At 43.3% G+C, this 125,752-nt stretch overlaps 3 protein-coding genes across 6 annotated transcripts in view; all 3 read right to left on the bottom strand.

The window, feature by feature from the left end:
• The window catches only part of LOC111966508 (guanine nucleotide-binding protein G(i) subunit alpha-2), a 108,699-nt gene extending 72,868 nt beyond the window's left edge, over positions 1 to 35,831 (bottom strand). The window contains exons 1-2 of one of the 3 annotated variants that reach the window (XM_023991209.2): positions 35,648 to 35,822; positions 34,981 to 35,124 (exon numbers count right to left, since the gene is read on the bottom strand). In XM_023991209.2, coding sequence (XP_023846977.1) covers positions 34,981 to 35,098 — 118 coding nt within the window. In that variant the 5' untranslated portion in view covers positions 35,099 to 35,124; positions 35,648 to 35,822. Of the gene's footprint in view, positions 1 to 34,980 lie in introns of all 3 variants that reach the window. The other 2 variants (XM_070444548.1, XM_070444550.1) reach the window with 2 other exon arrangements.
• A 10,674-nt stretch (positions 35,832 to 46,505) lies between these two features.
• On the bottom strand, positions 46,506 to 108,481 carry LOC111966496 (sodium-coupled neutral amino acid transporter 3-like). Of its 2 annotated transcripts, XM_023991187.2 has the most exons (17): positions 108,229 to 108,481; positions 85,439 to 85,728; positions 81,813 to 81,845; positions 81,500 to 81,584; positions 81,230 to 81,345; positions 68,912 to 68,985; positions 68,535 to 68,627; positions 64,948 to 65,029; positions 59,811 to 59,893; positions 58,018 to 58,076; positions 57,416 to 57,553; positions 54,606 to 54,685; positions 54,107 to 54,207; positions 53,492 to 53,616; positions 53,109 to 53,253; positions 51,696 to 51,799; positions 46,506 to 46,950 (listed from the first exon to the last, which is right to left on the bottom strand). In XM_023991187.2, exons 2-17 carry the CDS (start codon positions 85,654 to 85,656, stop codon positions 46,846 to 46,848), a joined length of 1,641 nt encoding a protein of 546 aa, XP_023846955.1. In that variant the 5' UTR covers positions 85,657 to 85,728; positions 108,229 to 108,481; the 3' UTR covers positions 46,506 to 46,845. The 2 variants fall into 2 exon arrangements, with proteins under 2 accessions (XP_023846955.1, XP_023846963.1); XM_023991195.2 differs by lacking the exon at positions 81,813 to 81,845.
• Positions 108,482 to 125,088: 16,607 nt separating this feature from the next.
• LOC111969416 (protein rolling stone-like) overlaps positions 125,089 to 125,752 on the bottom strand; it is a 1,586-nt gene continuing 922 nt past the window's right edge. Inside the window, 1 exon segment of the mRNA XM_023995600.2 lies at positions 125,089 to 125,752. This exon segment is cut by the window's right edge and continues 151 nt beyond it. Coding sequence (XP_023851368.2) covers positions 125,203 to 125,752 — 550 coding nt within the window. The 3' untranslated portion in view covers positions 125,089 to 125,202.

Raw genomic sequence — 125,752 nt, 5'->3', positions numbered from 1 at the left:
GGGACTTGGAGCATGAGGGGACTGGAGCATCGGATTGGGCTGAGGGGAACTTGGAGCTTATGAGGGGACTTGGAGCATGGGGCGACATGAGGGGATTGGAGCCTTAGGAGGGGACTTGGAGCAGAGGGATGGAGGATGAGGGGACTTTGGAGCATGAGGGATTGGAGCACTGAGACTTGGATGAGGCTTACAGAATGGACGGATTACGAGGTACTTTGGAGAAGTCCATGGCAGGACAGGCTGTCCACATGCCAAGACAGCTAGCAGTACTGCAGACAGGAAAGACTGATAGCACCCGACAACAAACCAGCCATTCCACAAACCAATTTCAACTTGTGGTGCCCGGTCTACACTTCCTCCCCCCCAGTCCCCCTTAGGCCATGGGGCGAGTTCATGCAGGGGAACACTGAGTTACTCTCTATTTTTCAGTCAGCACGGGCGTGAGGAAACCAGAGCCATCTCCATTACACTGCCATCACTCAAACACACCTCCCCTACATAACCAATCACCCCACACACAAATATACCACCCCCACACCAGACCCCTTCCCCACTACACAAACACATTCACAATGTACCCCCCAATCACAGCGAGCACGAGGAGAGAGAGAGACTGAGCGCTAACGTATGGCGCGCCACTACAGCATCACAGCGTAGTCACCAGCACACAAATAGTAACCACACGACGACGGGACCGGGTTTTCGTGTCCCGCGCTCTGAGTCACAACACACGTTGACGCCCCCCCACACACAACAGTACGCGCCCCCACCGTGACACACACCCCCTACACACACACACTAACACACACCCCTACACACACCCTACACACAACACACCCCTTACACACACACACACACCCACAGGGAGAGAGGCGCAGAGCAGCACCACCTACACAACACACCCCTACACACACACACGCTGTTCCTGAGCACACATACCCCCTACACACAATACCGAGCGCGCCTACGCACAGTAGGGCCCGCGCCCCTCTCTGTAACAGAGAGCAAGCCGCTGTCCCGTTAGGGACACACGAGGCCGGTGTCTAGTCAGCATCAATACCCCCTACACACATACCTCCCCTACACTCACATTGACCCCCTTACAACATATCCCACGCGGCAGCCCCTAATCCCGCACACACATACCCGCCTACACACCACCCTACCATTACACCCCTACAAACCCCACACACACAATCAAAATCAAATGTTATTTGATCACATGACACAATGTTAGCAGAGTTAATGCGAGTCGTGGCGAAATGCATTGTCGCTTCTCTAAGTTCCCACAATAGCCAGTAATAACCAATTCGATAATTCTAAACTACATTCCACAATAACTTACCATACTTTGTGTGTGTATACAAACACACGCGGGTTGGAAGTGTAAAGGGATAAAGAAATATGTATCATAAAGATATAGTGAATGAGTGATGGGGTACAGGGGTGGCAGGGAAGTGACGGCAAAAGGCCAAGAATGCCAGTAGAATTTGTATCGAGTACAGTATAACGATTACAGTAACATATGGATTGATGGAGTAATGTTGGGTATAAAGAGTAAAGGGCAAAAAGGGGCATTATTTAGATGGGGGTTTTTATAAAAGTTGGCATAGTGATACAGCAACCTTATTACATAAAAGATTTTTGTTGGCAGTTGGGCAGTATGGCAGAGTAGTGATAAGAGTTGAAGTACAGAAAATTATAACACACACACTTAGCCCCCCTACACACACATGCGCGCACCCCTACTACACACACACGCGCACGCGCACCCCCACGTGCGCACACCCACTACACACACCCACTACACACACCCACTACACACACCCACTACACACACACGCGCACCTTGGATGCAGCATAATCCACCTCATCCGCCAATGTCGCACTTCAAATCTGCGGTGAAAGTTGAGAGTACTAGAGGGGTGTTTGTCAGACCATGAGACATCCCAGAAATGGGTCTTTTCACAAAAAAGTCTGTAGCGTCCGAACGGTTTGGTCTACAAACTTATGACAGCCCTTGCTTTACGGAAGTTGTGTGCCATTGCTCTCGGAAGTAGTGCAACCAACTCAGTCTCCTCCATTCCAAAAACACTGAATCTTACAAAAGTCAATTCCTGGCAGAAACTAATCTTGACACAGAAAGGGGAGTTGACACGGAGTYGAGAAAAATTATTTCAGAGTTGACACCACCAATACGTCACCGTCGTTAGYGTTGGGAAAACTGGAGGAGAAAGGCAAGCAACAGCAGCAAAGTCCTGTATGGCAATACTTTGAGAAGGAAATGCAAACTTGGTGAGGTGGAATTCAGGTACAGTAGTTGTAGTAGAGGTGCAATGCTTAACCAGATGAAAGAGATGCATCGTGAGACCCAAACTGTTGCTAGCAGCACAGCTGCATTGTGATTTTTGTTTTAAAGGAAAATCATTAAGAAAAACTTCCCATTTGTCACTTCCCGACTCTGTTCCCTCAATTTTAACTTTCCCCCCAAAAAAACATCTGGGTCAGATGGTTTAGACACTTTCTTCTTTAAGGTTACTGCCCCTATCGTCACCAAGCCTGTCTCTCTTCTCTGGGGAGGTTCCCATTGCTTGGAAGGCAGCCTCGGTTTGTCCTTTATTTAAATGGGGGAGATCAGGCTGTAAGGCCTATTTCTATTTTGCCCTGTTGATCAAGTGTTGAAAAACTTGTCAATAATGAACTGACTGGCTTGCTTGATGTCTATAGTATTCTCTCGGGTATGCAAACTGGTTTCCACTCAGGTTTTGGATGTGTCACTGCAACCTTAAAAAGGTCCTCAATGACRTCACCATTACCCTTGATTCTAAGCAATATTGTGSTGCCATTTTTATTGACTTGGCCAAAGCTTTTGATACGGTAGACCATTCTACTCTTGTGGGCCAGCTAAGGAGTATTGGTGTCTGAGGGGTCTTTGGCCTGGWTTGCCAACTACCTCTCTCAAAGAGTGCAGTGTATAATGTCAGAATATCTGCTGGCTCAGCCACTGCCTGTCACCAAGGGTGTACCCCAAGGCTCAATCCTAGGCCCCATGCTCTTATCTATTTACATCAACAACATAGCTCAGGCAGTAAGAAGCGCTCTCATCCATTTATATGCAGATGATATGCAGTCTTATACTCAGCTGGCCCCTCCCCAGATTGTGTTAAACGCTCTACAAAAAAAGCTTTCTTAGTGTCCAACAAGCTTTCTCTGCCCTTAACCTCGTTCTGAACACCTCCAAAACAAAAGGTCATGTGGTTTGGTAAGAAGAATRCCCCTCTCCCCACAGGTGTTATTACTACTATTACTAGGGTTTAGAGCTTGAGGTAGTCAACTCATACAAGTACWTGGGAGTATGGCTAGACAGTGCACGGTCCTCTCAGCACATATCAAAGCTGCAGGCTGAAGTTAAATCTAGACTTGGTTTCCTATATCGTAAATCACCCCTCTTTCACCCCAGCTACCAAACTAACCATGATTCAGATGACCATCCTACCCATGCTAGATTACAGAGACGTCGTTTATAGATCGGCAGGTACGGGTGCTCTTGAGCGGCTAGATTTTCCTCACCAGTCGGTCATCAGATTTGTCACCAATGCTCCTTATAGGACACATCACTGCACTCTATACTCCTCTGTAAACTGGTCATCTCTCTATACCCGTCGCAAGACCCACTGGTTGATGCTTATTTATAAAACCCTCTTAGGCCTCACTCCCTCCTATCTGAGATATCTACTGCAGCTCTCATCCTCCACATACTGGCAGAACGGGTGTTGTCACATTCTGTTAAAGTTCCCCAAAGCACCAACATCCCTAGGTCACTCCCCTTTCAGTTGGCTGTAGCTAGCGACTGGAATGAGCTGCAAAAAACTGCCAAACAGGACAGTTTCATCTCAATCTCTTCATTCAAAGACTCAATAATGGACACTTACTGACAGTTGTGGCTGCTGTGTATGAAGTATTGTTGTCTCTACCTTCTTGCCATGTTGTTGCTGCGATGTAGTGTTGTCTTCGATCTCTTTATGTAGTGTTGTCTCTTGTAGTAATGTGTGTTTTGTCCTAACAAAAGCCCTTTTGACTTTTGGTAGGCAGTCATTGTAAATAAGAATTTGTTCTTAACTGACTTGCGTAGTTAAATAAAAAAGGTTAAATAAATAAAATAAGGGGGGAGCTAGCTGTCTGGGAGAGTCAACGCCGCCCCCTCCTTCCCTCTGTTCCCTCTTTCTTTTGGTTTCCCAGTCTCCTCCGACTAAAAACAAAAAGTGTGGGAGACCAGTAAACTGAGGCCCCACAGTAAAACCACATAATTACACATCACAAAGCCCTCAGTGTTGTGTGCCTGCCTGCCTGACCTGCCAGAGGCTCAGCTGCACCATACCCCGCACCAACTCCTGCCCCCTCTATTCCTCCCCTCCTTTCTCAGTCTTCCCTTTGCTCAAGCCACAGCTCTCCCCCCTCTCATTCGCTCTAGTCTCAACGCGAGCCAAGGCTGGGGCTGCTTCCTACCATCTGTGTCCTCAGCAACACAGACAACTGGGAGCTGTACTGGGCTATTGCTATGCTGCCTAGTGACAGCCCTGGTGGCTGTGAGCTCTCAACACGGTCTGTGATCTTTGCTAAAATCGAAACAAGGAGAACTTCACTTCCCAGCGAGCGCTACGATATAATTAGTCTCAGAAAAAAAATGCGAGCACATGCTGTGGTTGATGTGAAGAGAGCCACATTATCCCTGCGTGACTCTCAGAGGGAACTCGAACAGGAATGTACTTCCATTAGTCATGCTATGAGTCTGCACACAAATTAGGAACTAATACAAAGCCAAACATACCTGTGTGTGTGTTTGTGTACAGACGGACGGTGGCCATTAAGTCATGTTGAAATGTAGCAGATGGAGCTGCTCCAAATTAAAACACCAATTAAAAAAGGTAAATTATTCAAATGGMAGGTTAGCAGCAGACAGAGTCCCTTGTCAGATCCAGACAGATGGAGTCAAGTGAGGAGAGCACGCTAGACATCCTTAAATTGCCATGCTTGTTAGGTTCATGAGATGGACAGAGACCAAGTCCAGAACAGACAAAGTTCTCAGTGATGACCAAGCAACTCTTGAGCGTGTTATGGGCGGCGCCCTGCTTGTGATTGGTCCTCAAACTGTTTGCGGTTTAAAAAAAAAATAATAATAAAAAGTGACCCGGTTCAGGAAACTAGGCGTAGTCGCAAGTCACGACTTCACAGGAGAGCCTGTGATATTTTTTTTACCCAAATTAGTTTTTGGGCAGAAATGCCTTCTTGAACATGTGAACTTTCATATGCCATCTGTACATACGAATAAAATTGTTAAAATACGAGCATTGTTGGTTAGGCCACAGAAAAAGCGAGCAACCTTCACTATAGCCATGATTGGCTGAAATCATGAGGGGGCTGGACATGCGGAGAGAGGAGTTCGGATTGGTCTGCCATATTGAAGGCTTTTATTTATTTGAGCTCGTCAGTCTGTTGGTAATCCTGTCGAACGCGACATTTTAAAAAATGTATTGTGTAGTGGAGCTGCATAAGTGTTACTCTACACTTTCTGGAGGATCAAGTTCTGAAATAAGAAACGTGTAATATCTGAAAATGTAGCTATCAATCTTACCTGTATACCGTTGAAGTCAGAAGTTTACATACACTTAGGTTGTAGTCATTAAAACTCATTCTTCAACCACTCCACAAATTTCTTGTTAACAAACTACAGTTTTGGCAAGTCAGTTATGACATCTACTTCGTGCACGATACAAGTAAGCTTTCCGACAATTGTTTACAGACTGAATTATAAGTGAAATAATCTATGTATCTTAATTCCAGTGTGTCAGAAGTGWACATACACTAAGTTGATTGTGCCTTTAAACATCTTGGAAAATTCCAGAAAATTATGTCATGGCTTGATAACCTTCTGATAGGCTAATTGACATCATTTGAGTCAATTGGAGGTGTACCTGTGGATGCATTTCAAGGCCTACCTTCAAACTCAGTGCTTCTTTGCTTGACATCATGGGAAAATCAAAAGATACCAGCCAAACCCCAGAAATTGTAGACCTCCACAAGTCTGGTTCATCCTTGGAAGCAATTTTCCAAACGCCTGAAGGTACCACGTTCATCTGTACAAACAATAGTACGCAAGTATAAACACCATGTGGACCACACAGCCGTCATACCGCTCAGGAAGGAGACGTGTTCTGTCTCCTAGAGATGAACGTACTTTGGTACGAAAGTGCAAATCAATCCAGAAACAGCAGCAAAACGACCTTGTGAAGATGCTGGAGGAAACCGGTACCAAAGTATTTATATCTACAGTAAAACAAGTCCTATATCGACATAACCTGAAAGGCCGCTCAGCAAGGAAGAAGCCACTGCTCCAAAACCGCCATTAAAAAAAGCCAGACTACGGTTTGCAACTGCACATGGGGACAAAGATTGTACTTTTTGGAGAAATGTCCCTGGGCTGATGAAACAAAAACAGAACTGTTAGCCATAATGACCATCGTCATGTTTGGAGGAAAAAGGGGGATGCTTGCAAGCCGAAGAACACCATCCCAACCGTGAAGCACGGGGTGGCAGCGTCATGTTGTGGGGGTGCTTTGCTGCAGGAGGGACTGGTGAACTTCACAAAATAGATGGCATCATGAGGAAGTAAATTATGTGTCAGTCAGTCAGCAAGTTAAAGCTTGGGTCGCAAATGGGTCTCCAAATGGACAATGACCCCAAGCATACTTCCAAAGTTGTGGCAAAATGGCTTAAGGACAACAAAGTCAAGGTATTGGAGTGGCCATCACAAAGCCCTAACCTCAATCCTATAGACAATTTGTGGACAGAACTGAAAAAGCATGTGCGAGCAAGGAGGCCTACAAACCTGACTAGGTTACACCAGCTCTGTCAGGAGGAATGGGACAAAATTCACCCATTGTGGGAAGCTTGTTGAAGGCTACCCGAAACCTTTGACCCAAGTTAAACAATTTAAATGCAATGCTACCAAATACTAATTGAGTGTATGTTACTACGATTAAATGTCAGGAATTGTGAAAAACTGAGTTTAAATGTATTTGGCTAAAGTGTATGTAAACTTCCGACTTCAACTGTACATCATGCTTGATGGAAGCGTCTCCCTGTCAGGAATGCCATAGCACAGTTGACGAAATCAGTGGAATTAGAGAGTATGATAGTTAGAGATGGAGAAATCTCCTTTCTCCGGATTACATCTTCAAACTCAGGGCAACCGTGGTATGACATTCCTGACCAGGTAAGATAGCTAGCTACATTCAGATATTACACGTTTCTAATTTYGACAGAAAGTTGTTTCATTTCAAGCTAAAGGGTACTGATAGCTAGCTAACGTTAGCTGGCTGGCTCCCTAGCTGACATGTTTCCCCAGAGTCGTTTGCTTTTCTAGTTAGAGCCTAATGTTTAGCTAGCTAACATTGGACCTGGTTGGTTAGCTCCCAGCACTGTGGCATTGTTGGCACGTTGTTCATTGTTGTTTAACTAGCTAACTTTAACTGGCTGGCTTGTTAGCTAACATTACGTGTGTGATCTTAAACATTTACCTAGCTAGGTTCATTGTTTACCTAGCTAGCTAACTACATGTCTTAAGCTAAAGTKACCTGTTAGCTAGCTAACCTTAGCTGGTTGCCTCCCTAGTGGAGGTTATTATTCGTTTCCCAGAGCGGTTTGCTTTTCTAGTTATAGCCAAATGTTTGGCATTGTTGGCACACTTTGTTCATTGTTGTTTAACTAGCCAAACTTAGCTGGCTGGCTCTTTAGCTAATGTTATCTGACGTGTGTACAACACCCGTTGAATATGGCAGGTGTCAGTAAACGTCTGCAAAAAACCATAATGAAACGGTTGCCAGCAGAGCTGGTTAGGCTGTTTGTCATCCATCGGTAAACAAATCATCGGCCAGAGCATCAAGCGCTCTGAACGTGCCGAGGGCGAAACAAGATGGGTGGGGCTAAAGCTTAAGAGGGTGTGAACGATGCTGAATGGGTGTAGACAAAGAGCTCTTCACTCAAAAGAACATTCAAAGGCGAAAAAGGCGATTTTCTCAAAAGTGAGTTTACAAGTTGATCAACTTCCAAAGCAGAATTACTTTCCCCATTGTTTGTCAAATKCAGTGTATGATATACCATTGTGTAGCTCTGAGTCTATACTTCTATTCAATGTAAAAAATAAAATTAAAATAAAAACATTTCAATTTTGCAACAAGACTGAATCCAGGTGGTGAGTCACATATATTGTTCAAAACAAGCTGTTCAGTTGCAACTCTGCCCCTCAGTCACCGCCAGCAACCACTTAGGCAATGCAAACATTGCTTGGATTGTTTTGCCAGCTATTTGTTTTGGGGAAGGAACTTCCCCAATGAAATCGCAGGTTTTCAGAGGATAAATTAATAACAGCACATAGTAAATGGATTATCCTGGGGGGGCTCAGTCAGAACTTCCAGGTCTGCTCTAGTCTCCCTTCCAATGAGTCTCTGGCACCAGACAACACGCRAGACTAGATCTGCTCTCAGGTACAGACGGCACTAAAGCAAATTAACTTGTAAATAAATAACTCATTACAGTCATGGGAGCCTGGGACCGCAAACTGGTCAACTACATCCAACAGGAGTCAAAAGAGATGAGTCCACCTAGAACATTCTCATCRTGGATCTGGTAGGACAAAAGAAAAAGCATAGTTTTTTCCACCCTTATGGTGTTCATCAGGTTAGGTGACAGGGCGACATATGTACGAAAACCAAATATTTTTTGGTTAAATAAACCAGTTACCTACCTTTGATAAGCAGCTAGCTAGCTAGCTCCCATGCCAATTTCAAGTCTTTCTATACTAATACAGTATTGACTAACTCGGAAATATGGAGTTATATCAGAAGGAAAGTTAACTGGCTAGCGCATCAAGCGTTGTGACATGTCAACTAGCTATCCCAAGTTAGATAATGAGTTCACATATTGCATCTGCATGCTTGTTGCGTTTTCCCTGGTGCACTCGGTCGCGCATGAGCTGACTGCTTGTTCCAAATAGTATAATCTAACCTGTTCAAAACAGTGACAGCATGTGCAGCAGTGGTCATTTGTTTTTTTTATCCAAAAGTGAAATGGGTGTATTTATGCTGCTGTTCAAATGCACAGACTAATTTCCAAAAGCACTGTATATAAAGCRTTCAGACCCCTCGACTTTTTCAAAATGTTGTTACGTTACAGCCTTATTCTAAAATTGATTCAATTGTTTTTCCCCCCCYYMWTWAAATCAACACACAATACCCCAAAATGACAAAGGAAAAACAAGTTAACATTTTTGCAAATGTACACTACCGGTCAAACGTTAACACACCTACTCGTTCAAGGGTTTCTTTATTTTTCATATTTTCTACAGTGTAGAATAATAGTGAAGACATCAAAACACACATATGGAATCATGTAGTAACCAACAACAACAAAAAAGTGTTAAATCAAAACATACGAGATTCTTCAAATTGCCACCCTTCGCATTGATCACAGCTTTGCACACTTTGCACACTCCAACAGTCTTGAATGAGTTCCTACATATAATGAGCACTTGTTGGCTGCTTTTCCTTCACTCTGCGGTCCAACTCATCCCAAACCATCTCAAATTGGGTTGAGGTCGGGTGATTGTGGAGGCCAGGTCATCTGAAGCAGCACTCACTGTCATTCTTGGTCAAATAGCCCTTACACAGCCTGGAGGTGTGTTGTGTCATTGTCCTGTTGAAAAACAAATGATAGTGGGACTAAAGGCAAACCAGATGTGATGGAGTATCGCTGCAGAATGCTTTGGTAGACATGCTGGGTAAGTGTACATTGAATTCTAAATAAATCACGAACAGTGTCAACAGCAAAACACCCCCACACCTTAACACCTCCATGCTTTAGTGGTAAATACACATGCAGAGATCATCCACACAAAGTGTCTCACAAAGACACAGCGGTTGGAACCAAAATTCTCAAAYTTGTAATCCAGACTAAAAGGACAAATTTCCACCGGTCTAATGTCCATTGCTCGTGTTTCTTGGCCCAAGCAAGTCTCTTCTTCTTATTGGTGTCCTTTAGTAGTGGTTTCTTTGCAGCAATCCAACCATGAATGCCTGATTTCACACAGTCTCCTCTGAACAGTTGATGTTGAGATGTGTCTGTTACTTGAACTCTRAAGMATTTATTTGGGCTGCAATTTCTGAGACGGGTAACTTTTTTATTTCACCTTTATTTAACTAGGCAAGTCAGTTAAGAACAAAGTCTTATTTTCAATGATGGCCTAGGAACAGTGGGTTAACTGCCTTGTTCAGGGGCAGAACAACAGGTTTTTACCTTGTCAGCAAGGGGATTCGATCTTGCAACCTTTCGGTTACTAGTCCAACGCTCTAACCACTAGGTTACCTGCCGCCCCTAATGAACTTATCTTCTGCATCCAACTCTGGGTCTTCCTTTCCTGTGGCGGTCCTCATGAGAGCCAGTTTCATCATAGCGCTTGATGTTTTTTGTGGCTGCACTTGAAGAAATGTTCAAAGTTCTTGAAATGTTCCATATTGACTGACCTTCATGTCTTTAAGTAATGGACTGTCGTTTCTCTTTGCTTATTTTAACTGTTCTTGCCATAATATGGACTTGGTCTTTTACCAAATAGCCCCATCTTTTGTATACCCCCCCTTTTAACAACACAACTGATTGGCTCAAAAGCATAAAGGAAAGAAATTCCACATATTACCTTAAAGGAACACCTGTTAATTTCAATGCATGCCAGGTGACTACCTCATGAAGGTGGCTGAGAGAATGCCAAGAGTGTGCAAAGCTGTCATCAAGGCAAAGGGTGGCTATTTGAAGAATCTAAAACATAAAATATATTTTGTTTTGTTTAACACCTTTTTGGTTACTACATGATTCCATATGTGTTATTTCATAGTTTTGATGTCTTCACTATTATTCTACAATGAAGAATCAGTAAAAATAAAGAAAACCCCTTGAATGAGTAGGGGTTCTAAAAATTGACCGGTAGTGTAAATAAAATATTACATTAAGTATTCAGACCCTTTAGTCAGTACATTGTTGAAGCACCCTTGGCAGCAATTACAGAGTTCAATCTTGGTCTCATCAGACCAGAGAATCTTGTTTCTGGGGGGGGGGGAGCAGGTAACCTAGTGGTTGTTAGAGCATTGGACTAGTAACCGGAAGGTTGCAGGATCGAATCCCCGAGCTAAGGTAAAAATCTGTCGTTCTGCCCCTGAACAAAGCAGTTAACCCACTGTTCCTAGGCCGTCATTGAAAATAAGAATTTGTTCTTAACTGACTTGCCTAGTTAAATAAAGGATCAATAAAATAAAAAATCCTTTATTTATTAGAGTCCTTTATTAGGTGCCTCTTGGAAAACACCAAGTGAGCTGTCATGTGCCTTTTACTGAGGAGTGGCTTCCATCTGGCCACTACCATAAAGGCCTGATTGGTGGAGTGCTGCAGAGATGGTTGTCCTTCTGGAAGGTTCTCCCATCTCCACAGAGGAACTCTGGAGCCACGACAGAGTGACCATTGGGTTCTTGGTCACCTCCCTGACGAAGGCCCTTCTAGGAAGAGTCTTGGTGTTTCCAAACATCTTCCATTTAAAAATGGAGGCCACTGTGTTCTTGGGGACCTTCAATGCTGCAGACATTTTTTGGTACCCTTCCCCAGATCTGTGCCGACAATCCTGTCTGAGCTCCACGAACGATTCCCTTGACACCATGGCTTGGTTTTTGCTATGACATGCACTGTGGGACCTTGTATAGACAGGCATGTGCCTTTCCAAATCATGTCCAACAATTGAATTTACCACAGGTGGGCTCCAATCAAGTTGTAGAAACAAAGATCGACGGAAACAGGATACACCCGAGCTCAATTTCAAGTCAATTTCAAGTCTTCAAGTCTGAATACTTATGTAAATAAGGTACTTCAGTTTGTTTTTAATGCATTTGCAAAAATTTCTAAAAAATGGCTTTCGCTTTGTCATTATGGGGTATTGGATGTAGATTGAGGATTTTTTTAAATTTAAATACATTTTAGAATAAGACTAACGTAACAAAATGCAGAAAAAGTCAAGGGGTCTGAATACTGTTTCTTCTCAGCCAAACAGTGGTCACCACTGTAAATTACCTTAAGTTACACAGAGACAGAGCTCTATGTATAGACAGCAATAGCATCATTTAAAGTCTGGTCAACTAACCTGGAGAAGCCTGGGGGATGGTGAAGTGTATGCTGGCTGGGTTAGAATGAGTATGATGGTGCAGCTTTCTAAAGAGGATCTAATGGCCCACCATTACTCCACTCTCTTTCTCTGAGATATATAGACACACACACACACTGCCTGAAGTTCTGTGGGCTTTTCTCTATGTTCTTTGACGTGACTGAGAATTGTAAGTGTTTCCAAGTGTACACAMCTTACATAAGCTGTTCCCTCTAAATGGGAAAAATAGACTTAGGATGGATGGTGTGTCAGGAATAATACTCCCCCTGTTTCAACTCAGTGAGGTCTTCACCATACATCAGTATCAGAGGAACAACAAGGCCTGGCTGGCATGGCTCAATAGAGGGGCTGGCTGGCATGGCTCAATACTGGGTTGTTAGACAATGCATGAGAGAAGGCCTCAGTGTTCCACTATTGAGTGACTGAGCACAGTGATTATCTCTGAGTGCTATAAGTGTTCTAACATCTTCCACTCATTTCTGCTTCAGTCAAATCATCACCATCATTGTACAGTGTTGTCCATGCTGCCACCTCTAAATTGGCTGACGGCCTCAGGGTCAAGCCACCAGGGTCAAAGGGTGAAAAGTTCAGTGAATGACAAGGCTCTGGGATACATGTATGGCACGGCCGTATAGTACACAGCTTTCCCGACCAGTCAGTCACCTAGCCCAACCAGCCAGCCAAGCAGACCAGGGAAACCGGCAGGGCCACGCTTCACTGTGCAATTATCCCAATTACTCCTGCTTTGCCATAATGGCTGTTTTAGAGCTGCTGTCGTACACCAACACTGTAAAACCAGCATCCTGCCTGCATCACTATGGCATATACAGTGGCACTCTGCTCTCTTATTGAGTCTTTCGCTCTCTCTCCGCACCCTCTTCCATTAACGCCGTTCTCATTTTCTCTCTGCCTTTCTGAAGTATAGAGGCACCATTCCTGGGTAATATAGGTCTCCCAGGTATCCCATTATTAATAATAATAAAATGGGAAATTCCACAATATCGGAATTACGCTGAGCCTAAAACGCATTTAAAATGTATGCCAATCAAAAAACATTTCAAAGTTTCAAAACCGTACGACTACTTTGAACAATTTATACAGTAAAAAACAAATCTAAATACTGGAAAAATTGTGCAGATGCAAAGTTTGACAGAATCCGGTAAATGTCCCTCAGTTTTATTCTGTTACCAAACATTGTATCTGCACAGCTCTTCCTCTCAATGTGTTCTTGTAAAACGTTCAGTGGAAATTGTTAAAAGTAGTCCTTGTGTATGTATACAATTTGTTTTGTTTTTTTAAGTGAAAAATCTTGAGTCTCAGCTTAAATTCTGTTACCATAGAATTACGACACCGACAACATCAGTTCAAACTGCCTTGAACTCTGCTGTCCTTGGGAAAATAATTACTTAAAATGAGGATGAGCCGGTTACGTATTGTGTAGTAAGAGGTTTCCTAACCCCGGAGAAGAGACTAACTCAAATGGTAATACTCCTTGTCAACTCTTAGAGTATAACGAGTGAGATGTAGAGAGAAAGGTCATGGCTTGCAGTCCTGAAACATCCACATCTGGATAAAAAGAGGAAAAGCAAGTTCAGCGGTCAGAGTTCACATTCAAATAGCTACTTTTAMGAATGAGGCATAGTGGAAAAACTGCTTTTATGATATCTAGTGGATCTCGTTTCAGTAGCTCTCAACTGTTTTGAAGGAAGCAAGGACGAGTAGTGATCTGTGCTCAGAGTCAATCTCAGTTCTGACCCCTTCACCTCCCATCCATGGCTAATGAGAAGTGGGTTAGGTTTCAGTTTAACCTGGGGCYTCACAATAGAACAGGGGCTCAGCCAGGGTTTGGTCAGGTTTCAGGGTATTATCTGGGTGTGCCTAGGTGGGGCTGAGATCAAAGAGGAGACACTACCCATAAACCCCTCTTCTGTGTGCTTCAATGTCTTTTTATGAGCACACACATACACACACTTTAAAAAGGCCACGCTGACATTGAGTTGGGTGGGGCCGCTCTAGTCCAGTTTATGGCGCTAGCGGGGTCATCCTGGGACCTCAGGGCACACACACAGCTGGTGGCAGAGTGCCTGTAGCCTCCTGCTTGCCAGTTTGGCTGATTGAAGCCTTCCTCGGAGAAGACATAATTCGGGTCGATAACGGTGCTATTCAGACCCAGAATTATCAGCAACACTTCCCCTTAAAATCTCTTTATACCCAACTTACTTGTTTTCTGCCAACAAAATGGTGTGTGTGGAACACTAGCGAAATATAATAGGCATAATAACACACTTCAGAGACTTACACTTTTCTGCAGCTCTCTGTTAGYTGCGTGTAAAGTGAAGTCTGGGGTGCAAGCAGAAAATGTGGAGTTTAGACTCTCTGGATCAGTCACTGTCAGAGTGCCATCCACCCCCTCAAATCTCACTCTCCCTCACACACCTGCTTTAGCACTACACACTCTCTGGGCTGGGCCAAATGTGGCAGCAGGCCCAGCATGAGACCTCACACACAGCTCCTTGCTGTTTCAAGAGCTGCTTTTATGGGGTGGAAAACAAAACAGCACACCAACGTACAAAACCTCATTATGGGCCTCACATTCTTCCCAAAATCATTAATAGCCCGGGGAGAGTTTTCATTCAACAAACTAAAGACTAAGGCTCAATAATGCGCAATAGAGGAGTTGTTAGGAGAATTCTCACTTGTCAAATAGAGGATGGAACAGTTGTCAACATCATGCTTGGTCCWATACAAAAGGGGAACGTGTAACGTCTTGTCATGGCAAATCCATGAGAAATGATCTGTAGCACCCGGTGCGATTCAGTTCCCAAGAGCAAATCTGTTTTCCCAGGAAACCCACCATTCTGATTCACACACAGCTTTACCCACAATTCTAGTAAACCAATCATACAAATGACTGGAGAATCATATACTGTATACACACAGTACTTCCCACAGCCCTGGCTATAAATGACAGTTCATGAATCATGAGCGAGCACATGGAGGCATTGAGAAACAATCAGTGTCAGGGGCCAGAGACTCTGACCCCAAAGTCAACAGTTTAGCAAAGTTTAAGTCAAATAGTTTATCCAGCTGTGGTCTGGTCAGTGACCCAGARTAATGCACACATACACATGTTACAGAGAAGAGGAAGATGTTTTGGGTTAACATGTCAAATGTGGGTCTACTCCAAAGATGAGAATAAAAACTACTAAACAGACACTAAGACATCCAGCTGATTCAGAATGGATAGACAGCAGTCATTGGGTGTTTTACGTGAGTGTTAAAAAGCTAATAGCACTTAAAGGAGAAAGAGTTTTAGTTGTGTGTCAGTTGGAGTCAGCCTGTAGCTGTGCATGGCTCAGCCAACTGACACAGGATGGGTGTGCTGGTTTCCTGAGCCAGCCAAACAAAGGATAAGCATCTACTTCTGTTTTACTTGTAACTGCAGCCAGCCGAAGGAGGAAGTAAGACATGGGGGCGGAAGGGGGGGGGGAAATGACATCATCTGTTCGACAGCAGCAAAACATTCAAACGAAAGAAAAAAGGCACGGCTATGGGCAAGAGCCTTTAAATCTTGTGTGGAACAGAGAGAGTCAAAAGCCTTGAAGGTGGAATGTCAGGCTGAACATAATCCAAAGAAGTAGAGGAAGCTCACTACTTGAGATGAATATTTAGGTGATATAGCAGTGTTTTTTTTATCAACATCTGCACTAGGCAGTTATTTTAACAACCTTAAGAGTTAACAAAAAATGCTTCCATGTGAGTAAAGACAGACAGAAAAAGAGAATGTACTGAAAAGATGTGCTGATACATAGTGATGGCTTGGGCTAGAGGGCTGCATTCCCACGAGCATTAATCTTTCTGCTTTGTAGACTACTTAGGCGTTAGCCTACTTATTGTATTAAAAAGCACCTCCATCGCATTATTCACACACTCAGCACTCGCTGCTTCAAGTTCCTCACCTAGTTGGGCATGCGAGTTAAAGTACACCTTCAGTATAGGTATGTGTGGTCAAAATGAAATAGTAGACTGCCTATTTTTTATTTTATTTTTTTTCACCTTTATTTAACCAGGTAGGAAAGTTGAGAACAAGTTCTCATTTACAATTGCAACCTGGCCAAGATAAAGCAAAGCAGTTCGACACATACAACACAGAGTTACACATGGAATAAACAAACATACAGTCAATAATACAGTAGAAAAATAAGTCTATATACAATGTGAACAAGTGAGGTGAGATAAGGGAGGTAAAGGTAAAAAAAGGCCATGGTGGCGAAGTAAATACAATATAGCAAGAAAAAAACTGGAATGGTAGATTTGCAGTGGAAGAATGTGCAAAGTAGAAATAATGGGGTGCAAAGGAGCAAAATAAATAAATAAATAAATAAAAGTAGGGGAAGAGGTAGTTTTTTGGGCTAAATTATAGATGGGCTATGTACAGGTGCAGTAATCTGTGAGCTATGCACGTCATAGTTATCTTTCCAATAAATTAACTTAAATATTAGGCTATAGTTTACTAGTGTCTGTAAATAAATATTGATCATGGAAAGAAGTGGAGGGCGCTCAACCAATGTTAGTCAAGGTGCAGGAGCAGGTGAGCAAGCCTTGCACTTACCTTTTTAATAAATATTGATTCCACCATTTGTCTCTGCCTGCAAACCGTCCTGCTCCTAAAAGGTAGGCTATATATCCTATATGCAAAATGTAGCTCAAGAGAAAGTGCAAGTGCCTGCTCTCTCCAACAACACGCTCTTCAAATGATGTCTAGCCTATTGGCTGATAGGCCTATGGCCCAGTAATACCGATAGCCTAATATAAAAATGGCCCACATGAGAATCTCTGGTAATTTAACCAATTTTGTAGGTTATTTTTGCGCGTTCTGATATTACTGGGACCATGGCCGGCAAGTGAGCTGCATCACATACACCTAAAATAACATTGCGGGACTGCGGTCGGGTTCGGGACAAGTTCTTGCAGGAGTGGGTGGGAGTCGGCCAGAAAGCCAGCGAGAGCGGGATGAAGAAATCAGTCCCACGCAGACCTCAAGTTTGGGGCTTAATTTACTCCATCTTTGCACGACTAATTCTACAACCGTAAAATTGTTAACTATCCAGGGAGGATCTTTATACAGTGTGAGGGAGCTGTGGTTAGTTTCAATTAAATAATTTCCACATCGAAAATCCCATGTTTAAATTTCAAACAGTCTAATTTTGTGCTCTCAAATTGATTTCTTGCAGCCTTTTGGAACATCGGGGGAATATTTWAAATGATTAGGTCATTTGGCAGGGGTGCTCATAGAGTATGAGTTTTTCACAAGAGCCCAACAGCACCAATGTCCTGTATGGTTTTCTAAACCGAAGAAAGTGAGAGGTCAGTTACATTAAAGGATAGAATACCAGCCAGTAGAAATAAAATGATTATTCTGGTTAATATGAGCTGGATGGATCGGTATGATGAGTGGCTAATTTAATCCCTGTCCCATTCCCACTGGTCCATATTGGTCCAGTTGCCAGACAGGATCTCCTGCAACAGGACTGCACTATCAAAACAAATTGACCTATCAATTACTGTCTTGACGGGCCAGCTGTCACAACATTAACACAACATTAACACAACATTAACACCTAGGCACCCTGGACTGCTGCAGTCCAGGCATACCTCCCGCAGATATCCAAGCTATTCCCACTGACTCTGCAAATAGCACTGCTGGGTGATTTGAAAAGTCATAGTCAAATCGATCAAGAATACTTTGATTTAATAGGATCCCCATTAACCGACGCCAATGGTGACAGCTAGTCTTACTGGGGTCCAGACAAAGAACATTTTTTTTTTTTTACAATTGAAATACATTATAAAAACATTAACATGTAGTGTGTGTGTGCACGCATCTAACACGTGCATGTCAGTACATACTTTACACACAACAAGTAGGTCACATGGGGAGAGGTGCTGTGCCGTGAGGTGCTTTATTTGTTTTTGGAAACCAGGTTTGCTGTTCACTTGCGCTATATAAGATGGTAGGTAATTTCATGCACTCATGGCTCTGCATAATACTGTACGTTTCCTTGAATTTGTTCTGGACCTGGGGACTGTGAAAAGACCCCTGGTGGCATGTCTGGTGGGGTAAGTGTGTGTGCTATGCAAACAATTTGGAATTTCCAACACACGTCTCTTATAAAAACAAGTGACGATGTCTTTCCTCAACTTTTAGCCAAGAGAGACTGGTATGAATAGTATTAATATTAGCCCTATGATTACAATGACGAGCCACTTTGTCCTGGAACAGCTGCAGCTTAACTAGGTCTTTCTTTGCAGCACTTGACCATATGACTGGACAATAATCAAGGTAAGATAAAACTAGAGTCCGCAGGAGTGTAAAGTCAAAAAAGCAATCTCTTTATTATGGACAGACTTCTCCCCATCTTTACAACCATTGTGAATCTATATGTTAATAATACTCTTAGCAAAACAATCTTTAATTTATGTATAAACTATGAGATTAGAAAGGTTCAGGACTTTTGTGTAACATCACAGCACAATTGAAAAATATATGGCTAATAGAAACTGGATGGTGTTCAGAGATAGATGGGAGGGGGTGAGGGGAGCTGAAGGGTGGGACAAATATTTGTTTAACTAAAGTAAAATATACTGTGTCCATAACATGTATAACCTGGAAGTAGAAGCCTAAGTTCTGTTGTCCATTAGTTTACTCCAATTAGGGGCATATAAAGGAAAATATATATTAACCAAAATAAATATGGGGGATTGGAAATGATGCAGACAATTACATTGATAGAAGCCACAATCTGCCATAAAGCTGATCTTTGTATAGTTTTTTCAAATGCAGGAACTGAGAAAGTTGTCCCCATAACACTTACCTGACCAGGAAAAGTCCTTATAAAACAGTCATAGTAGACCCTGGCCATGGGTTATAGCCGATCAAGACTTCTCAGAGCAGTAGTGTACTGTAGATGGCTCAGTTGTATCAAGGTTCAGGTTAGGTGTGGGGCTTAAGTTCTACCACCAGATACATTAAAATGCTCCCTCTGGGAGAGGGTTGACGAGTGAAAAGTAACAGGACTAGGACAGTGATTATCAGCACCACCTTACGCTCTTCCTTTGTTAGAGATAGGTTTCTTACAGGTCCATCATATCACGCTGGTACCCACCAAGAACAGAAATACACACAGCAAGAGATGCTTCAAATAATTTGAGCAATAATTAGAGTGAGCATCGCTCTTCTGCTCTGGCGGCTACTTAAACTCTGTGGTCCCGCTGACACACACACACACACGTCTCAATTATTGTATTGAAGGAGGGAAAAGACGACACTTGAGAAGATCAGATTAGGGCTGAGCTGTGAACAATGGCAGCAGTGAGGGCTGTGGTTTGGCAAAGCCACCCTGCTGATTAAACAGCTCAACCCCGGCCCCAGGCGCTATACACAGGAGCACTGACACCTCACCACAGAGATACTATCCTCCCGTCAAAGCCCTTCTCTATTCTCCTCATCCAGCCTCTCCTTCTCTGCCCTTCCATCCTCTCCAGCCATCTTCACGCTCCTTTTATCCTATCCCCTCCAAGTGTCTTCACTGACATTTTCAACCTGTCCCTGACCCAGTCTGTAATACCTACATGCGTCGAGCAGACCACCATAGTCCCTGTGCCCAAGAACACATATGTAACCTGTTTAAATGATTACCGCTCCGTAGCACTCACATTTGTAGCCATGAAAACAGCCACAATAGATCCACAGATGATGCATGCTCTATTGCACTCAACACTGCCCTTTCCTACTTGGACAAAAGGAACACTTACGTGAGAATGCTGTTCATTGACTATAGTTCAGTKTTCAACACCAGTGCCCTCCAAGCTCATCACTAAGCTRAAGTCCCTGGTACTGAACACGTCCCTCTGCAACTGGATCCTKGAATTCCGGACGGAATTCCCCCGGTGGTAAGGGTAGGCAACGACAGTCACCACGTTGACCCTCAAAAAGGAGGGCCCCTCAGGGGTGCGTGCTTAGTCCCCTTGTGTACTCCCGGTTCACCCATGACTACTTGTCCGCGCACGACTCCAACACCATCATTAAGTTTGCCGACAGCACGACGGTGGCCAAATCAATCAATGACGATATGACAGCCTATAGGGAGGAGGTAGGAGACCTGACATTTTGGTGGCAACACACAAAACCTCTCCCTCAACATCAGCAAAACAAAGGAGGTGATCATGGACTGCAGGAAACGGAGAGCCGAGCACACCATCACATTGACGGGGTGGTAGTGGAGCGGGAGCGYCAAGTTCCTCGGGGTCCACATCACTAAGAATCTATCATGGTCCAAACACACCAACACAGTCGTGAAGACAGACAACGCAGTGTTCCCTTCAGGAGGCTGAAAAATTAAAATGTGGCATGGTCCTGCAGATCCTCAAAAGTTCTACAGCTGCACCACAGAGCATCTTGACTGGCTGCATAACCGCTTGGTATGGCAACTGCTTGGCATCTGATCGCAAGGCGCTACAGAGGGTAGGCGTATGGCCCAGTACATCACTGGGRCTGAGCTCCCTGCCATCCAGGACCTCTATACCAGTTGGTRTCAGACAGAAGGCCCTAGAAATGTTCAAAGACTCCAGCCAGCCAACCAAGGTCATAGACTGTTCTCTCTGCTACCACACGGCAAGCAGTACCAATGTACCAAGTCTGGAACCAACAGGACCCTGAACAGCTTCTACYCAAGTCATAAGACTTAAATAGTTAGTTAAAAATAGTTTACCAAATAGCTACCCGGACTATCTGCATTGATCCTTTTTCCCTGACCTTTGACTCATCACATACGCTGCTGCTACTGTTAACKATCTGCCACTTTATTCCTAGTTCTATGTACATTTCTACCTACATTACCTCATACCCCTGCACTGGTACCCTGTGTATATAGCCAAGTTATCATTAATCAGTGTATTTTTTTTTGAGGAGAGGGGATGGAGGGAGTTGTCATAATGGAGCGGAGGGGTGCTGTGTGTGGTGAGAGAGGAGAGATTACATGCATAGTCCCTTAAGACCTTCGTTTGGAAAACTAGAAAAAGCAGCAGCAATAGTACTGTTTGTGCATTTCAAGAGGCTGTAGTCAGTATACACTTCCACAAAATGGTCCCAGTTAATCAAAGAAATCTGTCATTCATTTTGATGTTTTTGCAGTGGAGATCTTAGTCACACAATTTTACATCTAAGATGTTCCGTCCAGTATTTGGCAAAACAAAAAAAATTAAGTTAATGAAAATGAGTCGTCTCTCATTGAATGACAACAAAGACTTTATTGAAGAACCCCTCTGTTGACCAATCACCAACGGAAGTCGCGTAGACTTCGGCTACCTACTTCAACTTGCCTCCAGAAAACATTGTGTGCCCGAAACKAACAAAAGACATGACAAAATGTCATAATATATGCACAAACTCTTCCCGAACTCYTTTGGCTGGGAAGCATGAGGACGCCTTYAAGAGGTTGTGGACTCGGGATTCAATAGGTGTTTGTAGCCGTTGGCAAATCTTTTGCGATTTCAGCGTGGTCCAGAGATTGAAAGGGTCATGCTAGTGTATGGTGGCAGGCAAGGAAACCAGRGCTATATCTGGAACAGACAAAGGCTTCTCTTGTCCTGGGGCCACATGACAGAACTGTGGAGCAAAGTAGACTTTTGGTAGATTGTTGCCTACTGGCCAAGAAAAAAAAACACACTTTTGTAATGAGTCAACAGTTCCTATACTGCTGTACAGGCTCATCTGCAGACTAGCTAACATGCAGCAGTSCCCACTTTGCTCTCCCACACAGAGACAGAGGTAAACGGCACAGCCAAATGAGCCCTGTCCCTGCCTCTCACACCACAGCGTGACCAGAGCAGAGCCTAGCTCAGCAGAACACAGCACAGGGCTGTCTGGGTATGTGTTTAGTACAGCTACTGCTGACATCTTTACATACAATAAACAAAAATATAAGAACGCAATATGAAACTCAGATTTTACTGAGTTACAGTTCATAAGGAAATCAATTAGGCTCTAATCTATGGATTTCACATGACTAGGTAGGGGTGCACCTACTGGGGAACCAGGCCCAGCCAATCAGTATGGGTTTTTTCCTACAAAAGGGGCTTTATTACAGACAGAAATACTCCTCAGCATCCCCCCCCAAACCCCTTTAGACAATCCTGCAGGTGAAGCTGGATACGGAGGTCCTGGGCTGGCGTGGTTACATGTGGTCTGCAGTTGTGAAGCCAGATGGACGTACTGCCAAATTCTCCAAAACGACATGAGGCAACTTATGGTAGAGAAATGTCAAATCTCCGGCAACAGCTCTGGTGGACATTCCTGCAGTCAGGATGACAATTGCACACTCCCTCAACTTGAGATCTATGGCATTGTGTTGTGTGACTAAACTGCACATTTTAAAGTGGGCTTTTATTGTCCCCAATGTAAGGTGCACCTGTGTAATGATCATGCTGTTTAATCATGTTCTTGATATGCCACACCTGTCAGGTGGATGTATTATCTTGGCAAAGGAGAAATGCTCACTAACAGGGACAAATTTGTGCACAAACTGAGAAAAAAATAATCTATCTGTGCATATGGAACATTTCTGGGATTTTTTTTATTTCAGCTCATGAAACATGGGACCAACACTTTACATGCCCARATACAAAACAGCAAGCCCAAATGGGCCCCAATGGCCTTTTCWCATCACTGAAATCGTCAGGATGATATTCTGGTGTTCTTATTAAACAACCAGGGAGAATTGAAGATATTGTCAGTGTATGTTGAGGCAGAGAGGGAAGGTGGAGGAAGGGAGGGAGCTGAGGAGARTAGAGGATTCAGCAGCAGAGTATCTATCCAGTTATCAGTGCTGTTAGTTGGAGGGTCCCAGCGGACCCACACGGAGACCTAGTGTCTGCAGGACCAGGCTTTAACCTCACAACTCGCACTGTAATCACAGGATGTTTACCTCCCCCTTGGCACAGATGATCTCATAACCACCACGTCTCACTGCAAATTGGGTGGCACTACAAATGGAACGCTGCAAATATAGCCTACTTGTAAACAGTATGTGCTGGAGCTAACTTGCTGAACATATCTTCCTCTAAAGCTTTGTCGTCATTTCAGCACCCAGCTGTGAATAGTAATAATACAACATGAGACTAGACTGATTTCACTAGATCTTTATTGTCATCTCTGGGTGTGCCCTCAGTCATGTCTGAGTCGCTGGGAGCAGCAGTCATACAGAGGGACGTTTGTTGATGTCAGCAGACAGGGTCAGACCAACTCTGTTCCTTACAGAAACACTGATCCATCTGTAATCAGTGTACTGTAATTACCCYCCAGCCCACAGAACTCTGCTACCAGCTGTAATAAGGGGGACTAAGCCTGGTTTATGCAGGGCTCATACAGGTAGCTATAGAACATGTCTCCTCATGTAGCTATTATAGCATGACATCTACACTCAACATCTTTCATTTGTTTGCATTGTATTTAACCAGGCAAGTCAGTTCACTTAAGAACAAATTCTTATTTACAACGATGGCCTACTCCGGCCAAACCCAAACGATGCTGTGCCAATTGTGCGCCGCCCTACGGGACTCCCAATCATGGCCAGTTGTGATACAGCCTGGAATCAAACCAGGGCCTGTAGTGACGCCTTTAGCACTGAGATGCAGTGCCTTAGACTGCTGCGCCACTCGGGAGCCCAACAGTTCTGGAATGGTGTCTTACTTTCACACCACTCTGGAGTGGGCTGCTACTGGAAACTCCACTCAACCTCATCCATTCAATTAAATAAAGCGTCTAGGCTACATACTTCAGCTAAAACTCAACTGTGCCTCAATTGTTATATTGGTGAGGAAACTGTTAGAAAAGCAGCTAGGTCTGACAAAAAAACGTTTTCCAGGAAGAAACAATCTAACCACACACACATAGCCAATAGGTGTCTGCAGGTTTATGTTCAAAGTGAGGACGGCAGCCATGCTCTAGCACTCTGGTCTTAAGATCACACCATGGCCGTTTCTCAGGTTTCAGTCTGGGCCTCGCTCCAGTTGATGATGACGCTCACCACCAGCAGGTAGGTCAATACAGCCTCTCAGTGTGATCAATAGAGTGTTTGGAAGAGACTCAATCAAGGCAATTAGAGAAATAAAGGCAGCCGTTTGTTCTCCATGAAGCTACAGGAGGATATTGCCTGCTTAGATGTGTCAAAGCTGTTCTTCTAATCAAGTTAGCTCAGCAAACGTCTTATCCTGCAGCCATCGGCTTTCTTCTCAGAGAGAATGAACACACACACAGCCACAACAATTGATGTTGAGTTCTGGGCGGAAAAGCACCCCCAGAAAAGGAGAGGTATGTGCATCAAACGTGGTACTTGGCTGGTGTAGTGTTTCCCCAGTGATAGATATGGGTGGTGCCTGGGAGGTGGTCACAGACAGCTCATCTCCCTACATTCAAATGGCAGCTCAATCTATAAATCAGTTAGCTAGCATTGATTTCTGCACTCAGAGGCAATGTATATGGGAGGTGGCAACTGTATTAACAGTAATAGGCTTGAGCGATTTCCTCTAGGTTGCCCTGAGCTCAACATCCAGGGAGAACCACCATGAGGGGGACAGAAGACAGGTCCATCCTTTAGGGCAGACAGCCTCAGATGTTGTGGAAAGCTGAAGAAAAAAAAAAAAAAGAGGAAGAGGGAATGAATGCTGATTTGGTGTTGTGTTAATCCCCCTGTCTGTGGGCAGGAGAGTCAAGGCTGGTGAGGAAGAGAGAAGTAATTGCTGCTTGAAGCRATCCTACGTCAGCAGTCCCCCTTTCTAGAGCAGCAACAGTGGTGTGTCAAAGTATGCCTCAACACTGACGCATACTCACACGCAAAAACAGGCTTTTCTGAAAGCTCTCCTTTTCTATTGCAATCAAAACTTCTCTCAAATGTGAATGAGCTGCATCATAAATTGAGTCATGTCACCACAGTGCACTCACACAGAACAGAAGGCCTGATACATTTGGCCTGGAAGCACAAAAAGTCTGGTCGAGTTACGTTTCAGGCCTTATGGTTTCCTGTAACACAATGAAGTACATGTGGTGTATGTCATGTCATAAAAGAACACTCCTATAGTTTCATTACCATTGGAAATAAATAACAGGGCTGCCATATCAGTTTTCTCCCAACTTAAAATAGACAAGGTTTCTTCCCCCGAGACCAGCATTCCTCATCCATAGTCCAATAAAAAAAATAAAAACATCTAGTCATGTCCTGTGAAGAAGCCGTCCTTTGTTTTCGCCTTGCTTCCTTTATCACCTCATCCCTGTCAAGCAGACAGCAGGGGAGGAACGTGGATGTACACAGTGCACACTTTCAGACATTAAATAACCTTGCTTAGACATAACAGCACTTACATTGCCTTGCCCGCATATCGTGTGGCCATGCAAGCATGTCTGTATTTACATAAATGCAAGGCATGCCTATAAGCAATGTGTTCATGAGTGTGTCTCATATATATATATATATATATATATATAGACAGAGCGTGAGAGAGAAAGTGTGTGTGTGTCTTAAGCAAAGCCTGTGAACTGTTCAGACATGTTCACACAAACCGAGCTGCCGCTCTCACACAGTTTAAAGGAGAGGAAGAAGCTGCCAAGGGAAATTTCCATCCCAGCTTAACTGAAAATGGGAGGTTAAAAAAAAGTCAATAACAAACCAAAAAAATACAAATAATCGAAGAACATAAAAAATAAATAGTGACGGAATTCACAGATGCTCAAGTTGCTGGGGGTAGGAGATTAAATGTCAATCAAAGCCCAAAATCTGAAGGGAAGTCATTGAACGTGTGCTTCCTGTTAATGAACACTGGAGCCTTTGAGGGATAAACTCAATATATTGCAATAAATTACTCTAGCTACAAACACCCATGTAAAAGCTGAGGTTCTTAACGTAGTAGATGTCCTTTAAGCAGCCCCAACTCCTGGGTCAGCCCCAACTCCTGGGTCAGCCCCAACTCCTGGGTCAGCCCCAACTCCTGGGTCAGCCCCAACTCCTGGGTCAGCCCCAACTCCTGGGTCAGCCCCAACTCCTGGGTCAGGGAGAAAAGAGATCCATCATTCCCGTCTATCTGCCACAACTCCAAAAATAGCATCTGGTGAGGGGTGGTGGTGGTGGGGGGGTGGGAATAGTTCAAAAGACACTTATCACAGACAAACAGGGAGGAGGAGATTTCTCCCTGGAGTCATCAAGCCAACAGGATACAGTAGTAAGGCTTTTCTCAGCTGTTCTGCAGGTTACCACAGCACCATATGAGGGACCTAAAAGGGTTTCTAGGAAGAGGTGAGATGTTGCACTTCTGAGAGGATGTCACACTGATGGCTGCACACTGACTTTAGTTTACAAGTCCAAGCCAAGGAGGGAATGTGTGATTGTAACCTGTCAAGAACTGATCCAACACACTTTATCCTGCAAGCTCCTCCAGTGATACACCTTGAATAAAGACAATGTAGCCTTATTTATTTTAGGGCTGAGATTCAATTCGATTGCACTTTTCGGCAATGCACCTTTTAAAGGCAAAGTTCCCGCTTTCGCATATATAGCATTCTCGGAAAACGCTGCATATGTTGGCTCAATCTGTATTTACCTCGAAACCCTGGTTAATGCATTTAACAAAGGCAATGTTTACAGTGTAAAACAAAAACTAGTCTGAATGTTAATTCAAACATGCATTCTAGCTGTAGAGGAAGAATGCTCTATCTGACTTAATCCCAAATATGAGTCACTGGACCTGATCGAATAGAGTCCAAGGCCGGGATTCAATCTGATAACGCTTTGTAGGGGCAATGCAGCAATTAATCCAAAAATGCAATGTCCTCAGGAAATTGTACATGTCATAGCTTTAGAAGCTTCTGATAGGCTAATTGACATGAGTTGAGTCAATTGGAGGAGTACCTGTGGATGTATTTCAAGGCCTACTTTCAAACTCAATGCCTCTTTGCTTGACATCATGGGAAAATCAAAAGAAATCAGCCAAGACCTCAGAAAAAAAAGTGTAGACCTCCAGAAGTCTGGTTCATCCTTGGGAGCAATTTCCAGATGCCTGAAGGTACCACGTTCATCTGTACAAACAAAAGTTCACAAGTATAAACACCATGGGACCACGCAGCCGTCATRCCGCTCAGGAAGGAGATGCGTTCTGTCTGCTAGAGATGAACGTACTTTTGTGCGAAAAGTGCAAATCACTCCCAGAACAGCAGCAAAGGACCCTGTGAAGATGTTGGAGGAAACAGGTACCAAAGTATCTATATCCACAGTAAAACAAGTCCTATATCGACATAACCTGAAAGGCCGCTCAGCAAGGAAGAAGCCACTGCTCCAAAACCTCCATAAAAAAGCCAGACTACAGTTTGCAACTGCACATGGGGACAAAGATTGTACTTTTTGGAGAAATGTCCTCTGGTCTGATGAAACAAAAATAGAACTTTTTGGCCATAATGACCATCGTTATGTTTGGAGGAAAAGGGGGGGGGGGGCCTTGCAAGCCGAAGAACACCATCCCAACCGTGAAGCACGGGTGTGGCAGCATTATGTTGTGGGGGTGGTTTGCTGCAGGAGGGACTGGTGCACTTCACAAAATAGATGGCATCACGAGGATGGCCTATGGCCTATTTATTGCCTACCTCATGCCTTTTGCACACAATGTATATAGACTCATTTTGTTTTTTTCCCCTACTGTGTTATTGACTTGTTTACTCCATGTGTAACTCTGTGTTATTGTCTGTTCACACTGCTATGCTTTATCTTGGCCAGGTCGCAGTTGTAAATGAGAACTTGTTCTCAATTAGCCTACCTGGTTAAATAAAGGTGAAATTAAAAATTAAAAATTAAAATTAAAATGATGTGGATATATTGAAGCATCATCTCAAGACATCAGTCAGGAAGTTAAAGTTTGGTTGCAAATGGGTCTTTCAAATGGACAATGACCCCAAGCATACTTCCAAAGTTGTGGCAAAATGGCTTAAGGACAACAAAGTCAAGGTATTGGAGTGGCCATCACAAAGCCCTGACCTCAATCCTATAGACAATTTGTGGGCAGAACTGAAAAAGCGTGTGCGAGCAAGGAGGCCTACAAACCTGACTCTGTTCCACCAGCTCTGTCAGGAGGAATGGGACAAAATTCACCCAACTTATTGTGGGAAGCTTGTGGAAGGCTATCAGAAATGTTTGACCCAAGTTAAACAATTTAAAAAGGCAATGCTATCAAATACTAATTGAGAAATAACACGTAAACTTCTGACCCACTGGGGATGCGATGAAAGAAATAAAAGCTGTGAAAAAATCATTCTCTACTATTATTCTGACATTTCACATTCTTAAAATAAAGTGGTGATCCTAACTGACCTAAAACAGGGATTTTTACTAGGATTAAATTTCAGGAATTGTGAAAAACTGAGTTTAAATGTATATATATATATATATGATATGATTACTTTAAGGAATGATAAATAAAATAATCAAATAAACATACACAACTGAAATATTTTATTTATAATCACCTATTTTTCTATTGTTGTCTACCCAATGTGGACCTTATCAGAGACAATGGAATATTGTCAATGTTTTGGCAATTGAACGTTTACCCTTTGCGGCTTTGGAATTTCCATTAAAAAGCTCTAAAACCATTGTGACGTCATTATTTTTAAGTTAATGCCAGCATTCCCTCTTACCTCACCTTTCAGTTCTCAGGAAGTATTTAGAGTCATAAGCTTATTTTCTGACGCTCATGCCGATCACCATTCGTCAGAACATTAACAGAGTATTTGGTTTTGGCTCAAGCACATGCTTTGTCTGGCTGTTTGGGCTCCAACATATTCAAAAAAATCCTAACAGGAGCCCTGTGTTTCTGTCAAAACAATACAGAGAATGGGAGCAAAGTGCACATGAAGCAAGACTTCACTGTCACTGTTCAGCATGGGGGGGTTAAGAGGGTGGCTATGATATGACCTCAATCAAAAAAACCTGGCAGAGAAGTCATGGCACTAGACTCCGAGGATCCAAATGACTGTCTTTCATGACAGTCCCTACTCCGTCACACTCAGACCAGTCCTCTGAGAAGGTGATAAAGGTGGTCAAGTTCCGGCGCCGACAGAGATGGCCGCCTYGCTTCGCGTTCCTAAGAAACTATGCAGTATTTAGTTTTTTTACGTGTTATTTCTTACATTGGTACGCCAGGTAATCTTAGGTTTTATTACATACAGTCAGGAGGAACTACTGGATATAAGAGCAACGTCAACTCACCATCATTACGACCAGGAATACGACTTTCCCGAAGCGGATCCTCTGTTTTGCCCACCACCCAGGACAATGGATCGGATCCCAGCCGGCGAACCAAAACAACGACGACGTAAAAGGGGCAGACGAAGCGGTCTTCTGGTCAGGCTCCGGAGACCACCGCTCGCGCACCGCTCCCGAGCATACTACTCGCCAATGTCCAGTCTCTTGACAACAAGGTTGATGAAATCCGAGCATGGGTAGCATTCCAGAGAGACATAAGAGACTAACGTTCTTTGCATCACGGAAACATTGCTCACTCGAGACAAGCTATTGGAGTCGGTACAGCCACCTGGTTTCTTCACGCATCGCGCCGACAAACAAGAATCTTTCTGGTAAGAAGAGGGGCGGGGGGGGTATGCCTTATGATTAACGAGACGTGGTGTGATCATAACTACATACAGGAACTCAAGTCCTTCTGTTCACCTGACTTAGAATTCCTCACAATCAAATGTCGACCGCATTATCTACCAAGAGAATTCTCTTCGATTATAATCACAGCCGCATATATTCCCACCCAAGCAGACACATTGATGGCCCTGAACGAACTTTATTTGACTATGTAAACCACATATCCTGAGGCTGCATTCATTGTAGCTGGGGATTTTAACAAGGCTAATCTGAAAACAAGACTCCCTAAATTCTATCAGCATATCGATTGTGCTACCAGGGCTGGTAAAACCTTAGATCATTGTTATTCTAACTTCCGCGACGCATATAAGGCCTTCCCCCGCCCTCCTTTCAGAAAAGCTGACCACGACTCCATTTTGTTGCTCCCTGCCTATAGACAGAGACTAAAACAGGAAGCTCCCGCGCTCAGGTCTGTTCAACGCTGGTCCGACCAATCTGATTCCACGCTTCACGACTGCTTCGATCACGTGGATTGGGATGTGTTCCGCATTGCGTCAAACAACAACATTGACGAATACGCTGATTCGGTGAGCGAGTTTATTAGCAAGTGCATCGGCGATGTCGTACCCACAGCAACTATTAAAACATTTCCAAACCAGAAACCGTGGATTRATGGCAGCATTCGCGCGAAACTGAAAGCGGGCACCACTGCTTTTAACCAGGGCAAGGTGACCGGAAACATGACCGAATACAAACAGTGTAGCTATTCCCTCCGCAAGGCAATCAAACAAGCTAAGCGTCAGTATAGAGACAAGTGGAGTCGCAATTCAACGGCTCAGACACAAGAGGTATGTGGCAGGGTCTACAGTCAATCACRGATTATAAAAAGAAAACCAGCCCTGTCGCAGACCAGGATGTCATGCTCCCAGACAGACTAAACAACTTCTTTGCTTGCTTTGAGGACAACATAGTGTCACTGACACGGCCCGCTACCAAAATCTGGAGACTCTCCTTCACTGCAGCCGACGTGAGTAAAACATTTAAACGTGTTAACCCTCGCAAAGGCTGCAGGCCCAGACGGCATCCCCAGCCGCGTCCTCAGAGCATGCGCAGACCAGCTGGCTGGCGTGTTTACGGACATATTCAATCAATCCTTATCCCAGTCTGCTGTTCCCACATGCTTCAAGAGGGCCACCATTGTTCCTGTTCCCAAGAAAGCTAAGGTAACTGAGCTAAATGACTACCGCCCCGTAGCACTCACTTCCGTCATCATGAAGTGCTTTGAGAGACTAGTCAAGGACCATATCACCTCCACCCTACCTGACACCCTAGACCCACTCCAATTTGCTTATCGCCCCAATAGGTCCACAGACGACGCATGCGCCACCCACACTGCCCTAACCCATCTCAACAAGAGGAATACCTATGTGAGAATGCTGTTCATTGACTAGAGCTCAGCATTAACACCACAGTACCCTCCAAACTCGTCATCAAGCTCGAGACCCTGGGTCTCGACCCCGCCCTGTGCAATGGGTACTAGACTTCCTGACGAGCCGCCCCCAGGTGGTGAGGGTAGGTAACAACATCTCCACCCCGCTGATCCTCAACACTGGGGCCCCACAATGGTGCGTTCTGAGCCCCTCCTGTACTTCCTGTTCACCCACGACTGCGTGGCCATGCACGCCTCCAACTCAATCATCAAGTTTGCAGACGACACTACAGTGGTAGGCTTGATTACCCAACCAACCGACGATCCGCACCCGGCCACCTACAAGAGAAAAATGAGGTGAAAAGGCCCACCCTCCGGATCAAAAAGAGATCGTTCTATCTGCCCCTGAAAGAACCCAGCTGTTCCGTCCAGAAAGCCGTCATAAAAATAAATACTTACACACCGAACACACCTCAATCTCTCTAAACCTGACAATTAAAGGCCCAAAGCGCTAGATAAATCATAAACCGTGAGAAATAAACCTCGGAATAAAATACACCAAGAGGCTCTCCATATAGAGAAGAGTGTTATCAAGGGACAACCCTACTCCGCTCGCTTCATCCACCAAAATCCGACAATAAGTCTTTCAGACAAAAAAATGCAGCGTTCGACCAATAGCTTAGTTTTGCATATCAATTTCTGCTCCGGCCATCAAGTCAAAGTCATTAACAGAATGCTCTCAATCCCCTAAATACCTGTGCTCCTGAAGAGTCCTGTAGTCTCAGGTGTCTCTTACAAAGCATTGTAAAATCTGCGATCAAACCACCACAATGTTCATCCAGAGGTATCGCCTATGACCCGGTGACTGAATTTTGTCCAAGCTATCCCCCGCAAGCCACCCAGATGAAACCAAGGCCCGGGATGCTTTGATTGAGACAACAATACAGAATCACGTAAAATACGCAACTGCCAATCAAAATTACCAATGCTCGTCTAGTCATCCTTAGTCTGCGTCCTCAGTGTCATAACTTCACCCAATGCCTGAAAGTGTCGGCTTTGTGCTGGAACGGAGTCTCATGGCAAAGAGAATCTGTCTGTGCTGAGTTCCACTCCCAATGAAAAAAAAGATCACCCCAAACGTCCCATTGCCGAACAACACTTCCTTTGTTTTGTACGAAAGCGATGAGCCATCTGATTCAAGAGATGTTTGAGACTTGAGTTTTACTTTCTGACCCCTAAAGACTTTGAAAAGTTAAGAGTGACAATTCCCACATGTACCTATTTGGGCTTTATGCTTAGACTTTCAAACCCCACCTGGTGATTACTTTATCTTGTTCATAGAATAGTTGTCTAAACTTATTCTGCGTCTTCCCGTTACTCCCCAAACACTGTACAACAATCAGTGCAATTTCTATCCTATCAGCCAGAGTGTTGCAAAGTCGTTATAAGTGCAGCCCAGGACTGCGTGCAACATTAGAAGCGCTCACCTTCCTTGTGGGCACAATCCCCTTGCTCAACCTCACCTATACAGAGATTGCTACATAATCACATTCTACCTAACATCCCAATCAACTAGGATTAAAATGGTTTTTAAACACTCCATTTACTAGAAAGGCCATAAAGATCATGAAGGACAACAACCACCCGAGCCACTGCCTGTTCACCCCGCTATCATCCAGAAGGCGAGGTCAGTACAGGTGCATCAAAGCAGGGACCGAGACTGAAAAACAGCTTCTATCTCAAGGCCATCAGACTGTTAAACAGCCACCACTAACATTTAGTGGCTGCTGCCAACATACTGACTCAACTCCAGCCACTTTAATAATTGAAAAATGTATGTATTTTTTTTTAATCACTAGCCACTTTAAACAATGCCACTTAATATAATGTTTACATGCCCTACATTACTCATCTCATTTGTATATACTGTACTCGATACCATCTACTGCATCTTGCCTATGCAGTTCTGTACCATCACTCATTCATATATCTTTATGTACATATTCTTCATCCCTTTACACTTGTGCGTATAAGGTAGTTGTTGTGAAATTGTTATGTTTGATTACTCGTTGGTTATTACTGCATCGTCGGAACTAGAAGCACAAGCATTTCGCTACACTCGCATTAACATCTGCTAACCATGTGTATGTGACAAATAAAATTTGATTTGATTCATTTGACAGCGCGAACACACCCACTTACACCACGTTAATTAAAAAATGTATTACAGTGCCCTAAGGTGGCCACAGCTTGTTTTTGTACACRCTGGTATTACCGAAGAACCTGACTAACCAAAGTCACTATCAAATCAGCTTTGACGCAACCTTGAGGTTTACGTTGATTGCAACAAGTAGGGGTGTTTTGAGTTAGAGGAGCGAAATGAACAGATCCAGAGTACAGACAACAGAGCAAAATGGAGCCAACCAAAGATATTTGTAATGGTTCAATTCTAACATAGTGAGCACTTCACAGGCTGCAATACTGTAAGCCAGAGTCTATTGCTTGCGGTTAATCATTATCGATTAGGACCTACATTGAACCATGCGGTGAATGATCTGCCATTGCTTGGAGAGGTCTGGAGAACCCATTACATCCATGAGGTGGTTATCATTATTAGGCACAGCTGAAGAGCAATGAAAGCAAATCAGGAATATTCCCTTAGCTTACAATATTATTATTTATCCTGCCTACATTTACATACTTTAATTCAAATATTGCAGTATCCCTGCACATTGTAAATGTGGTACTGGCACTGACCCTGTATACACTGTAGCTCACATTCAGCTTAGAATGTTATTTACTTTAAAAAATATATATAATAATTGTTACAGTATTTTGATATTGAATACTGCACTGTTGGGTAAGGCTTGCAAGTTAATTATTTCACTATACTTGACATGTTCAGACCTTAGGTTGTAGACTGTTAAGTGATTGATAACTCTTTCAGGCCTGGGCCTAAAGGCTACATTATGCTGGTATCATTTAGAAACCACCAGATTGTTGGTGTCATTATATGTTAGTTTTTACAGTCTGCTACTTGACTGTAATAAAACCTTGACATAACTTGGTGTCAACGCACGACTTTTCTATTTTGAATACTTGAAGAGTTGAGAAAATTCTGGCGGTGAGGCATTCCCCTAATGTATGACAGAAGCAGGAGCGCGGGCTTAAATTTATGTTTACTGGTTCTGACTAGCCTACTCTGTTCCAGTTGCGCACTGGAGGCTAGAGAACCTTCTATGAAATTAGACAAAAACGCGGCTATGTAACTARCTGTACATCAAAATGGTTAATGAGAAAGATTCCGTAGCGTCGCAGGATACATGGCCTAGTCCTCCGCGCACACTCTGGACCTCAAAGCTTTACCACGAAAATGTCATCTATGCATCATGACGCATAGTCTTGGAAACCCGAACCTAGGCAACAGTCAAACTGTGAGGCTTATGATTGGGTTTTCGAGACTAATCAACGCCCGTTACGTCGCAAAATTACAATTCAATTAAAATATCGCCAGCTCACAACACCGTAACTGCATACAATGTAGCAAGTGTTCATGCGATTCTACATCGATTGGATTCAGACATTAGAATGGAATGCTTGATGGTACATACCCAACAGGAGCAGTTTCACTTCTCTCGCCGCCTTCTCCCCATCTTCTCGAAGGTTTTTGTCAATCATTTTGGACCGCTCTTGTGCAGCTTTATCTTCCTGACTCACTGTGCACCCCATGGTTCCAAGTGCACGCTTCAGGACTGCTGTTTWTCGGACAATATCACACACAAAAATGTTGCCTATTTAGGGCTGTATGCCTGGGAGCGTTTTTTTTTTTAAAGCGTTCCCAGAACAGTGTTGTGAGGTTGAGAAATTAAACTTCCCCTTTGAGAAAAACGGCTGGGATATAAGTTTGATTCGCTCACAAACCAGCAAACAAATACTTTATTCGACTTAGTCCCAATTCAGTTCTATTCCAGATGTTTACTCGTATTTAATATTCCAAAGCCAAATTTGACGCCTATTTTTTCAACCCCAGTGACATGCTATCCAAGCCAACACGGAAAAGTAATTTGTCTGTCATTACGTGGACACTATTTCAGCAACAACAATTTCTTTTGAGGCGCGTCAATAAAATCAGTCAAGTTCACTTTTCAAGATCAGCCTCGCAGGTTACAACGCAAGGAAATGGGCCCACGGAACTTCAGCAAAAAGTATTCCAGCTGTGAAGACGGCAGAGCAGATGGATTCCGTTGCCAACTTGCAATGTAACCAAAATTCACATACCCACTGTGAAGAAGCTATTCTATTTTTTTCCTTCTTCCGCTGTGTTTAATTTAGTCGTTCAGTGTGTGAGTGCCGTTATGCATTCTTCTCTTCGTAAAGATTTATCACGTATAAAGCCACACCCGTAACAGCGTGAAGTTTCTCAGTCTGGCCGACAAACCGAAGACAGTTCTGTCACCTCCCAATCCCCTATGCTCCCAATTTAGCAGTGCCARCCCGTTGCGAAAAACGCCCACCTACTTTGCTTCATGGAAAATGTAGTGTTTCCTTGAAATTGTAGTCTCACTCCTCCGTTCAAATCAAATCACATTTTATTTGTCACATACACATGGTTAGCAGATGTTAATGCGAGTGTAGCGAAATGCTTGTGCTTGTAGTTCTGACAGTGCAGTAATATCTAACAAGTAATCTAACAATTCCCCAAACTCTACCTAATACACACAAATCTAAAGGGGTGAATGAGAATATGTACATGTAAGTATATGGATGAGCAATGGCTGAGCGGCATAGGCAAGGTGCAATAGATGGTATAAAATACAGTATATACATGTGATATGAGTCATGTAAGATATGTAAACATTATTAAAATGACATTATTTAGAGTGCATTGTATAAAGTGACTAGTTATCAATTTATTAAAGTGGCCAGTGACTGGGTCTCAATGTAGGCAGCAGCCTCTCTGAGTTAGTGATTGCTTTTTAGCAGTCTGATGACCTTGAGATAKAAGCTTTTTTTCAGTCTCTCGGTCCCAGCTTTGATGCACCTGTACTGACCTCGCCTTCTGGATGGTAGCGGTGTGAACAGATCGTGGCTCAGATGGTTGATGTCCTTGATGATCTTTTTGGCCTTCCTGTGACATCAGGTGCTGTAGGTGTCATGGAGGGCAGGTMGTTTTTGCCCCTGGTGATGCGTTGTGTAGAAGCCACCACCCTCTGGAGAGCCTTGCGGTTGAGGGCGTTGCAGTTGCCGTACCAGGCAGTGCTACAGCCCGGCAGGATGCTCTTKATTGTGCATCAGTAAAGGTTTGTCAGGGTTTTGGTGACAAGCCAAATTTCTTCAGCCTCCTGAGGTTGAATAGGTGCTGTTCCTCCTTCTTCACCACACTGTTTGTGTGAGTGGACCATTTCAGTTTGTCTGTGATGTGTACGCCGAGGAACTTAAAACTTTCCACCTTCTCCACTGCTGTCCCTTCGATGTGGATAGGGGGGTGCTCTCTCTGATGTTTCCTGAAGTCCATGTTCATCTCCTTTGTTTTGTTGACGTTGAGTGAGAGGTTGTTTTCCTGACACCACACTCCGAGTGCCCTCACCTGCTCCCTGTCGGCTGTCTTGTCATTGTTGGTAATCAAGCCCACTACTGTTGTTTCGTCTGCACACTTGATGATTGAGTTGGAGGCGGACATGGCTACGCAGTCGTGGGTGAACAGGGAGTACAGGAGGGGGCTGAACACGCACCATTGTGGGGTAGTGTTGAGGGTCAGCGAAATGGAGATGTTGTTTCCTACCTTCACCACCTGGGGACGGCCAGTCAGAAAGTCCAGGACCCAATTGCACAGGAAGGGGTTGAGACCCAGGGCCTCCAGCTTGATGATGAGCTTGGAGGGTACTATGGTGTTGAATGCTGAGCTGTAGTCAATGAACAGCATTCTTACGTATTCCTTTTGTCCAGATGGGATAGGGCAGTGTGCAGTGTGATGGGAATTGCGTCGTCTGTGGACCTGTTGGGGCAGTATGCAAACTGAAGTGGGTCTAGGGTGGCCGGTAAGGTGGAGGTGATATGATCCTTGACTAGTCTCTCGAAGCACTTCATGATGACAGAAGTGAGTGCTACGGAGTGCTACGGTAGTCATTTAGTTCAGTTATGTTTGTCTTCTTGGGTACAGGAACAATGGTAGCCATCTTGAAGCATGTGGGGACAACAGATTGGGATAGGGAGCGATTGAATATGTCCGTAAACACACCAGCCAGCTGGTCTGCGCATGCTCTGAGGACGCGGCWAGGGATGCCTTCTGGGCCAGCTGCCTTGCGAGGGTTAACACGTTTAAATGTTTTACTCACATCAGCCATGCAGAAGGARAGGGGTGYAGTCCTTGTTAGCAGGCAGCGACGGTGGCACTGTATTATCCTCAAAGCGGGCAAAGAAGGTGTTTAGTTTGTCTAAAAGCTTGACGTTGGGGTCCGTGACGTGGCTGGATTTCTTTTTGTAGTCCGTGATTTCCTGTAGACCCTGCCACATATGTCTCGTGTCTGAGCCGTTGAATTGCGACTCCACCTTGTCCCTGTACTGTCATTTCGCTAGTTTGATTGCCTTTTGGAGGGAATAGCTACACTGTTTATATTCAGACATATTTCCAGACCACTTTCCATGGTTAAATGCGGTGGATCACGCTTTCAGTTTTGCGCAAATGCCGCCATCCATCCACGGTTTCTGGTTAAGGTAGGTTTTAATAGTCACAGTGGGTACAACATCTCCAATGCACTTCTTTATAAACRCACTCACTGAGTCAGCGTAAAGGTCAATGTTGTTCTCTGAGAATGACTAGAACATATTCCAGTCTGCGTGATCAAAACAATCTTGAAGCATGGCTTCTGATTGGTCGGACCAGCGTTGAATGGTTCTCGTCACTGGTACATCCTGTTTGAGTTTTTGCCTATAAGACGGAAGGAGCAAGATGGCGTCATGGTCGGATTTGCCGACGGGAGGGTGGGGGAGGGCTTTGTATGCATCGCAGAAGTTAGAGTAGCAGTGGTTGTGGCTATTGCGCATGTGTGTAGGGCAATCAATATGCTGAAAGAATTTAGGTAGACTTGTTCTCAAATTTGCTTTGTTAAAACCCCCAGCTACAATAAATGCAGCCTCAGGATGTATGGTTTACAGTTTGCATATAGTCCAGTGAAGTTCCTTAATGGCCGTCTTGGTGTCTGCTTGATGTGGAATGTACACAGCTGTGACTATAACTGACGAGAATTCTCATGGTAGGTAAAATGGCCGGCACTTGATTGTAAGGAATTCTAGATCAGGTGAGCAGAAGGACTTGACTTCCTGTATGTTGTTATGATTACACCATGAGTCGTTAATCATAAAGCATACACCCCCGCCCTTCCTTTTCCCAGAGAGGTGTTTATCTCTGTCGATGCATGGAGAAGCCCGGTGGCTGATCCGATTCCGAAACATATCCCGAGAGAGCCATGTTGCGTGAAACAGAGAATGTTACCATCTCTGATGTCTCTCTGGAAGGCAACACTTGCTCAAATTTTGTCTACCTTGTTGTCAAGAGACTGGACATTGGCTAGTAGTATACTCAGGAGCGTGTGCGATGTGCACGTATACGGAGCCTGGCCATGTGGCCGCTTTGTCTGCTCCTTCTACGGCGCCTACTAGAATTAGCTCCATTGTCCTGGGTGGTGATCCGAACAGAGGATCCGCTTCGGGAAAGTCGTATTCCTGGTCGTAATGATKGTAAGTTGAYGTTGCGCTTATATGCAATAGTTCTTCCCGGCTGTATGTAATAAGACTTAAGATTTCCTGTGGTAACAATGTAAGAAATAATACATWAAAAAAAAAATACTGCATAGTTTCCTAAGAACTCGAAGTGAGGCGACCATCTGTCGGTGCCATACTGCTGTCATGTTCAATGAGAGATACAGTCCCAGTCAAAAGTTTGAACACCTACTCATTCCAGGGTTTTGTAGAAGACATCAAAACTATGAAATAACACATATGGAATCATGTAGTAACCACAAAAYTGTTAAACAAGTCAAAATKTATTTGAGATTTTTCAAAGTAGCCACCCTTTGCCTTGATGACAGCTTTGCACATTCTTGGCATTCTCTCAACCAGCTTCATGAGGTAGTCACCTGGAATGCATTCCTTCTTAATGCGTTTGAGCCAATCAGTTGTGTTGTGACAAGGTAGGGGTGGTATACAGAAGATAGCCCTATTTGGTAAAAGACCAAGTCCATATTATGGCAAGAACAGCTCAAATAAGCAAAGAGAAACGACAGTCCATCATTATTTTAAGACATGAAGCTCAGTCAATGCCGAAAATCTCAAGAMCTTTGAAAGTTTCTTCAARTGCAGTCGCAAAAACCAACAAGCGCTATGATGAAACTGGCTCTCATAAGGACCGCCACAGGAAAGGAAGACCCAGAGTTACCTCTGCTGCAGAGGATAAGTTCATTAGAGTTAACTGCACCTCAGATTGCAGCCCAAATAAATGCTTCACAGAGTTCAAGTAACAGACACATCTCAACATCAACTGTTCAGACCTTCATGGTCAAATTGCTGCAAAAAAACACTACTAAAGGACACCAATAAGAAGAAAAGACTTGCTTGGGCAAAGAAACACAAGCAATGGACATTAGACCGGTGGAAATTTGTCCTTTGGTCTGATGAGTCCAAATGTTAGATTTTTGGTTCCAACCGCCGTGTCTTTGTGAGACACTGAGAAGATGAATGGAGGATCTCCGCATATGTGGTTCCCACATGAAGCATGGAGGAGGAGGTGTGATGATGTGTGGGTACTTTTCTGGTGACACTGTCTGTGGTTTATTTAGARTTCAAGGGACACTTGAATTCTGCAGCGATACGCCATCCCATCTGGTTTGCGCTTAATAGGACTATCATTTGTTTTTCAACAGGACAATAACCCAAAACACACCTCCAGGCTGTGTAAGGGCTATTTGACCAAGAAGGAGGGTGATGGAGTGCTGCATCAGATAACCTGGTCTCCACTATCACCCGACCTCAACCCAATTGAGATGGTTTGGGATGAGTTGGACCGCAGAATGAAGGAAAAGCAGCAAACAAGTGCTCAGCATATGTGGAAACTCCTTCAAGACTGTTGGAAAATCATTCCTCATGAAGCTGGTTGAGAGAATGCCAAGAGTGAGAAAAGCTGTCATCAAGGCAAAGGGTGGCTTCTTTGAAGAATCTAAAATATAAAATATATTTTGATTTGTTGAACACTTTTTTGGTTACTACAGGATTCCCCATGGGTTATCTCATAGTTTTGATGTCTTCACTATTATTCTACAATGTAGAAAATTGTAAAAATAAAGAAAAACCCTTGATTGAATAGGTGTGTCCAAACTTTTGACTGGTACTGTAAATCAAAACATTTAATACATGACTGGGAGCATATTCATTTGATATCTCATTAACTCTAGGTTTGAGTTATCTAATTTAATTTGGCAAAAATCCGTTATTGCCGATTACATTTTTCTCATTGCACAGAATAGGATAAGGCCAATTTCATTAGAGTGAAAATTGCTTACAGGACTCATCTATTTCGTCTTGCAGGGGAAATTAAATAAAACTAGTGATTCAAGGCTTTACAACTAGATGCACATTGTTAGGTCTATCTAGTTTTTTTAGTTGAGTTTTTACTTGTATTTATTTTAAGCTTGTTACAAGACTAACTCATCATCTTAAGAGACCTGTCAACATTGCTCTGATTGTTTAACAGTTGTAAATAGATACAGAATAAATTACTCCACTGTATTTGTTTATTCAAAGCTCTAAATTCAGTGCCATAAAACTTCAATTAGTAGCCTGGGTGTTTATTTGCTTCAATCACTGAACACAACCGGYGCTTATTATAGACAGGCTTCTATTTGAGCCAGGTGGCTATTTCCTTAATGCACACAGCTTCTGCTCAATAAAATGTTGAAAAGACTACCACAGTTTATTGGGACCGGTATAAACATGATAAAGTCCATTCTCTCAATTGTTGCACCTTGTATCACCACCTAGTTGAGCTGACCATGTCAAACCACACAGCTGTCTCCTCCATGGMAATGATGTTGCTCTCCGCAATCTTCTTTTGCGTAATCTGTACGGTACTCACTGAAGTTCACTCGTAAACAATTTATTTAGACCTGATGTTTATTTGAAACAGCCGTTTATTTGCGGAAATATGTGCCGATGGCTGGCTATTAAAAGGGACGGACGACTACGTTTCATTGAAGTTTTACGKTATGCATAGTTTGTAAGCATCTCACTTATGGCTCTTGGGTGTCCCCTTGTGGTCTTTGGTGTGCACACAAGTCTGTATGATCAAAATGAAAACATAAATTCCAGATACTAACCCTTTTCATTAATTGACTCAGGATGCATTATTTATCTTAATCATTGAATCAGAGCTCAAAAGCTCAAGACACTGAATGTCAGCTATTAAGATCAGATCAATTAGACTGTATACTCTACGTGGTAGTATGCCTACTGGTCATTTCCTCACAGCCAACTGATATGGCAGGGACTGTATCTGAATGTTAGTGAACCATATTGGACTGAAAAATATTCCAGTTGATGAGCTCTCCTGAGCAGAGTAGCTGTGTTAGCTTGTTGTCAGCATAGAAGACATGCCACTTCAGCTTAAGCACAGCAGCCCACACTCATTAATCCCCAAGGCCCCTTTTCAAAGTTAATTACATTTCGGTATTGAAAATTGCTGGAGGAGTAATGAAATTAACTTATTCATAATAGACAGTATAAAAGAAACACACTTGTATCGAATATGTCCACATCTTGGGCAGAATGATCTTTCACTGTCTGATGATGGCTCATTACAACAGAGCTATTTTTTGCTTTGTCGAAATGTACTKTAATTGTTTCCCTGCCAAGCCAATCTTAAAACAAAAAGTGTAGTTCAAAATGATACTCTCTTTGAAAAATGCCATCTGAATGGAACAAAATGTATTACAGTGCATGCCAAAAAATACATTGAGTCTATATATCAAAAGTATATATATTTTTTTATTGAACCTTTATTTAACTAGGCAAGTCAGTTAAGAACAAATTCTTATTTACAATGACGGCCTACCCCAGCCAAACCCGGACGACACTGGGCCAATTGTGCGCTGCCAATGGGACTCCCAATCACGGCCTAATGTGACACAGCCTGGATAGACTAATCTTGTTTTCAAAACCATGAATTCGTATAGCTTCTCAACACCAATACACTGTTCCAATATTCTGTTCCAATATTGAAGTATAAAATAACTGTTGATTGATGGAGGGGTTTTGACAAGTTAGTGATCTGTTGAAACCTAGTGATTCATTGTCACCATTGGCAACTATACAGTGTCAGTTAAGGCCAGCGTGCATTTTCACATGAACATAAACGCATCATCATCATACTTCAGTGAGCAATCTGCCTGGGAGAAGTAAACAGCACAGCTTAAAATAGAGGCGATGAGACAGAATGTGTGTGATTTGTGTGTCTGTTTGATGAACATCAACTATTAAATTATTTTCTTCCACAGTATGAAGCAATATGTTTATTATRGGTTTATTTAGTACATAGTGCCATCGAAAGGGACATATTTGGTGCAATAGAACATATTTAGTAGTTCCGAAATCATGATGATGAAAAATCCAAAAGTATAATGTTATTTTATTATTTTTATTGCAACATTGTTTACAGTACAATTACTGCCAGCAATGTGTTCAAATATATTGATATACAAGAAAATAAAGACATAAAATGAAGGGCAAATASGTTTAAAAGCACTTTAAAAATGATTACATTTATCTTTTTAATTATCAAACTAAAACTGTACCTGCTATTTACATTATGCAAACTAGATATGCATATTGAATGAAAAGGGTTTACATTTATATACATTATTTATAATGCTGGCCGAAGTCAATATTTAATTAAAGTTGTTATAAACTCATATACCAATTTCATTAAATCACACAAGGAAATGAGAGTATGATACTGTATGGAGCAAGTTACCAGACTAGTCAAGGTATCATATCAGCCACTTTTACAATGTCGCCCCCTGGTGTTAATAAATAAAACATTTAAGGGCTGATACTGTATGTCACAGAGATTTTTAATTTTTATTTAACTAGGCAAGTCAGTTAAGAACAAATTCTTATTTTCAATGACGGCCTAGGAACAGTGGGTTAACTGCCTTGTTCAGAAGCAGAACGACAGATTTTTACCTTGTCAGCTCAGGGATTCGATCTTGCAACCTTTCAGTTACTAGTCCAACGTTCTAAACCACTAGGCTACCTGCCTCCCCAGAATAACATACCGGTAACAGTTGTATATGGTATCAGAATAACACAAGCATGTTGTTAAAATATCTGACTTTAAACACTGATCTTTATCTAAACGGAAACAGAATCCTATGTTAAGCTATGATATAAATGAGTAATAGACAGAGAGAGCAGAGCTGAGCTGGCTGATACTGACAAGTATCTCTACTGGAACATGCAGACTGGTCATCATTCTCTGAGGAAGAGTTGATCAATGATTGATTGAGAGGACTTTTTTTTGCCCTCACAACTAGGTTTGACAGAACAATGATACAATACTCGTGTACAATATTACAGCACTCACTGTATGTAATGTTGAATCTGCAACTTCATCACAAGCAAAACAACAGAGAGAGACAAGGGACATTTCACCTGATCTATCAGACCTGCTCAACACAAGGAGTTGGCAGACAGGGATGTTTAGAAAACTGACCAGAAATAATATGCCACTCATACCTGACAACACTCTAGTCTGAAATTATGAAAGGTTCAGTCAGGCTTTTAAATCGTACATGCTCATTAAATACTGCATAATGATAAGAGATCAACACTTCAGTTACACGTATGGTTAATGAATCCCTTGATCGTTTCACAATACAATATAGTGTATAAGTACCACAATTCAAATACAATACATCCATGCTTCATTTCAACAACATGGACACACTTACAATCCTCACAGTACATCCACTGTACACAGTTGTGTTCTTTCAATATTGAAGCAGATGAACAGACATACACCATGTTCACACACCATGTTCACACTTAAATCATTGCAGGACTGCTGAGCAGTATGCAGACACAGAACAGGAGAGAAAGAGCTTCAAGTAGTTGGAGGAAACATCCTTGTACCATGTTAGACCGTAAATACATATCTTTTTGTAATGTAACATACACAGGATTATATAACTTACTTAGGATTTAGACACATGTTCATAGATTGTTATTACAAAGGGTAGTCCATTAAAATCATATCTATAAAATGTRTGAGTATCTTACAAATAAATTGTTTGCATGTCAATTGATTAATTTGCTATCGTTAGAAGTTGTGCTTATCAGCTGACAGTGCTATAACTAACCACCTACTTTGCAGGGGTGTTAGAGAGACATTGACACCACATTGTGTTCTCATCATGGCACCATGTCACTAGAACAAACTTTAGTTAGGGACCAAGCTCAAAAACGGGCTTGTCCTGGAAATAACAATATTTACACACGYCATCCTTGATTCTCCACGTAATGAATTGACCCTGTGAGTTTTAAAAATATTTTTTTGTTTATCTCTGATTACTCTTAGTAAATGTTCAGAAACAACACAACAACAAACCTGGGTAGAGAGCCTCCTCTGCCACTTAGAACACAGGTCCTAGATCAGTGAGCCCTCTCAATATCAAAACATGACCATGCAGAGATATACAGCCCCACTGATCCAGGATGAGGTTCACAGTACCCTCCACCTCCAACACCTCGATAACAGACTCTCATACTGAGGAGGCAGCTCATAGCCAGGCTGAGGAGGCAGCTCATAGCCAGGCTGAGGAGGCAGGTCATAGCCAGGCTGAGGAGGCAGTTCATAGCCAGGCTGAGGAGGCAGCTCATAGTCAGGCTTTCCTTCCATTTTAAACATCAGAGCTGCTCCTCGAACAATGAAAAAGCTATTCTGATATAGTTCAGTGCACATATCGAAGAGACACACCAATGTGAAATGCCAGCCTTGATACTGTTGCTGAGGATAGACTGGAAATAAAAATGATGGAGAAAAAAATATATATCTCTGTATATACAGTACCAGTCAAAGGTTTGGACAGCGCTTGTTGGTTTTTGTGACTGCACTTGAAGAAACTTTCAAAGTTCTTGAAATGTTCGGCATTGACTGAGCTTCATGTCTTAAAGTAATGATGGACTGTCGTTTCTCTTTGCTTATTTGAGCTGTTCTTGCCATAATATGGACTTGGTCTTTTACCAAATAGGGCTATCTTCTGTATACCACCCCTACCTTGTCACAACACAACTGATTGGCTCAAACGCATTAAGAAGGAAAGAGATTCCACAAATTAACTTTTAACAAGGCGCACCTGTTAATTGAAAKGCATTCCAGGTGACTACCTCATGAAGCTGGTTGAGAGATTGCCAAGAGTGTGAAAAGCTGTCATCAAGGCAAAGGGTGGCTACTTTGAAGAATCTCAAATCTCCAATATATTTGTTTAACACTTTTTTGTCTACTACATGATTCCATATGTGTTATTTCATAGTTTTGATGTYTTCCCTATTATTCTACAATGTAGACAATAATAAATAATGAAGTAAAACCCTTGAATGAGTAGGTGTGTCCAAACWTTTGACTGATACTGTATATATATCATACTGTATTGTAATGGTAGAGTCATAACACTGCACACACTGTACAGTTGCATATCAGTTGCATGGTTCCATCCTCTGATATCTGTGAGGAGTGAAGCCGAGCGTGTAGATTAAGGACGGCATCTGGCCACCGGGGTGACAACACCAGCACGGGTCACTGGACGTTGCCACAGTAACCACCACTCTGCCTCTGTCCAATAGCTTTTAATGCCACATTTCCTCAGCTATTGCACCGAATATTGCCATGACCTAACTACATCAATAACTTAACACAGTAGACTTGGCCTACAAATATGAAAGAACTGTCCAGCCTCCAACAATCTGTTGTGTCTTCTTCTCCCCTACTGAAAGCTATGTGGTTATCTAGACTAGAGTGTGGCRGTTAGATTCTTGCTGTGATTGACAGATTACACGTTTATAGGGTAATAGATTATGGGTCTGGTCTGGAGGGCAGGGCTGGAATGGGAGGTGGTGGCAGATTCAGCGAGCCAGCATGACTTTCCATTTGTTTCTAATGCACTATCGTCTTCCCCAGGAAAGTATGTTGGCCTTTCCCTCTATACACAGTTTGGCTGGGGCTACAATTCCATGTACCTTGAGTGAGAAGCAGTCCAACAGGGAGCAGAAACCTCCAGAAGATTGAATTCCCCATCTCTAGACACTATGGCCCACTCATTCTGGAGGAAGAGATAGTGCATCTTCTACTAAATATGATCCATGACAACACAGAGAAAATACAATATAGGTCTAGATTTACAATATAAAAACAGAAGACTTATAGAAGCAGCCTAATGACCGCTGCTGGCTTTGCTACTCCCCGACGTCCAATCAATGAGGATAAAGCTGAGGCTCATTACCATAAACAGGAAGCCTATTCCAGCGAAGCAGGCAGCCTGCGAGAGAGAGGGAGGCAGAGGAGCGGGAGAGAGGGAGAGAGAGATAGAGAAAGAGGATGAGAGAGATAATGCACACAGTTGATAACTCTGTCACTGAGTTTCAGCCTTCATGCACTCAAAGTGATTAAATCACCATTATTGTAGTCTGGGTCCTGTGTACCAATTTCTTTACGTTAATTATGATATTAGTGTGGCATGACATTAAAACTGCATTACTCACTCAGCACATATTTCAAATGGATACTGAATGGATGAGTGAATACATTTAATCTGCATCATCTATATTTAGCACGTCAAACATTGTTTCAGCACATAATCTTCAGGCACTCTCTCTGTAGATATTCTAATCCTATTGAAAGCTCAGTCAAATTCCAGTAGCACTTTTTAATAACTCCACATAATAAAGCATTTATAATGGATTAGTAAATAGTTTATTTATTATTTATTAATCATTACGCCGTTCATGAGATGTTTAATATAGGTCCTGATTCACAAACACATTTTACCATCTCTACCGGTCGCACCACTCAAAAGCTAGCAATAGAGCATCGCAAACGTGGACATTCACCCCTCAAATGTATTCAACAATGACCTGGCGTTGAGCTGAGGGCAACTGTAAATTCAAATCACTATTCACCTCTGTAAAGGATGTCACGCTGCTTAGGACCACTTACTCCTGATTTTGGCGTATACCGAGCTCGAACCAGGGACCTCTACTTTACAAACACACGTGACCGTCCTCACTCAAGCGTCTCTACCGGTCGCACCACTCAAAACACACCAATTGAGCAGCACAAACATGGACACTTAAGGCTGTGGAGTAAATTTCACACTTCTCCATGTGCCACACAAGGGTGGAGACTTTGCAAACCGTAACTCACAATTTCTAACACGTATGGACCCAGAATTTAATCACGCAGGCGCAGCTGACCAAATGATGCAAGATTTTATTTATGGGTGAACCGAGATAGAGTACCACAGTATGAGTTGATACACCCATAAAACCTAGCTGTCTTTTAGAAACATTTAAAATAAGGGCTGTGATTCGTGTAGGCCTATCCTGGCATGACGTTTTGATAACCGTGTAAATCTCTCTTGGACAAGGTGACTTTTTCAATATATTTGCCTGTATTTACTTCCAAAAATGAAATGCTAATTAGCTGCAAATGTGGCTATAATAAAGAACTACAAATGCCATGACGATCTGGACAAGACTGCCGTATCCAGTAGGAATCTCTGGATTAACTATCTAATATTAGCTAAATGTAGTAATGAATAAATTGGGAACATTTCTTTAAATTCACAATTCTGTGAGATTTCTTGTGCAAGTTATAAATTGACACAATACCTGTTAGCAAAGGTGTCAGCGAGAGATGACTTGCCAGAGCTTGTAGGGATTTGTAGTCTTGCATGATGTCTACTTTGATGCTAGTTAGCATTTTCAAACTGAGAGTAAATAGAGCCAAATATATTGATAAAAGTCACCTTGTCTGAGAGAGATTTACATGGTTATCAAAACGTCACGCCAGGGTCAGCCTACATGAAAAACWTCCCTTATTTGAAGTGTTTCTAAAATCCCCTATGGGAAAAATGAATGGTGGGAAAACGATTGGAACCATGTCTCTGTTTGACCACTAGGTTTTATGGGTATTATGACACCTCCACTGTGGGGCTCTATTAAACTGCTCTAAGGAGTGGCTGCAATTCACACTTTGGTTTTGGTAGAAAATTCACTGGCAATAAATGCTTATATTAGTATCTTCGGACTAAAATGTGTATTTTTCTCAGCATTTACACTATAACAACAGTGTGACTGTTTTGGAATAAACTCTTCAATATATTTTGTTAGACATCCTCTGTAAACATCCTCTGTATTGTGTGCTAATTGTTTAAACATTGATATGTTCTAGGCTATTTTGAGACCTTAACCCCCTAAGGCCGATGTCTGCGCCCGGTGGAAATCTAATTAGCGTACTAAAAATATCCCCATAAACATCTGTCAGTTTAAGCTAGAGATATATTTTTATTGCATTGGATGCGTCTCAATCCACCGCATCCACGTATGTTGCACTTCCACATCTACGATAAAAGGTGACAGAGCTAGAGTTTGTCAGACCATGAGGCATCCCGAAAATCGGTCTTCTCACAAAATCTTCTGTAACGTCCGAACGGTTTGGCCTAAGATCTATTATGACSCCTCTATGGAAAGGCCTCACAAGACTCGTCTGAAGGTCCCCCGGTACCAGTTGAAAAAATKTATGGAAGTAAATATGGAGACTGTTTACTGCCAAAAATAAGGGGTTAAATATCTCAGATATAGTGGAGACACTTCAAAACAAACCTCCTTTACATTTTTGGGGGGGACTATCTGTTCCACATAGTGAGTCTGTTATTCAATGCATTTGGATGGGCTAATAGCAGTATGGCCCAAAAAAAGAATTCATCAAATTATTTATCTTTTTATTTTTGTGGGATACTACAAGGGGTCTTACATTATAAATTAAATAGCAAAATGATCAGTTGTAGGATCTTCTTAAAACAATTATATATGTTAGCTTAGTAGAATCCACCCCCTCCCCGGCTTAGACCATGGCGGTCAGTGCCGTTTAAGATGAGGGAGGCCGATTGTTTTTCATGAGCCTGGCCTTATTTCAATTTTAGCATAATGGATGACTGTCATTCATATTCCATTCACCCAGTTCAATGTAACCGGGATAGGTTTAGGCTACTASATGATACTCAAATTTTCCCTATACCCATCATGTGATTKCTACAACCTAGCCTATGAATTAAAGTTTACATCGTAGGTGCACACAGGTTGAGAGACAAATTTGAGGTGACATTCAATACCGCCTTGCACACTCTTGCCTGCATCTTGCTGATATAGGGTGTAATCATTAGTCCAACAGTTGCAAACAAGAGTTTCTATTGGACAAATTCAGGTACATTTATCTCCGTTTTGTTCCATTTGCTTCCTTTTAAGAAACGTTTTTCAACAGAATAGGCAGAATGAATACACCCCTGATCACGCGTAAACAGAGTTTTCTCATAACAGCCACGCTGTATTGCTTCTTTTCCCTTTGCTTGTGGACTGCAATGCACAACAAATCAGCTGTATGCGTCCAGGTGAGAAAACCTTTCCAAGCCAAACCTTTAACAGCCTACATCGTTGTCACCATATTAGCTAAAGTAACGTCATAGTCAGCATAGCTAATAGGACTAACGCGTTAGTAAACCCACTATAATCATGCAGTAACGTTAGCGTACAGTCAGTAAGCAGTTACACCGGCAGACCTCGGTGGCAATACATTTGTAATACCAAAAGCTTACCTTGACTTGGAAAAGTTACAGTGTTGTGTTGCAAAGTCATAGCCAGCTAGCTAACATAGTATCCCTCTGTTTGAGCAGGGTGTTAAGGCTAAACTAGCTAGCTGCATTTGCTAGCTAAGTAGACCATAGCGGTCTACGCACTCCACACTGCCCTTTCCCACCTGGACAAAAGGAACACCTACAGTATGTGAGAATGCGGTTCATTGACTACAGCTCATCACTAAGCTAAGGACCCTGGAACTAAAYACCTCCCTCTGCAACTGGATCCTGGACTTCCTGACTGGGCACCCCCAGGTGGTAAGGGTAGGCAACAACACGTCTGCCACACTGATCCTCWACACTGGGGCCTCTCAGGGGTGTGTACTTAGTCCTCTCCTGTACTCCCTGTTTGGCCTATTACATTGACCCCCCCCCCCCCCATTTGTTTTGTACACTGCTGCTACTCAGTGTTTATTATCTATGCATAGTCACTTCACCCCTACCTACATGTACAAATTACCTCAACTAACCTGTACCCCCGCACACTGACTCGGTACCGGTACCCTGTGTATATAGCCTCGTTATTGTTATGTTATTGTGTTACCTTTTATTACTTTTAATTTTTTACATTAGTTTATTTGGTAAATATTTTCTTAACTCTTCTTGAATCACACTGTTGGTTAAGGGCTTGTAAGTAAGCATTTCATGGTAAGGTCTACACTTGTTGTATTCAGCACATGTGACAAATCATTTTTGATTTGAAGTAAGTGAAACTGAAAGTGAAAAAAATTACAAACTCTATTTCTCTCTTGTTTCTCCTTCATTTTGGAAGAAATKAATTTGTTCAAAACCACATTTTACACTGCAGTGCTAGCTAGCTGTAGCTTATGATCTCAGTACTCGATTAATTCTCTGATCCTTTGATTGGGTGGAGAACATGTCATTCATGCTGCAAGAGCTCTGATAKGCTGGAGGACGTCCTTCGGATGTTGTCATAATTACTGTGTAAGTCTATGGAAGAACCTGAGAACCATGAGCCTCCTAGGTTTTGTATTGAAGTCAATGTATGCAGAGGAGGACGGAAGCTAGCTTTCCTCCAGCTACACCATGATGCTASCGCACGGAGGGCTGTTGAGGCTACTGTAAACCTTCTTTGTAAAATATTGTGTTTTAATCAGTTATTTGGTGACTTGATTATGTTTAGTTTTATCTAAATAGGATAACTTTTTTAATGTTTTACAATAAAAAATWAAAAAATTCACTGAAGAGGATGGTCCTCCACTTCCTCCTCTGAGGAACCTCCACTGGGACAAGGCTAAGACTCTTATGGGTTAAAAAACAATAGTTAACAGTAATCTGCTGAGTTCTAGTAAGACATGACAGGAGTCTCTATGGCTGTAGGATGTAGGGGGGCGCTAGGAGACATCACTCACCAGGATTTTGGGGGTAGAGCGCATGGGCTCCTCCTCTTCGGGTACAATGCGGATGTAGAAGACAGCAGGGAAGATGAAGATGAGGCAGGGGGCAGATGTGGCACCTGAGGGAGGAGAGGACAAAAACACTCTGTAGCCATCGTGTCAAACAACAAGATCTACAGAACCGTAGAATAACAAGAGCCCAAATTAACAGCGAGGAAGTAGCCTAGCGATGTCAGGAAAGTCACCAAAAAGTATTCKTTGTCTCCCTGACTGTCAGAATGACACCAGCAGAAACAAAAGAGATTCTATTCTAAAGTCTTTATTGGCATAGAAAGTGTTGAACTTAGTGTTAAACACAACAGATTACTATTCACCCAACAATACTCATGAAACTACTCAGAGTTGGGACAATAAGGTGCTAAAACTACAGCATACATGTAAAATGCATTATAATCCTTGATGAAAGGATTGAATGTTTCAGTTGCTTCGATCACAAGACTTTATAATTCCTGAGGTGATTTAAGAGCTTTCCCCTAAAATGTCTCCAAATCTGTCACTGTAAGTACAGTATTACGGCTCAGGGTTTAATGCATAGGGGATCAAATGGTCTAGGGTGTCACGYCCTGACCTTAGATATCTCTGTTTTTCTATATATTTTGGTTAGGTCAGGGTGTGACATGGGTAGGTACGCTAGTTTTTGTATGTCTAGGGTTTTTGTATGTCTAGGGGGTTTTGTATGTCTATGTTGGCCCGATATGGTTCCCAATCAGAGACAGCTGTTTATCGTTGTCTCTGATTGAGGATCATATTTAGGTAGCCATTTTCCTCATTTGTGTTGTGGGATCTTGTTTTTGTATAGTTGCCTTGTGCACTGCAATACTGCACGTTTGTTAGATTCTTTGTTGTTTTGTTGTAAGTTTCACTATTAAAGAATGTGGAACTCTACGCACGCTGCGCCTTGGTCCGATCCTTTCAATGAACGTGACGTAGGGTGAAATGTAAGAGGCTATGATCATCACTATGCGAGGACCCCCCAGTTTATTGTAAKGTAGCCGAGGGCAACTAGACCTCCATCTGTCTGTACAATGATATTAACTCTTAGCAAAGTCACAATGACAGTGCAGAAAGTTAGACTGCTTTATTACATAAAGGTTWGAATTAAAAGTGTATTCATGATGTTTAATTACTAATTGTTTAGCATTTTGGCACAAATTTAAATGACACATAATATGTTATATTAGTCAATGTCTCACCTCATTAAACCACAAATCCTTAGTACCAAACGTAAGAATTTTTATCAAATCACCTAAATTCCTAAGCTTTTACTTACAGGCAGGTGTGCCCTTCTCTGTTCAATGAGGGATAATTCCAGGCAGCCTTGTGTCTGGGGACATACGTTCTAGAGATGTGCATTTTATGAATTCCTACCAATGATGCCGAAGATGCCCAGGATGTTAGGGGCGAAGATGACCAGCATGTTGATGAGGGTGAGCAGGGTGACAGCAATGGCAATGTGGCGGGGCCAGTAGAATGTCTTGTTGGGGAAAAACAACTGCTGGATGGCTCTCCTTACCTGAGAAGACCACAGGGAGAAAAGCACAGTTACAACACTATTCTTATTCACAGACCCACACTTTCATCAAAGAGCAGAAACCCACTGCTTTAATATAGTAATATGCTGTTTTAACAGATCCGTTTGTCCAAAGTGACAGTGACATACATGTTAAGTATACATAGTATACATCTTTACTCTAGACATACACAGTTTCATTGAGCCAGACACAGTGTGTGTGATAAGAGGTAATACTCACAGGGAAGAGCACTATGGGGACGGTGAGTGTGACAGCGGTGAGCACGGCCAGACGGACACACAGGATCAGGGTGTCGTACGGGTCCAAACGGCTGTAGGTGTGCAGCAGCTCTGACTCCACCTCACCTATAGGGGGCAGACACACAGGAGGAGGGCTTAGAGTAGCATCAATAACCACCAACTCCAGAAAGAGCAGAAAATGTATTACAAATGATATGCAACATATCATCATCACATCAATGTTTTTCCATCAGAAGGCAAAATAAAGTCTGGCTTACATGTTACATGCTGCTCATCTTTGTGCTCGGAGCATTATATTGAAATATACTACAGTAATATACTGCTATGATTGTGCTTATAACAATGTCATAGAGTAGAATCACTGGCATATTACAAATTGGTCTGATATGAGCTACGGCCACCAGGAGGAGCAGTTACTTCATAATGATTCTCTGCCACTTTAAAAACAGCCTCTGAAGCCTAAAGGAGCTTTGTCCATGCAAATGAATGGCAAACGTGAGAAGTGGCTTTGTGTTAGCGAACTGAACTAGCCTGAAGCTCATGTAAAATGGGCCTGGGGGAGCATTATAATGACATGGAGGTGAGTGGGCCTCACCATAGAAGGTCAGGTATCCAAACAGAGCAGCCAGGAAGTACATGGTGTACATGACTACAATGGAGATGTTGGACACATGCTGCATCCTTTGCTTGGTGGGGCTGAAATCAGAGAATATTGGATGATGTGATGTCACACACGCTTACACACACACCAATATGCCCACAAAAAAGGCCAGTTTGAGCTTTAGGGCATTTCTGATTTGTTTGGGGGTTACATAAGATCCAAGACTCTTACAAAGGAATATTATATTGTGGCTGAACACATGTCAGATTGATCTAAAGTAGGATGATTATTCAGATTATCACCAGGCTAGCCATGCATATTTACACATTACTGAGAATGCAAAGCAGTGTGCTTGCTATATGACACTGGCATATGACTAGCCAAGCACAAAGTTGACATAATGATTTTCCTATCTGCAGGATGACTGAACTGAATTAAAGGGTCCGATAGTAAACAGCAACAATGTTGCATCCTGGGAAAGTGGTGCACCTACTTTTTGAGCTCGGTGTAGATGGGCAGGACCTCAGGGTGGCAGACAAAGGCAAACGCCAGGATGGGGATGGTGTAGGCAGTCTGGAAAAAAATTGACTGTGAAGTCACCATGGATACAGTGGCGCCAGCCCCAACCCTCGTACCACCAACCTAGTGTTTTACTGGCCATTAGGGCCTTGAAGCACACATCACACAGAGCAAATTATTTCCTGTGATTAACTTGGACCTGGCTACTGACCAACATTTAGCCTGCTTAGGGATGCCTGGGCCATAAGTATATCAGCAGGAGAGACTGGTCTAACTACCCAGGGCGACTTGGGAAATCTCATGCATCTTTAGGGTATGCTGATTATGGGTTTGTATACACTAGTCAATAATCTACCGCTAATTCCCCAGTTTATGACTGACTACACAAGACTACAACTGTACTGTTACTAATAGTACTGCATAATATGAATATCAAATACAATTGTATTTGTCAMATGCGCCGAATGCAACAAGTGTAGACTTTACAGTGAAATGCTTACTTACGAGCCCTTTCCCAACAATGCAGTTAAAAAGTAAGAAAATTAACAAATAGATTAAAAGAAAACAGTAACACAATAAAATAACAAATAAATGAACAATAACAAGGCTATATACAAGGAGTACCGGTACCGAGTCAGTGTACTGGTGTACGAGGTAGTTGGTGTCACGGATCTTTCATTACACACACCTGTCCCCATTTCTCACGGATTAGTACTTGTATAAGTGTGCCTTTTGGTTTCCATTGGGTGGTCGATTATTGTTACAATGCCCGTTGGTACGTGAGAGTACCTGTGCTGTGTGTTTTGGGCTTTCATGTCCTTGTGGATTGCACAGATGATTACGGGTGTCATCCTGTGTGTTAATCGTTGTGCAGGTGTGTTATTTATTTGAGGTACCCCTCGCTCTTTTGTTTTGAGTTTCTACCCTGTGTTTTGTTACGTGTTTCTTTGGTCTTCGTCCCCGCGTCTTTACACGGCACACCGTAACTTGGGATTAAATTTAAAAAACGATTCCGCATTCCTGCGTCTGTCTCCCGATCCTTCATACCAACGTGACAGTTGGATTGATTGATTGAGATAAAATGTACATGTAGGTTTGGTTAGTTGATTGATTTAAGTACACTGTAACTTACCTGCACTCTTAAACAATAGGGTTCCAAAAGGGTTCGTTGCGGAGGGATAGGGTTCTACCAAAATCCGTTTTGATCAGAAAAAACAGTTTTGGAATACAAGGGTTCTATGTAAGGCAAAGGGTTCTACTTGGAACCTTTAACATCCTAAAAACTGCTTTTGGAAGAAAGGGTTCTTTGATGATTCTTTGGAAGGCAAGAACAATTCTTTGAAAGGCAAGAAGGGTTCTACATAGAACCATATATAATATATCCCAGCATGCTCTATTGCAGGGAGATTTTCAGAATTGTTTGTTTTACTAGAATATCTGTGTTTTTGCATGTACATTGATTGGTTGATTAATATTATGCTACACAAAGATAAATAACATACAGATTTCTAAACTAATCCATTCTGTTAATAATTTGATTTATTTCACCCATTACTGAGATGGTTGTTCCAGTTTAGATGATTGAGGTAGTCTCAGTGTTCAATCATACCTACCCTGGCAGTCTGAATGCAGACTGCAGGTAATTAACAATTTGACTTGTTGAATGTCCTAACTCTGGCTGGATTCCAATATGAATTACACATCACTTTGCCAACCAGCATAATGTGACTTTCAGGCCTGATGTGGCCTGTAAACCAGGAGATTCCTAACACCACTGTGTTAGGGTATATCTAGGCCCTCAAAGAAAGGCCAAATTATATATGTAATGTATTGTCATAAATATTTTTTTTTATTTAACTAGGAAGTCATTAAATAGTTTATAATGTAATTTTAAAGGCTAATAAGGCTGGTGGAACCCTTCATAGATGGTTCTAGGAAGAATCTTTAGATGRTAAAATGTTTTTTGGTAGAAACCTTCATAGAGGGTTCTAGGTACAACCATATAGATGGCGTTCTTTGAAGAACCCTACATACATAGAGGGTTCTACCCAGCACCAAAAAGGGTTCCCCTATGAGTACAATCCAAAGAACCCTGTATGGTTCTACCCAGCACCTTTTTTTCTAATAGTGTATATGTTACCATAAAACAATGTACAGTATGTTATCGTAAATTCCAACGAAACTTTAGCTTAACAGTACATTACTGTAAAGTTTACAGTAATGTACTGTTAACCCAAAGTTTATTTATAATTTACGTAACTGGCTGCCAGCAAGGTACCGTCAAAACAACAGGATTGTTTTTACAGTGTAGCTGCAGAGTACTAGCTGAAGAGATTGTCATAGTAAGACATGAGAAAGACTGAGCCTCAAAAATGCCAGGCCTTCCTCATCAGGGCCATTTCCCCAGAGTTGGCCCACGGAGAGAGAACTGTTGCAGTCTGTGATACAGTGCCAGAGAATGACGTGAGCCCCTGAGTGGTTATACTCTCCAGTCAGACAGGAGCTGACATCTCAGTCTGGGAATACTGGGAGACCATTGGGAGGCTGAGCCCTAACCTTCACATGATGGATGCTCCTATTACCTCCTATTCAGACCTATTACTCTTTCTGGAGCACACGGGTCTGATTAATACATTGTGATTCAACAGAGTGGGATTGTTCATAGCGCAAACAGGCTAGTGGGTAATCTGTTTTTTCCATTGTCATTAGCAACATGCTAAATATTTTCTTGAATACCTGTGATGGAAAGGATGGGCTGATGGAGTCGACTGTACAGGAACCCACCTGTGAGTTGAGGTTGACCATTTTGGGAACACAGGCTTGGTTGTAACCTGTGTCGTTGGTAACAGCAGTCACACTGGCTGTGCTGTTAAAGGCAAAGTCCATAAAGGGACAGGGGGTATGGAACTTCTTATAGATGACCTGCAGAGAGGAAAGAGGAGTTGGCTGGATGAGATGAGTAGTCTGAAGGACATGGGCCTGCATACATAACAGCACAGTACACAAAACCAAAACTAGGTCAGACAAACACACACACACACAAACACAGACACAGACCAACGCGGTCTGAAACTGCAGGGTACAAAACTTGTCCACAGAAATCTGAGAGAGGAATATTAAAGAGGTTGAACCTCAGATCTCTAACTGATAGTAGACTAAGCTTGGTGTAGTGATTGATTAGCTTTTTCTGCAAGAATGCAAAAACATGACAATTACTGCAGATTTGAAAAATATAACTTATAACTTGAGATCTGTGCACATAACTTTGACATGTGCAAAAACCATCAATTCAAGTCAATGGAAATCCATTAGTCAGGATTTGGACCATTATGAGAGCACTGCAACACATGGAGGTCTATACTGTAGCTGTGTATGACAGTGCATACCGAGATGAGGAAGAAGACCATGCAGGTGAGGGAGAAGCCACTGGTGTAGCCCAAGTACCCTGAAACAACACAGAGACACTTCATCAGAACTACTCACATCAGACATCACACTCTCACATCCTCTGGCAAATGGGGATGGGGCGTGGGAGGTTAGAATAACTCTCTTATTTCCGTCATGTTTAATATTTTCTCCCAATGCTAATTATAGGGAACACATACAAACATTCGCCTGTTTCAAGACAATGTGTTTGGGCTTGAGATCATAAGCGTGTTTGTTCTTAGAGTGCCTAGAGGACTAGACTGAACAGGACTGGAGTACTGAAAGCTGCAGCTCATTACTGGGCTCCGGTAGCATGGACTCTCTCTCTTTCCTTTCTCTCTCCATTTTTCTCTCCCTTTTTCTCTTGCTCTCTCTTCTCTCGGCTCAATTCTCTGCAGGAGAGAAACGCTTAATAAAAGGTCAAGACTTTTCTCCCAGCCCCTCCACCCCTCTCTCTGCATCTCTCTCCCTCTCTCTACTCTGTCTTCCTCTCCCTCTCTACTCTGTCTTCCTCTCCCTCTCTCTACTCTGTCCTTCCTCCTCCCCTCTCTACTCTGTATTCCTCTCCCTCTCTCTACTCTGTCTTCCTCTCCTCTCTTACTCTGTATTCCTCTCTTTCTCTCTCTGTCATTCTACCTCTCTCTGCATCTCTCTCCCTCTCTCTACTCTGTCAACCTCTCCCTCTCTACTCGTCTTCCTCTCCCTCTCTACCTTATCTTCTCTCCTCTCTCTATCTGTCTTCCTCTCCCTTTCTCTACTCTGTCTTCCTCTCCTCTCTCTCTGTCATTCTACCTCTCTCTGCATCTCTCTCCTCTCTCTACTCTGTCACCTCTCCCTCCTACTCTTCTTCCTCTCCCTCTCTCTACTCTGTCTCCTCTCCTTTCTCTACTCTGTCTTCCTCTCTCTCTCTACTCTGTCTTCCTCTCCCTCTCTACTCTGTCTTCCTTCCCTCTCCTACTCTGTCTTCCTCTCCATTCTCTACTCTGTCTTCCTCTCCCTCTCTCTACTCTGTCTTCCTCTCCTCTCTCTACTCTGTCTTCCTCTCCCTCTCTCTACCTGTCATCTTCTATCTCCCCTCTCTCTCTTATGTAATTGAATATGAGCTGTTTTTGAAACTGCTATCCCAGTGAACGGTGCCTGCATGAAGCTGGGTCTCTCTCACAGAGCGTATAGGAGAAAAACACAGAGACAACAGAGAGGGAGACACTCTCACTTGATGAAAGCTTTGTGGCCATTTCACTTTGTTAAACAAGAGAGCTCATTAAATGGAGCTGAAGCCAGGGTATTCTGCGCTGGGTATTTTTATATTTTCATAGGACTTCTGACAGTAACATTATCTCACATGACACGGCTATTTACTAAAGTCCATCCTAAAACAGTGGGGGATTGTTTGCCACAACACGGGAGAGAGAGAAAGGAGAGGGGGGAGGAGAGGGCGATTGGGAAAGAGTAGGTGGAAGAGAAGGGGGGGGGTGGAGGAAAAATGAGACAGAGGAAGGTCACTGGTTCTAATCATTTCTTTCCCTGGAAGGGTTATTGGGAAACACAATGATGAAATGACTGTTCAAGCGGGATTTTTTTCCCTCTTGAAAATCTCATCAGAGTAGAAATCTGTCATTTTTCATGTGCCAGACGAAAATACATTCGGAGAACCTTAACTTACAAAACATAACACAACATTTAAAGTACGATAGATCATTAAATAAGTATACTCTTATTAAGGTTTTAATTAAGACAGTTAACAGAAACTCACCTAGCTGCTTCATCAAAGCCAGAGGCAGGATGACACTGATGGACACCATAATGACCAGGTAGTTCCCATTCAGGTACCACTCACTGGAGAGAGACATGGGGAAGAGAAAGGGGGAGGAGAGAAAGAGCAAGAGAGAGATTTATGTAACTAATTTATTACATCTTTAGTCCTTATTTGTAAGGGAAATGTTCAATGTCTATGTTTTATTCAATGACAAGAGGAAAAATTCTTAACAGTAAAGCAAGCCGCCAGGGATGATGAGAACCCATCATCCCATCAACTCATCACCTCTTGACAGCCAGCAGTAGAACTGACTGACTTACCCCCTGAGGAACTGGGAGTGTTCCCTCAATGACACACATCTACACGTCTTTCCAGATCCATTAAACATTTAACCCAGGTGGTGCTGGTATGAGAGGGACAGCACTGTGTTAAAGCTCTTAATAAGCCTGCCTGGTACTCCTCGTTCTACAAAGAACCACAGCAAATGGAGCTCTACAAGCAATCTGTTTAAAAGCACACAGACAGCACGCTCAACAACAGGCTCTGTCAAATCTGTCACACTTACACATTACCATGCTCCACATTAACAAGAGAGTTTCTGAGAGGGAGAGAGAAAAAGGGAGAGTTTGCGTGCATACGTGAGTGCGTTTGAGACAGAGAAAGAGACAGCAAAACMAAGTGAGCTAGTCCAACTGGGCCACAGTGATATTCTTCCTCACCAGTCCTCTTTTCTTCCGCCTCCCCTAGGTCTCTAGTGACCACTGAACGGTCTGGAGGGTGAGAACATGGGGTCAAGGCTCCGTCTGAGGCTGCAGGGTCTGGGAAGTAACTAGGGTGGGGACACACCATGTCCTGAGCATACTGGGACAGACCACTCATATAGTCTATTACACCCACGGTGTAGGTGCATAGCAACTGTGATAAACACGCAAAATAAGCTAATGTATGACATATTGAATCCACTGCATTACTAATATTACTAACTATTTCTTATTTTTTTATCTTTGACTCTGCATTGTTGGAAATGAACCCATAAGTAAATATTTCACTGTCAGACCCCATTCAGACCCCTTCACTTTTTCATATTTTGTTACGTTAAAGCCTTATTCTAAAATGGATTAAATAACTTTTTTTCTTCATCAATCTACACACAATACACTATAATGACAAAGCGAAAACAGGTTTTTAGAAATGTTAGCAAATGTATTAAAAACAAAAACAGAAATCCCTTATTTTCATAAGTATTTAGACCCTTTGCTATGAGACTCTAAATTGAACTCAGGTTCATCCTGTTTCCATTGATCATCCTTGAGATGCTTCTTCAACTTGATTGGAGTCCACCTGTGGTAAATTAAATTGATTGGACATGATTTGGAAAGGCACAGACGTGTCTTTATAGGGTCCCACAGTTGACAGTGCATGTCAGAGAAAAAAMCAAACCATGAGGTTGAAGGAATTGCCCATAGAGCTCCAAGAAAGGATTGTGTCGAGGCACAGATCTGGGGAAGGGTACCAAAACATTTCTGCAACATTGAAGATCCCCAAGAACACAGTGGCCTCCATCATTCTTAAACGCCCGGCCAAACTGAGCAATCGGGGAAGAAGGGCCTTGGTCAGGGAGGTTATCAAGAACCTGATGGTCACTCTGACAGAGCTCCAGAGTTCCTCTGTGGAGATGGGAGAACCTTCCAGACAGACAACCATCTCTGGTAGAGTGGCCAGACAGAAGCCACTCCTCAGTAAAAGGCACATGACAGCCCGCTTGGAGATTGCCAAAAGGCAACTATGAGAGAAAATATTCTCTGGCCTGATGAAACCAAGATTGAACTCTTTGGCCTGAATGCCAAGCGTCACGACTGGAGGAAACCAGGCACCGCTCATCACCTGGCCAATACCATCCCTATGTTAAATCATGGTGGTAGCAGTATCATGCTGTGGGGATGTTTTCCAGCGGCAGGGACTGGAAGACTAGTCAGGATCGAGGGAAAGATGAACAGAGAAAAGTACAGAGAGATCCTTGATGAAAACCTGCTCCAGAGCACTCGAGTCCAGGCTTGAACCCGATCGAACATCTCTGGAGAGACCTGAAAATACCTGTGCAGCAACGCACCCCATCCAAACTGACAGAGCTTGAGAGAAGCTGCAGAGAAGAATGGGAGAAACTCCCCAAATACAGGTGTATCAAGCTTGTCGCATCAGACTCAAGGCTGTAATCGCTGCCAAAGATGCTTCAACAAAGTACTGAGTGAAGGGTCTGAATAGTTATGTAAATGTGATATTTTAGTTTTGTTTTWAAAATAAATTTGCAAAAATCTCTAAAAACCTGTTATTGTCATAATTGGGTATTGTGTGTAGATTGATGAGGGAAAAAAACATTTGAATCCATTTTAGAATAAGGCTGTAACGTAACAAAATGTGGAAAAAGTCAAGGGGTCTGAGTACTTTCCGCATGCACTGGACTAACCAAATCCACAAAATGTTCCTCCCACGCTGAACATGGGTTTAGTATCTATTTTGGGATTGAGATTTTTGGAGGTTAAACTTATGTTTTCTCTATGACAAAGAAATACAGCATCTGTATTCTAGAGTTGTAACCTGTGAGAGTTGTCCATTTATTGTTCCTTCAGTGTGCCCACTAGAGCTGCCCCACCTACACCCCAGCCAACCATCTGGCCCGGTGACACGGTCACACATCATCATAGAGAGCGGCAGAGAGGACTGACCTTCCGAACCACAGAGGACACAAACACACACTCACGCATGCGCATGCGCAAACACACCACGCAGATTCAGACACAAATATCAACAACAACATACTCACACAAACAAACCCTCAATCCACAAATCAACACTCCAGGCAAACAGCAGATATCTGATAGCCTGGCTGGTCATACACACATGCACGCATACACACATGCACGCGCACACACATGCACGCGCACACACATACACAACCACCCCTTGGGTGGTGATTGATCTATGGAGCGTTCTCTGGACAACTCACACTATGTCGTTCAGACAGAGAAGATAAGACGTTCTGTGTAGCTTTTAAACACCTCCTGGACATCATTCAGTTCAGTCGGCATCATAAAAACACTGACAGCTGGCCATAACAAGCCAGGCAGGCATCAAAAACCAAACAGCAACATGCTCCTCAGCCTCTTCCAGAGCAATAGCCACTGTCTCTGTACTATCAGGCCACCTGCTCTAGTCTACATAGTGTTATCCTCTGGTTTACATTTCATCCGTGGCGCACGGCTGTGTAATGATGTGTGTCTGTATCAGCGTGGCCGCGCTGCCCTCTTCTCCCAGGGTCATTCTCACAAACAGCTGTTCTCAGGCCAGCTGCTTGGCATGGTGACACGAATGGCTGCAGGCCTCCCAGTGCCAGTTGGCACCACATAATTAGATTGGCTCAACCTGAGAGGAGGTTTCTTCTTCTTTGGTGGTTTAACACTGACTCAGGATCACTGGAAGAATTCACATGCTGTTGGTTCATATCTCCTTCTGCTGAACTTTAATGTCCTTCCATCCAACTGGATGAAAACACAGCTAGTCACCTCTCCCTGCCTGCAGAATATATTCAGAACTGTTTCAGAACAGTGGCCTTCAAATCTACACTATATATACAAAAGTATGTGGACACCCCTTCAAATTAGCGGATTTGGCTATTTCAGCCACACCCATTGCTGACAGGTGTATAAAATTTAGCACACAGCCATGCAATATCCATAGACAAAAATTGGCAGTAGAATGGCCTTACTGAAGAGCTCAGTGACTTTCAACCTGGCACCGTTGATTGTATGCCACCTTTCCAACAAGTTAGTTCGTCAAATTTCTGCCCTGCTAGAGCTGCCCTGGTCAACTTGAAGTGCTGTCATTGTGAAGTGGAAACGCCTAGGAACAACAACGGCTCAGCGGTGGTATACCACACAAGCTAACAGAAAAGGAGCCCCGAGTGCTGAAGCGCGTAGCGCGTAAAAATCGTCTGTTCAGTCCACTCGCTATCAAGTTCCAAACGGTCTCTGGAAGCAACGTCAGCACAATAATTGTTCGTCGGGAGCTTCATGAAATGGGTTTCCTGTCACGACTTCTACCGAAGTCGGTCCCTCTCCTTGTTCGGGCGGCGTTCGGCGGTCGACGTCACCGGTCTTCTAGCCATCGCCGATCCACCTTTCCTTTTCCATTTCTTTTGTCTTCCCACACACCTGGTTTCAATTCCATCATTACATGTTGTGTATTTAACCCTCTGTTCCCCCCATGTCCTTGTCCGGAATTGTTTATTGTAGTGCTTGTGCACGTTATGTAACGTGTTTTTGTTTACCCATTGATTTATTTGTTCTGTTAAGGTGGTTTTGTTTATTAAACTCCGCCGTTGTAAATCAGTTTTTGCTCTCCTGCGCCTGACTTCTCTGTACGCACCCCCTACATTTCCATGGCCGAGCAGCCGCACACAAGCCTAAGATCACCAAGCATCGGCTGGAGTGGTGTAAAGCTCGCTGCTATCGAACTCCGGAGCAATGGAAATGCGTTCTCTGGAGTGATGAATCATGATTCACCATCTGTCAGTCTGACGGACGAATCTGGGTTTGGCGGATGCCAGGAAAACTTTATCTGTCCGAATACATAGTGCCAACTGTAACGTTTGGTGGAGGAGGAATAATGGTTTGGGGCTGTTTTCATGGTTCGGGTTCGGGCTAGGCCCCTTAGTTCCAGTGAAGGGAAATCTTAACGCTACAGCATACAATGACATTCTCGACGATTCTGTGCTTCCAACTTTGTGGCAACAGTTTGGGGAAGGTCCTTTCCTGTTTCAGCATGACAATACCCCTTTGCACAAAACAAGGTCCATACAGAAATGGTTTGTCAAAATCGGTGTGGAAGAACTTGACTGGCCTGTACAGAGCCCTGACCTCAACCTCATCGAAGACTTTCAGGATGAATTGGATCACCGACTGCGCGCCAGGCCTAATCGCCCAACATCGTTGCCTGACCTCACTAATGCTCTTGTGGCTGAATGGAAGCAAGTCCCCGCAGCAATGTTCCAACATCTAGTGGAAAACCCTCGGTCATGTAGTGTATGTTACTTTTGAAATATGTGTTATAAGTAAAGAACATGCAGTATGTTACTCACCCTGATGGATTGTCAACCCCCAGGAAGGCCTGGATGACCAGAGGGAACTCATACTTCACGATGTACAGGTAACTGGACATGGCTGTGGGAGGGACACACAAAGACACAGCTTTTAGTAATAGGATCACACACATACACTGTATACAGTGTTGATAGCCACTAGCTGACTAATGCAGTGCTAATAGCAGGCTGGTTTGTAACAGTAAAAGTATTTGCTTATAAGTTGGCTGGAAATGTAATTGAAACCTGTAGTCATGAGTGCACACAATTTGGTTAAATTAGAATTTATACATTTGAAGATATTACTGTTGGAGTTTATGTTATAGGCTGGCTGGCCGTGTCCTCTTTATGACTTGTCTTCCCTCAGTGTGCCTTGTAGTTACCACGCATGACTGCATTTGTTAGTGACAGAGACATGGTTGTTGAATTCATTCATTTTCAGTCCTGTGGACTTCACCAAGTGAGTTCTTACTGTAGGTAAATGTTATTATTAAAATTCAACTGTTTATGACAATACATTACATACAGTATATCATAAGGCCTTACTTTGACAGCCAAGTTTTACCCTAACACAGTGGTGTTAGGAACCTCCTGGTTTACAGGCCACATCAGGCCTGCAAGTCACATTATGCTGGATGGCAAAATGATGTGGAATTCCTATTGGAATCCAACCACAGTAAGGACATCCAAAAGATGAACATTTTATTCACCCGCAACCTGCATTCACAATGATTGTCAGGGTTAGGAGCATTGATAAAGGAGCCTACCTAAACCATTTAAACTGGAACAACCATTTCAGTAACGGGAGCAATACATCTGACTATCTGAATGGATTAGTTAAGAAAAATGTACRTAATCAATCAATGTACATGAAAAAAGCAGATATTAAAAATAATATTTAACAAATCTAGCAGGTGAAAGCGTAGCCTAGTGGTTAGAGAGTTGGACTAGTAAACGAAAGGTTGCAAGATCAAATCCCCGAGCTGACAAGGTACAAAATCTGTCGTTCTGCCCCTGAACAAGGCAGTTAACCCACTGTTCCTAGGCCGTCATTGAAAATAAGAATTTGTTCTTAACTGACTTGCCTAGTAAAATAAATGCTGGGAAATAATATGATGGGAATGTTTTACTTTCCACAGAGTAAAACTTACACTGGTTATGAACACCAACACTGGGGTTCTTTTACACCACTGAGTGTTAATTTCACTCTTAGAGAGTTAATCAACATTTAACATTTACATTTAAGTCATTTAGCAGACGCTCTTATCCAGAGCGACTTACAAATTGGAAAGTTCATACATATTCATCCTGGTCCCCCCGTGGGGAATGAACCCACAACCCTGGCGTTGCAAGCGCCATGCTCTACCAACTGAGCCACACGGGACCAAAACACACCAATCAACACTAGAAATACTGAAAAATCAAGGCTAGGCAACAGTGGCCAATTTGCTGTGTGCCTGGTCTTGCCTGCATCCTCTCATACAGACTCATAATCCCCTCACCATACACATCAGGGAGAGAAAACAGAAAAATAAAGTATGTAGGCACTAGGAAGAGAGAGGAGCAATGCTAATTGGCCATAGAGCCAGGCTGCTCTCAGGGTATCCATTGGCAAAGACATATCACAGTTTTCAAACCCAAAGGCGCAACATCGCAATACTTCCGGAAACGCGTCGCGAAGAAGACTTGACAGACCAGACCGGGGTTTGGGGTTTGACAAATCAATGAGAGAAKTGAAAAATTCATCCTGTTATTTTCTCTAATTGCAAAGGCAAAACCTGGATGAAAGTGACAAACTGACACGTTTTCATTTTGCCTTTAATTTGACGGCATGCACATGCGCAGTTCGGAGCGACACGACCATTAGACCCGATGACGTGTTTCTGTGCATGTGCTATGCTATGCTGGTGTGTGTGTGTGGTGTGTGTGTGTGTGTGTGTGTGTGTGTGTGTGTGTGTGTGTGTGTGTGTGTACAGTTGATTCCAGAAGTTTACATACACTTAGGTTGGAGTCATTAAAACTAGTTTTTCAACCACTCCACACATTTCTTGTTAACAAACTAGTTCTGGCAAGTCGGTTAGGACATCTACTTTGTGCATGACACAAGTAATTTTTCCAACAATTCTTTACAGACAGATTCTTCACTTCTTTACACACAATTCTTCACTTAAAATTCACTGTATCACAATTCCAGTGGGTCAGAAGTTTACATACACTAAGTTGACTGTGCCTTTAAACAGCTTGGAAAATTCCAGAAAACGATGTCATGGCTTTAGAAGCTTCTGATAGGCTAATTGACATCATCTGAGTCAATTGTTAGTGTAACTGTGGATGTATTTCAAGGCCTACCTTCAAACTCAGTGCTTCTTTGCTTGACATCATGGGAAAATCAAAAGAAATCAGCTAAGAACTCAGRAAAAAAATTGTAGACCTCCAGAAGTCTGTTTCATACTTGGGAGCAATTTCCAAACGCCTGAACGTACCACATTCATCTGTACAAACAATAGTACGCAAGTATAAACACCATGGGACCACGCAGCCGTCATACCGCTCAGGAAGGAGACGTGTTCTGTCTCCTAGAGATGAATGCACTTTGGTGCGAAAAGTRCAAATCAATCCCAGAACAACAGCAAAGGACCTTGTGAAGATRCTGGAGGAAACAGGTACAAAACTATCTATATCCACAGTAAAACGTGTCTTATATCGACATAACCTGAAAGGCCGCTCAGCAAGGAAGAAGCCACTGCTCCAAAACCAGCATAAAAAGCCAGACTACGGGTTGCAACTGCACAAGGGGACAAAGATTGTACTTTTTGGAGAAATATCCTCTGGTCTGATGAAACAAAAATAGAACTGTTTGGCCATAATGACCATTGTTATGTTTGCAGGAAAAAGGGGGAGGCTTGCAAGCCGAAGAACACCTTCCCAACCATGAAGCACGGGGTGGCAGCATCATGTTGTGGGGGTGCTTTGCTGCAGGAGTGACTGGTGCACTCCACAAAATAGATGGCTTCATGAGGAAGGAAAATTATGTGGATATAAGCAACATCTCAAGACGGCAGTCAGGAAGTTAAAGCTTGGTCGCAAATGGGTCTTCCAAATGGACAATGACCCCAAGCATACTTMCAAAGTTGTGGCAAAATGGCTTAACGACAACAAAGTCAAGGTATTGGAGTGGCCATCACAAAGCCCTGACCTAAATCCCATAGAAAATTTGTGGGCAGAACTGAAAAAGCATGTGCGAGCAAGGAGGCCTACAAACCTGACTCAGTTCCACCAGCTCTGTCAGGAGGAATGGGCCAATATTCACGCAACTTATTGTAAAGTTATGTAAACTTCTGACCCACTGGGAATGTGATGAAATAAATAAATGTTGAAATGAATCATTCTCTCTACTATTATTCTGACATTTCACATTCTTAAAATAAAGTGGTGATCCTAACTGACCTAAGACAGGGAAATGTTACTMGGATTAAATGTCAGGAATTGTGAAAAACTGAGTTTCAATGTATTTGGCTAAGGTGTATGTAAACTTCCAACTTCAACTGTATGTATGTGTGTGTGTGTGTGTGTGTGTGAGCCCTTACCTCCGATGTTTTGCAGTGTGATGGCGATGCCGGCGGCCATCTTGCCTGGCGTTCCAAACGCCCTTTGGCCCAGCTGCTCATACGCCCGGATACCTGAGTCACAGTCACCAAGCACATTAACATAGAGTACTGTACTGCCGCATAGAGCATGGAGAAAAGCCATGCTATTAAAGCATAGTAGAATGTAGGGCACTCGGGAGGGGGCTGTGAATTCAGAGTGATTAGTGTAATTAAAAACATGCTAAAGAGAAGAGGCAACCTGTAAGGCTGTGGGATGTTATCATGACATTAGTCTTCCCGACATGGCCTGTAGGGGTTGACTGTATAGTCTGTATGGTGTCTAATAAGGTTTTGCTCATGGTCTGAAGATTACATACCCACAATGCCAGAGGACTTGAGTAGCAAGTGGATGGAGTAAGATGAGAGGACAGCCACTACCGTCAGGAGCACCCTGCAGAGGAGAGAGGAGAGAGCATCATCATCACCATCTTCATCATCAACTCCATCATTGTCATAATAATCACCATCTTCATCATCAACGCCATCCTTGTCATAATAATCATCATCACCATCATTATCTTTATCTTCATCATCATCATCCTCATCCGTATTGAACTTGATGACCAGCCTGCAGTACGTTCTGGTGCAGTATGACAGTAACAGCTGTCTAATCCATGGCTCTATAGATGACATTCCTCCATGTAAACCATTGATTCAGCTGGATGTACAGCTGGGTGTTGGGTTATGGGGTCTTGGGTTATGGAGGGCATTCATAATAAGCAACCGACTGACTCAGGTTCACCCAGGGTTAGCCTCATACAGAGCTTCAGCCTAACAAAGCACTATCTACAAATATCTCCCCCATTCCCCCACCACTAGAAATAACCACAAGGACATTAAGGGCGCTATTTAAAGGGGAAAATATTTACAAGATAATGCTGACATTGGCGAGCTGAGGAGAAACCGCAGAGTTAACAAAAAGTACAAGATTCTATGTTCCAAGATCTCCCAAAATACTGCTCCAGCCCCCAGCGGCCAACATCTGGTCAAACAGACCAATCTGGATGGACGGAACACAGAAACCTGATCTTTCTGTTCACTTCCCAGAGCATCTCCTCCTCCCCTCCTACTCCAAGTTGTTTCCTCTCTATCGAATTTCTCTCGAATTGTTACTCTTGGCAACTGGAGCTGAGCTTGCTTCGGAGTGGCCAAGCACGTCTWTCACCTCGACATCAACTCTGTTTCACATGGTTCTGTGTCTGGGGCGGCGTGGTGTAAGAATGCAGTACAGGCTGATTTGTGGTGGAGGAGAAGTCAGCCGGTGCATTGGTGGGAACAGTGTGACAGACAGGCAGGCAGGCAGATAGACAGTTAGGTAGACAGACAGACAGACAGACAGATGCTCTGTGTGCTGTTCAGTTCAGCTCAACTCAACTCTCCCCCACTGCATTCCTGGAAGGGCCAGTGCCAGAGCCCATGCCAGCGCTCGGCTGAGACGTCTGTGTGTTCCAACTATGATCTGAAATGTTAGACCACTACTACGGGTCCAGATAGCTCCAATGCAAGTCGTAGTATAGCTCTGGCATGTGATGTGTCTGACTGTGGGTGGCGAGGTAGCTCTGCAATGCCACCTTATTAATGGTATAGCTCTCATGATGAGGTACTACTGCTATGTGTCCTAAGCTCACCCCTGTCCTCACTGTAAAACATTCAGTTAATGTATACTCAGCTAGCACGTAATGTTCTGAGAACCATATGTTTCTTAGAGCTTGGTGAGAGCATGGTTGTCCTATGGTTATTTTGCATGCAACCTTCCCACAACATTCTGGGAATGGTGTGGGATAGTTGCTTGGCTTTGGAACATTCTCAGCACATTTAAGGAACTTGACAAAATAGTTCTCYGGTGGGAATTTCAATACTTCAGCATCACGTTTCCTACAGGTTTCTTCATGGTTCTATTTAAAGTAATGTTCTCAAATTGTTCACAGAACGTTAAGAAACAACGTGCTTCTGTGGGAATTTCAATGCATCAGCGTAACATTTCCTACAGGTTTCCTCATGATTCTATTTAAAGTCATGTTCTCAGAACGTTCAGAGGACATTAAGAAACAATGTTGTGCTGCAGGAATTTCAGTACTTCAGCATAATGTTTTCTGCAAGTTTCTTCATGGTTTTATTTATGAAAACTTTCCATTAAAAAAACACAAGAAAACATTAGTAACGTTCAAAGAGTATAAAAACACTACTGTCTCAGGCTCACCATGCTAGTTTAAGGTTTAATTAGCAAAGGTCATCGAAATTGTTAAAAGGTTAAAAAATATATAATAATTAATGTAATATTTTTTTTTTTATACTTTGTGTTAAAATAAAGAAATGTATAGGGCCTCCCGAGTGGCGCAGCGGTCTAAGGCACTCCATCGCAGTGATTGAGGCGTCCCTACAGACCCGGGTTTGATCCCAGTCTGCATTGCGACCAGGAGACACATGAGGCGGCACACAATTGGCCCAGCATCATCCTGGTTAGGGGAGGGTTTGGCCGGCGACTCCTTGTGGCGTGCCAGGTGTATGCACACTGACTTCCGGGTTAAGTGAGCAGTGTGTCAAGAAGCAGTGCGGCTTGGCAGGGTCGTGTTTTGGAGGACGCATGGCTCTCGACCTTCGCCTCTCCCGAGTCCGTACGGGAGTTGCAGCGATGGGACAATACCGTAACTACAAATTGGATATCAGAAAATTGGGGAGAAAAATGTGTCTTTTTTAAAAATAGGTGCCTAATTTGCATAAATACACACGTTGTATTTGCATATATGAATAAATGAACATAAATGAGAAGAACAGGGCTGCAACCACCAAACACTTGCTCTACCTGCACTCACCTGCGTTGTATAGAATACCTAATGAATTACTGTTGTTTTCACAGTCTCTTGTATAATTCAACAAGTGTGTCAATAGCAGGATACCCGTAGATAAAAAATKTACATGCTTGGCTCTAGACTACACCTATCTATACATACGTTACAGTGTTTGCGAGATCGGACATACTATCACTATAATCTGAGTGTAGATTTTTGAAACTGGCTTTCATTTCAGCGCATCTAATTTGTAAACTGTATTAAATTATTACTTTTTTAAATTCCACAGAAAATGAACACACATCAAAATGAAGTTGTCTTTCTTCTCTTTATTGTGACGTAAGTGTCAAGACGGTGCGTTAAATCCCTGATGAAGCTTTAGCGTTCTTATAGATTCAACAGAAAGCCAATGTATCAAATCAAATGTTATTTGTCACGTAAAGAACAGGTGTAGACTAACAGTGAAAAGCTTACTTATGGGCCCTTCCCAACAATGTAGAAAGAAAATAGAGAAATAAGAGAAAAGTAATATCACATAATAATACAGTTAATAATAAATACACAATGAGTAATGATAACGTGAGGTAGACATGTACATATAACTAGGAATAAAGGGACTAGGCAACAGGATAGATAAACAGTAGCTGCAACATATGTGACGAGTCAAGAAAGTTAGTGCAAAAAGGGTCAGTGCAGATAGTCTGGGTAGCTATTGGGTTTCTGTGCTTTCAGAAAGTATTTACACCCCTTGACATTTTCCACAATTTGTTGTGTTACAAAGTGGGATTAAAATGGATTTTAATGTCATGTTTTGTCAACGATCTACATAAAATACTCTGTAATGTCAAAGTGAAAGAAAAATTCTAACATTAGTAAAAAAAAGAAGAAAAAAAAAGAAAACACTAATATATCTTGATTCGATAAGTATTCAACCCCCTGAGTCAATCAATACATGCTGGAATCACCTTTGGCAGCGATTACAGCTGTGAGTCTTTCTGAGTAAGTCTCTAAGAGCTTGCAACATTTGCTTGCAACATTTTGCCCATTATTATTTTTTTCTAAATTCTTCAAGCTCTGCCAAATGTTGATCATTGCTAGACAACCTTTCAAGTCTTGCCATAGATTTTCAAGCAGATTTACGTCAAAACTGTAACTCGACCACTTAGGAACATTCACTGTTTTCTTGGTAAGCAACTCCAGTGTAGATTTGGACTTGTGTTTTAGGTTATTGTCGAGTGGAAAGCAGACTGAACCAGGTTTTCCACCAGGATTCTGCCTGTGTTTAGCTCCATCTGCTGTCTCAGCCACTGCCTGTCACCAAGGGAGTACCCCAAGGCTCAATCCTAGGCCCCACGCTCTTCTCAACTTACATCAACAACATAGCTCAAGCAGTAAGAAGCTCTCTCATTCATTTATATGCAGATGATACAGTCTTATACTAAGCTAGCCCCTCCCCGGATTTTGTGTTAAACACTCTCCAACAAAGCTTTCTTAGTGTCCAACAAGCTTTGTCTGCCCTTAACCTTGTTCTGAACACCTCCAAAACAAAGGTCATGTGGTTTGGTAAGAAGAACGCCCCGCTCCCCACCGGTGTGATTACTACCTCTGAGGGTTTAGAGCTTGAGGTAGTAAACTCATTCAAGTGCCTGGGAGTATGGCTAGATGGTACACAGTCCTTCTCTCAGCACATATCAAAGCTGCATGCTAAGGTTCAATCTAGACTTGGTTTCCTCTATCGTAATTGCTCCTCTTTTACCCCAGCTGCCAAATTAACCCTGATTCAGATGAACATCCTAGCCATGCTAGACTACAGAGACGTAATTTATAGATCGGCTGGTAAGGGTGCTCACGAGCTGCTAGATGTTCCTTACCATTCGGTCATCAGATTTGCCACCAATGCTCCTTATAGGACACATCACTGCACTCTATACTCCTCTGTAAACTGGTCATCTCTTTATACCTGTCGCAAGACCCACTGGTTGATACTTATTTATAAAACCCTCTTAGGCCTCACTCCCTCCTATCTGAGATACCTACTGCAGCCCTCATCCTCCACATACAACACTGCTAAAAACAGTCAAACTGGACCGTATTATCTCCATCTCTTCATTTAAAGACCCAATCATGGACACTATTACTGACAGTTATGGCTGCTTCGCATGATGTATTGTTGTCTCTACCTTCTTGCCTTTTGTGCTCTTGTCTGTGCCCAATAATGTTTGTACCATGTTTTGTGCTGCTACCATGTTGTGCTGCTGCCATGTTGTGTTGCTACCATGCTATGTTGTTGTCATAGGTCTCTCTTTATGTAGTGTTGTGGTGTCTCTCTTGTTGTGATGTGTGTTTTGTCCTATATATATATWTTTTTTTTTTAAATCCCAGCCCCCGTACCTGCAGGAGGCCTTTTGCCTTTTGGTAGGCTGTCATTGTAAATACTTGCCTATTTAAATAAAGGTTAAATAAAATAAAACAATTATGTTTCTTTGTTATTCTGAAAAACTCCCCAATTTGACGATTACAAGCATAACCATAACATGATGCAGCTATGCTTGAAAATATGGAGAGTGGTACTCAGTAATGTGTTGTATTGGATTTGCCCCAAACATAACATCTTTGTATTCAGGACATCAAGTTAATTGCTTTGCCACGTTTTTTGCAGTATTACTTTCGTGCCTTGTTGCAAACAGGATGCATGTTTTGGAATATTTTGATTCTGTACATGCTTCCTTCTTTTCACTCTGTCAATTAGGTTAGTATTGCGGAGTAACTACAATGTTGTTGATCCATCCTCAGTTTTCTCCTATCACAGCCATTAAACTCTGTATCTGTTTTAAAGTCACCATTGGCCTCATGGTGATATCCCTTGGTGGGTTCCTTCCTCTCCGGCAACTGAGTTAGGAAGGACGCATGTACATTTGTAGTGACTGGGTGTTTTGATACACCATCCAAATAATATTTAATAACTTCACCATGCTCAAAGGGATATTCCATGTCTGCTTTTACATTATTTACCCATCTACCAACAGTCCTTCTTTGCGAGGCATAGGACAATCTCCTTGGTCTTTGTGGTTGAATCTGTGTTTGAAATCCACTTGTAACGGCAGATTTCCTCCTCTTCATCTGGCACTGGTGGTACCGGATAGACTGGACCGTGAAGGCGTACTGGAGCTCTTGAGCACCGAGCCTGCCCAACCCTACCTGGCTGAATGCTCCCCGTAGCCAGGCCAGTGCGGCGAGGTGGAATAGCCCGCACTGGGCTGTGCTGGCGAACCGGGGACACCATGCGTAGGGCTGGTGCCATGTACACCGGCCCGAGGAGACGCACTGGAGACCAGATGCGTTGAGCCGGCTTCATGGCACCTGGCTCGATGCCCACTCTAGCCCGGCCGACACGAGGAGCTGGAAGCACGACGCCTTCTCTCTCCACGGTAAGCACGAGGAGTTGGCTCAGGTCTCCTACCTGCCTTCGCCACACTCCCCGTGTTACCCCCCCCCCAAGAAATTGGGACGGCGATATTCCCCTGGCCGAGTCCAGGGTCCTTTGCCGTCCAGAATCTCCTCCCAAGTCCATGAATCCTGTGTCTTTTGCCGCTGCTGCTGCTGTCCTTTACCACGCTGCTTGGTCCTTGGTTGGTGGGTGTTTCTGTAACGGCAGATTTCCTCCTCTTCAGAGGAGGTGTAGCAGGGATCGGACCAAGACGCAGCGTGGTAAGTGTCCATGTTTTAATATAATAAACTGAACATGACACAATACAAAATAACAAAGAGAATCTAACCGAAAACAGTCCCGTGTGGCACAAACACTGACACAAGAAACAAACACCCACAAACCAACAGTGAAAACAGGCTACCTAAATATGGTTCCCAATCAGAGACAATGGAAAACATCTGCCTCTGATTGAGAACCATATCAGGCCAAATGACAAACCTAAACATAGAAACACAGAACATAGACTGCCCACCCCAACTCACGCCCTGACCATACTAACTAAAGACAAAACAAAGGAAAATAAAGGAAATAAGGTCAGAAACGTGACACCACTGCTATACTGAGGGACCTTACAGATAATTGTATGTGTGCGGTACAGAGATGAGGTAGTCATTAAAAAATGATGTTAAACATTATTATTGCACACAGAGTGAGTCCATGCAACTTATTATGTGACTTGTTAAGCACATTTTTACTCCTGAACTTATTTAGGCTTGCTGAAAAAAAAAGGGGGTTGAATACTTACTGACTAAAGACATTTCAGCTTTTCATTTTTTATTAATTTGTAAAAATATTGAAAAACATAATTCCACTCTGACATTACGGGGTATTATGTGTAGGCCTGTGACCAAAAATGTTCTTTATCAATTTTAAATTTAGCCTGTAACAATACAAAATCTGGAAAACGTCAAGGGGGTGTGAATACTTTCTGAATGCACTGTAACTATTTAACTAAGGTTAGAAGCTGTTCAGGGTTCCGTTGGTTCCAGACTTCGTGCATCGGTACCACTTGCCGTGCGGTAGCAGAGTGAACAGCCTATGACTTGGGTGGCTTGTCATTCACAATTCTGTATATTTGTTTCTCATTGAGCACATTTCAGCGATTACCGGGGTGTGTTTGAAAGGTCATCACAAACATTTACGTGGTCATAACATTAACGGGAAAAAACAACAGGCTCAAGTAAAAGTATGAAAGTGTCACGGGAGTAAAATTAAATCAATCCAGCCAGACATATTTAAGTGACAAGTGGATTTTGCACCCCTCAAACACAGGAAATAGATGGGTGAAAAAGACAGATCCTCAGGTCGGTGGGGCATGCGCATTGCTGGTTTAATGGGGTTTGAAATGTGAATGGGATGTGAGTGGGGTGCAAATAAGGGCCAGTGCACAGCCACCTCCCTCCATACAGCCACTGAACACCCTCTTTGTTCAGCTAAAGCGCACATGACACAACAGTCAGGCCGAGAGGTGTTACACACAGTCAGTAGCCCTCTGCCTGCCTCTGCTCCAGCCCCTTTCCTTTGAGGAAACACACTACCCAGCTAGCACATAACATTCTGAGTACCATATGTTTCTTAGAGCTTGGTGAGAGCGTGGTTGTCTTATGGTTATTTTGCATACAACCTTCCCACAACTTTCTGGGAATGGTGCAGGATAGTTGCTTGGGTTTGAAACATTCACAGCACATTTAAGGATCTTCTGAATTTGTTCTTGGTATTTCATTGCTTTAACAGAACATTTCCTAAAAGTTCAAACATGGTTACATTTAATATCAATTTTGTTAATGTTCTGCGAGCGTTCTCCAACTGGTTTGACATTAGGAATTTTATCAAATAGTTCAGAGAACATTAAGAAACAACATTCTTCTGTGGGAATTTCAGTACTTCAGCATAATGTTTCCGACATGTTTCCTCATGGTTCAATTTAAAGTCATGTTCTCAAATTGTTCCGAGATCGTTAAGAAAACGTTCCATAAAAACCACAAGAAACCTTTAACAACGTTCAGAGAACAATCTAAGAATGTTATTTAAAAACATATACATTCCGTTCTCAGCATCAACAAAACTCTCTCTAAGTGTGTTCAGGTGTGTTGGCCGCGCCCACTAATTGGCCACACCTGATCTTAATAAGTGCTTTCCTTTGAAATGGGGTCTGTTTGAATAGACTAAAATGAACAGCTTTGTATGCGTAAAAGACATTGCATGCTAGCTCCATCCTGGTAGCGCAGTGGACTAATTCCATGGATAAACAACAGAACAACAAACAACAGTTTGAATATCACTGATGCTGTGTCACAATAAAAAATAAATGTGTTTTGCATGATTAATGCCTAAGGAAATGAATGTCCATGTGTCCTGTTTGTGCTTGGAGTAATAAAAAAGTTAACCCAAAATAAGCTAGCAGTGTTATTTGGTATTTATTAGGATCCCCATTAGCCGCTGCAAAAGCAGCAGCTACTCTTCCTGGGGTCCACATATTGAAAGTCTTATTGAAACATTCAGAGAAAGTTTTAAGGAAGTTATTCAAAAACCTTTTAAATAACTTATAATTTCCGTTCTCAGAGCGTTAATATAACCTCCCAGCAAAACTTTAAGGAACCAGAGTAAAACATCCTCAGAACCTCACTGCAACCTAAAAGTAAATGTTCCCAGAACAGGCAAAATGTTCACTTCTGTTCTCAGAATGTTTAAAAAACGTTCAGTATTACCAGTCAGGAAACATATGGCTTTGTTCCCACAACCAATGTGAAACCAAAAACACATGTTCCAACAACTTCCAAGGAACCAAATGTGCTAGCTGGGTAATCTCCTTACAGCAATCCTACCAGTCAGTCACTGGTCCCGTTGGAGGCTATAGGCTACAGGTCCCAGGGCCTACATGGACCTACACTCATACACAGGCATGAATGGTGTCAGATGTGTGGTCTGATGCACCATGCCTTAGAGCAGACTGCAAGCCATACCAATAGTGGGTGACTAGAATGCTTATCAGTGCTCTATGGCTCCAATGTACAGAGTAGGTGTTAGGTGAGGTCAAAGGAAAGGGTAGGAGAATACACTGGAGGGATGAGATGCCACTGTATTGTTGTGATGTTAGTTGGGTGTGTTGTTGAGTTTTCCCATTGTTTTTCTGTGTTCAGAGAAGTGTGTACTGCTATGTAGGTCTGCGGTACCCCTTTGGGAACGAGCAGCTAAGAAAGAATAGAAAGGAGAAGGGAGAAGGGGCCTCCCGGGTGGTGCAGTGGTCTAAGGCTAGCTGTGCCACCAGAGACTCTGGGTTCGAGCCCAGGCTCTATCGCAGCCGGCCACGACCGGGAGGTCCATGGGGCGACACACAATTGGCCTAGCGTCGTCCGGGTTAGGGTGGGTTTGGGCGTCGTCCGGGTTAGGGTGGGTTTGGCCGGTAGGGACATCCTTGTCTCATCGCGCACTAGCAACTCCTGTGGCGGGCCGGGCGCAGTGCACGCTGACCAGGTCGCTAGGTGTACGGTGTTTCCTCCGACACATTGGTGCGGCTGGCTTCCGGGTTGGATGCACGCTGTTTTAAGAAGCAGTGCAGTTGGGTTGTGTTTTGGAGGACGCCTTCGTCTCTCCCGAGCCCGTACAGGAGTTGTAGCGATGAGACAAGACAGTAACTACTAAGAATTGGATACCACGAAATTGGGGAGAAAAAAAAAGAGAGGAGAGGGACTTGTACTCTGGAGGCTTGAGCACAGCACATAGTGGTCAACTGAAAAGCTGCTTGACTGGCTCCTCTCCCTACATGTTTCTTTCCCTCTTTCTCTATCTGGGATACTAGTCAACTCAACATGGCTGCTGGAGAGCATAATTATTTGAGGCATGTGGATTTATGTGATTTATAGTAGATACATAAATACATACCTTAAATAAATGTACTGTACTGTGTTTCACTATTACATTCCACATGAACAGTGAGTGAGACATGTTTAGTTTAATATTGCACTGAGCACTGAGCTGTATACAGCAAGCCAGGCGGCCGAGACAGACAGACAGTGTAGTTTAGTAACCCAGAGTTCAGCTGGTCCAGACCAGTCCAGACCAGACAAACCACCTAGCTCAAAATAAATATTTTTTTCTCACTGTGTAAAAAAATCCTCTAGACATGACTCAAGGCATAAAGCTTGGATACAGTCTATGAATAATATTTGTGTCTGTGATGGTTGTCTACAATAGTATCAACGCTTATTTAGTCACATTCGGTGACAAATGCGGTTATGCTGCCAGTAAGACTAATAACATCTTCTCTTTCCTAACTAGAGGGTGCTTGGAAGGTTTTGTTAGTCACCCTGCCTACAATTCCACCGAATTTAGACCCTGCTAGTAAACAGTCAATAGATTTGGCATTACTACACACATCCCAAACATTGCTTTACCTCTAGGTAGAGAGCTATTGTATTGTAATCCTATCCAAGGTCGCTTGGTAAACAAATCCATCGGGCTAGGAGAGTTTTCTAATAAAAGCAGCATGAGAGTTTACAGCACATACAGCTTTTCGTGGAACAAGACTTAGCAACCTAGATCCCTTGGCTGCTGCCACCTTGTACCCTAGCTACTGGGGTGAGGAGGTGTGATGGAAAATAGAGGAAGACAAGGGAGTGTGGATGTTATGGTATATGTCATTGATTTATGGGTGAGATTATCAACTGGAAACCTGAGCTGGACAGCAGGGTCACGCAAAGACACGCAGCAACACTCATAATCAGCACAGAGTATAATGGGCCAGGTTCGGTGCTAAACCCACAAACACATTACATAACCCCTACATGACCAATCTGACACCTGTGAAGCTAAACCCTCTGTGACTCGTCCTGACAGCAGACGCCACCAYAGCCCAGATTATTCTTCCTAGCTGGCATGGCAGACTCCTGAGAATGCATTCATGTATATTCAGTATTCACGTATTCGATCACAGCACAAGATAGGACACGCAGATGCAAGCACATTGAGGTTATTTCCAGCATCCATCATTATAATTGCATCGGTTTGACACAGCAGCACAACCCTGCTATTGGCATAGTAATGAAAGCTCTCCACCCCGGCCCAATTACATTACCTGTCATTAGTCCACACATTTTGAAGCCCCTATTCATCTCAATGCACATGTATCGCATGAAACACAAGGTGTTACGCACCTGCCAGTGTGTCACAGCTGTAGTCATGATACCTATTACACAGTAATGATGTATTTACTCTTTAGCTTTTATCTAGTGACTGTTCAATTAGGCCTGTCACATACAGTCTACCGCCTGGTTAATTGCCTTTAAATAATTACAGAGCTATTTCTGTCCAGGGAAGAGCTCAGTTTAGAGGGACTAAATGTGCAATTGAATCAGAGGAACATCTGCGGCTACTGTGAGCATGCCTGACTGGGTTATGCTCTGGGTTTACATCCATGTACATGCATCTACTCATTGATCTTAGCATTCACCATATAGAACTGCAGAGATGGGAACCAGGTCACAATTGAGCAAGTCCTAAGCAAGTCTCAAGTCTTAACCTTCGAGTCTCGAGTCAATTCCCAAGTAATAAGTGGCAACTCTCAAGTCAAGTCCCATGTTCCAAAGCTCAGGTCAAGTCACAAGTCCTTAATTTTGTTTTCCTTACATTAGGCCTACTAATACAATATATAGGCCTACATAATAAACTTCACAGATCATGAAATAAATGTTTTTTGAATCATCATTAATAATAGAAAAGCCATCCAAATGATGATATACAGTTAGTGTTGATAGTACAGCTACAGTTTGACTGACATTGTGAAATCTCCAATTAGAATAAAGTGGCATTGTTTTTAYCCCGCCCACAACATGCACATTGAGAGGTCTGTGGTTGGCTAAGAATAAACATTTATGGAAACTCTTGCTCAGAGTGCATATTTTCAAGCGAGAAGCGGTGAAAATATAGGACAGTACTCTATTTTTCCCCATGCCTTTCCGCATCTGGAGGCGCTAGGCAGAACTGAATTTAACAGTTATTTACCATATAACCCAATGCGACTCTCCGCTTTGAGCAACAGAATTGCCACGAATGTATGCTCATGGTGTAATGCAGAATTTAAAAGGAGAGGGAGGTGGTGCTGCTCATTTGAGAGGGGAAAATCCAAGCCTCTCGAGTCTCTTGAGTGTTACAGCTCAAGTCCAAGTTAAGTCCAGAGTCATAGATGCTCAAGTCGAAGGCGAGTGTCAAGTGTTTTTTCTTTTTGCCAAGTCAAGTCTCAAGTCACGTGACTTGAATCCACATCTCTGTAGAACTGTATGTAAGCTACTGTATGTTCATTACAATCATGAACTCATTCATCCGCTTATCCATCCATCCATCCATCCATGTTGGCTCACAGGAATAGGACGACCCCTGTGTTGGCCATGGCGTACGACAATCCCAGAATTCCACTTCCCATGATGGCGTTGCCCAAGTTGAATACTGACATTCCGAAAGAGGTCTTCCCCTCAAACTGATTCCATGGATAAAGACAAAGAGGAGAACACGCTTGTTAGCACAATGCTTAAAACAATCAAACTTGCTTCACAGAAGGAGAGAATGAACACGCGTTACATATTCATCTGAAACATCCACTGGGGCCATAGCACCCTATTGGTTTGGCTTACGTCTGTGAAGCCTGTGGTCTTCTTGTCCTCCATGCTAGATAGGAACTCCTGACTCTCTGCAAGGTTAGCCTCTGGATCCTCACTTCTGTGGGAATAAAGCACAGTCATAAGCACATTAAACAACAACAATGTTATGCAACCACAACTCAAGGACACTCTCTGAGAGAACTGTGGAATCATATAGGATAACATTCTACTGCTATAGGAGGCTGGGGCTGGATGGTACTGTTCTGTCCTTATCACAACTCATAATTGTCATAGGTGAGACAAACAGTACACTGAAACATATCCCTTCCTTGTCAATGTTACATACCTGACATTTTGGACACTATTAGGAACAATTTCCCTAAAAAAAGTAGCGTAGAGAAAGACGATCCATCATCCAATGAAAGCACAAGGAGGAAAAACAACATAACACACCCTCAGTAATGCAGCCATGATGGAGACAGTGACACAGTCTGTGTAAACTAATGCATTCAAGCACAAAAGGGGATATGGGGAGACACTGTACGTTGTATGTTAAACAGTTCATGTAATTTCCTGTGACTGAGCATGTAATTTCCTGTGACTGAGGGGCAGGTCTGTTGCATGCTGATGGAGGTGACCTCATGATTAGTAGAGCAAAGGAATGCAGTCTCTGATGCTAGGCAGTACTAGGTACGCATGGCACACATTTCCACACACATATCCGGAGTAGTTAACAAAGAGCAGTGTTGTTGTTGTGGGGTGTGTGAAGGGAGACATGTGACACTCTCAGAGGGTAGTACAGTAGGTCACACGCGCAGCCTGCCCACAGGACAAGGCTGTCACGCCCTGGCCTTAGTATTCTTTGTTTTCTTTATTATTTTAGTTAGGTCAGGGTGTGACATGGGTATTTATGTGGGTTTTGTAGTGTCCAGGGTGATTGTAAGGTTTAGGGGGTTTATTTAGAGTAGTTGGCTTTATGTTTAGTATAGTTGTCTAGCTGTGTCTATGTACAACGTTTGTAGCMTGTGTGTGTGCACTACGTTATTTAGCTTCACGATCGTTTGTTGTTTTGGTAGTTTGTAAGTGTTTTTGTTTCGTTTTGCCTTCTTCAATAATAAAAAGAAGATGGCTTATTTTCCTCATGCTGCGTTTTGGTCCGTCTCTCCTCCACACGATCGTGACAGAAATTCCCCACCACAACAGGATCAAGCAGCATGATCGGAACCAACAACAGCGGCAAAGTAAACAGGACTCATGGACATGGGAGGAGATCCTGGACGGCAAGGACCCTGAACTCAGCCAGGGGAATATCGCCGTCCAACGGAGCTGGAGGCAGCGAAAGCGGAGAGCGGTTTTATGAGGCAAAGGCAAGGCAGAGTGGCTGGAAGCCGTGAGTAACACCCAAAATTTCTTGGGGGCTAAAGGGTGTGTGGCGAAGCCGGGTTGGATACCTGAGCCATACTCCCGGGCTTGCCGTGGAGTAAGAGGGGCGTCGTACTGGTAGACACCGTGTTATGCGGTAAAGCGCACGTGCCCCCAGTACGCGTGCTTTAGCCCAGTGCGGGCTTTCCACCTTGCCGCACTGGGAGGGCTAGGTTGGGCATCGGAGCCGAGTGCCATAAGCCGGCCCAAACGTAATCTGGTCTCCAAGTACGTCTCCTTCGGGCCGGCGTACATGGCACAAGCTTTTACAGGTCGGTCCCCGGTTCGCCTGTCATGGCCCAGTGCGGGCTATTCCACCTCGCCGCACTGGCAGGGCTACGGGGACCCCATTCAACCTGGTGAGGTTGGGGAGGCTCGGTGCTCAAGAGCACGTGTCCTCCTTCCACGGTCCGGTATATCCGGCGCCACCTTCCCACCCCAGCTCAGTACCACCAGTGCCTACACCACGCACCAGGCTTCCAGTGCATCTCCAGAGCCCTGTTCCTCCTCCACGCACCTCTCCTATGGTGCGTGTCTCCAGCCCAGTGCCTCCAGTTCCGGCACCACGCACCAAGCCCTCTGTGCGTCTCCAGAGCCCTGTACGCACTGTTCCTTCTCCCCGCACTCGCCCTGAGGTGCGTGCCCTCAGCCCGGTACCTCCAGTTCCGGTACCACGCACCAGGCCTAGAGTGCGCCACGAGAGTCCAGTGTGCCCTGTTGTTGTTCCCCGCACTAGCCTGAAGGTGCGTGTCCTTAGCCCGTACCTCCTGTTCCGGTACCACGCACCAGGCCTATAGTGCGTCTCAGCCGGCCAGAGTCTGCCGTCTGCCCAGCGGCGCCAGAACTGCCCGTCTGCCAGCGGCGCCTGAACTGCCGTCTGCCCAGCGGCGCCTGAACTGCCCGTCTGCCAGCGGCGCCTGAACTGCCCGTCTGCCCAGCGGCGCCTGAAACTGCCCGTCTGCCCAGCGGCGCCTGAACTGCCCGTCTGCCCAGCAGCGCCTGAACTGCCCGTCTGCCATACGCCGTCTGAACTGTCCGTCTGCCATGAGCCTGCAAAGCCGCCCGTCTGCCATGAGCCTGCAAAGCCGCCGTCTGCCATGAGCCTACAGAGCCGTCCGCCAGAACAGGAGCCGCTAGAGCCGTCGCCAGACAGGAGCCGCTAGAGCTTCCCAGACCGGATCAGCCAGAGCCTTCCGCCAGACCGGATCAGCCAGAGCCTTCCGCCAGACCGGATCAGCCAGACGTTCCGCCAGACCGGATCATCCAGAGCCTTCGCCAGACCGGATCAGCCAGAGCCTTCCGCCAGACCGGATCAGCCAGAGCCTTCCGCCAGACCGGATCAGCCAGAGCCTTCCGCCAGCCTGACGTCCAGAGCCGTCAGCGAGCCATGACCGTCCAGAGCCGTCAGCGAGCCATGACCGTCCAGAGCCGTCAGCGAGCCATGACCGTCCAGAGCCGTCAGCGAGCCATGACCGTCCAGAGCCGTCAGCGAGCCATGACCGTCCAGAGCCGTCAGCCAGCCATGACCGTCCAGAAGCCGTCAACCAGCCAAGAGCGTCCAGAGCAGCCAGCCAGGATCCGCCAGTCATTCTGGTGTTGCCCCTCATTCTCTGGTGTTGCCCCTCATTCTGGTTTGCCCCTCATTCTGGTGTTGCCCCATTCCGGTGTTGCCCTCATTCCGGTGCTGCTCCTTATCCTGGAGATGCCCCTTAATTTAGGTGGGGTTATTTGGAGGGTGGTCATTGTGGGGAGGCTACAGAAGCTGGGATTGACTATGGTGGGGTGGGGACCTCGCCCTGAGCCTGAGCCACCACCGTGGTCAGATGCCCACCCAGGCCTCCCCTAGACTTTGTGCTGGTGCGCCGGAGTTCGCACCTTAAGGGGGGGCTATGTCACGCCCTGGCCTTAGTATTCTTTGTTTTCTTTTATTATTTTAGTTAGGTCAGGGTGTGACATGGGTATTTATGTGGGTTTTGTAGTGTCCAGGGTGATTGTAAGGTTTAGGGGGTTTATTTAGAGTAGTTGGCTTTATGTTTAGTATAGTTGTCTAGCTGTGTCTATGTACAACGTTTGTAGCATGTGTGTGTGCACTACGTTATTTAGCTTCACGATCGTTTGTTGTTTTGGTAGTTTGTAAGTGTTTTTGTTTCGTTTTGCCTTCTTCAATAATAAAAAGAAGATGGCTTATTTTCCTCATGCTGCGTTTTGGTCCGTCTCTCCTCCACACGATCGTGACAAAGGCAGCCAGTCGCAGAGCTCACCTCAACACTCTGACAAAACAAAGCTCAGTGAGGGAGCACATCACACTCAACACTAATAGTTTAATACTCAGCCAATGTAATATGTTGCCTAAATACCAGAGGGTCTACTTTTTTAGATGAAAAGGTTCCCCTTGTCTGCTATCTTGTATCGAACACTATATGCAGTAGCGAATGAGCCTGGGGATGAGGTTATCTTCTATCTGTGTATACTCTACTTTTTCAAATGAAAAGCCTGTGTATACTTTTGTATGTTTGTAGTCTGCTATCATGTACCTGAGTGTATACTTACTGCTCTGTGGTGTCTCCTGGTGGTGTTTTGGCTGCCGCTGTGGTTTCCTCCCCATGCTCATGGCCTTTCCCATTGGGAATAGAGTTCATCTCTGCTGRCGCCGGTGCTGCTGCTGGTGCTGGAGCTGGTGCTGCTGCTGGTGCTGGAGATGGTGCTGCCGCTGGTGCTGCTGCTGGTGGAGCAGGTTCTACGCTTTCAGCTGCTTTATCGTCACTCATCTTTGTGCTGATGGATGTGTGTGTGGGCTGTGTCTGATGTCCTCTTTTCTTTTCCTCTTTTCCTTCAGGAGTCTAGGAAATAATAGACAAGCGGCAGTTAGACTACAGCTGATGATTTAATTATGTTCACAATCACTGGAATATTACAGTTAATTAAATGCAGATAAGCTCGCATATCTTACACATCTTACACAGCCATCTAAATCCAAAATTGGGATACAAATTGTACAACTTGAGTACAAATGAGTTGCTGGCGACTATAAGAGGCATGTTGAAAGAGGCCTGCTCTTGGCAGTTATAATGAGTCTGTCTGTGTCTTCCTGGTAGGCCCCTGTTAAACGTGCCTGAGTTATAAAGGGCTTTCTAAGAACGCTAGAGGAGCAGACAACACAACACAAACACTTTCTATTTTCAGTTTGTCGCACATAAGATAAAAACACCAGCCACCACCACTGAAGTCGGAAAGCTAAGTTGATAAACAACTTTTGATTCCGGGGAGAATCTCTGGCATTATTGAGTTGTCAGCTGACAGGTATTTTCCTCTCTCTTTCCTCGGAGGAGAAAAGGCCCCAGTTAGCTGTGACACTCTAGGCTTTGTGAGGGATGGTTCGGGCCCCTCTACTCGGGGCCCCTGTGTCCTAGGTCCCCTGCAGTGGTGTCTAAGCAGAGCTGCTGGTGTGCGGGACCCTGAAAGGCCCCTGAAAGACTCCTGTGACATACGTCTCCTGGTTCCTGTCTACCTCGGTTCCCTCTCTGGCTGTCGCTGAAAGCCACCACCACTAATTTCTCCATTAGCTATGCAGCGTAAACAGGGGTAAAGTGCGGATGGGGTAGGGGGGTATAGAGAGTTGGGGGCGAAGGGGTTTAGAGAAGGTGGCACACACATAGCGGGACCCACAGAAGAAGGAGATGAAAGGCAGCAGAACCAGCTACGACCAGCTTAGAACCAGTTCTGGGCGTCTTTGTTCCCAATTTTTTTGTTCTAGCTCGCCATTTTTTTTATTTAATTAGGAAGAGCTTAGCGTAGTGACAGTGCTCTCTCTCTCAGTGCTCCAGCCCCCTTCACTGGGCCTGGTCCCCTCAGCAGCCCCCTTCACTGGGCCTGGTCCCCTCAGCAGCCCCCTTCACTGGGCCTGGTCCTCAAAGAGCCCCCTTCACTGGGCCTGGTCCCCTCAGCAGCCCCCTTCACTGGGCCTGGTCCCCTCAGCAGCCCCCTTCACTGGGCCTGGTCCCCTCAGCAGCCCCCTGTTCCTGCTTTCCACCTCCCCTCCCCAGCCCACCTTTTAAATGTAGCTTTTCGTAAAATGATTTTAGCACATCAAAGACTGAGGGATGTGAATAAACCCTGAGTCTCCATCGAGCAGCAGCCCCTCATGGCCTGTGTCACTGTGTTACTGGCCTCCACCAACCACGTTGTGATGTGAGCCTTATTGCACAGCCAGGCTCCTCTGTCTCTCTGGCTAAAGCCGGGCAACGTGGTCAGCCAGCAAAACACGGCACACAATGGCGCATGTTGTGTGGTTTCCTGGGAACGGGCCGGAGAACAGTGATGCTATTGTGCCAAGCATCATTATACCGCCGGGGCCCCCTTGGCTGCAGCTTGCCAGGCCACTCGAGGGGCTGAAAAGGTAATTCATTGTGCCCTAATTGAAAAGACGCCACCTTGAATTCCGTAGCTACCGGTGTCCCGCGCTCACGCACATGTGTGGCAGGGGAAGGGCAGTGGGCGGTGTCACACACACTAGCAGCCCATCGCCAGTGAGGAGTCTCTCTGTCACTCAAAGAGCTCACGAATCACAGACAGGCTGGAGAGCACGCTCAGAGGAGGATCTGAAGTGGAAAGGATGTGTGATTGGCTGGCTGAACCACAGGGGGATCTCTGGGATGAACTCACAGGGTAGAGCTTCTCCACGTCAAAGCTGATTGGGCAGAATCACATCTTCAATAACCATTGTATAAATTAACAAAAGCAACATGTGACTTCCTTCAGCTAGCTGGGTGTGAAAACACAAACCCAATGTGTTTTCATTCAGCCAGAATACCTGGCAGATCTCTAGCCACAGACACAGGGAATACGGTATGAATACAGTATGTTTGAAGACTTAATTGATTGTTCCACTAAGCCCCTGAGAGAGTGAGTCACTGAAGATGAAAGGGAATGTGTGGCGATGAAGAAGATAACATTTACAATGACAAATGTAGGACAGTCACCATGCGATGTAAGCAGCAAGGACACCCAGATCTCCATGTTAAGGACTTGGAGACTTCTCACCAGGATATCACACATAGAACAAAACCGGAATACTACACCTACAGTATACATACACTATAGTACAGTATGAAACATAAGAGAAAAGGAGGTTGTGTGTTGAGGAGAAGAGGTCTATCTAGGTCAAATCACAGTWGCGATGAGATCACATCCTGAATAACATACAGATGTTCTATCTTAATTTGATCACTCTGTTGTCACAGAGAATTTTCATGCGCAGTAGGAAATGCAAATTGTAGTGAATTCGAGGTTTAAAAAGGCTTATAAAGTTTGTAATTTCCGGTTTAAAATGTCAGACTTGATTTATCCTAAAAAAATGACCATTCATTATAATGCACATAATAATTCACATTTTCTGTTGCTGCAGGATAATTTTCACGCTGTGAGAAACTGGTTAAATTAAGATAGCACATTTGTACCAGCGGAGGCTCCTCAGAAGAAAAAGAAGAGGACCATCCTCCTCAGTGAATTTCATAAAAATAAAAAATAAAAATAAAATTCTGATGAAACTATACTATATATATTCACGTCACCAAATAATTGATTAAAACACACTGTTTTGCAATGAATGTCTACAGTAGCCTCAACAGCACTCTCTGGGGTAGCACCATGGTGTAGCCTGAGGACAGCTAGTTTCCGTCCTCCTCTGGGTACATTGACTTCAATACTAGGATGCTCATGGTTCTCACCCCCTTCCATACACTTACACAGTAATTTTGACAACTTCCGGAGGACGTCCTCCAACCTATCAGAGCTCTTGCAGCATGAACCGACATGTTGTCCACCCAATCAAAGGATCAGAGAATAAATCTAGTACTTAAAGCATAAGCTACAGCTAGCTAGTGCTGCAATGCATAAAATGTGTTGAGTAGTTGACTGAAAGACAGAGAAAGTTGAATAGTTGAACAGTTTTGAACAAATTCATATCTTTAAAAATGAAGGAGAAGCAAACGAGAGAGAGAGAGCTATAATTTTGTAGAATTTGTTTAAACTTTCACTTACTTAGCTAGCGAAYGCAACTAGCTAGTTTAGCCTAATCAAACACCTGGCTCAAACAGAGAGTGATGCTATGTTAGCTAGCTGGCTATAGCTATTCAACACTGGATTTCTTCCAAGTCATGGTAAGCTTTTGGTTTTATTAATGTATTGCCACCGGAGCCAGCCAGCGTAACTGCTAAACTGCTTGCTGTCCACTGTACTGCATGATTGCAGTGGGTTTAGTAATGCGTTAGTTCTAGTAGCTATTATGACTATTACGTTAGCTAATATGGTGACAACGATGTAGGCTGTGTGTAGCGGTTAGTGGTTATGATAACAAAGCCTCCTTCACTCATGCCACCAAATTTACCCTCGTAAAACTGACTATCCTACCGATCCTTGACTTCGGCGATGTCATTTACAAAATAGCCCCCAACACTCTACTCAGCAAACTGGATGTAGTCTATCACAGTGACATCCATTTTATCACCAAAGACCCATATACTACCCACCACTGCGAACTGTATGCTCTCGTTGGCTTGGCCTCACTACATATCCGTTGCCAAACCCACTGGCTCCAGGTCATCTGTAAGTCTTTGCTCGGTAAATCCCCGCCTTATCTCAGTTCACTGGTAACCATATCAACACCGACCCGTAGCACACGCTCCAGCAGGTATATTGCACTGGTCATCCCCAAAGCCAAACTTCCTTTGGCCGCCTTTCCTTACAGTTCTCTGCTGCCAATGACTGGAACGAATTGCAAAAATCTCTGAAGCTGGAGTCTTATATCTCCCTCTCTAACTTTAAGCATCAGCTGTCTGAGCAGTTTACCGATCACTGTACCTGTACACAGCCAATCTGTAAATAGCACACCCGACTACCTCATCCCCATATTATTACTTACCCTCTTGCTCTTTTGCACCCCAGTATCTCTACTTGCACATCATAATCTGCACATCTATCACTCCAGTATTAATGCTAAATTGTAATTATTTTATTTATTTATTGCCTACCTCCTTACTCTTCTGCATTTGCACACACTGTACATAGATTTTTATATTTTTCTTTTCTTTTGTCTTGTTGACTGTACGTTTGTTTATGTGTAACTCTGTGTTGTTGTTTTTGTCGCACTGCTTTGCTTTATCTTGGCCAGGTCGCAGTTGTAAATGAGCACTTGTTCTCAACGGGCCTACCTGGTTAAATGAAGGTGAAATAAATACAAATTAAAATATGGTATGAAGGTTTGGTTTGGAAAGGTTTTGTCACCTGGTCACAGACAGCTGTTGTATTGTTCACTGAAGTCCACAAGAAAAGGGAAAATGTGAGAGGAGGAGAGAGTGTGATCATGTTGTTTGTATGTGGCTGCTAGTTCTGTGTTTGCGTTTGATCAGGGGTGTATTCATTCAGCCGATTCTGTTGAAAAGGTTTTCTTAAACGGAAGCAAACGGAACGAAATGGAGATAAACATACCTGCATTTGTACAACAGAAACTATTGTTTGCAACTGTTGGACTAATGATTACAATCTAGATCAGCTAGATGCAGGCAAGAAAGAGTGTGCAAGGCGGTATTGAATGTGCTACTGTCTGTCAACAAAAATATCTTGCCCTGTGCACCTACGTTGTAAACTTTCATTCGTAGGCTACGTTGTAGCAACCTCATGATGGATATAGGGAAATTAGAGTATCATGTAGTAGCCCAAACTTATTAATGTTTGAGCTGGGTGAATTGAATATGAATGACACTCATCCAATATGCTGTAATAGAAATAACACCATGCTCATGAAACCAAAAAACGGTCCTCCCTCATCTTTAAACGGCACCAATCGCCAACGATTTGTACGGCATGATGCCACCATCATCACATATCCTTCATACACAATTAACAAAGCCTGCCTGCCTGCCCAGCCATCATCACTTAAGTCTCAAACACCTCACTTTCCCAGATTAGCCACCTAAAAGTGTGTATGTGTGTGTGTGTGTGAGTGTGTGTGAGCAGTTTGACAGGAAGTAGTTTGTTGGGAGAACGTCATGCAGGCTTACTCACCACCTCTAGGGAGGTGCACATGTGGCGTCAAGTAATTACATCGAGAGCGTTTAATTAAATTCAACATGCTGTTATTTTTAAAGGTCTCTCTATAAACAACTATTAATAGATGGGGTTTATTTGCTACTGCTCTGCATGCAGCATTAAGATACACATGGAAAGGCTGACACAGAATGACTATTGGCAATGATCCCTATATTGCTCCCTAAGCCAGTGGATGTTGTGGATGCAGTGATTTTATAAACCGCTGTTGTGTTCTGTTCTTGCAGGGTTTCATGGGTGTTGTTGTTGGGTCTCTGCTTTGTGTAGACAGAAGGCCGTGTCCCCAGAGGAAAGGAGCTTGTTTGGTAAGGGTGGGGGTGGGGGGGTGGAGTCATGGGAATAGGGGCATAATTACGCAAGAGCAAATGTCACATTGTTACGCTTTCGTGTGGGAGAAAATCAATGTCCTCCTTCCCTGTCTAATCTGTCAGAGGCTTGCTTGTTTATCCAAGCCTTGAAGAGCCCTGATCCCAAAAAACTCTCCTCAAATTCTCACCCTCAGACCAGCGTCTGTGCTGCTGGGGCTAGGCTACTCTGACGTAGGCAACATGGCTAAGAGACGTCATCCCGGAGGAGATGTATGAGGACCAGAAGAGAAGTGTTTACCGCGAGCCCAGAACCACTCCAAAGCAGGGTCCTGACCCGCACACCACATCTACCAACACTGATTACTTATATTGCCCGTATGTGTGTGTGTGGGGGGAGGGGGGGGGGGGGGGGGTGGGGGGGGGGGGCTTTGTGGGTGTGCGTGTAGGTTGTGGGTGTGCGGTCTGTAAGCGTGGGTGTGTGTGTGTGTGAGTAGTCTGCTCGAGGAATAATCGGGCTATAACACCCCTTCTCCAACACTGTCAAGGCCCTGTGCTTCATTAGTCCACTGTAATTTCATTTGAGCTTAATCTGTTGAAGAGGCTTTGGACTATCATTAAACAATAAGGGATTTTTTKGCAGTTTTGCTACTCTCCTCAGGCAGGGAAAAAGTGCCTCTGCTCCATATCCAATCAGCAAAGCCCTTTGACTTTCCCAAACCCCTGTGGCTACAGAGGTTTGATTCCATATACATGTTTTCCTTACAACCCACCAATTAGAGTACAATCTGTATTGTATTTTGATTAACCACAAGAATAGATACTGGGGGAATTATCTGTGGTAGACCTTACCTCAGCAAGATGAGGGTTTAAGCATTACAGTCAAATAGAAACGCAATTCGGCTACCATGAGAAAATTTCATGATGTGCCACTGAGGTATTTCKTTTTTTTCTGTCTAGCTGGCTGTCAAATTAAAATCCCCAGGGCTCTGAGTGACAACGTGTCTGACTAGAAAACATCTCATCTCTCTAGCGGGCTGAACGTTCAGTGTGGAGAGATTTCCAACAGATTAAGAGATTACACTTTTCCACATAATTTCTCTGATGAGCTGCTAATAGACGTGTGTCTCCCTGTGTTTAAGAGCACAGAGTGGAGAAGAGGGGGCTTCTAACAGCTTGTCTCTGTCTTTCCCTAGGATGACTGGATTATACTAGAGCCACTCTCACTCAGGTGGGAAATCAGGATTTAACCTCCCATGTGTGTCACACACACACAAACACACAAACTCACTATGCTGCTAAAAATAGCCTCATGTCACAAACAGAGGCGTGTTGGGCACCAGCACGTGTGAATATGGATGGACAGATGGATGGACGGATGGATGGATGGAAGGACGGACGGACGGATGCAGTGGACACCTGAAATAAACCTGCCTGGTAAAGTTGTGAAACGCTAGTCCTAGTAAATATTATGGATGGGCTGAACTGTCATCTGTCTATTCTGGTTCTACACACACAGCAATCAGACAAGGGTGTGCTTCACATTTATCCACATTGCTATTTTCATTTCATCCCACAAATACTTCAGTGTGAGGGGGATGCACTGGCACCAGCTATAACTATCAGCTATCATTCAGCATACCACTTGGCGTTCTTTCAGCAGCATAACATTGACTGGACTGCTAAATTAAGTGCTTAAACAACTGAATTAATCAACACATGGGACCCTTCAGCTCTACTTTATATCTACGTGCCGTTGATTTCTCTTTGTTTCAAGTAGTTCCAGTCAGTCACAGACCAATTAATTGAATGGCAAGTGAGGTTGCTGAGACATTATCAGAGAGAGCCTCAAAGTCAGACACTTCTGTTCTGATGCCCAGGCGGAACTCTTTTTCATCACCCATTCCCCACGAACTCACTGCCCTCCCCTGCTCTAATTCACTCTATCCCTTTTTCCTCACACTCCTACCCTCTTCTCTCGCTTGCTCCCAAGATGGGTGGCAGGTAGCCTAGCAGTTAGCGTGTTGGGCCAGTAACTGAAAGGTTGGTCGTTCTAATCCCTGAGCTGGCAAGGTGTCAATGTGCCCTTGAGCAAGGCACTTCCCAGCTAACAATTCCAGGGAAAGAGAACCTTTTGTAATATTCCCTTGCCATTTGAGTGTACAGTTTTCTGTTAGTTACAGGAACATTCTATGTATGTCAGCAGAAACTTCCTGAGAACTTATTTAGCATGTTTTGGCATTATAGTTAGGAGAACATTCCCTTAATGTCCAACAGAACTTACCCAGAACATGGTTACCATGTTCTCAGAATATACAATATTAATGTTCTAGACACGTATTATGGGACGTTGCAAGAACATACTGTGTCCAGTTTTCTGAGGGTTAGGATAATATTCCATCAACGTCACATCAAACATACACAGAACATGGTTTCCATGTTCTCAGAATATAAGATATTAATGTTCTAGACACATTTTATGGCAACGTTGCAAGAACATTCATGCGTCCCGTTTTCTGATGGTTAGGAGAATATACCATCAACGTCACACCCAACATACACAAAACAAGGTTACCTGTGCCCAAGAACGTTTAAAACATAAGACATTGTGTCATGGTCCCTTTGAGATTGTTGTCTACTTCCCGGCTTGTTCCTTGGACGTTACTAAAGATGTTGTTAGGACGTCGCCTGATTGTCCCCAAAAAACTTGCTTCATCACACATTGTTACTGTTGCCAAGCCAATGAAGTACTTTCCCTGTTGGTAAGGTTAGAAACACCCACACAAACAAAGCTTTCAATATACACACATGATTACTTTATACATTTAATCAGTCATTATTATTCAACATGTCCTCACCTGGGATTTGAACTCACAACCTCTTGGTTCATGGCATTCCAATCTTCCCATTACACCAAGTCTGACTGATTTCACCTGCATTGCTACACTTTGCACTTCAAAGTACATCTCGGCTCTGTTAAAAGCACACTTAATCCCACTCACTCTATCATAGTGATTAAGGAGTAACATTAAAACTAAGTACTATGCCCCCACCAACATTAGACAGCCAGACAGAAAACCCTCAAATGGTTGAAACAAGTAAATCAATGATGAGAGAATAGTCTGATTAAATGATAATGGACACAGACATGGTGGTGTAGCAGGACGATAGGAATGCTGTGAACTAAGAGGTTGTGAATTCAAATCCCAAGTGAGGACATGTTGAATAATATTTACTGTATAAATATATATGCACAATGTAATCATGTGTGTCAAATATGTAATTTGAAATGTTGTACATTAAAAGCACTGCGCTGTGTGTGGGTGTCCCTATTCCTGCCAACAGACAAAAAGCTGTAAATATATTAGTAGTTCACCAATCAGGGCCTTGATGGGCTCTGCAACAGTAACAAGGAGTGTTTTGTAAAGTAACAAGTTTTTTGAGGGGTGGGGAGAACGTTTCTTTGAGAYCATCAGGCGACGCCCTAAAAATGTTTTAAGGGACGTCCCCGGAACAAGCTGGGAACTACACAAAAACCTCCAGGGGACCATGAGAGAACATCCTATGTTTTATACGTCATTGGACACATTAATGTTTTTGCAATGTTCCCATGAAACATGTCTAGAACATTAATATCTTATATTCTSAGAACATGTGTCACGACTTCCACCGAAGTCGTTTCCTCTCCTTGATCGGGCGGCGTTCGGCGTCACCAGTCTTCTAGCCATCGTCGATCCACTTTTCATTATTCCATTTGTCTTGTCTTGTTTTCCTACACACCTGGTTTCCATTTCCCTCATTATTTGTTGTGTATTTAACCCTCTGTTCCCCCCATGTCTTTGTGTGGAATTGTTTGTTGTAAGTGCTTGTGCACATGTTACTGGTGCGCGGCGGATTTTGTACCCATATTCTGTTGTATTTTTATGCCGTTGGTTTTTGGATTAAAACCTCTACTTCATCACCCTTCCGGATCCGGGATCCTCCTCATCAAAAAAGCTGACTAGCATAGCCTAGCCTAACGGGACAGGGATATCATATAATATAATTTTCATGAAATCACAAGTCCAATACAGCAAATGAAAGATAAACATCTTGTGAATCCAGCCATCATTTCCGATTTTTWAAATGTTTTACAGCGAAAACACAATATGTATTTCTATTAGCTAACCACAATAGCCAAACACACAACCGCATATTTTCACCATGTTTCCACCGCATAGGTAGCTTTCACAAAACTGACAAAATAGAGATAAAATTAGTCACTAACCAAGAAACAACTTCATCAGATGACAGTCTTATAACATGTTATACAATACATTTATGTTTTGTTCAAAAAAATTTTTTTAATAACTTTACCATAACATACAGCTTGCGTTATTGCGAGACAGCGCTCACCAAAACGGCGGAGAATAGGACTCAAAATTTTACACAGAAATACGAAATAACCATAAATATTTTCTTACTTTTGCTGAGCTTCCATCAGAATGTTGTACAAGGAGTCCTTGGTCCAGAATAAATCRTTGTTTGGTTTTAGAATGTCCATTTCTTCTGTCGAATTCGCGCCACAATGCTAGCCAAGGTTTCTAACATTCCCATCCTCTCTTGGCGCAAAGAACGGAAAACTCCAAAAGTCCCAATAAACGTTGAATAAACTGATAAAACTCGGTTGAAAAAACCTACTTTATGATGTTATTATCATATGTATCAAATAAAATCAGAGCCGGAGATATTCGCCGTATATACCGAACGCTTTTCAGAAGACAATGTCGAGGTCCCTCGCTCGCCGTCGAAGACAAAGAAAATACCGGACCTGTCACTCCAAAAGCTCTTGTTCGGCCTCAGATCAAGCTAGACACCCCATTCCACCTTYCACTGCCTGTTGACATCTAGTGGAAGGCGTATGAAGTGCATGCATATCGATAAATAAAAGCCAGTTGAATAGGCAGGCCCTGAAACAGAGCCTCGTTTTCAGATTTTTCACTTCCTGTATGGAAGTTTGCTGCAAAATGAGTTCTGTTTWACTCACAGATATAATTCAAACAGTTTTAGAAACTTGAGAGTGTTTTCTATCCAATAGTAATAATAGTATGCATATTGTATGATCTAGAACAGAGTACGAGGCCGTTTCATTTGGGCCCRATTTTTTCCAAAGTGAAAACARCGCTCCCKTATTGACAAGAAGTTATTAAASTGCTCCGGCTACTACCTAGTTCTGCTCTCCTGYGTCTGACTTCCCTGCCACCAGTTACGCACCCCTTTACAACATGGCAACTATGTTCTGTGTATATTTGGTGTGATGTTGATGGAATATTCTCCTAACCCTCTGGAATATTCTTGCAACATTCCAATAAAATGTGTCAACAACATTGATATTGAATATTCTGAGAACATGGTAACCACGTTGTGGTTAAGTTCTGTTTGTCATTAAGGGAACGGTCTCTTGGAAACAGTCCTTGCACATTACTAGAACATTCCTATGAAAATGTTAGGTAATGRCCTAATGAGACTCTTAAGGGAACATTCTCTACAGTTGTGGGAACGTTTGTTGTTAACTGGGTTAAACCTAATTGATCCAGGGTCGACCCCACTCTCCGAGGCTGTCTCAGGGGGAGTTGGGATATACAAAAGACACATTTTCAATTCACACTTGTGTATTAATACACACGTGAAATAAGGCACACATATATAAGCACCTACCAAATTATTACTGTTAATATTCCACTCACCTTTACAATCTCTCTACTTGATTTTCGCTCCCAATCTCCTCTCCCCACTCAATACTTAATCCCTTCTCTGCTCACTGGCTCTCGGAGGGATTCCAGGCCCATTGAGTCCCATCATGATTAGCTGGCTGGGTGAATGGGAGATTAACTAAGAACTCAGAGATTTGTGTCAGCCTCTGAGATGCTCCTCATCTCTCTCTCTCTCTCTCTCTCTCTCTCTCTCTCTCTCTCTCTCTCTCTCATTCTCTCTTCTCTCTCTCCTTCCTTCAGGTCTCTCTCTCCTCCTCTTCGTCTCTCTCTCTCTCTCTCTCTCTCTCTCTCTCTCTCTCTTCTCCTACTCTATCTCTCCTCCTCTCTCTCTCCTCTCTCATCCTCTCTCTCTCTCTCTCTCTCTCTCTCTCTCTCTCTCTCTCTCTGAGCCTGGGTGGTGGGGAAATACCAGATTAGTGCACAGCAGTCTTTTGGTAACATATCACCAAGCATATATCATTAACTGTGTGTACTCTCTGGTTGTGGATATTATCTTTCTGGATCAAAGTATACAGTGGGGCAAAAAGTATTTGTCAGCCACCATTGTGCAAGTTCTCCCACTTAAAAAGATGGGAGAGGCCTGTAATCTTCAATCATAGGTAATACACTTCAACTATGACAGACAAAATGAGGGGCAAAATCCAGAAAATCACGACCATCATTGTAGGATTTTTTATGAATTTATTTGCAAAATTATGTGGAAAATACAAGTATTTGGTCAATAACAAAAGTTTATCTCAATAACTTTTAGTTAATCTACCCCTTTGTTTGGCAATCGACAAGAGGTCAAACGTTTTTCTGGTAAGTCTTCCACACAGGTTTTCACACGATCAATGTCGATGAGACTGCGGAATGATTTTATGGGCGCTGTACATAAAAGTTTACTTGTTGCAGGTAACTCCATGAGCATCTCCTCTAGAGCAGTGATGTTTTGGAGGCTGTTGCTGGCAACACGGACTTTCAAACTCCCTCCAAAGATTTTCTATGGGGTTGAGATCTGGAGACTGCTACAGGCCACTCCAGGACCTTGAAATGCTTCTTAACGAAGCCACTCTTCGTTGCCCCGGCGGTGTGTTTGGGCATCATTGTCATGCTGAAAGACCAGCCACGTTTCATCTTCAATACACCCTTGCTGATGGAAGGAGGTTTTCACTCAAAATCTCACGATACATGGCCCCATTCATCTCTTTCCTTTACACGGATCAGTCGTCCTGGTCCCTTTGCAGAAAAACAGCCCCAAAGCATGATGTTTCCACCCCTCATGCTTCACAGTAGGTATGGTGTTCTTGGATGCAGCTCAGCATTCTTTGTCCTCCAAACACGACGAGTTTAGTTTTTAAACCAAAGTTCCTATTTTGGTTCATCTCGACATATGACATTACTTCCCAATCTTCTTCTGGATCATCCAATATGCTCTCTAGCAAACTTCAGACGGGCCTGGACATGTACTGGCTTAAGCAGGGGGACACGTCTGGCACTGCTGAGGATTTGAGTCCCTGGCGGCGTAGTGTGTTACTGACGGTAGGTTCTTTGTTACTTTGGTCCCAGCTCTCTGCAGGTCATCTCACTAGGTCCCCCCGTGTGGTTCTGGGATTTTTGCTCACCGTCTTGTGATCATTTTGACCCCACGGGGTGAGATCTTGCGTGGGCCCCAGATCGAGGGAGATTATCAGTGGTCTTGTATGTCTTCCATTTCCTAAAATTGCTCCCACAGTTGATTTCTTCAAACCAAGCTGCTTACCTATTGCAGATTCAGTCTTCCCAGCCTGTGCAGGTCTAAATTTTGTTTCTGGTGTCCTTTGACAGCTCTTTGGTATGCCATAGTGGATTTGGAGTGTGACTGTTTGAGGTTGTGGACAGGTGTCTTTTATACTGATAACAAGTTCAAACAGGTGCCATTAATCACGGTAACGCGTGGAGGACAGAGGAGCCTCTTAAAGAAGAAGTTACAGGTCTGTGAGAGCCAGAAATCTTGCTTGTTTGTCGGTGACCAAATACTTATTTTCCACATAATTTTGCACAATATAGATTCATTAAAATCCCTAGGGGGCAATGTGATTTTCTGGATTTTTTCCCCTCATTTTGTCTATCATAGTTGAAGTGTACCTATGATGAAAATTACAGGCCTCTCTCATCTTTTTAAGTGGGAGAACTTGCACAATTGGTGGCTGACTAAATACTTTTTTGCCCCACTGTATAGTAAATATTAGGTTTCTTACATAGATTTATACCCAACACTCATACAGATGTAGGATCTTAATTTGAGCCAGTTTGCTACAGCAGGAAAATAATCCTACAGCAACCGATAATGTGAATTATTATGTTGATTATAACTAATAGAAATGTTTGTAGGGGTTGATACAWTTTTTGTTACAAACTTTAGAAGCCTTTTTGAACCTTGAATACACTACAATTTGTGCTTACTTACAAGCCCTTAACCAACAATGCAGGTTTAAGATAAATACCAACAAAAAAATAAAAAAATAAAAGTGACAAATAATTAAAGAGCAGCAGTAAAATAACAATAGCGAGGCTATAAACAAGTGGCACCGGTACAGAGTCAATGTGGGGCGGCACCGGTTAGTCGAGGTCATTGAGGTAATATGTACATGTAGGTAGAGTTGTGAGAGTGCAGTTAGTTGACTACAGCTCAGCGTTCAACACCATAGTGTCCTCCAAGCTCATCACTCAGGACCCTGTGGCTGAACACCTCCCTCCACAACTGGATCCTGGACTTCCAGGCAGGCTGCCCTCAGGTGGTGAGGGTAGGCAACAACAAATCCGCCACTTTGACCCTCAACATGGGGGGCCCTCAGGGGTGCGTGCTTAGTCCCCTCCTGTACTCCCTGTTCACCCACAACTGTGTGGTCGCGCATGACTCCAACACCATCATTACGTTTTCTGACGACACTACGGTGGTAGGCATGATCAACGACGATGATGAGACAGCCTGTAGGGAGGAGGTCAGTGACCTGGCAGTGTGGTGCCAGGATAACAACCTTTCCCTCAACATCAGCAAAACAAAGGAGCTTATCGCGGACTACAGGAAACGGATCCACATCGACGGGGCTGTAATTGAGCGGGTCGAGAGCTTCAAATTCCTTTGTGCCACATCACTAAGGGAATAACATGGTCCACACACACCAACACAATCGTGAAGAAGGCATGACAACACCTCTTCTCCCTCAGGAGGCTAAAAAGATTAGGCATGGGCCTTCAGATCCTCAATAAGTTATACAGTTATACCATTGTATGCATCTTGACTGGCTTCTTCACCGCTTGGTAAACTATTAGTGGATTTGGCTATTTCAGCCACACCAGTTGCTGACAGGTGTATAAAATCTAGCACACAGCCAAGCAATCTCCATAGACAAACATTGGCAGTAGAATGGCCTTACTGAAGATCTCAKTGAATTTCAACGTGGCACCGGCAAAGGATGCCACCTTTCCAATAAATCAGTTAATCAAATTTCTGCCCTGCTAGAGCTGCTCCGGTCAACTCTAAGTACTGTTATTGTGAAGTGGAAAAGTCTCGGAGCAGCAACGGCTCAGCCGCGAAGTGGTAGGCCACACAAGTTCACAAAACAGGACCACCCAGTGCTGAAGCACGTAACGCGTAACAATCGCGTGTCTTCGGTTTCAGCACTCATTACAGAGTTCCAAACTGCCTCTGGAAGCAACGTCAGCACAAGAACTGTTCTTCGGGAGCTTCATGAAATGGGTTTCCATGGCAGAGCAGCCGCACTTAAGCCTAAGATCACCATGTGCAATGCTAAGCGTCGGCTGGAGTGGTGTAAAGCTCGCCGCCATTGGACTCTGGAGCAGTGGAAACGCTTCACCATCTGGCAGTCCAAAGGACGAATCTGGGTTTCAGCAGATTTCARGAGAATGCTACCTGCCCGAATGCATAGTGCCAACTGTAAAATTTGGTGGAGGAGGAATAATGGTSTGGGGCTGTTTTTCATGGTTCGGGCTAACCCAGTGAAGGGAAATCGTAACACTACAGCATACAATGACATTCTAGACGATTATGTGCTTCCAATTTGTGGCAACAGTTTGGGGAAGGMCCTTTCTTGTTCCAGCATGACAATGTCCCCGTGCACAAAGCGAGGTCCATAAAGAAATGGTTTGTTGAGATCGATGTGGAAGAACTTGACTGGACTGCACAGAGCCCTAACCTCAACCCCATTGAACACCTTTGGGATGAAATGGAACGCTGACTGCGAGCCAGGCCTAATCGACGAACATCAGYGCCCAACCTCACTAATGCTTGTGGCTGAATGGAAGCAAATCCCCACAGCAATGTTCCTAAAAATTGTCCAGCCACCCAAATCATAGACATGTGGCCYCAGACAAAAAAAGCATCCTCTCCTGGCTCCCCARCCCTATCTTCTCTTCTCTCCCTCTCTCTTCTCTCCATCACGTGGACGAGGAGAGAGATCATCACTGGGGAAACCATCCAGCTGGAAATACAACTCCCAGCGATGGGCCTCCACCATGGTTCAGCGCCGAGGACCCGACTACATCACATGCCATCGTACCAAGTGGGTCTAGGGCTAGGCTAACCCCGCTGTCATAAGACATGTTGCCAATGGCTTTAGGTTAAATTATTTCAAAAGCATTTATAGTTCCACAAAACAGCTGAGGTAACTACTAGGACTTCACAAACTGAGAGATGTGTGCCATACCTCTAAATTAAAACCCAAAACAAAGCTCTGGCTCGGCTCAGACCTTTCTATTTGGAAACAGAAATAGAGGGCTCTGGCTCTGCTGAGTGTAACACATTCAAAATGTTTAAAGTCACATCCTGATTCCTGACATTCCAGGAAGTGAATGCCGTCCAATGTGAGGGCTGTGTTCCCAAGCAGCTGTCCTAAATAGATTAGTACCTCTCCTCACCCCTGCTGCTGATGTCACAGTGAAGCCATTGAGATAGTAGAGGGGTAAGGGCATGTCTCTGAGTCTGGCCTACTTCTAGTTCTAGCCCTGCATCCCGTGCCTAATGACACCCTGATCAATGTTGAGTTATGGAGCGTGACTCTGGGTGTCCTCCATCAATGCTCTCCCTTAAGCACTTCCTCTGAGATATCTTCCACGAGCCCGCAAACACTGAGCTCATGGATGTTAAATTGTGACTTAACTTGTGACAAACACATGAGCTTTACCGATGCAGTGGTGTAGAAGTCCAACAGAAGAATATGAAACAATTTTATGAAATAGAAATTATGGAATTGTGTGGTGGACCTGGAGGCATTCTCACCATCAAATTGGACACAAACAATTTAATTTGAGGTTTTCATCACTTTCTCTCCAGCAAATCTAAAAGTGTGTGAGTGCTGGGTATTCTAAGACTTAGTGAAATAATGAGTTTTAAGCACTGTTTTAAAACTGTTCAAAGATGGCCAAAGATCTTTGAGTCTATGCTCTTACAAATCCACACTGATGTCATTAACATTTCCAGAAAAAAAGATGACTTCACCTGCTTCAAACTGGTCAGCCAAAAAAGTATTTTCTAACTACCTTCCTAACTCCTTAGCCTTGGTAGTTTAGACAATTTAAGAGATTACAGGTCATTTTTCCCTCCCAGACTACGGATTTACAAAGTACTTCAATGTACAAACAGTACTTCAAAAAGAGTTTGGCTTTCATGGCTGAGGATTTCTCTAATTCATCTGGACTACTGTTTCTGATCATACATACTAGGTTATTGCCCTGAGGTGTTCCTTATCATTCTGATATACTTTGAAATTGTGTTGAACAGGAGCACATAGTAAGCAGTGGCTCGATTCAGCTTTGTGKGGAAACAAAAGTGAATAACATGTTATAAGACACGTAATAACCACATCAATCGTAAAGCTGTCCAATGTAATTTCAAACACACATTTCTGACTTAGCTACAAGTAACCATCATATTAAGGTGAAAGTGTTGAGTGCAAAAAAATAAGTTGTTGAAGTTGATGTCCCATAATTTCATTATTTCAGAGTGACAGCAAATCACAGCATCAAAAAGTCTCTGGGGCTCAAATCTCTGTAGGAGAGTTCAGTCTTCCCTCACTGCATTGTGAGTTCAAAAATGTAAAATCTAATTCACTTCACGTTGACTTGTCATTCCAGCCGAGGTAAAGCAATACCTGTAGGCAGGAGGGGTATATATTGCAAATGGATAATATTCTTTGATCCAATAATGTAGGAATAAAGTGAACCCCTCTATCTACTTACCAGGCCATTGACTCTCACACACCATAGAGAAGATGATACAAGGAGCTGTAATGTCGGATTACATGATTACATGAACAGCACAAACCAAATGGACTTAAAGGGCATGTTACAAAGGCTCAAGACAGAAACCAGGTTTTAACTCTACTCTGGCCATGCACCTCCTTTACCACTCATCTCACCTGACTCCACTCTGCTCATTAACACCCATGACCATTTAAGCAGCAGTTCCTCCCTCCAGTCTTTCTTATTCCTGTTGATGAATGCATGGGGCAGCCAACTTGTTTTCCTTTCTATGTTGTGTGTGTGCTCGTGACTGAGAAGTGAGTACCTTTCATTGTTAAAGAATATGTATAACTGTTAACATTCAGATAATTTTTTGTTGATGTTAAAGTTTATATTCCGCTGTCAAATTACTTAGTACAATTTCCTGTCAGTCCAGCATGTGGGATGCATTTGTTATTTATCCCTTTTGCATGTGTCAGTCATGCGTGGATGTTAACATGTGTTTGTATCTCCCTCTTGTATTTCCCTCGTAAACCACATCTGACCACCTTTCCCCATGTGTTCCTGTGTTTGTGTGCAATAAAACCCTACTATTTGGATTCCTGCTTCATCTCATTTCATCTGCATTCTTCTTGCTGCACCAATGTGGCACTTCGAACTCTGAACTAGTCAAACCCTCCTTATACAGTCCTCCTTTTCTACAGGACAATTATGCCACTTTTCAACCTCTAATTCATTATCTCCAGCACCATACCAGTGTTTACATGTGAAAACAGTTTGTTTCTATTATCTGGTTAAACATAAGGGTATTAAATAAATTATTCTGACATCACAGGGTAGGATTAAAAGTAAGAAACTGTGATTTTCAAAACTTGCTTCAAGTTTCTAGCCATAGGGAGGGTATTTTCTTGCTGGCCATGTCACTGCGAATCTTCTTGACAATCACTGTTTTTAAAATGTCAACTTTTGATGTTTTCACATACAGTACCAGTCAAATGTTTGGACACTTACTCATTCSAGGGTTTTTCTTAATTTTTACTATTTTCTACATTGTAGAATAGTAGTGAATACATCAAAATGATGAAATAACACATGGAATCATGTAGTAACCAAAAAAAGTGTTAAACAAATACAAATATATTTGAGATTCTTCAAAGTAGTCACCCTTAACCTTGATGAAAGCTTTRTACACTTGACATTCTCTTAACCAGCTTCACCTGGAATGATTTTCCAACAGTCATGAAGGAGTTCCCACATATGCTAAGCACTCGTTGGCTGCTTTTCCTTCACTCTGCCATCCAACTCATCCCAAACCATCTCAATTGGGTTGAGGTCGGGTGATTGTGGAGACCAGGTCATCTGATGCAGCACTCCATCACTCTCCTTGTTCAAATAGCCCTTAGTGTTGGGTCATTGTCCTGTTTTAAAAACAAATGACAGTCCCACTAAGCACAAACCAGATGGGATGGCGTATTGCTGCAGATTGCTGTGGTAGCCATGCTGGTTAAGTGTTCCTTGAATTCTAAATAAATCAGTGTCACCAGAAAAGCACCACCACACCACTATACTTCACGGTGGGAACCACACATGCAGAGATCACCTGTTCACCTACTCTGCTTCTCACAAAGACACGGTGGTTGGAACCAAATATCTCAAAGGACAGATTTCCACCGGTCTAATGTCCATTGCTCATATTTCTTGGACCAACGAAGTCTCTTCTTATTGATGTTCTTTAGTAGTTTGTTTTCAGCAATTCTACCATGAAGGCCTGAGTCACGCTGTCTTCTCTGAACAGTTGATTTTGAGATGTCTGTTACTTGAAGTCTGAAGCATTTATTTGGGTTGCAATTTCTGAGGTGCAGTTAACTCTAATGAACTTATCCTCTGCAGCAGAGGTAACTCTGGGTCTTCCTTTCCTGTCGCGGTCCTCAGAGCCAGTTTCATCAWAGCGCTTGATGTTTTTTTGCGACTGCACTTGAAGAATCTTTCAAAGTTCTTGAAATTGTCCGCATTGACTGACCAAATAGGGCTATCGACTGTATACCACCCCTACCTTGTCACAACACAACTGATTGGTTCAATCGCATTTTAAGAAGGAAAGAARTTCCACAAATTAACAAGGCACACCTGTTAACTGAAAGCTGGTTGAGAGAATGCCAAGAGTGTGCAAAGTTGTCATCAAGGCAAAGGGTGGCTACTTTGAAGAATATATAATATCAAATATATTTTGATTTGTTTAACACTTTTTGGGTTGTGTTATTTCATAGTTTTGATGTAGAATGTAGAAAATAGTAGAAATAAATAAAAACTGGAATGARTAGGTGTATCCAAACTTTTGACTGGTACTGTATATCAAATAAGATGAAAAGAACTCGTCGGCCAAGTGTAATTTCACATGGATAATGACTCAATGAGAAAACGATTACACTTGTATCTCTCTCGCTAGCTCTGAACAAACCCACTGACTGCTGCCTGTATTGTTGAGATACACAGAGTCATGTTCAGTCAAACATGGCACTCAAAGGATGAAAATCAAACCTCAACCCATAAGTCTACGATAGAAATATATGCTAAGTTACACTCACTCAAAAAATACCTTCCATAAAACACACTTGTGTGATTCTGCAGTTCTGTGCACACAGCTCCGGCTGGAGCATCAGTCCAGTCAACTGTGAACCAGTGCTCTGGAGTGGGGGTGGAGGTTTAACGGGAGAGTGAGCCAGAGCACGACTCACTGACAGGCCAGCGCTCATTCAAATATATCAACAGTACAGTCCTGACAGGCTGACAGAACAGGAAATCTCACCTGCTCCCTCCTGTCAGCTCCAGCAGACACAATAGTCTCAACTGCTGCCCTCCCTACAAATAGCCCACAGAAGGGGCTCTGCACTCTGCAGCTTCTCAGCAACCCAGGTGTCTCTAGGAATGCTTGTTACCTGTCTAGTGCAGAGTGACACAGAGTTAGTGCGTGGGGGTGTAGGCCTACATTGGATAAAACAACCCAACACATTAGATAAAAACTTGCTTCTAAATGCACTATAGCCTTTGTCACTTGAGGCATTTGGAACTAAAGGKGCCTGATTTACAAAGGGCAAATGAAAACAATATTGGACTAGCCTATATGATAATACAGTTAGGCCTATGATTTACTGAACAAAAATATAAACGCAACATGCAACAAYTTCAAAGATTTTACTGAGTTACAGTTCATATAAGGAAATGTGTCAATTGAAATAAATTCATTAGGCCCTAATATATGGATTTCACATGACTGGGAATACAGATATGCATCTATTGGATCATAAAACCAGTCAGTATCTGGTGTGACCACCATTTGCCTCATGCAGCRCGACACATCTCCTTCACATTCAGTTGATCAGGCTGTTGGTTGTGGCCTGTGGAATGTTGTCCCACTCATCAACAATGGCTGTGCGAAGTTGCTGGATATTTTAGTGGGAACTGGAACACACTGTCGTACACATCGATCCAGAGCATCCCAAACATGCTCAATGGGTGACAAGTCTGGTGAGTATGCAGGCCATGAAAGACTTGGGACATTTTCAGCTTCCAGGAATTGTGTACAGATCCTTGCGACATGGGGTTGTGCATGATATGATCATACTGAAACATGAGGTAATTGTGTACAGATCCTTGCGACATGGGGTTGTGCATGATATGATCATACTGAAACATGAGGTGATTGCGGCAGATGAACGGCACAACAATGGGGCTCAGGATCTCGTCAGTGTATCTCTGAGCTTTCAAATTGCCTTCGATAAAATGCAAGTGTTTTCGTTGTCCATAGCTTATGCCTGCCCATACCATAACCCCACCTCCACCATGGGGCACACTGTTTACAACATTGACATCAGCAAACCGCTCACCCACACAATGCCATACACATGGTTTGCGGTTGTGAGGCCGGTTGGATGTACTGCCAAATGCCTAAAACAACATTGGAGTCGGCTTATGGTAGAGAAATTAACATCAAATTCTCTGACAACAGCTCTGGTGGGCATTCCTGCAGTCAGCATGCCAATTGCACACTCCCTCAAAACYTGATCWGTGCATTGTGTTGTGTGACAAAACGGCACAATGTTATTGACCCCAGCACAAGGTGCACCTGTGTAATGGTCATGCGGTTTAATCGTGTAATGGTCATGCTGTTTAATCAGCTTCTGTATATGCCACACCTGTCAGGTGGGTGGATTATCTTGGCAAAGAAGAAATGCTCACTAACAGGGATGTAAACAAATTTGTGCAGAAAATGTGAGAGAAATAAGCTTTTTGTGCACATGAAACATTTCTGGGATATTTTATATCAGCTCATGAAACATGGAACCAACACTTTACATGTTATGTTTATATTTTTGTTCAGTGTAGTATATATGCCACGTTTAAGTGGTAAGCGAAAAGGGGGATAACATATTAATAAGAATGACCAAGAATCTATAGAGGTGTTGAAGAACTGTGGCAAATACACCACATGCTGGATAGTAAAATAAACGGATGGTGAGTATAGTCTAGCCTACTCTAGATGACCAGTAAAATGTTTTTACTTAAATAACTTTGTGAAATTGTAGATGACCAATGTATGACCAGACCAGAGTGCAGCGCAAGTTATCAACTGGATCAGCGCTCACTGAGAACCGTTACTTCAGTAATATATAACACCAATTTAACAATAATGTAACAATGTAACTATAATGTAACAGCATTCTTTATGAGAAACTAACTCGAGAAGATAGGCTGTCTTAAATTTCCGAAATAAATTCACAGTATTATTTTTATTCGAGCTACAATGCATGCCATGGCTCTTGATGACAACACTATTCGATAAACCTGTCTGATAGCCATATTGGATATGGTTTCAGTAGACCACAAAGGAAATGAAGGGATGAATAGCCGACTATGTAAAGACATTGCACTGAATATTGACGGTGAATAATACTCTTACCAGAGATAACTAGTGTGCCAATGTGAACTCAGTCCGAATATCTCCACACGAATCTTGCATCCGCTTCTTTGCTGTTTTTTCTTTGTCTTGTGGCTCTTCACTCCGTTACCTGTTATACGGCAATCAATATTTTATGAGATTCGTGTGCGCTCCTTCTCAATTGCTGTGTAAATGTAATGTGTTCACTATAAAAATTTAGCTCATAATCTATTGAATGTGGGATGTTGAGCGTGTCCAGGTTCCGCCTACTGCATGCAACCTCCAATCAATTGGTTCTATTGTGCGGTTCCAGAGCGCGCGTTGAGCGTTTTTCACGCGGCACGCGCTCCCTTGGAGCGCAACAATATTACATGTACTAGTCTGTGTTACATGGCAGCTTACATTTCTTCGTTCTTCACTTTAATTTTACGTTGAATAAACTATGCAGAAATCATTATATCCATGATTGCCTGTTGCATGTAGCACCATATTTGTCATGATTGTTTGGTTTTAAACAAACATTTATATTTTCTCAACGTTTAGACTTAATCAAGACAAAAGATGCATGATTAAATAACTGTATCATAGAGCATAGACAATTTACCCAATAATATGGAAGGGAGCATATCACACAAAATAGACAGTGTTTTCTTTAAAGTATTCTCATTTATTTGCCCATTTCATTCCTGTTCAAAGCGGAATGAGCCACCACTTGCAGTGWCCTGCAAGCTTCCACAGTGATACCATGCAGAAGCAGGTTTCAAGTTTCTCTTTTTTTACACACACACACACCATTTCTGGGTCATTGACTGTCGGCTTATGAATAGGATGATGATTGTGATGCTCTGGCATTTTTCTACAAAGGCTCACAGACTCATCATCACAGGTATAGGATACATTCAGTGTGTGAATTATTAATAGGAGTAGGGACATATGACTATATGGACACCGGAATTACAGCTGCAATATTTTACTCCATCGTGGCACTACACATAGCCTCCAAATCCCATGCTCAAACAAGCTTTATTTCCTGTGGTGTCTCTTCTATATGGATGGGCCACTCCATCGCCTTTGAAGTCGTCAGAGGACTGCAGGCCTAGTGTGGAGTGCAGGAGACATTTCACCTCTGGAATCTAGAAGCCTAGCAGCTGTTCCAAGGGTGCCCGGTGGGGATTGATTACCTAGTGAGGAAGGGCCATGGAGGCGCAGGCAGCATGCACAGCTCAAAGGTCAGTGGAGAACCAGAGCAGATGTACACTGTGACACAGTTCTGTCTCTCATTAAAGAGATGTTGTATCCATTTGGAACTGTTCGACCTTTAGCCTACATTTGGACACTTGAAATTTACTCACACAATAGATACACTATGGTTCTTGCTTTTATTTGTCTTATCAGGAAATGAAGAAAGATAATTCAGACAGGAACAATGAAGGGGACACCTGGTAACTGGTCCTTGAAGGTGCGGATATTTCCTTCCAGCAGAATCATCCAAGTGTGTGTGTGTGTACGTGTGTACGTGCGTGCGTGCCTGCTCTCCTGGTTTCTCCTGCTGTGCTGGGCTCAGGTGTGTGTGACTTCACAGCTGTCTCCTTCACAAGGTGATACTACTGCAGAGACTCTTAAAATAAATTAGGGCTACAAGCACAAAAGTTAGGGTGTACATCATTATGAAAAATCCCTGATGTATAACATTTTGAGGGGCTACTATATCCATGGCCAATGTATTAATCGCCTTCCAAGCCATAACCTCATCCCCGAGGCTCAATCGCTACTGCATATAGACAGAGAGAGACCGAGAGATATTGGCTGTGCTGGGTTAATTTAGCTAGCTGGTGGATGAGATTATTCAAACCATAATTGAATTTCCCTAACTGGATTGGTCCAAGTCTAATGTTTACAAAATAATTGGCCCAGATATTGGTTATCATTTAAAATGACACTTTGGCAAAACAAGGTATACTATTCCTGTTTACCTAATTAGAGTAGCTCAGTTGCATATGTTCCCATGATAGCACTCTTTACTGAAAAGCTCATATGACAGCGACGGTCCATTGTTTAGGATTTGAATGGGTAAATACCTCAAGAAGAGACCTTTGGCAGGCTGTCTTGTGCAATGACAACGTCAAAACTGCCCTTAGTCTGTTTGGGCTGCGTCTGCATGTCCAGYCAAGCATGTGTGTCTGTGGCCTATGGAGATGGACATGAACACAGGGCCTAGCAACCCTCTACCTTCAGCACATAATGGGGCCAGAGAAAGAAAAGGATGCCCTCACAGATCACTACACCCAATCAATTGACTGAGTTATGTTGGGAAATGTTACGATCAAACCCAATTAAGGTCAATGTTTCAGGCCCCCCTGGTTTTGTCTGTCGGGGGATGATTGCCATTCACTTTGTTTTCATAAACAACAGGCCATATGAATGAGAGAGACTCACCATATTGTGAGAATGTTTGATGTCACTATACAGTGACACATTAGCACTTCTTCCTGTTTAGTAGGCACCTCACAAATAAGAGAGGGAATATTTTAGAAATGAGTGTGCAATCGTCGTATTTCTTATCTGAAATGAGGGAGTAGATCATGATATAAGAATAATGTGTAATGCTATAGAAAGTCAGCAGTTGTTCCAGTGAATCACCAAAGGCTTGTGACAGGTGCTGGATATCAGAAGCGCTAACACTGATGACACTTGACACACTGCCTGCGGGAATGAGGATGTGAGTCATATAGGTGTCTGAAGAAAGTACCTCTAATGCTGACTCTGTTGGTCAGGGTCATTACATGGAATAATCAAAAAGCTTTTCTACTTAGGAATCAAATGATGAAAGTCAAACCTTTATGTGTTTATTCTGTTTCATGACATTCTGTGATTACATCTCGCGATGGTGCCTTTACAGACTCAGTCATCCCTTAACTGTCAATGACCCACTGTGGTTGGTTGCCCTGTTGGTCCACGGAGACCAGTTAGTGGTCTCTCTTAATCTGGTGGCATGGGGGGTGTAATATGGTGACCCTAAGGGGCAAAGTACATTTATGATGGACAATATATGACCACTATCAATTATAAATATGATTGACAAACCACTCTAAAGCTTCTGATATTCCCAGTTGGCATAGAGGCATACACCATGAAGAGTCTACTGTATCTGAGGCCCTATCTGGTTCTGATCTGCTCGTCAAGGTCTCCTGTTTTCCTCAAGTGAGGCAGCCTTGCGTAAATCCCTCACTAAACTCCATTGCAACACTGGCTGGATTCCCATTTAATTTCCATCGTCTTAGTGATTTTAATAATCAAGCCAAATTTGGTCTCAAAGGAGCTCAGTGAGACTGCAGTATGTAGAACATCTAACATGAGTTGCTCTAGGTAAACTCCCTCCTGACTAGCACTTTGATTTGTTCTAGGAATAGAGATTAAAACGAAGCATGTCGAGATAAGATCTCACACCATTTTCATGCCCGACAATTGAGCAATCAGTGTGGGAATGTAAAGTCCTCTGAGTCATCAAGAATAAAACTGGAGCACAGCTGTAATAGTTGTGCGTTTCAAGAATATCCACAGGGTGTTTGCACAGCACTATGTTGCTGACTGTGAATGGTGGTTTTGTATTTTGAGGACCACTTTGGAGCAAGTGTCCTCAAATGTTCACTGTGCTTCGTGCATGTCTTCTCACACACAAACACACATATTTCCTGTGTGTATTTGCAGCCGTGGCATGACTGACATCATCAGTGCGAGATCAGTGAAGGCTGTGTCATCATCCAGAGGTTGATATGGTGTGAACCTTCGAACCCTGTGGCGGTGACAATCAAACACAAACACAGAGACACACACAGCCAGTAATTACTGGGGGATTTTAGTTTAGTCAGATGCCCTCAAAAGCCCCAACTACCTGATTCACTACAGTATCTGAGATCTCAGCCAAAAAGTCAGCTGGGCTCATTTCTGGTAAAATAACTGTCATACTAGCATGGGCAACTGAATCGTCCAGGAGATCTATTGGAGTGGCACCAATAGACAGCAGCAGTTTAAATTGACATGCAGCATTTGTGGCTGTTACATAATGCTGCTGTACCAGCCAGMCGGTGTAATCAGCGAGTCTCTGAAGTGTTCATCAACAGGAGACATCTGTCATACCACTGAAGTGTTGTTTGTTATTTCCTCAAGACTTCAAGCGACAGAGAAAGTTTTCACAGGACAACTTCACAGAGCACCCCCCCTCGCACACAAACACACACACACCCGGACCACCTGCCCCCCCCATTAGAGAACCTGTGCGGTGGTGCACAGACGCTCTGCTGGAAACAAAGAACCCCTGAGCATTGTTCCTCTCTGCAGGAGGAATTCCACGAAGGGAGACACCAGGTGCCTCTCCAGGAGAGCCCCAGACACAGAGGAACGAGGCCCCAAGAGAGAGGAAGGTGGGGGTGGAACTGAAATTAAACATCAATAGATGTTTGAAAGAGATCAAGGCTCAAAGACATACCAGAAACCACAATCTCATAAATCCTCAAGATATTTCTATTAGATCAGGCTTTGATGTGAAGAATCTTATATCCTGTTCAAGATGGTCATCTGAAGTATGTTTGTGTTGATGCAGTAGAAGTCTTCTGAAGTATATGATGAAGACCTCAAGCTATCTATCTTGTACTAGCAAATGCAGGGATCTGTCCCTAGACAAGTGGACTGCAGAACTCACTGACCTCCCTATGGTAAGCCTTCACTGATCCCACTATGCTGGAGCTTCTCTCAGTGAGTTCCTCACATTCTGCTTATGAACGGGTTGGAGCACAGTGCACTGCAAAAAATCTGAATCTTACCTACAATTTTAAGTATGGTATTGAGACAATGAAGTTACATTTATTTGTTTTGAGTTGATCTCGATCACCCAGAAAATGCATCAAGATCATTTGTATTGTTTTAAGATATTCTGACTTGTTTCAAGCCTCCTTTATGTTAAAGAGAGCAAAATTATCTGCCAGTGATAATTGATCTTGGTAAGACGTCAAGTCAATGCATTTTAATGGTAAGAGATATCTTGGTAAGATCAACCTTTTTTTGCAGTGTTGGCCATACGAGTGGAATTTTTGAGAAGGGTAATTGCAGACCGTAATTAGAGGCGTTTTGTGATATCAGTGTTTCTTTATGTCAMGTTACACCCATTGAAGCTCACCATTGGTCCCTGGCCGTTTCTTTTCTGTCAGGGACAACAGTTGTTTCAACTGTAGTATTGTAGCTAAGCCTGACACTAACCCTTTTCCTAACCTTAGTCTCCTAACCTGCGACGCTAATTCACCTAACCTACCACGGTAATTATCCTAACCTGCAGGGCCGGCTCTATGGGGTGGCAAAGCCAGGCATGGACCCCCCAGATATAATTTGTGCCCCCCCCAGTTTTGATTCCCCATAAACATACAAATGGTATATGAATTACCTTGCCCGGTTTTGCCAATGTAGCACTTCCGGGCCTGCCAGTAGCACAGACCAGGACAGAGGCTATATGCCAGGTGTGCGCTCATGATCTGAGGAAGGGTGAGGAAGGGGGGGGGGGTGTAATAATGTAATATTTAGTAGTTCAAATCCAAAAATGCATTCTAATTGGGCACCCAGCCATGCAATGTAATAAGGTACCGCCTTCATTACCTTGTCTAGGAAGCTCATTGGATCCCAGAGCCAGTTTTTTTTTCTCACAGAGAGTGGAAAATGTGTTTCACTTTTACAGACAGCTAGGCCTACAGCTAATAACAGTCTAGCTAGTAGCTTCGTTAAGTTTTGGTAGCAGCACGCTGAATAAATATAGCTAGTTGGCTACGCTTTTATCAGCATTGATATCCAAAAATGGCTGGGCACTGCCAAGACCCAAAAAACTGAGGAGCACCATGTTGAGAGTGATGCCAAGCTCACCGACCAGCCTGCAGGCCAAATCCCCAAGGTTGAGTAGCCTATCATCAAATGTAATACCAGCCCATCCCCCACGCCACCTTCTGACCAACAAGATCGAGAAGAGCCAGAGCCTAGCACCAGCAGCAGGAGGGTAACATCACAACAAGCACCTGCACCTCCGTTACCCCAGCCACTAGCACCTGACAACCTGTTGAATCTAACCAAAACTGAACAAGTGGAAGCAGAGTTTATTAGGGCTCACACATTCTTGCAAAGTGAAATCGCAACCACAGCAACAACAAATGGTCCTCACTCAGTGTTCTTCAAAGATACAGCCGTTGTCAGTAATGCCGACTATGCTATTGGAACTGAAACATGCAACAACGAAAAATTGGGGCATCTACAGCAATGTGCAAAAATTTGTTCTCCACCATGAAAAACATATTCAGTGAACATAAACTCTGAACAAAGAGTATGTTACAACGAAAAGCCAAACTTTTCCAGCTGGCATTTGAGAGGGACCTGACAAGTACATTTTGCCTTGAAAAGGAAGGGAATCAGAAACTTCTCATGAGGTTCAACACAGCATCGAGGAGGCTGCAACTCTTCTAAATGGTAAGCTACAACCTTTATGGCCCTCGCCGCTGTTCCAAAATGATTAATTCATTGGTTTTCCCTCATGTGAGCCTACTGGTTGTTTGGCTAAATGTTTTATGTCATGTATAGTTTAGGCCTTTGCTTTTTACTTCAATGCATCTTTAAGATTGATCTGTGATTGTTAATGTCATTACTTGCTTTTGCGGGTCTAATTGCGATTGATAGGTATACAGATGTGTTATTTGATGGATAGAGGGACCAATGACCAATGTAGCTTATTGGCACAGCTGTCCACTTTGGTGGTGCTGAGATTGGCAGAGCATTTAACGTTAGCCTTTCATCATGCTGACTGGCGGTAGCCTTCTGTCCATGGTCCTGAATCAATGGTTATGGTATGTGCTATTTTAATGAGCGCATCTTGGGCTACCAGTCTTTGTGGGGCTTCTCTTCAACACTGTGTGCTTTCTTGTGTGCAAAATGACATTTGTTGTGTATATGGCTGCACTTCAGATAGGCCTAGATTTTTTAACATTTTGAATGTCGCAGTAGTAGGAGCAATACCATGTGTAGCCTACTAAAAGAAATAGGCAAACGTTCACTCTGTTATTTGCAATACACATTAGTTGCTACTGTAAAAGTCATACTTGCGATAGTGTGTGTGTGTGTGTGTGCGCCACACAGAAAGTGGCGGCTTGGTTACGCTCATTGCGTAGTGTCACAAATTCGAAAGCAATGTAGCCTACAGTTCAAATGATTGAAGTTAAAGCGATGAAGCCTGTAAAAATCTTTGATAGCCTAGTGGTGCTCATTCTGTCAAGCTGATTCATGCGTGTTGATAGGTGCAAATTATGTGTCGGCCTACGGCAGCTACGGCTGCATTTCGAATACAYTTGTATGTCATGGTGGGGTGCATATCTTTCCTGTCTTATTCTATAAAACGACAGTTGTTGATGTGTACGGCTACATTTCAGATACATTTTTGTACATCTGAACAGTAGTAGGACCAATCCACCTTGTTTTATTAGGGATCTAAAGCAATGCTAGTGTGCCCCATGGATTTAAAATTCCCTCYCAGGCATGTCATCCTGGTAATCTACTATGGAAACAAATAATCTGTATCGAGAAACAATCAGTCTCCTAACACCGGAACTGACCAATGGCATGCATCATTGGCCCTTTCCTGATATCAGGGAACACACACATCAAGAAACGCATAGAATTGCAGTCTGCAATTACACCATATTAGAATTTCTGCAGACTGCATGCTCATCTCATCCTTGCCAAAAACAACCGACGGGGGCAGCAGCGGGACTGCTGGGAAACCACGGGACACAGCGCAATCCTGGGGCTGGCCATGAATGACAGACACACAAGCTGCAATCTCCAACTACGTCAAACTCATTTTAACTGTAAACCTGGTCATTCAGTCCACATACTGTAATGGCTTGGAAATGGATCTGTCATTGCACAAAGAGAGTCTTTGATTTAGTTTGGTGTGGACCGCCACGGTTAATGGGATTGTTGTTCGTAAACAATCAGAGACAATAGTGGAAATAGTGCTCTGATGTTAAAAGGAACAATAGTGGCTATGAAGACTGTTACAGTCAACATAGGCCAATCAGTACATAACATGCTGCAGTAGAGTAGCCCATGGCACTCTCATTTAATCACAAAAAGTCCAGTTTTATTACGATTCATAATAGGGTATAATTTGATAATAAATAGTAGTGTAATGAGAACATGCCTCACATAATCTCTCAATTACACGTATTAAAGGCTCACCCGCTGAATCATGCATGGCTATTTCAGTGATAAAGTGATATACTGTGGGAAGCATTAAAGACTAATCTAATTACATTGAGTTTTTTTCTCATTTATCTTTGCACTTATCCAATGATCACCTCACAGGAGTCAACTGTAATTCTAACTGAAATGTGGTCTTAGTTGTCTTAGAGATCATTAAAGTAATCTCAGATACGAAGTTGAAAAAATGCCATGGCTTTTTGTTGGGAGGGAAGAGAATGGGTTTCAAAATGTCTGCAGTAAAATGAGGACAAGAACGACAGTATATTCTGAAAGGTGAACTTTACTTAACAGGTTTACCACAATCAGAGAAGGACATATTGTTCATGTATTTACTTTGCCGTTACTTTACTTCTGATATATGACACTGATGGTACTGTACTAGCCAGAATACATATTTAAATGGTAAAATGTTCACAAAAGACCAGCTTGTTATTGGTAATCGGCATTGTGGAAAATATGTGTTAATTAAAATAGAGGAAGTAAATACTGGGGAGAAATGACACATTTCTCTGAAATATTGAGGAAAAACTATTCTCTATCAAGCTGCTGAAAGACGACACAGTTATGTTGACCATGAGACATGGATGGGAAAGTCCCGCTGACCAGCAGTGGCACCCTGCCCTTTACCACAAAACCCAGAGCCTCTCCATAGCTGGGCCTCATGTTGTCCAAGTGGAAACAGGGCCAGAGGACGCAGAGGAGTCTCACCAAGACACTCAGCAGGGTCGCCAGAGGACACAGGGGATAACGCCTATCTGATTTGTCAACATTCTCAACTTCACAACAAATCAAGACAAAGTCCTTGCAATTACTAAGGGTTAATTAGGTGACATGACTGGAAGGTTATTACTGCAGGTGAACTGTATCAAATACGCTTCTTACATGTTCATGTTGCGGGAATGGAGTCATGGGTAGTCTGGATGGTTGATTTAGTATCACAAGGTGACATTCTTTGTCCTAACCTTAATTTAAACTGTAACACTCATGTGATTTTAATGCAGACCCTCATGCCCTAAAACAAACCTACGCTTTCACTCTTCTAGTGCACATCCCCACATTACAATTACAGATTCAAGAAAAGCCAACTGGAGAAATCCTTTCATGCAGAACTTTGAATGTAAATTTGAATGACAGAGTTTTATTCAAGATAGTTGGCTCAGTGTTTAGGAACTAAACTGTATAAATGCATACTGTATATTAGTCAAGGAGTGCTTTTCTGAGAGACACTGCCAATGGTATCTATCTGCCTTGACAACCTTCACTATATTACAAATCTGCTATATGATCAGAAGTCCTTAGAAAAATGGACATTAGAAATGTGTATATGTAATCCCCTCTAAAACACTCTGGCCCCTTGTAGTGGTTGTTATGGAAATACAGCATGGTGACTGAAATATGTCCATTCATAGCCTGGCCCACTACTAGATGCAAGTCACGACTCACCTACTACACAGCATGGTATTCAGTGGGACAGCTGGGATGACGGGCGCTTGAGCTTGTGGAGTGTGACCGGACCCTGACAGGAGGTGACAGTTGTGTGGAAGTTGCTGTTTCTCCAGTCTGGTGGCAGAATACGATAGTCCTCCATTTATAATGGTCAAAACCCTCTGTCTGGAGAGATCACAGATCATGCTATGGAAATCTGGGAAAAATCGAGGAAAATGTACTAAGGCTAAATGTCAGTAAAGATAGCATCACATTTAACCCTTTCTTCAGACTTCAAATCTACACCCATGACTGTGCATCTGTGGCTATTGTGTTAAATAAAATGCCTTGTAAACTGATATGATGCATTCCAGCAAGTCCCCAATCAGTTGTACTAAGATGACTGCAGATGGAATAGACCTCTCTCATTTTGTTGCTGTGGTATTAATCAACAAGGAGATGAAAGCTGGCTGTCACTGTACTGCCTTAATGTCACTTAATCTGCTGAGGCCTGGCTGTCACGCTGTCAATCAGAGAGGAGACTTGGGGCCAGCTTGGGCTGCAGGCCAATCCGGTCACACATCACCTGATGTGATTGTATGAAAGCCGCAGGAATTTCCCTGAGCTCTTATCCTCATCTTTGATAAGTAAATGAAACCGGCTCGAATAAACCATTATTTGTGCTGCCACTTAAAAGCCGAGTTACAGTAAAGAACCTGGGATGTCACGACTTGCCACCGCTTTACACTGATCCACCCAATTCAGGAGGGATACTGGGCTACTACCAGGTCACCAGTGGGTAAGTGCCGGGGGACAGAGGAGGGAGAGCAATGGTGCTTACATATAAGGTGTGTTGTAGTGCTCTCCTCTCCAACTGATGGTATACTACTATGAGTATGGTACATTTAGGCTATAATGTAAAGTGTCAGTACTTTATGTGACAAACGGATAAGGAATTGGGGTGTATGGGGGGGGGGGTGCCTGTAATTAATGGAACTTGCGAGGCAAACGTCCCATTCTAAATCTTCATCATGCTTCATGTCATTTTTCTTTGGAACACTACTCCTCCTACACTGTTTAAGCTAGAAACATTATTCACACTTTAAAACGTGCAGATCGGTCTGGAATAGTATGCTTGTATACAACGTTTTGATATCTTTAAAACTTTTTTTTTTAAACGATTAAGCTTTTTTCCCCTCCATCCACTTTCATGGTATTTCCTAAGAATTCTAAAGGGCCATTGTGACATCATGACTCCCAACATTATATTCTATTAACTGTAAACAATGTAACTTAAGACACAAACCAACTACTTTGAAAATTTCCCAAAAACTTTGAGCGCATGAAATCGTCCTTTAATTCGGACAATTATCATTATTATTATTATTATTATTWTTTTTTTTCTTGGGTCACTATATCTATTTTGCCAATTTGGATTGATCCCCTCTACCACACGGAACCCCACTAACCTACCGACGGAAACGCACGAGGTATCTACAAATAGACCTCCATCCTATGCTATCTTGCTACCGATAGCCATCTACCCGGCCAGCTGTCTGGATCGCCGTGACCCCAACCAACCTCTACTCACTGGACCCTTATTGATCACTCGATTAAGCATGCCTCTCCTTAATGTAAATATGCTTTGTCCATTGCTGTTCTGGTTAGTGTTTATTGGCTTATTTCACTGTAGAGCCTCTAGCCCTGCTCACTATACCATATCCAACCTCTCAGTTCCACCACCCACATATGCGATGACATCACCTGGTTTCAATGATGTTTCTAGAGACAATATCTCTCTCATCATCACTCAATACCTAGGTTTACCTCCACTGTATTCACATCCTACCATACCTTTGTCTGTACATTATTCCTTTAAGCTATTTTATCGCCCCCAGAAACTTCCTTTTACTCTCTGCTCTAGAAGTTCTAGACGACCAATTCTCATAGCTTTTAGCCGTAACCCTTATCCACTCCTCCTCTGTTCCTCTGGTGATGTAGAGGTGAATCCAGGCCCTGCTACCAGCTCCACTCCTATTCCCAGCGCGCTCTTCTTTGATGACTTCTGTAACCGTAATAGCCTTGGCTTCATGCATGTTAACATTAGAAGCCTCCTCCCTAAGTTTGTTTTGTTCACTGCTTTAGCACACTCTGCCAACCCGAGTGTTTAGCCGTGTCTGAATCCTGGCTTTAGAAAGACCAACCAAAAATTCTGACATTTTCATCCCCAACTACAAGATTTTCAGACAAGATAACACGGCCAAAGGGGCGGTGTTGCAATCTACTGCAAACGATTGCCTGCAGAGTTCTGTTTTATCTACAGATCTGTTCCCAAACAATTTGAACTTCTACTTTTAAAAATCCACTCTCTAAAAACAAGTCTCTCACCGTTGCCGCCTGCTATAGAAGACCACCTCTGCCCCCAGCTGTGCTCTGGACACTATATGTGAACTGATTGCCCCCATCTACTTCAGAGCTCGTGCTGCCTAGGCGACCTAAATTTGGAACATGCTTAACACCCCAGCCACCTACAATCTAAGCTTGATGCCCTCAATCTCACACAAATTATCAATGAAACCTACCAGGTACCTAGCCCCAATTCCGTAAACACGGGTACCCTCATAGATATCATCCTAACAAACTGTGCCCTCAAATACACCTCTGCTGTTTTCAACCAAGATTCAGCGATCACTGCCTCATTGCCTGCATCCGAATGGGTCAGCGGTTCAAACGACCTCACATCATCTGTCAAACGCTCCCTGAAACACTTCAGCGAGCAGGCCTTTCTATCGACCTGGCCGAGGTATCCTGGAAGGATATTGATCTCATCCCGTCAGTAGAGGATGCCTGGACATTTTTTTTAAATGCCTCCTCACCATCTTGAAATAGCATGCCCCATTCAAGAAATTTAGAACCAGAGAACAGATATAGCCCTTGGTTCTCTCCTGACCTGACTGCCCTTAACCAACAGAAAACATCCTATGGCGTTCTGCATTAGCATCGAACAGCCCCCGTGATGCAACTTTTCAGGAAGCTAGAACCAATATACACAGGCAGTTAGAAAAGCCAAGGCTAGCTTTTTCAAGCAGAAATTTGCTTCCTGCAACACAAATTCAAAAAGTTCTGGGACACTGTAAAGTCCATGGAGAATAAGAAAACTCCTCCCAGCTTCAAGCTCTGAAGATAGAACACTGTCACACCGACAAATCCACTATAATTGAGAATTTCAATAAGCATTTTTCTACGGCTGGCCATGCTTTCCACCTGGCTACCCTACCCGCGGACAACAGCACTGCCCTCCCCTCTGCTACTCGCCCAAGCCTTCCCCATTTCTCTTTCTCCCAATACAGTCAGCTGATGTTCTAAAGAGCTGCAAATCTGGACCCTTACAAATCAGCCGGGCTAGATAATCTGGACCCTTTCTTTCTAAACTATCTGCTGAAATTGTTGCCACCCCTATTACTAGCCTTTTCAACCTTCTTTCGTGTCGTCTGAGATTCCCAAAGATTGAAAGCAGCTGCGGTTATCCCCCTCTTCAAAGGGGGACACTCTTGACCCTAACAGCTACAGACCTATATCTATCCTACCCTGCCTTTCTAAGGTCTCGAAAGCCAAGTCAACAAACAGATTACGACCATTTCGAATCCCACCTACCTTCTCCGCTATGCAATCTGTTTTCAGAGCTGTCATGGGTGCACCTCAGCCACGCTCTAAAAGGACTCGATATCTTAACGCCATCGATAGGAAAACATACTGTGGCAGCCGTATCATTGACCTGGCCAAGGCTTTTTGACTCTGTCAATCACCACATCCTCATCGGCACCTCGACAGCCTTGGTTTCTCTAATGATTGCTCCGCCTGGTGTCACCCAACTATTCTCTGATCGAGTCAGTGTGTCAAATCGGAGGGTCTGTTGTCCGGGCCTCTGGCAGTCTCCATGGGGTGCCACAAGGGTTCAATCTTGGACCGACTCTCTTCTCTGTATACACAATGATGTCGCTCTTGCTGCTGGTGATTCTCTGATCCACCTCTACGCAGACGACACTATTCTGTATACTTCTGGCCCTTCTTTGACCTGTGTGACACACCCTCAGGCGGCTTCATTCCATAAACTCTCCTTCCGTGCCTCAATTGCTCTTAATAAGTAAAACTAAATGCATGCTCTTCAACGATCGCTGCCACTGCCCTGCCGCTGTCCACTCACTACTCTGACGGCTCTGACTAGAATATGTGGAAACTACAAATACCTAGTGTCTGTTAGACTGTAAACTCTCCTTCAGACTCACATCAAACATCTCAATCCAAGTTAATCTAGAATTGGCTTCCTATTCCGCACAAACATCCTTCAACTCATGCTGCCAAACATACCCTTGTAAAACTGACCATCAACCAATCTCGACTTCGTGATGTCATTTACAAAATAGCCTCCAAACCCTACTCAATAAATTGGATGCAGTCTATCACAGTGCCATCCGTTTTGTCAACAAACCCATATACTTACCCCACCACTTGCACCTGTACACTCTCGTTGGCTGGCCCTCGCTTCATCTCGTCGCCAACCCACTGGTCCAGTCACTACAAGACCCTGCTAGGTAAAGTCCCCCTTATCTCAGCTCGCTGGTCCACCATAGCAACACCTACCTGTAGCACGCGCTCCAGCAGGTATATCTCTCTGGTCACCCCCAAACAATTCTTCCTTTGGCCGCCTCTCCTTCCAGTTCTCTGCTGCCAATGACTGGAACGAACTACAAAAATCTCTGAAACTGGAAAACACTTATCTCCCTCACTAGCTTTAAGCACCAGCTGTCAGAGCAGCTCATAGATTACTGCACCTGTACATAGCCCATCTATATATTAGCCAAAACACAACCTCTTACCTACTGTATTTATTTATTTATTTTGCTCCTTTGCACCCCATTATTTCTGTCTCTACTTTGCGCTTTCTTCCACTGCACCAACCATTCCAGTGTTTTTAGTTTTTATTTTACTTGCTGTGTTGTATTTACTTCGCCACCATGGCCTTTTATATATTTTTATTTATTTATAACATTATTTGTTTGCCTTCACCTCCCTTATCTCACCTCACTTGCTCACATTGTATATAGACTTATTTTTTTTCACTGTATCATTGACTATATGTTTGTTTTACTCCATGTGTAACTATGTGTTGTTGTATGTGTCGAACTGCTTTGCTTTATCTTGGCCAGGTCGCAATTGTAAATGAGAACGTGTTCTCAATTTGCCTACCTGGTTAAATAAAGGTTAAATAAATAAAAATAAAAAAAGAACAGGAATAGCTTCTACCAATCAAGACGTAGAGCCGTTTTAGTAATCTATCAACTGCTGTCATTAAAGATGGAGTAAGTCATGTCAGAAGCTAGCAGATTCATTAGTTACCAACAACAGCTGCAGATTCCAATAAAACTACATCATGTTTTGAAGTTCACTTTCCTCGCTTTGTCTAGCAACACTATCACAAACTTTTGTTAGGCGGCAGGTAGTCTAGCGGTTAAGAGCATTGGGCCACTAACTGAAAGGTGACCGATTTGAATCTCTGAGCCGACTAGGTGAAAAATCTGTTGATGTGCCCCTTGAGCAAGGCACTTAACCCTGGATAAGAGTGTCTGCTAAATTAGCACGTTTCTCACACTGGCTTTAGCCATGGAGGGAGCAGGACTACCCATGTAATTGCAGGGTGGTTGCCTAGCAACACATGTCTTGGAGGGAGCTGTCTTCATAGCGCAACTAATTTCCAATACTAAATGTATTGAACTTGTGTGCGCGCGCGTACTGTATGTCTACACTTTATGTTGCCTTTGGCGATGATGCTAACGATAACCTTCTTCTGGTAGAGATGGAAAGGCTTTTCCAAAACCTCCTCAATTAAATGTTAACTACAAAGTAGACCATGCCTACCTAGCAGAATAATATCATGATTATTTGCATCAATACAGTGGCCATTTGTTTAGCAAACTCTGCAATCACATGAGCGCTACAGAAACATCGCTAACAATGGTCTCTTGCTGGTGCTCAGCTGCATTAAAGGGTAACTACACCCAAAAATCTACATTTATTAAAACTTTTCCAGACCTCAAAACTGGTCTCCTGATGTAGTTTAAGCATTGTTGTTTTTCTATTAAAAGTGTGATTTTGAGAGAGAAAACCTGAAAAAAACTGGAGAAACGGAGAAAATTACATTTAAAAAAACTAAAATGGACCCTTTATATGCTATGCTCAGTTAACTTGAGTGTCCCCCTTGGAGGCAGAGGTGCTCTGAGGGAAGGGGTTCCCCCTTTCTGGCCCTCTTCCCACTGATCGCTCTGTCATCAAAATAAGCTGTAAAAAATAAAATATTTTACTTGTTTAAAACTTCAACAATGCCTCATTGTCTTCTGTGCTCTATTATTACGTTGTCATATACTGTGGTATTTTAGTAGGAGTGTATAAAAATGTAGTAGTCCGAGTAGTTATTTCTGACTAAATGTGTGATCTAACTTCCCCCTCTATCCAAAGTAATAAGGTTGATATAGTAGTATATCAAAGTAATCAGACCAATTATTTTACATTTAACTTTCACTATATTTTAACTGCTTTGTGTGTTTTGTTTAAGTAAAAAACTTTAACTTCTTCAACTACCACAACAATTATTTTAAACAGGTAGAGCAAGTCCCACAATTTTCTTAATGTCAAATTACCATATATTTTCTTCATTGCTCTTATTGGCACACCAGTCTGCTCACAGCCTCATTCATGTTTTAGACTTCATGTGCAGATGTGTTATTTGCTTTGTGTGAGGATGGACAGGACAACAGTGGTCTGTGTATTCTGCAAGTAGGATCCATCCACAGTTTTGAAGTTTCGATAAAATATGCAATTTAACAAACTTGTACAATATTCAGAAAAACAACAACCCTAAAACCGGCATGTTATTACTGACTTGTTACTCCCAATCCCAACTTTAGCCTACTCTAGAATCTCAGTGTTAATCATGTAAGCTGGCTAATTTATTGATCCTACTATGTGAAATGACCAAGGCTGAACACGGTGATCAAAGCAACTAATACTGTTACTGCCCCCTGGTGATACAAAGATTAACATAGTTTGGCCACTGATGTTACCTCTTGGATCAGGCAACTATAACACCACAAACTACAAAGTGAAGAGAAGATCTGTAAAACATTGTATTGTTTGGCCTGACAGGGACCGGACAACACAGATGGATGACATTATGCAGAACATGTAAAACAACATGGCATCAAGCTCTATGTTAGTTCAGACTGGACCTCAGAGGTAGACAGTGACAGCACTGTAGAAATGACTGGTGGTGGATGAGAGCAGGGACTGAGTGGCCCCATCGCCGCGGACCTCTCCCCTCCTCCTGGGGGTTAACACTGAGGAGAACGGGTCCATGAGGGAGACCGGCACCGAGCCGCCCGCTCCCCCCACCACCAAGCCTCTGCACAGCCCCAGCCTCTCTCCCCTTACCCTGCCCGCCAGCTGCCTCCTCAGCAGTTGCACATTCCACACCAGGAAGTGACAGAGAGGAAAGCAGACCAAAACAAAGCAAAGCACACACAGAGTGGCCACTAAGCGGCACCCTCCAAAGTCCAGTACCTTGTAGATGTAGGGCTTCCCACTGAGGTTGGTTTGGCCTGCCAGCCAGTAGACCACAGCAAACAGGATGTAAAGGCAGCCAATGAGGAGCTGATAGAGGTAGTGGGCCAGGTAGATGGGCGTTGCTGATAGGAGAAGGTCCAGCAGGGCCTGGGCAGAATTTCCCACGTGCATGTTGAGGTTGAATGGGGACAGAGGGTGGTGCTCCATGGGGTAGTCA

The sequence above is a fragment of the Salvelinus sp. IW2-2015 genome, linkage group LG1 (assembly GCF_002910315.2).
Source record: "Salvelinus sp. IW2-2015 linkage group LG1, ASM291031v2, whole genome shotgun sequence".
NCBI lineage: Eukaryota > Metazoa > Chordata > Actinopteri > Salmoniformes > Salmonidae > Salvelinus > Salvelinus sp. IW2-2015.
This window is presented reverse-complemented; position numbering and strand designations above follow the sequence as displayed.